Genomic DNA, 144179 nt, shown 5'->3' with positions numbered 1-144179 from the left:
GACAATCGTGTGTACCTTGAGGAGAGATGGGAGAGGGGAGGGGAGAGAAGGGAGAGTGAGGAAAGAGGGGGGAAAGGGAGGAGAGTGTGGAGAGAGAGGAGAGAGGGTAGAGGAGAGAGAAGGAAGAGTGTGGAGAGAGATGTGAGATGGTAGAGGGGAGGGGAGAGTGAGGAGAGGGGGGAGAAAGAGAGGAGAGAGAGGAGACAGGAGAGAGGAGAGTTGTGAGAGGGGAGAGTGGTGAGAGGGAGGAGAGTGGTGAGAGGGAGGGTAGAGTGGGGATAGAGGGGGAGGGGAAAGTGATGGGAGAGTGAGGAGTGAGGGGAAGAAGAGAAGGGAGGGGAGAGTGATGGTGAGAGGGGAGAGGGGTGAGAGTGCATACTGGTGAGGTGGGATGAGAGAAGATAGTTGTTATAGGGGAGAGTGGTGAGGGGAGAGTGGTGAGAGGGGAGAGTGGTGAGAGGGTAGAGTGGTGAGAGGGGTGAGAGGGCAGAGTGGTGAGAGGGCAGAGTGGTGAGAGGGCAGAGTGGTGAGGAGAGGTGAGAGTGGTGAGGAGAGGGGAGAGTGGTGGTGAGGGGAGAGTGGTGGTGAGAGGGGAGAGTGGTGGTGAGAGGGGAGAGTGGTGGTGAGAGGAGAGTGGTGGGGAGAGTAGTGAGGAGAGTGGTGTTGAGAGGGGAGAGTGATGGTGAAGGGGGAGAGTGGTGAGAGGGGAGGAGAGAGTCAGGCCTGGAGAGAGTGAGGAGAGGGGTGAGTGAGGAGAGGGGAGAGAGGCGAGAGAGGGGTGAGTGAGGAGAGAGAGAGGGATTGGAGAGGGAGTGTAGTGGTGAGTGGTGAGGGGAGATGGGGGAGGGGTGGATGAGGTGAGGGGTGAGTGAGGAGAGGGGAGAGAGGAGTGAGTGAGGAGAGAGTAGGATTTGAGAGAGGGAGGGGAGAGTGGTGAGAGGGGAGAGGCGATGGGAGATAGGGGAGAGATTGAGGGGTGAGTGAGAAGAGAGGGTGGAGGGTAGGTTGAGGAGAGAGGGAAGATGGGAGGGGGGAGAGTTATTTTTCACTTTTCAAAAAGCCTTTTTAAAAAATCTCTCAAACTTTTTTTATTTGCACCTTTCTAACCAGTCCTTGGTTCGAGGGCAGCTAAGGTATGCACTTCCTGGAGACAAGCAAATGATTTATGAGGTATTTGTGCTTGACTTGATAGTCATGTTATTGCGTCTTTTATCAGTTGCTGGAAACTTCCCTGTTATGGAGCCCCCATGTTTGTCCGGTATGAAAGTGAGTTTTACCATCTTCCCAGCCCCTTGCCAAAGCCTTCCCGGTGTAAGCTCCACATAGGCAGCGTTGAATTTTCTTTCTGCCTACATATTTAATGCCCGTGCAACAAACAAGAAACTTTAAAAAGCAAGTGGGAAGGGGAGCTGCGGTGCGCCGCGAGGCAGTTGGGTTCCCGGAAGAGACACAGCTAGGAGGGCGAAGGGCACAAATCCACTCCTGCACTGGCGAGAGCTGTGAGAAAATGTGCAGCTGCCATTTGAAAAGATAAAACACAGCAGGCGCCCGGTTGATGAAAGGAAACATGCTGTGTGCTGCGGAGGGCAGGTGAGAATGGGTGGGTGAAAAAAGAAAAAAAACAAGAAGTGTTGGTGAATTTTGGAGATGCTTGAAAGCAGCAGCGAGATGGAAAACAAAGTGAGTGAGGAGGGATGTGGCGGGACACAGAAGCAAGGATGAGACGGTCCGAGAGCGGTAAAGATGCACAATTGAATTTAAAGTAGCCAGGAGGAAAGGCCGACAGCGACAGTAAAGAAGAGAAAGAAAAAATGATTGAGAGGAAGAGGGGAATAAACAGGAGACGAAGACAATGGGGGCCGACTAAGGAATGTTGAAAATGAGGAGAGGGAGGGAGCTTAGAGCATGTGGTGGAAATAAAGGCAGAGAGAAAAGGACAACTTAGAAGGAATCGGGGAGGGGAGAGGGGGTTGGCGGTGACCTAAAATAAAATCGCAAAGGGGTCTCAATGGACATCAATGTTTTATTTACACACTGAAATCCCAGCCTAACATACATTTAAACAAGAGATAGAGTGCGAGCAGAAGAAAGTGAAAAGGGGGGTAGAATAAAAAAATAAAACAAATAGCGAGAGTAAGGAAAAGCAAAACAGAGTGAACGATAAAAGAAGCAAGAACAAGTTAAAAGAAAAGGAGACACGGCCGGCCGGCCGTGAAAGCCTTTGATGCCGCAGGGGGTGGAGCGGCACCAAGCTGGGCAACAGAGGGCTGACAATTTGATGATGTGCACGCGCATCTTAGGTCAATACGCTTGCGCATTGACCTAAAAGCGCACGGGCACAGCACCAAATCGCCAGTTGGGTAAAGTCTGTTTAAGTCGCTATAGTCTCGCTCTGCTCAATGCGCATGCGCATTGAGAGGCGAGACCTAAAAACTTGAACCACTAAGTAAGACAAACCACATCTGGTGCTAAGATCTGTAAGAGGCTTTGTAGAAAAGCAAGGGATTATTTCTACCAGATCTTGGCATCACAAGAACTATGTGCGGCCCAATACTGCTGTACCATGGATAATGTTTATGTATAGGATTAACTTTATTGCCGATCTTTTCAATGTCTGCTTTAAGGAACTTGATTTACAGCACTAAGGTACATATCCAACATGATCTATTGGAGAACCAAGTAAGAGCAAGGAGTCCATCACGGACAAAATAATTTGACATGGTAAACTCAGGAAATCTATAATTTTGCAATGTGTGCCTATAGTCCTGAGGCTAATATCTTAATCGTAATGCATGTGTTGTTTAATTTAACGTCCCCACAAATATTCAAAAGGTTTCAGACTTCTGACAGCACTACAATTAAAAGATAGCAATAAATACATGAATAATGAAGTATTCCAATGTGACAGTAAAAAAAGAAAAATATAATATTGGACATTTTCCAGACATTTGTTTTTATTGTGGCCTCCTCACCAGCAAGTTAGGAGGTAGGGGAAGGGGATGCATAACATCTTTACTGTGTTCAGAAAGTGTAAAAATATACTCAGCCAACTTTCTTTTTGTTCCGGTAGTTGAGGTATGTGATGAATGTCTACCCCCAGCCAGCTGTTCAGCAGATGCTTGCTAAATAGTAATGCTTGCTTGGGCTATTTTTGCTTTATTATCTCAGGGGAGCAAAAAGCTTGTGCATAGCTAAGATCCTACAAATAGTAAACTAGGGGAAATACCTATATAAGTCTATTTTCCCTCACTGATATTGTTCTGGCAATGCGTGACAAAAGAGAAAGCATATTGTTTGTGAGACTTCATGAAAATCTCGCAAATCTTTTCCATCAGATAATATTTTAGGAAGGGAGGGTGTGTGCAGTTTGATAGGATGCAGTACATGCACTTCAAAAAAAGCTAGAGATATTGTTTTCGTTTAAATAGTCTTCAATAAACAGAGAAAGCCAATGAAACTGCTTTATTAATGGTTTAGTGTGGCACCGTCTCGGTTGCTGGAAGACCAGCCTAGCTGCTTGATTTTGAATAAGCTGTAACCTATGAATTTGACTAACAGGGAGTCCTAAATATATGGAATTGGCGTAATCCAAACAGGACATTATTAGTGCGAGCAAGATGTTTATGCTAGCCTCCTTAGAGAAAAATGTCCACATTTTCTTGAATGTCCTCAGTTGGCATATTCAGGCAGATGAGACCAAGCTGATCTGATCCTGCATGGAAAGATCAGCATTTATCTTAATTCCCAGGCTTTTCATTGACTTTTTGGGTATGGGGGATACACAAAGCAGCTGGTCAGTGTGCTGGTGTCCACTGTTCTATTCTGTTGTTTGAGATAATTATCTCTGTCTTATCAGAATTTAACTTGAGAAAATTATGGGTCATCCATTCCTTGATAAAAAGCATAGTATGTTGAAATGCGTCCTTGGAGTCATTTGTACCGTCAAGCGGGAAGATCATCTGCATATCATCTGCATAATTGTAAACCATCACTCCTCTCTCTTGAAGAGCATAAATCAGGGGACAGATGTATACATTAAACAGATGCGGTGAAAGGGAAGACCCTTGAGGCACCCCACAAGTGGTAGATACTAAAAGGTGCCAGTCAGACGGACTGGGAACGCTCCTTTAGAAATGAGAGCATCCAAGCCAGAGCTGTGCCCCTCAGACCTGCCACTACTAATCTATCCACTAATATAGAGTGGTCCACAGTGTCGAAGTCCGCAGACAGGTCTAATAGCACCAAGGCCTGGGTGCACCCCCGGTCTGTGCCTTCCTTCAGGTCGTCAACTTTCTTCCCATCAGGTAATGTCAAATGATATACAAGATTACAGAATGATCCATTAAATATTCAGTGGAATTGCAATAATATAAAATAATCTTAAAGAAAGGAATCTAAAAGCTTGTTATAAAAATATGGTCTATAAGTCAATAGTTTGCAATTATTCAATGAAATAAGCATATTTATAAGTTTTAAAAACAAAAGAGAGGGGGTATTTACATTGCAGGAAGATAATAGGATGAATTAGGTGCAGAATGTAACTTCATAAATTCATAAATAACAACATATTGATTTCAATATTCATTATAAAAACGAAATGCACCTTCAGGGAGTATTAAAGACTTCAGCAACTACTGAAACTCTGCAAGCATGTTTTGATAAGGAAGAAGATAAAGGCATCTGCAACAAGTCTCTTTTGGTAGCCATCCAAACAGATGTAGTGATTGCTTTATCCAGCCTATGATGGTAACGTATCATATTCCACCATCTCGCAAAAGTGATGGTATCACCACTTCCATATTAGATGTGATAGTTTGCAGAGCAATGGCAATCAAGAGTCCCACAAATGGTCCGGTCATAGGGGTGTTTGACCAAGAGGCAAGCATACCTCCGATGAAAACATGTTTAATATAAAAATGAGCAATGTTTTCACTTAGATCTATAATTTCATCCCCAAACTCAAGTCCAACACAATGTTACCTTTGGTCTGTCACAAATATATGTAAAAAATTACAGTTATCTTCAGTGCAAGACCAACATCTGCTATCTTTAGCCAGTTTCATTTTATACAAAGTGGTCGTAGCAGAGCGAAAATTGGAGGGTAATTTAGACCATACCGTATCTCAAGTAGAAATTGGGAAAACCTGATTGAAAACTTTCTTCCCATAAAAAGTCTACCAAAGTTTTAGATCTAGCAGAACCAAATTCAATTAGGTTTTTGCATATAAATGAAACAGTGACCACTATTGTGAAATTGTATTTGGAAAGAGAGGTTGTTAGCAAGTGAGAATCAGTATGAGAAGAGACATGGCATATTTAGGTTCATTACTTCCAATAGCATCACAAAATCTTACATTTATGCTGTATTTCATTAAATGTGAGGAGTTGGTTTCCCAACATCAATTGTTCAAAGGACCATACAGCATTATCAAACCAATAATGCCAACAAAGCATTTTCTTTTTATTGTTTTAATCTTTGCATTGTACCAGATAGAAGATTTAAAATAAGACAATTTTGAAGCTGGATTTTGTAAAAATTCTTTAAAAAGTAAAAGGGCGTGTTAAGGAATGCTTCCTACTTTTGCCAGAAATCAAGATCCACTGGAGATTCATTTGATAGGAAGATGCAAATTCGCTGACGTGTACAGGCGGAATGAAAATTCTTAACCTTAGGTAATTTGACTCCATCATTCTGTTTGATTCTCTTTAACTTGGCAAAAGATATGCAAGCCTTTTAGTGAAAACATCATTTAAATGGTATCAAGTCTACCTTACCAAGATAAGATGGCAGGAGACCATCCATCAGGGAGCCAACCTAGATATGTTAATTATTAACCCATGTATTGCCACTTTTCATTTTTCTTTATGTAACAATAAGTGATATTCTGAAAAAACATTTAACGGGAACACTTTTTTGGGTTATTTTAAGTTAACACACGTATTTAGCTAAACTGCTCTGCAAATCAGGTTCATCATTTTTTAAATGTGGCATTAATATATTTAAATCTGATTTAAAAATATAAGGTATTCAATTAGAGCACATTATTAGTCTCTTCCTTCCTGTATCACATTATCACAGTTATTATATGGAAGTTGGCTTTCTTTCTTTCTCCATACTTGGTGTCATAGCATGCTGCCTTCAGGTTTAAAGTAAAGATGTGCACTGAGGATGGGGAAATAGGCAACAATTGCTGCCATCACCTGAAGATGGCTGTAAACTCACATTTCTGCCCCCTGCCAGAGTCGATGGTATACCAGTAGGTGATTCCCAGGAGAAACAGAGGCCCTGGTAGGAGAAACCAGCCAATCTAGGACCAATAGCCATGAACTGTACATTGCTATCCCTCAGTACTACTACCAGGCACCACAAAGTGGATCCTGTATACTTTGAGGTATCTTCCTGAAATGTGGCTAATAATGAACCTGCTTTTGCAAAAATGTCACTCTGGGCAACCAGAACTCAAAATTATTTAGGAATATCACTTTGATGGCTGGTGCCTGTGACTGGTGATGGTAAGGGCTCTGCCCAGCAACGTATTTATTGATTGCTTTAGTAAAACATTTTACACTCTGAATGGGAACTAACTGAGACATCCCATATCTCTGGACATAGTTATGTGAATAATGAAAAAGTATCACATATCCTTTACAAGTATGGATACAACAATAAAACCCTTGAAAATGTAAGAACGGGGGAGGAGCTTTGCGCGAGTCTGCGATGGCCGCATGAGCTTAGGGCTCCCGAGACCCCCGCCGCCCCCGGAGAAATCCTGGACACGATCCTGCTGCCAGACGGCAGAATCCCGTGCCGGAAGAGAAGCGGTGCCGGGTGCTGGTCTCCGCGTCCCGATCTATAGCCGGGGGGGCGGAGATACACTGCCGGCACATCAGAGGCCTACCCACCCTGAAGTCGGGGTCTCGAGTTGGTTCCCGACCCCGGCGCGAGCACCATAACAGCAGGGCCGGTAACCGGAAGTCGCCGATCCGGCTCCACATAAAACTTTGACCTCGCCTGCCCTGAGTACTAGGGGCCCCCCCCCTTGCATATGTCGCCTGCAGGAGGGACTGAACTATCTGCCCAAGCTGCCAAAGGTCGAGGACAGCAGCAGCTGAGCTGCAGATTAGCCCACAGACATTGACCAGAGAAGTGGGGTGCTGATGGTGGCTCGTGACCCTGGGGCTGGTGAGTGGAGCCGAGGTCTAGGTGCTCCCGCCCTACGGCGCGGCCGCTGAGAGCGATAGAGAGTGCCCCCTCCCTGATATTGTATGCTGTTCTGGACAGCCCCCCCCCCAGATTCTTAGTGGGCAACACCGGCAGCAAGGGATACTGATATGCTCTGAGAGAGACCAAGAGCACCCTGCACTGTCCTTTGATATCGCTGCGAGAACTTGCGACACTGAGTGGCGTGTCCTACGCCCACAACTGAAATGGTGACAGCTGGAGAAACAGTAGTCCAAATCCACCAGAGGGTCCCGGTATGTCCAAACCAACAAGTTAGACCGGTACACGCAGCCCAGAGGCTCGCCTACCGGGTCTGGGAAACCGCAGGATGGAAGTGGAGAGGCTTCGGGCCCTACATCGGAGCCTACACTACAGGATGTGATGGCTGCCATACATGGGGTAAAAACCTCCCTTGGACAAAAGATGGAGTCACTAGACCAAAAGTTGGACGCTGTAATCATTGAGTTTAATTTGATCCGGGCTGACCTCACCAAAACAAGTGAAAAGGTGAAGTCATTGGATATCAAAACGCAGAGTTTGACGGATGATGTGGCGCAGCTGCAGCGGGAGGTCCGGAAGCTTCAGACATCTAGCGATTTGGCAAGTCACAAGCTGTGCGAATACGAAGGAAGGGCCCGGAGAAACAACGTGCACATTTTTGGTGTCCCAGAGAAAGCCAAGGGTCTGGCCCCTGACCTCTTTATGGAAGATCTAATACTTAAAGACTTGCAACCGAAAGGACTGGGGAACTTCTTCACGGTGGAGCGGGCACATAGAATCCCGGGAAGAAAGCCACGACCGGGGGCTCCACCTCAACCGATGATCGCGAGAGTGCTCAACTTTAGAGATAGAGATGCTATCCTGCAGGCCTCTAGGTCGGGGGCCCTCTGAAGTACGAAAATTCTACACTCAACTTTTTTCCAGACTTTACGCAGGCGGTTCAGAGGCAGCGGCAAAGTTTCCTTGGAGTCAAGAAGCGGCTTCGTGATAAAGGACTCAAATACGCCATGATGTATGCTGCTAAGTTTCGAATTGAGGCTGAGGGGAAGGTCTGGTTCTTTGACAATCCGGAAATTGCCTCAGACTAGGTGGAGAGTCTTCCTTCCCGGGGAGAGCCTCAGAGACGGAGCGGTGACGACGGAGACGGCTCGCAAGAAAAGGAATGATGAGTAACTCTATCATTTGTGGGGCCGGACATTGTTGGGTGGGGGTCAAGTGCATGATGTTTCCACGGGGCTGCTTTTTGAGATGTTGAGTTAATATAGGTGAAACATTATCCTTGGGGGGATGCGGGGATGTGGAGTGCCGAACTCCTCCTTAGATCTACCTTTAGATCGTCGGTTAGTTAGATATGGGGCGACAGGCACAGTGCGAGTTGGGGGTTGGCGAAGGCCACGAGCAGGGGTGCAGGGTGGGGGGTGGGGACAGGGGAGTATGGTTGTGTATGTTGTTGTGCGATGGGTGCTGTTGTTTTTCTTTTTGTTTTCTTTTTCCCTTCCCTTTCTCCTCAGGAGCCTTCAATGTAGCGAGACGTATTACACATGGGTTGAATGGGGCAGAGTAGTAGAGACTCAGGGATGAGAGTTCTGAGCCGGAATGTGAATGGTTTGGGTGACAAGATCAAGAGGGGGTGGTCAGTCAACTTATCAGACGACACTCCCCGGATATGGTATTACTGCAAGAGACGCACTTGGTTGGTAATAGATGCATGGCCCTCCATAAGGGGGGGGACAAGTTGGTGGTACATGCTGGGTTCACCACCGGCTCCCGGGGAGTCGGTTTAGTGATTAAAAACTCCTTCCTCTGTCGGTGCAAGCCACTTGGGTGGATCAAAGGGGCAGATATGCGGGAGTCTTGGGGCTGGTTGGGGGTAGAACGGTCACCTTTTTGTCTATCCATGTGCCGCCGGGCCACCAGGCCGAGACCTTTCAGGACTTGGCGGCGGTTTTCCTCAAGTTGCCCCTCGGGGGCTTATCCTGGGTGGAGACTTTAATGTGGTTTTAGATGGAGAGATGGACCGTTGCCCCCGTGTGTGCCTGACCAACACAGAGGTGGCTCCCAGAGTTTCTGACATGCTGGGACTGATTGATGGTTGGCGATTGTGTAACCCAACATTGACACACTACACCCATGTATCTGCAGCTCATGGTAGTTTATCTAGGATAGATTATATTTTGTTGCCTGCGGCGCAGGCAAATATGATCCAAGAGGTGAAGTTTCTTGGGAGAGGCATTTCTGACCACTGTCCACTATGGGTGCGGCTGGCCTTAGACCTTCCAGAAGTGGGGAGGATAGCTCCCATTAGCGCTTGGCAGTTGAAAGACCCAGCCATTAAGAAAGAGGTGTGGCAGATGTCGAACCATTATTTCCGGGAAAATGTGGGGTCTGTTGACTCGGCTCAATCTCTCTGGGAAGCATACAAAACGGTGGCGAGAGGCCAGGTCTTGTCTCTAGTGTCAGGCAAGAGGAAGAAAAGGCAAGCGGAGGTGGCCCATATAGAGACCGAGGTCATTCTTTTGGAGGGAAGGGTGGGTAAGTCGCCCACCCCTGAGGGGCTCCATTTGCTAAAACTCCGGAAGGAGGAATATAAAGATCTCGTGAGAGATAGAGCAGTGGCCCATAACAATGCCGTCCAGAGTCGTATCTATGAGCACGGTGATAAAGGCGGTAAACTGATTGCATGGCTTGAGCATAGAGAGAGGGCATCCAGACTGGTACCCGAATTGGAAGGGCGGGAGTCATGTAAGATCACAGATCCTCAGGCGGTGGCGGACGAGTTTTCGGAATACTATAGGAAAGTTTATACGACCGGTAATGAATTTACAGAGGCCAACAATAGCGAGATGATAAGGGATATCATAATGCCGAGTTTGTCAGAGGAAGACAGGAGCTTTCTCGACTCAGCGTTTTCTGACGACGAAGTTGAACAAGCCATCAGACAGATAAAGTACAGTAAAGCGACAGGCCTGAATGGGATAACAATAGAGTTATATACATTAAATGCTGGTAGACCCGCCCCACATGTCAGAGCCATGTTTTTGCAAAGCAAGGAGAAGGGTGAGCTCCTGTATGACCAACGAGTGGCCAATATTGCGGTCATCCATAAGACTGGTAAACACCAGACACAATGCCCATCTTATAGACCCATATCGCTTCTTAACCCAGAACCTAAAATCCTATGAAAATCCTGTCCACTAGGCTGGTCAGGGTGATCTTGTCCCTTATTGACCCGGATCAGTGCGGTTTCATGCCTCGCCGCAACATAGCGTTGAACTTGCGTCCTTGGCGGCGCCTCGAAGATCCATGAGACGGCAGTGTTGGTATCTTTGGACACCACGATGGCCTTCGATAGCGTGGAGGGACATTATCTGTTTGCGGTGTTGTCAAAGCTGGGCTTTGGTAAAGAGTTCATCGATTGGGTTTGCTTGCTGTATGCTAGGCCCCTAGCTGGATTGGTGGTCAATATTTGCAAGTCTGCTTACTTCTCTTTGGGTAGAGGCACGAGACAGGGATGTCCATTGTCCCCTCTGCTTTTTGCACTAACGATGGAGCCCCTGGCAGCTTGGGTTAGATGGGACAGATCGATTCGGGGCTTACGATGGTCATCTGACTGGGAAGATAAGATCTCGCTTTATGCGGATGATGTAAGTCCTACGTCACATCTATAGGATATATTATTCCAGTGCGCAGAGCCTATTGGGAATATAGGAACTACTAACACTACAACTAAAGATGCAAATTGGGGGGTGATAGAGAGAGCTCTGTATTCCAGGCTCGGCAGGTTTCCATTGACTGGCCCAACTGCGCATGCGATACAGGTTTGGCACGCAGCTAATAAAGGTCTCGGGTGGGAAGGCAAATTGACGCTAGCCACTCCCCTCCTAATCTCTGAGGAGCTGGGTAGTCTGTGGAAATCAAAGGGGTTTGGCAGGTGGGATCTAATTGGAATTGCTAAAAAAAAAGATGTATGGGGAAAGATACGGTGCACACCTTTGAGTCCCTCAAACAACAATATAGTTTACACGATAACGAATATTATCGATATCGGCAAGTGAGGCATGCCCTACTCACTCACATCCCTAGGGGTATGGTGCTCCCGGAGACATCGCCCCTGGAGGACCGAGTACTGGACGGATTTATTCCCCAAAAAACCATTTCCTTGATATACAGGAAATTGATCAATAACATAGAAAACCCACTGGTGCGGCTTAGAGCTCAATGGAGTGCGGATGGGCTAGAACTAGATGATGAGGATTGGGCAGAGGCGGTCTCCTCTCCAAAGGTGGTTGCCAAAAAGATGCAGCTTCAAATGGTGCAACTGAAAATACTTCATAGATCCTATATAACTGGGCCCCGTTTGGTACGTAAGGGACGAGCTGTAAGCGGAGAGTGCAGGAGAAAGTGCGGGGAAGTTGGCACTCTAATGCATACTCTCTGGCATTGTGTCGAGATACAGTTGTATTGGACAAAGATCCATGATGAGCTGGGGGGAGCCTTGGCGGTGGAGCTACGACCGGAGGCCCGGAGGTGCTTGTTGAATGTGTGGGAGCCTACAGATTTAAATGCATACCAGAAACAGTGGGTGACGTTGGCGTATATGGTGGCTAAACGAAACATAGCTCAGCTCTGGGGAGCCAGTCAACCGCCCGAGTCACCAAATGGGCGGATGACCTCGACTGGTGCATGATTAGAAAAAGAGCTGTTTATCTGGCCAGGGGCTGCCCAAAGAATTGGGGTAAGATTTGGAACACATGGAATAGTCATAGAGGAGACATTTGTGAACCATCTACACCGATACTGGTGCCAGAGACACAGGACTCTCCAAGCTCCCTGCATTAAATGTTGGTGTATTTGATTCTGTACTCTGCCACAATGCCTCATGTGTTGGAAATGTACTGTGCACACCTTAGCTTTATTTTTCCTTTCTGTAATGTCTTTTTCCGTTTTCAATAAAAAGAGTTTAAAAAAAATGTAAGAACGTGTTTGATTTCAGTAACAAGAGGCATCAATTACCTTGAATAGGCATCTGAACCCAAAGTCAAATACCAATAACAACATTTCATGCACCATGCACACATCGATTTCTCAAACACTCCCACTAATGCATATACATATATTTAAAATAATTCGAAAAATCTTAATTTTCTAATTATGCATATCAAAGCAAAGATGACAACATACAACAGAGAAATGTGTGAAAGAGACATCTCAATAGCACTGTGGTATAGTCTATATTAGAAAACACATACAGGAAAAGTAGTCTCTATCTTTCATTGAGCTGTTTGTCCACAAACTTTAATATTGAGTTTTGGTTGCGGCTTGAAGTGCGCCGCTATAGCCTGACTTTATGTGATCAACCTAAAAAAGAGCTAACATAGAGGGATTTTTGCTCCACCCAAACTCTGGTGAACAGGAGTACATGTTTTGAATGGTGTTGAAGTTTGGTGCATCCACAGAGAAAAGTGATTTTCCGCATACATCAGGAATTATATTGTATGTTTAGCCAGCTTCCTGTGCCAGCAGCAGTATGGATGGCTGGAGAAGGCTCACTAACAAACATAAAGTGTCAACCTTAAATGGGATGAAACTTGACCTCCTAATAGGGGCACACACATGGCCTTGTAACGCTGGGAAAGTGTCTTAGATAACAAGATAATTTATGGTGTTTGTTTCTCTATGGGAGCAGCACAGATGGGATGGTGGCAGTCATGAGAAATATATTGCTGTTTTCCAGTCCGGGTCCCAGCACCTTCCCTTTCCATCACTTACTTCAGACTTCAGATAGCAGTTGTGTATTGATAGTAGTATGGAATGATTTGGGCAACACAAATGCACATACATTCTTAGTTCTGGGTTGACAGCTGTCACTTGACCATATGTGATAAAAAAAGAGGTTTCAGAGTACTACTGATAGAGGGGCTTAGCTTCCACCTATATGTTGGTTCCCATGAGTAAGGATTTAGAAGGGTCTCAGCTGTGTGCTTTTACTAAAAAGAGTGATTGCATTGAACTATTGGTTCGGGGCAAAGCTTACACTCAATATACCAGGATTGTGTTGCATAAGGGAGCAGTCAAATTATCATGGCTAAAGATCTGATCTGCTTGTTAAAAAATGCTACAAAAAATGATAAAGGCAGTAGGTTTTACATATTTCATGTGAAAAGCATATGGCCACACCAACCCATTTGAGTATGGCTTGTTATTACTCTGAATGAAAGTCTGCAGAGAAGAATTATGTTACATAGAACTTCATCTTACATGTAATAAGCAAGGGTTTTGGTTACCCCTGTAAAAAAACTGGATATTTGCTCCTTGTACATCCCTCCTAGGAAAGATAATATTTTGCTTTGCCAACGATTAATGTGTAAATAATTCACATTTTATGACTTTTGAGCCTGATGGTTGCCATGTTTTGAAGCTTACACTCAAAACAGTAGGCCTGAGTTAGTTATGATGGCAAGCTATGCGCCTGATTGGTATGTCCTATATCATGGGTCTGACCTACTTGTTATGAAAAGTTATAACAAAGGCAGCAGGCCTTGCTCAACTATTTAAAAATGCATTTGTTAAAGCCAGTAGGCTTTTAACAGGGGTTTGTTGTCACAGTGTTACAGGCTATAGTCAGGTATTTTGTGACATGTGGTCACACAGGTTACAGTAGTAGAAAAGGATTTGTTGGTGGGCACACACTTTAACAAATCCTGTAGGTTTTTACTGTCATGATTCTTGTTAGACCCTATTGCATGGGATTGTATATTGTTTTGCCCGTATTTATTTTTAATATTTTTTATTCTATAATGGTATGCTTGATGGTGGCCAGTTGTTGTGCCCTTGAATAGGTATTTTAGGTCATTGGGAAAAGTTATTCAAGATTCCATAGGTTTGATTTGTTTATTATGAAACGCTATGTCGTAGCCAGTAGGTCTGACTTCCATATTGTGAAAAGCATGTGTTAAATGCAATAGGCGTATAAGGACAGATTGTTATTAAACCCTGTTACTGGCTATGGGTAGATATTTTGTTGTATTGATTGCTGTTTTAAGCAACGTTTTTGGTGTTGGTGGCCCACCCGAATAAAGCCTGGGGATAGAAGATGTGCCCTGCCATAATCCTTAGTAGGCTCTCTTAGGAGGGATTTTATATTGTTTTGAAAACTGTAATATTGTGCAAATTTGCAATGTTACTACAGTGTACCTAATGGTTGCTTAGTTGGAAAGCCTATGCCCAACACAGTAATTCTAAGTTGATTAAGGTTACAAGCCATTGGTAAAGATCCTATGCCTGATAGCTTGTTACGAAAAGTTATGATAAAGTCAGTAAGCTTGTCATATTTTTTGCAGAAAGCATGTGTTAAAATCAGAAGGCATCTAAGGGTGGATTGTTATCACTCGGTATTAAAACATACAGATAGGTATTTTGTTACATGGAATTCCAGGGATTGCTGTAGCAGGCAATGGTTTTGCTACTGGTTACCTCCTCCGACATATTGCAGGGAAGTCAGATTTTCACTGTGAGAATCCTTGCTATGCCTTCTTGGGAGGGATTTTATATTGTTTTGACACCTGGAAGTTTGTACATATTGGCATTTTTTACGGTATACTTGGTGGTTGCTTTGTGAAAAAACATATGCCCTACTCATTAGGCCAACACTTGTTATTGTGACAACCTATGTATGACAGCTATACGCCTGATTGGTTTTATCAGTTTTATTTTGGCAGTCTGTTATAGTTCGAACCAGACCCCATAGGGTTTCAGAGTGCAATATGTAGGACAATCAAAGAGATGTGTACAATAATTTCAATAAGTCAAAAGGCACATTTTAATAAATCAAAAGTTTAAATACAAGTGTAGAGTTGTTCACTTGTAAAAGGTATTTCAAAGGCCATCAGTCGGATCTGTTTATTAAGAGATGTTACTACAAAGGTCTGATTCATTTGCTATCTAGCAAATATGTTAAACCCAAAAGGCTTCGAAGGGTGAATTGTTTTCACTCCTGTTTAAAGCCTGCAGTCAGGTATTTTGTTACATCTAACAGATTATCTTTGTAGGGAAAGACTTTGGTGTTGGTTACCATCGTTGATACTCCATAAGGGTAAGAGATGTGCACTGTAATAATTATTTCTTGAATGTACTCAGTAGGCTGAAAGGGCCTAGCGGTCTGCCTGGATCTCCCAATAAAAAACATTAAATAACACATATATCCATATATATAAAACTATATATCCATATAGAATATATAGAGGGTTTTTGGGTTAACTGTCTATCAGAGAGTTATTAACACTCTGCTACCATTAAGAGGATACAACAGTTCCCTAGGGAATGATAATTGGCTGGTTGCTTGCTGCTCATTTCATCTGCATGCGGCTGCATCAGACTTGGTCACTTCTTCTGAACCAGGCAACCATTATGGAATGCTTTTGTTCGTGAAAGGATCATTGCTTTGCCATTCTAAGATGACGAGCGCATTGGTTCTGAACATGGCTACCATACTGGAACTTTAGAACAATGATAGGCTATGTAAAATAACATTGCAAGATGGGCACCTGCTACTATGTTTGGTTTAATTACTTCAAGTATATTCACACTGTATTTAGATAGCAGCTTATATTCACTTTTTCCACTTCCATTATTTTACATTTCCCTTTGAATGTTGTTGCATTTGTATGTGTTTTATTGTTATTGTGTCAAATGGCTGATGCAAGAGTGAGTCAGTGTATGGATGAATTGAATCATGAGCGCCAAGATGAATTGCAGAGAGCATATATGTAACTTATTGATTGCCTAAAACCATCAATGACTGGAAAGGCATTTTTATTCATAAGCTAGACCCATTGGCATTGCTAATACTTGTTGCTACCGCTGAAAGCTTTAGCAGATATTATAAATATTTCTGTGCTCAATGAGAAAGAATGAAGCTCAGAGATTGAATTGATAAGTCATCATGTTCTATGATAATAAATGTATTAAAATGCAGGGTGAAGAAATGCAGCTAGAATTTGTGTATTTCATTCAATTACATTTCATACAACTGTTAAAGAACTGTTCTACAAATAGTATATCAAATGTTCAGGATTGCAGGAAACCCAATATTTGTTTATTAATAAGTTTGTTTCTATAGGGATGGCATATTGCCTTATTATCTATTTGCATTGCGGCCTTGACAGTGCACTATACATCCTCTTGAATGTGTGGGTGTTCAGAGTGATCCACAGGCAGAGAAGAGGGGAGGCAATTATCCTCAAATATGTACTTTAAGGTCTCTTCCATATATGCAGTAGACGTTAATAAGATTTTGTAAACCATTTACAGTTTGTGAAAGCAAAACAGCGTGGTCTGCATATAGTAAGATTGGGACTTTCTGAGACCTCAAATCTAGCCAAACTAATCCCCAAGAGGCTTGAGCACCGAGCAGAAGGACAATCTATGTCAATAAGCATAGTTAGGATTCAGGAATGATCTGGGAACTGTAGAATAAGTATTGAATTTTTTTTCTTCTTTTTTTTATGGAGCAAGAAGAGGAGACAGGTCATACAAGAGAAATAAATAAAGTAATGTGCAGACCACATTTAAAAGACAGATAACACTATTTACTAAGCATAATCCTTGAGATCATTTAACGCTACATTCTGAAAATTCATATTACAGATAATAGCAGCATCTTAAAACTTTGTATCAAATCACAGAACAGCAAGTACCCTGAAGAAATCAGTTACAATAAATATACATTACTTTTATCTATAAAACACTGTTGGCCTTTTTACACCAATAGCAGGAAATTGCCATACTAATATTGAGGAAGACACAGAAGAATATCCTGAACAAGAATATTAAAAATGTGGAGAGTTCCTCTAAAAATATCTTGTATACTTCAGCAGGGATTCCGTCATTTCCACTAGCCTTCGCATTGGCCATCCCTTTTATTGTTTCAGGTAGTTCTATAGGTTCAAGAGGCTTAATATTGGCCCGGGTAATTTGAGGCAGCTGAAATGTGGCAAAATAGTTTTCTAACTCCTGTATGTTCACTCCTGTACTTCAGCATATATTTGTTTAAAATTGTGAAGAAATATTTTTACTATCTTATTTTTGTTTTCTACCATAACTGCAGTGGTCAGATCTCTTATTTGTGTTATTATTTGCCCATTCTGCTGTACTTTAGTAGACCTTGCTAAATATTTGCCTATAAGCTGACTTTCTTTGTACACTTTCTGTTGCTAGGCCTTATTCCCAGTGATAACTTTTAGTATACATTTTTTTATTGGTCCTTCGCTATTGAAAATTCTTGCTGACTTTTTTTTCCCCATATTCCCTTATGCACAGTGAATTCAGATCGTTCCTAGCCTGTTCCACATTATTTTGTAAAACATCTATCTTTCGTGCCCTCTGCTTATATGTGTTAGCTTTATATGAGATAACCTGTCCTCGAAAAGAGGCCTTAAAAGCCTCCCACACCATAAAGCAGGGGGCAGTATTTAAATTCTCCTTAAAAAAAGCGATATAAACTTCCGTTCTTCTGCAATCCACATTAAATCCGTAAGCAGAGTTTTATACAACTGCCATCTGGCAATATTACTCCTCCGATCCTTTTCTTTCTGGTTGCTTCTTTATCAAAAAGGAGTCTAGTAGTGAAGCCATTTTAAATCTTGCAGAGTAGCATGTAAACTGAAAAAGGCCAGGGTGATCTGCGCGCCAAGGATATATTAGAGCAAAATCCTCCTTCAAAATTGTTATCAGTCTCAAGGCCTTTGGTTTTAACTGTTGCTTAGCCTTATTTGAGGTGTCTGATTGTAGGTCTTGTATAAAGTTAGAGTTCCACCCCATAACTATGGGGCCTTGGGCATTTAATAATACCTCATTAATCTGTTCTACAGCTTTGAAGTCAGCTTTGAAGGAGAAGTGTGGCTCAACGGTTAGAGGCGGCAGACCCAGAGGCAGAGGTCGGCCCGGGACCAGGGTTCAATTCCCGACGCGGCCGGGTGCAGGACCAATGTAAGCGGGCCCGATAAATCTTGCCTCGGTGCCACTCTAACCATGGGTTCTCACGCTGCAACTCTGGTCAATAGCTTGCTTAGTCTCCACTCCGGCCCCATCACTGCCGGGGATGCCTGGCTGCACCTTGGGGATGCCCAGTAAAGGGACCATCTCACAGGGAAAGCCAGGACGGGTTCCCCAGTGGTACAGCGCTGGGACGCTCCAGGGTAACCACGCGCTCTATAAACCCAACATTCATTCATTCATTCATTCATTCATCAAAGATTGACCCGTAATAATAAAAATCCCCGCAACTTTAACCTTGATCCAGATCCATCTTGCCTCGCCATCCTGGATCACTTATTTTACCTCCCAGTACAATTGGCTCGAAAACAGAATACCGACACCCATTACTGCCCTATTAACTGATCACAAAGGGCATTTAGGAACGCTAAAGTTAGGACTTTACTACTCCTAAATGCCCTTTGAAAATACCGAAAGTCATAAAGTTAGGATTTTGTCTCAGTTTAGGAGTAGCAAAGTTAGGAATATTAACTTTACCACTCCGAAATGTCTTTTGTGAATACCGAAAGTCGTAAACTTAGGATTTTGTCTCATTTACTTTTGTAAATCGGGCCAGTGGATTCTACATAAGCCACCACCAAGACAAAATCTTGGTAAATAACAGCAAACCATGGCAATTTCCTAAAACTTAATCTCACCAGAACTTTAATATTACCTTCCCCTCCTCTGATGCACAGTGTCTTTTCAGCAATATGTACACAGCGCCAGGATGCCCGTAGGGTTGCAGAGCGCTTTACAAATGCTATAAATAAATAAATAAAATAAATTTGAAAAACAAGATATTTAGAATGGATTGGTGACGGTACAACGCGTACCGTCACAACGCGTGCTGTTACAACGCGTCCCTTACAACGCAAGTCGTTACCACGACTTGCGTTGGGGGCGCGGATATCGAATAGTATAATTTACTATTCTAACACCAGTCCCCGTGGACACTAGGGAAGGTGTTGGAATAGTAAATTTACTATTTTTAATCTTCTAGCGCCCTCCAGCGCAAGTCGTGGTAACGACTTGCGTTGTTACGGACGCGTCGTAACAGCACCGCGTTGTAACATCCGCGTTGTAATGGATGTTTCCCATTTAGAATATACATCCAGGTGACAGTGAGAGATACCATGGATTGAACGTTGATCCACACACTGGCCATACAAGTAACAGCAAAATAAATGAGGTTCTCAAAAATCGAGCTAACAAACTTGACAATTTACCACTCAAGCCCACTCAAAAACTTGAAATCTTGTGCCAATATCTGGTTCCTAAATTGTAATTAAAATTGGAAATGGCAGGCACAGAAGAAAAAACGTTAAACATTCTGGATCAAACAATAAAGAAATAAGTCAAACAATACCTACACTTACCTGCGTACACATGCAATGGTCTCCTCTACTCCAAAAGATAATATGGGGGCCTCAGTGTACCAAAGCTATGTATAACAATTGGATTCACCAAAATCAACATTCTAATATACCTCAGAGAAACTCCAGATTTGTACATTGCACATTCCTGCATGTATGCAGGAGAAATATTAAATGAAAAGATCAATAATACCATCAAAACCACAAACTTAACATTCCTGACAATAGATTCCTGAGTGGGATTTGCAATTGTTAGCAGCTTATGACTGGAGAAAAGAAGAATTTCTGAAATAGATAGATCTCCCTGTCTAGAGTGACGGTATTAACTATCTAGGAAACAATCCATTCTCGAATTTCTGGATCAGCAATCACAATAAGCTCAAGGAAAAGAAAATATGTAGCTGCATTGATGTTAAGAGCAAAGTTTTGAACACCAGAGAAGCCAATATTAGGCAACGAAATAGAACATTTGCTACTTGCAGATATTGTAAAGATGTTTGTGAAACAATTGCTCACATTTCAAGTGCATGTCCCAGAGCAGCTGAGCCAAGCTTTTTTCTCTTACCGTGGTCGCCCACAGATCACTCTCCATCACACCTGGGGGTGGGTCCTTCTGACGCCAGGCCGATGGGAGGGACGTGTAGGGGGGCCAGCACATGACGGAGGTGGTTTCTTCCGTCTGCCCTGCACTGCCGGGGTACAGGGACGCAGGCATGATCCCTTGCGGGCCAGCATGGTGACTAGATGGCCAGACCGGGATCTCCCTACTCTTGCACAAGTCACGGGGAGGCATGCAGTACTGTGTTTGGGGTGAAGGGCGGAGACCAGCCCTTCATGGAGGCCCAGCCCCCCAGGGTGCAGAGCTGGAACATGAATCCAAAAGAGCTCCGAGAAGCCTTCAGCAGATGCCTGGGCCCAGACTCGAATGGACACAACTGTCGATGTCCAGGGCCAGATGTAGGTCGCACAATACCGGTCGGTAAGGGCCGAAATTACCGAATTTCGTCCGTTACCACCGGCATTAGGCTTTTGAGATGTAGGTGGCCATTTTACAGATTCGGTAATTTACCGAATCGGTATTTTAAGGAATCCGATTACTTAAAATAACGATTCAGTAAATTACTGAATCCTTAATGTAGGGAGCACTCAAATGAGTGATTTTCCCATTTCAGGATTCGTTATTTACCACCAACTAAAAGTTGGTGGTAAATATTGAAAACCCTACAAAAAGCTATTTTTTGTAAATTATAACAGTGCCATGTGGCCGACATACATGCCCTTAGGGCATGTATGTGTGCCACACGTGCATCCATGCACTATTCCGGGGTGTAACAGGGTGTCAAAGTGACACCCTGCCACCCTTGAATGTGTTCCCCATTTTACCGAATCGGTATTTACCAATTCGGTAATTCCCATTCATTCCTATTGGCCTTTACCGAATCTTACAGATTCGGTAAAATTTACCGAATGAATACCTACATCTCATTTACCGATTCTAAAATACCGAAACGGTAAAATACGGGTTTTTTAGAATCAGTAAATCTGGATTACCTATATCTGGCCCTTAGTGTTCTCCTTAGAATGAGAAGGGCCTGGCAAAGTGGAAGGCAGGAATGGAAAGCCCTCTCCCCCCTTCTGCAGCAGGCAGGGCAGGAGGCTGTGGTCGCACCCTTTGTCAGTGCTCTGGCAGAACCGGGGCTCCATGCATCGACCTCTCCATGCTGCCAAGCAGGCGGCATGGAAAAAATTGCCTCCACTGTCACAGACAGGGGGCCACCCTGGGGAAGGTCCAGACTGGACTCTGGTCGATCAGGCATAGTTGGGCCTATTTGGCAACTTTGGGCTTCTTGGTTCGAAGCACTGGACAGGCCTTCCGAGCCACAGAGTGGCAGGACGGGGCTCTGCAGTGTCATAAAGGGGATGGACTCAGAGGATCGGAACGGGCCCTCCACTGGGCCCTGGGGTGGGCACCATGGTCTGCACCTCTATCCTCTAGCCTACCGCTTCTCAATGGGCACGGAAATGGGCCTGGAGGAGGCTTCCCCTGCTTGGCTGGGTTCAGAAGCACAGAATGGGGCCAGGGCTCTGGATGGGAGTCCCCATACTACGGCCCATCGCATGTCCAAGTGCCTGGAAAAACCTTGAAAGACCTACACTTATGACTCTTTGCTGAAATTTTCTACCTTTTGGAGAATGCTGGGAAGATGGTGATTGTAGCACTGCAAACCCTTTGTTGATGCCATTTGCAGGGAAAAAAACCTGACGCTTCCATCTGCAGCACTTGGTTCCCAAAAAAAAAAACACATTTCTGTATTTTAGCTAATTTCTTGGTCCCCTCTAAGGGAATCCACAAACCCTGAGTACCTTTAGAATCCCCAGGATGTTGGCAAAAAAGGACATAAATTTAGCATAGATACCATATGTGGACAAAAAGTTATGGGGGGCCTAAGCGGGACCTACCCAAAATTGCGGAGAAAGGGCTTAGCACAGGGAGAGCAAAAGTCCTGACAGCAAAGGGATTAAACCTCAAACTCTCAAAAACTAACATACTGCTGACAGAATATGCAGCAATGAACTGGATGAACAGTCTTTGTCCCAGGTTCATGAAGTACTGCCTTACGTGCATACTGCTGACAGAATATGCAGAAATCAACTGGGACACCAGTCTTTGTTCGAGACTTTTAACACCGCCCAAGAAGTGAGGAATCCCAGGTCCTTTGTTGACTCTGAGTTTTGCTGTCAGCGCCGGGGCTGTGTCATGAAAAATTTCACCTGTGCAAAAATTGTTTTGCACACCTGCATTTGCACTCATACACCTGCACTTCCTCGATGATTGGTAATAAAGAAAACTGTTAGTATGATGCATCAAGAAAAGATGGAAAACTGCTATAATAGATGCAGCACAAGCCTATTTCACATCAGTGAGGTTTCGAGAATGATAAGACTTTTTTTAACAGGGACCATAGTGAATGTATGACATTGATGTAGTATATTCTAAAGTATACTCACACAAGGATGCTTTTTTGTGCACTTTGGAGTAGAGAAGTGGAGTGCACAAGATCTAGGAGTTAGATGAAAATATATTTTCGTTGCTCTCAGACTACGAGTATTTGGTGGTGGAGTAAGGATGTCCAGTAGCTAAACTTCAGACACAGAGGATCTGCAAACTCCTTTTTGTGTAATATGTGACGTCATCAGCAGTGAATTGCAGGCACGCAAGTTATAGTGAGTCCAACTAACTATAACGTGGGAATTTCAATGGTTTTATGTCAGTAAAATTTCCAGCTAACTATAACTGGAGTGAAACCTATGGTTTTTTCAATGAATTTAATAGGTTTTTTAAATGCTAATTCCTAACTATAACTAGTGTGAAACCTCTGGTTTTTTCAGTGAATTTCATAGGTTTTTTAAATGCTAATTCCTAACTATAACTGGTGTGAAACCTATGGTTTTTTCAGTGAATTTCATTGGTTTTTTAAATGCTAATTCCTAACTATAAATAGGGCCTTAAACCTATGTTTTTTTCAGTGAATTTCAAAGGTTTTTTAATAGCAAATTTCTATAGGTATGAAATGTAATATTTTTTATAATGAATCCTATATTGTATATTTATGTAATACTATTTTTTTTATGTATATTGTTCATGTTTTTTTTATTTTTTATTTTTTTTGCCCTGGAGCACTCCCGGTGCGCGTCCCTGTGAGCGCACCGGTAAGCGCAGTCTTGCGGCGCGCCCCGGGGCGCGAACCGGTGAGCGTCCCGTTAGCGCTATTGCCGGGAATGAAAACATCATCGTGACGTATCGCGTCCGTGTGATACGCACGGCGTAAGCGCACCCGGAAGCACTCGAGCTCATACGATCGCGCTACTTAACCATCCGACGCGCTTACGCGACACGCCCCTGGGCACGCCCCGGGGCGCGTAGCGTAAGCGCGTCTGGTCATGTGACCTAAAAATAACACTTTTTATTGATTCAGGACAGTTTTGGTTTCCAAATGATGAAAGCTCTGGTCATGTGACCTGAAAATAACACTTTCCATTGGTTCAGGACAGTTTTTTTTTCCTAATGATGAAAGCCCCCACCTTTTTTCCTCATTCTCACTTTGTACTTTGAGTGAGGAAGACCTGTTTCCAGAGCTATTACTAATTTGTTCCTGCCAGAAGATAATACCCCATATAGGCCAAAGCAGCACATTATCTGGGAGTTTTTTTCAATCCCAAAGGACCAGAAGAAAGTAAATGCGCCAAGGGTTACTTGCCTAATCTGTGGCACTGAACTTTCAAGGGGGAACCCTAACAAAAAATACTCTTTTGGCAATAACACCATGATTCGCCACATGCAACGCCGGCACCCTAACAACTATGCTGCGGCAGAGGTCAGAGAACTGGCCAGAAACCCTCCCTAATCTTCACCCAGCACCTCCAAAAGAAATCAACCCACTCCATAGGGTCCAGAGACAAGGGAGATGGTCCCAAACATACAACCCCAGTTTGGTGAATACAAAATCAGTTGTATATTTTGTGGTAAAATTATTACCTGTGGTGAGCAAAGCATAAAGCTCATCAACCGTGCTGGTGACAACCACAATTGCCCCAAAAAACCTTAATTTTTTCCTGATTTTTTTTGCTCCAGTTGAGCCGTTAACAATTCCCTGTTTTTTGTTTCTCCCCATAAAAATAACAAAAAAAATATTAAATTGTTCATAAAAGCCAAAAAAAGTACAAAATGTTCAAAAAAACAATAAAAAAATATAAAACAACAAAAAGAAGAAAAAAAACAGTTCTTTTTAGAACTACCTCCAATTCATAAAAAAAGGCTACATTTTTTAAAAACTCTGTCATTCTTTTTTCCCTATGGTACGCTCTCTGGTACGCTCCCAGGTGCGCGTACCGGGGTCTCCCCCTGCGCAAATCGAAAAAAAATAAAAAAAATGTTTTGCCCCGCGGGGCCCTTTTATGGCCCCCACATCAAACCTACAGGGTCAGGGGGGGTCTACTCTGCCCCCTTTTGGTCATTTCCTCCTTTGTTTTTGCCACCTCTTTTGTCTCGATCCTACCGAGACACAAGATGGCGGCCGCTCCGGACTGTTTGGAATGTTGTCAGACACCCGAGAGCCAATCAGCTTTCCGTGCGCGAACTGCGTAGTGCGCTGGTACGCGCCCCGGTGCGCGTACCAGGGCGCGCTTATAGATATATAGATTTTATTTAACCTAAATTACTCAAAATCCACTGGAGCACATATCTTGAGACATAGCAAAGGCCCATCGGGCTACCAGTCCCTACAATTTTGCCAATTTTAGTGGAAATCCATTCAGCCGTTCGGGCTAAAAGTGAGTTCGACCGCTCTATGGAAATTAACATGGGGAAAACACGTTTTGGGACCCCCCTTTTATCTCAGTCCCTGCTTGACGAATCCCCCCCAAACTTTCAGGGAAGGAGCAGAGCGCCGCGAGGCAAATTTGAGGAAATTTTCAGGCAGATTCCTCAACCGGCACCAAAGTTATTCCCAATAGAATGTTGCTAAATCCCTATACAAAATAATCCTAACTATAACTACCTACTATATATATATATATATATATATATATATATATATATATATATATATATATATATATATATATATATATATATATATATATTCACTGAAAAAAACATAGGTTATAGACCATATATAGTTAGGAATTCGCATTTACAAAACCTTATTTTACTCACACAAAACCATTGAAATTCCATATATAGTTAGTTGCACTAACTATATATCGCGCACCCGCAATCCACTGCTGATGATGTCACATATTACATCATTCATGACATGGTCAGTGACATCACTGATGACATCTCAAATGACATCACTGATGACATCACTGATGACAACATCCAGTGACTGTATGTTTCTGTAAAGTTAAAATATGTCTTACATATTGAAGAATTAGTGGATGTATAAGTGTCTGGATGAAGGATTTAGTAGGTGCATGACTTTGTCCTCCATCTCACTGTCCATCGTTGGGAACCAGTAGTCCTCACGAAGTCTAGCCTTGCTCAGGCTTCTTCCCAAGTGACCTTCGTGTGCTAGCTCCACTATTTGGTTTCTCAATGCTTCTGGAGGGACCAGTTTTCCGGATTTCAATATTAAATCTCCCTCCACTGATAGATCCTCTCTCACGTTCCAATATGGCTGGATCTCTGTCTCCATGTCTTTACACTTCTTCGGCCATCCCGTCAGTATATACCTCCTCACTTTCTTCAGTGTCTCATCCTGTCCCATTTGAATTTCCCATGTATCCTTTTCTATAGCTGCTAGGCGCAACTCCAGAATTGGGTCACCTCTCATCTCCTCTTCCACCTCTTCCTCCGCCGGCGCTCTCGACAGGAAATCAGCTACCCTATTCTGCTGCCCAGGAATGTAAGACACTCTGAAATTGTAGGCTTGTAATCCGACTGCCCATTTGGCTATGCGTGGCGTCATGCTTTCCATATCTTTTTTTGTGAACAAAGAGACCAATGGTTTATGGTCAGTCTGCACTTCAAAAGGAGTTCCCCAGATGAAAAATTTGTAGTGGCAGACTGCCCAGTAGACCGCTAGTGCTTCTTTCTCTATGGTAGAGTAGTTTTTTTCTGATGCCGTGAGAGTCCTGGATGCAAAGGCCACCACCTTAATTTTGCTCCCTTCTCTTTGTGCAAGGGTGGCCCCTAACCCACGGTTGCTGGCATCCGTTGAGATGATGGTCTCTCCATTAGGGTCAAACTTCCCAATGAATGGGGCTTCAATGATGGCCTTCTTGATGTCTTTCATTGCCATCTCTTGTTCCTTGCCCCAGTTGAAAACACTGTCTTTTTTGATCAAGTCTCTTAGAGGCTGTGACACCATAGCAAAATCTTTAATGAACTTGGCCATGTATTCAGCAAGACCCAGAAATGACAGAATGTCCTCTTTAGACTTTGGGGTAGGAGCGTCTCTCACCGCCCTGATCAGATCACTCTTCGGCTTGATCCCTTCTTCCGAGAGGGTGTGTCCTAAGTAGTCCACAGCGCACACTCCTAACTTACATTTTGAAGGTTTAGTGGTGAATCCAACATCTCTCAATTTTCTCAATACTTCTTTTGCCATTTCGTTGTGCTCCGCTTCATTGCCCCCGTAGATTAGTATGTCATCTTGGAAGCAAAGGGTGTTCATGCAGTCCTTTAATACGTGTTGCATAACTCTTTGGAAGGCCGCAGCCGCAGACGCCAAACCAAATGGCATGCGCAAGAACTTAAAGTTTCCAAACGGGGTTGTGAATGCAGTGAGTAGTTGAGAATCCGGGTGGAGCCTAATTTGATAATAGGCTGATGATAAGTCCAGCACACTGAAATACTTTGCTCCTTTAATCGTGCTCAACATTTCGCCTATTCTGGGAAGGGGATATCTGTCCACCAGGATGTTGGCGTTGAGGCCTCTCAGGTCCACACAGAGCCTAATAGTATTCCCTCCATCTTTTGCCGTGATCACAATCGGGGCCAACCAAGCAGAACTTTCTATTTCTTCGATAACTCCCTGACTAATCAATCTCTGAAGTTCCTGCTCAAGTGGTTGTCTCATGCGCAAGGGTATGGATCTAGTCTTGTGCACTACAGGTTCTGCCCCCTCCTTGAGGATGATCTTGTGCATATAATTCTTAAACACCCCTAAATTGTCACTGAACACTTCTTTAAACTCTTCCGTAAGGTTTCCTGCTATGCCCAATGGGTCAATTAACAACACTTGTTCTTTGTTATTTGGGTCTAAGGTGATACCTAGCTGTTTCTGATGCTTCCAGCCCAGCAGTGTTGAGCCCCTGGAGGATACATACACCTTTCCCACCGTGTGTCTATCCTTAAAGGAAATCCTCATCGTCACCATACCCTCCAGTGGTATTCTCCCTTCATTGTACCCCTTGGGATTAATGTCAGGTTGCAACAACTTTACCGGGTGGTTAGCAAACTTTTCCTCAAAAACATTTTTATCCACCAGGGTGTAGGGGGAACAGGAATCAGCATACATACTAAATTTAACTCCATCTAGGAGAACATCACATTTTGGATACAAGATGACGTCATCTTCCTCATCCCCACTCACTTGAAAAACATATGATCTTTCCCCTTCCTCCCCTTGAGTGGTTTCTTCAATGACATTCACAGTTTTGCCTGGCGTTTTACACACTTTAGAGAAGTGTCCCCACCTGTTACACTTCCTACACTGTACATTCCTAGCAGGGCACTTCCAGTTACTTGCCAAATGGTTGGGACTACCACATTTGAAACACACCATGGGGCCTGACTTACTACGTACCCCTTCCTTGTTTTTGTCACCTACTTTACAGACGGTTTCTCCCTCAGTACTAGACTTACTTTCGGTCCTCTCTTTACTTGTCCCCTCAGGTGATTTCATTTCCCTTATGCATCTCGCGGTATGTTCTAGACCCTTGGCTATGTTAATTGCTTCTTCTAGGTTAGGATTCTTGGTGAGTAACTCCTCCTGAGTCTTAGAGTCATTGGTGCACCGCACCAGTTGATCTCTGATCAATGAGTCGGTGAGTTGCCCAAATTCGCATGTGGCAGACAACCCTCTCAGTACCGCTATGTAATTGCTCACTTTTTCTTCCCTCTTCTGCACTCTCTTAAAAAACTTGTGCCTTTCCATTACCACATTTATCTTCTCCTTAAAATGAGCTCCTAGTTCCTTGAGTGTGCTTTCATATACATTGACACCTTCCTCCACTTCCTCTTGGTCGTCTTCCACTAACCTCCCTGTTATGTCCTCATAGATCTTCCTCCCATGAGTACCCAAGTTGTGGAGTAGTATGTGTTGCTTGCGTACATTGGTATAATTACTACCGCCTATGGCAATCAGATACAATTTGAAAATTCCTTCCCACCTCCTCCATGGAATGTCAGGTTCACCTAATTCATTTAAAAAGGGGGGAGGTTGACTCATGCCCGCCCCTGCCATTGCCATGCAGATGCTAAACTACCTGAAAAAGACCTTGCCTGCAGGGCAGAACCAATAAATAGCTAAGGTGCAGGAGAAACCTTTACTTTCACTATATGTATATATGGGGTGCTGCAATATTCCCTGTGTGACCCCAATAATTATTAATATCACTCTCCCTAGAAATCAGCAAAAGTATGTGAGAGAACAATATTTCAGGAAGTTGTGGAAGTCCCCTTTCTACTTCCACAAAATGCCACACTACAGACCAATGGGGTTACTGGCCCCCTCCCACTGGCGGGACCTTCCTGTGGAGGTGACTTCCCCTCACACAATTCTCCTCCAGTAACATCAGAAAAAGCTCGAGGGATATCGAAGAGAAAACAGGTGAGCTTCTCCTCCAAATGTGTCCGTTGCTCTATCTTGCACAAGCTCTGGGGCGAGAGTTAAATCAGACAGCACAGTGTGAGACGATCGCGAAGTGTACACGCCGCCTCACAACGTTGACCAGACGGAAAGCGTAGCTTTCACTTTCCGCTTAACGCCACAATTAATCGGATCCCATGGAGCGTAGAACGCAGCACGTCGCTCTGTTTTCTGTTTATTTTCCTTCTCCTCACGCCGCCTGCCGAAAGTGAGCGATTACGCTCTGAAATCGTTCAATCTTTCGCGCTCAGCCAACGCGCTTCCCTGTGCCCGAAATGACACCCGACTTTACCCCCAGGCGCTGATGACAGAAGCCACACTCAGGCTTGGTGAAAGGAAGTCCCGGTGCCCGGCCCGACACCCGCTGATGGTCCCCGCCACCCTTATAACATAGTGGGCTGAATAACAGGGGAATTGAGGCTGTAAGGTTACGACCTCTTACTTGCAGTCCCTTTGAGTCAGCTCCTTTCTCGCTCGCGCTGCATTTTTCTTCCGCTCCGATGCTTGACTCCGTTTTTCCCCTCTATCGTTTCACTTCAGACTCGCCTCCTGAAGACGTCAACAATTATTTCCTTGACAGCTATAACTTCACCAGGGGGACGACATCCGCTGTCCCTGGCACAGCCTTCCTCGTCCTCGTCGCCAAAGAATGTAGTAATAAACGGCACTACATCAATAGATGAAAAGGTTCTTTATTCTTAAGTAAAACACAAGGATGTCGTCAGCTGTCATCTGTCAGTGGCGCTGCTCTGTCAACATTCTAGAGCGAGCGCCAGTTGACACATGGGGTGTACCAAGTGCAGTTGTGAGGGAGGGGGGGTAGGACACCAAGGTGAAGGGCCATGCCAAAGGGCAAGTTACAACAGACTGTTAGCGCTCTAGTTGTTCTTTAGAACACTCTTGGACATTCTGTCATTGGGCTATACTTGGGCTACATCTGGGTGATATTTGGGCTACATTTGGGCTCTTTTGTCTCTGGTGGCCATTTTGGGAGACTGCATGTCAGAATTTTTTAATGAAATAGAAGAGGATTTGAAAAGTCACTCAAAGTGTGCCCTAATTTTTCTTTCTGCAGCACTAATAATACCTTCTATTGCATAATATACCCCCTCATTTTGTTCCTTTTTAAATTAAATGTTTTAAGAGTTACCACTTTATTCCCATCACGATGGCTCCAGGTGTGCTATACCTTTGTAATAAGTAGGACTGTTAGCGCTCTAGTTGTTCTTTAGAACACTCTGGGACATTCTGTCATTGGGCTATACTTGGGCTACATCTGGGTGATATTTGGGCTACATTTGGGCTCTTTTGTCTCTGGTGGCCATTTTGGGAGACTGCATGTCAGAATGTTTTAATGAAATAGAAAAGGATTTGAGAAGTCACTCAAAATGTGCCCTAATTTTTCATTCTGCAGCACTAATCATACTTTCTATGGCAAAATATACCCCCTCATGTTGTTTCTTTTTAAATTCAATGTTTTAAGAGTTACCACTTTATTCCAATCAAGATGGCTTCAGGTGTGCCATACCTTTGTAATAAGTAGGACTGTTAGCGCTCTAGTTGTTCTTTAGAACACTCTAGGAGGCTGCAGTAGAACACAAAGGAATCAACTGACAGTCTCTGTCCTTGTTGGATGTACATGTTTTACTGAGAATGTCAGACTTCATTTTCACATGACTGAGAAAGATAATGTGAATTTACAGAAAATATGCTTTCAGTTTAGCTTATAGATCCCCTTCCAAACCACTGTGGGAAAATCATGAGATATTAGTTTTCTTTCAAACAATATTCATGATATCACAGCAGAAGGTTTTTTCACATGGTAAAATCACCTTAGAACCCACCACAATTCCTAAAACGAGTATGGTACCATCAACAAATGATTTATAATGTAACTAAAGTCCTAAAACCCTCTATTAACTACAATGCTTTTTAATGAGGTGCTATCATGTATATTGGTCCCAAGATGGCTGCCAACACTTCTTGGATGAAGTGCTGACAGCCAATCAGATCAGATGTGTGGTTAGGCTTCGCCCAGATATATATCTTTTTTTGAACCTAAATTACTCAAAATCCACTGGAGCACATATATTGAGACCTAGCAAAGGCACATCGGGCTAACAGTCCCTACAATTTTGCCAAGTTTCGTGCAAATCCATTCAGCCGTTCGAGCTAAAAGTGAGGCCAACCGCCCTATGGAAATTAACATGGGAAAAACGCGTTTTGGGACCCCCCTTTTTTCTCGGCCCCCCCTTGATGAAACCCCCCCAAATTGTCAGGGGCTGCTCAGAAACAAAATGTTCCATTTTCCTGAAAATTTCAGCCAATTCCGTCCACAAACGCCAAAGTTATTAGACATAGAATTTTCAAAAATCCCATAGAGAAAAAATCCTAACTATATATACCTACTGGCGACCGCCAGTAGGTTATATATATATATATATATATATATATATATATATATATATATATATATATATATATATATATATATATATATATATATATATATATATATATATATATATATATATGTTATTCTGGAGTTAAGAATAGTAAATTTATACTTACCTATTTGCACTTAGCTTCTCCTTATTCTTGCCTTCGATATTTTTGACACATTATTTGTGTTTCGGAAAATATGTGACTGGACCGAAGGTACTCTCCCTTAGTCATAATCTTTAGAATAATTATTATCCACAAGAGTTAACTTCTGAAACAGCTCAGATATCATTTATTTTTTCCAACAAATGAACATTGTGTTCTTCTACTTTAAAAAAAAAACATGTTTTACAAAGGACAATTTAAAAAAATGGTTATGCTGCAATCCCCAAATAATAAGATGACATCCTCCTAAATATTCCTGTTAAGGTGATTTAATTTTCATGAAACTCTTGCTCCGGAGATATTTTTCCTGTTATATTGTTTGAATTCTGTGGTGAATTACCTTCTAATTGTGGAAGCAAAATTAGACAGAGATTAGAGTTGAAGAACATCAAGGAATCTAAAAGAGCACAGTTAATCCCTATCTTGAAAAGTTACTGGTTTATTGGTGATAAGATTTCATCAGTCTGTGCAGGTCCTGTTGAGCTTGAAGAGTTGCTGATGCACATCTGTTATAGCCGTCTGCACGGTTTCCTGTTGAAACGCCCCCACCCCCCGTTGGCAATGGGATGGATATGTTTCCAAATCCTGGTCCACATAATTCTTTTATCCTCTGCTTGTAGGCAGATCAACTGTTAGATCAGGCTGACTGGATCAACTACACCCACTCAGACACCTAGGTAAGCCCTTGTTGTTTTTACTGCAGAGTAGAAACTGATAAAGAAATGGTGAATTTGGCAACTGGTGATCAGAAATGCTACTCTATTGGTGACACAGGACTCCACAGTTGAACTAAATATGGTAGGAGCGAGTACCTCATCCACTGTATAACCATTTGTCAGACTCATTAATGGTCTCCTCTTCCTCTATGACACTTGCAACCAAGGAAAACACATAATACATGAGTTATTTGATTGTGGCAGTATGTGCACGCTTTGTCTGTTGTATGTTTTTCATTGAGGCCTTCCGATATGGAACATAAAAACAAAATCTCAATTCTTTTGTTCATGCCAGCCTCATCAAGTTATTCCAATATTTTCTGGTTCATACCATTGCACACATGCTTCTGGACTCATACAACACCATAATGTAAGTTGCCCAAGTAGTAACTAGAGCAAAATACTCAAATTAGCTATTTCAGCTGTAGTAGGGGGTTCTTGATAGTAGCAACATGCACTGCAGTACATTGTCAAAAATACCTCTTTAAATTTACCTTCATGTCTGAAGGTCTGAAACTCATTCATTCACGAACCTCTTTTGTTTCTTTTGAGAAGTTGCAATAACCTACTCAAGAGATCTTAAAAAATAACTGGAATCCCACACTGTCAAAACTACTTTCTGGATGAATGGTTGTTGTGAAATATTGTACAGAAGAACTGAACACATAGTTTAAAAAAACAAGTGTATGTGGTGGAAAAGCACTCTTATTGATGCCAAGCGCCACTCTATGAATTTCATTACTTGTACTGAATCACAAAAAGGGTGATTCCAATCTCGCAATATGCAGCTGAAAAATCGATTAAAGGAAATACACCACCCTTTCACATAGCCATTGAGATATTGTTGTAGATATGTATGATGTGTTTTCACCCAAGTGATAGCATATTTGGGGCTAATCAAGAGTCTGTTATAAACTTATCTTGCCATGCTCCAATATTTTCACAGTATATATCATCCAAAATGAATGTATATGCTTAATAAACTGTTAAAGTCAAATTCATACTGTCAAGAAATGCACAAAAAGATTGCTAAATTGCCAGACTAAAGACCACATGTGCAATGCTAATAACAAATAAATAGTTCTTCAAAGTTCGATTGAAGAGCAAAAGTGCACTAGATTCACATAAGTGCATAGATGCAAACATATACTTTTCAGCATTGTAAATATTGCAGGATCAAATTGCACACTTTTTGTTTAATGGGTTGCATTGTGAAGAGGCAACATTGAAATAATGAGAGGAATCATCATATAACCCTTGATCAGACATCAAACACATTCACCAACAAACCAATACCAACTACCCATAGCCTCATCACTAAAAGTAGCCCATTTAGTGGTTAGATTTTGTCCAACACAAATAGCAGACAAAAATAACATGCACTGAGAAAGGTAATAAGTTTGGCCTTTTGAAACACAAGCTCAGAGAGGCACACAACTTAAGGGCACACGTGCACCCGAAAATGGTGCACTGCACAGAAGTAAACAATACCAGTGACATAATTTCCAGCATACAGACTAATTGTAATAAGTATGCCTGTGCATTAAATGATTTGTGTTAGCTGAACACAGTTTTGTGTGCTGCAGAGGGCACAAGGTAATGTGCAGAATGGAGAACAGACTGACATGCACCACCGGGCAAAGGCTACTATGCACTGGGGGTGAATGAGGTTATGTGTACAAGACCTAGGGACATTAGCGCTCCTGAGGCGGAAGCCGGGAGCTAGATTGTGATTAGTTGTGTAAAACAATACTGTATTGACGTGTTTTTAAATTGTGCACACTTTTATTTAATTCTGCACTTGATACTCAGACCCCCTTCTGAGGCTTCAGTATTTACCCACCTGGCGCCTTGCTCGCTCAGGGACCCTCAGTTCCCACCTAGCCGAGTTTGGCATTGGATTCACGGGACCCACAGGGGCCGATTCAACTTAGCGGCCATTTTGAGTGAAGACCAGGTTGCCGCGCTAGTGGTTGCGAGGCAGTGCTAGCTCACGCGGCGCTGAAACGCATAAATTGAAACAGTCACTCTACGCGCTAGCGTACGCGTTTGTGGACGCGCCATACCGCGCCAAAGGAGCGCCTAAGGAGAGCCCGTCTGTGCCCGTCCGTGCCAGGACGGGCTAGGACTGGGCTAGGGGCTATACCCATGGATCCTACCCTTCATACCAGCGTAAGTTATAGTGGAGCACTCCTCAGATCACTCAGAGGAAGGGCTAGGGATATTTGCCCTGGGGATATACTTTTAGAGGAGGTAGCGGTCCCATGTCCCTACTGTAAGCCCCCTAACCCCAGGAGCTGCAACACAGATAGTTTTTCCCTCGCCCTGATTAATTGTCGCTCTCTTCCTAGGCATGCCACTGAAATAAACTTGCTCCTGGATGAACGAGATTTCGACGTTCTATTCTTAACTGAGACATGGCTGACTGATGACTCAGACCCACACTTAGTGCAAGCGCTACCACCTAAGTACTCCATTGCTAGACAGGACCGTATGTCCGGTAGAGGAGGAGGTGTGGCGATTATTTATAAAAACAACTTCAGATGTAGAACCTCGGAGAGTCCACTTATGGACTGTGAAAGTATTGGTTTTTCTATATCCTTCTCACCCACCTGCACCTTTACTGGGATCCTGGTCTATAGACCCCCAGGCGACTCCCATGATTTTTGCAACAATCTTTTAGATAAGATCTCTCTCCTTATCAGTAGTACCCCTAATTTTACCATCTTGGGCGACCTTAATGTTCACCTAGATGAAGTCCATGCCATGCCATCGCAATGCCTGGTGGACACCCTGAGAGTGGTGCACCTGGAACAAATCGTGGACAGTCCCACTCACACAGGTGGACACCTACTAGACCACATCTTTACTAATCTTGGAAGTATAGTATGCGCTCAGCCTAGTTTTGTACCATGGTCAGACCATGCATTACTGTCCCTCTTGTGGTCCCCAATAACACAGACCCACAAGGCCACCATTCAAAAAAAGGTTAGTCGAGTATGGTCTAGATTACCCACTGAAAAATGGGAGGCAGCCCTGAAAAGCTGTTTACCCGCATCCCATGAGGACCCGGTTGCAGCTAATGAAGCCTTTGATCAGTGGATCAACTCCACACTAGATCCTATTCTCCCAAAAAAAGAGCTACGGCATAGAGAGGGTCCCAATAAACAAGCATGGTATTCCAGGGAACTCAAGGAACACAAACAACTGTGTAAACGTGCGGAAAGGAAGTGGAGAAAGAACTACGCAGTTGCTGCGAAAAATGAATATAGGTCTACTCTGAGATCCTACAAAACTCTAATAAAAACCACACAAGCCACATATTATCAGAGTAAAATTGCGGAAGCAGCTAACGCCCCCAGGGAAATTTTTAAAATCTTTTAATCCCTGGCTACCACACCCAGGACTATTAGTCCTATTCAGAATCCACAGAAACACTGTGATGAGTTAGCTATCTTTTTCGCATCTAAGGTGTCTAACATCTATTCCGGCTTTGCATCAGTGACAGACACCCCAGATAATTGGAAGAGAGGAAAAAAGGAGGACCTGGACTTGGACTCTAACCCATCAGTAGATCTCAAAGCCTTTCCTCCATTGGATCTGGCTGTAGTGGATAGTCTCCTTAGTAATCTTAAATCTGGCTCCCCGTTAGACGCTGCTCCCCCGGCAGTTCTTAAACAGGTATCAGGGACAGTATGCCCTGTGGTAACGCAGGTCATCAACGCGTCTCTGGCCTCCGGTGTAGTGCCCCCCAAATGGAAGAAGGCCAAGGTCAGAGCTTTGCTTAAGAAACCTAGCTTAGACCCTGAAGACCTGGCCAACTATAGGCCTATTTCACTATTACCAACTATCAGCAAAATAGCTGAAAAATATGTGAATCAGGTCCTTTCTTCCTTTATTGAATCCACGGAAGGATTGCACCCCACCCAGACCGGGTTTAGAGCAAAACAAGGAACAGAGACAGCCCTGGTAGCAGTAGTGGAGGCAGTTAGGGGTATAGAGGATGCAGGAGGCTGTGCTGCGGTGGTCCTGTTGGACCTCAGCGCAGCCTTCGATACAGTAAACCACTCTCTTCTGCTGCATCGGCTGCATCTTACAGGAGTCTCTGGAGTGGCGATCAAATGGCTCCATTCTTTCTTATCAGACAGAAGTTTCTCTGTCTTTGAGGGAGAGGTGTCATCCAGCCAGCTGCAACTGAATCACGGCGTTCCCCAGGGCTCTTCCCTCAGCCCAACTCTGTTTAATATCTATATGAGACCTTTGGCTGAGGTGGTTCTCCCCTGGGGAATCCAACTCGTTACCTACGCCGATGACACGCAGCTGGTGGTTTCCTTGGTGAGGAACGATGTTTCAAATCAGGGGATCAACAATCTGACCCCGTGTCTCACCAGGGTTCTGGAATGGATGACCTCCTCCTTTTTAAAGCTAAATGGGGCCAAAACGGACATCATGCTCCTAGGTTATAAGGCCCCAATTAATCTTGACCCTTGGTGGCCTCACTGCCTAGGACCCCCCCCCAGCACCCAAGACTCATATAAAAAGCTTAGGGATCTGGCTAGATTCCTCTCCAGGATTTCACTACCAGGCAAAAAAGGTAGCCGGAACCTGCTATGGGCTGCTGAAAGTCTTAAAAAAAGTGTTAGACCTTCTGCCATTCGAAGCCAGAAGACTGCTAGTCCAGTCATTGATTATGTCACGGCTGGATTATGCAAACGCCGTCTATATGGGGGCCCCAGTCGGCACCATAAAAATTCTGCAATCGGTACAGAATTGTGCTGCTCGACTGCTTATGAAAGTCCCTAAAAGATGCTCAGCAAAAGCCGCACTTCAATCCTTGCACTGGCTATCCATCAAGGGAAGGATAACTTTTAAGACCATGTGCATGGCGCATAAATCCATCCATGGTGCTGGCCCGCCTATCCTGGATCCCCTTTTTCGTCGCCACCAATCAGTGAGATCTCTGAGATCCAACCAGCGGAACTTGCTGGTAGTTCCCAGGATGAAGCTGGCCCGGATGGGTGGCCGTCGACTTTCGGTGCATGCAGCTAAAGAATGGAACGCACTCCCAGATGTCATCAGGCATGAGTCAAACCACATTGCTTTCAGGAAGCGCTTAAAGACGCACCTTTTCCAATAGTGTCTTTATTTTTCCTTTGTCTTACAGCGCTGGGATGCTTAAGAGTAGCCATGCGCTATAAAAGAAGGTATTCATTCATTCATTCATTCAAGAGCATATAAGGGTGAGATAAACCAATGGAGCACTGTTTACAAACCTCAGGGAACTATTGGGAAACGTGCCCCACGTGAGGTACTTTGAATTTGGTCACTGCATGCATCCAGGAATGGAACACTAGGTGATGTGCCTGAACTGAACCCTGGTAATAAGCAGAGACAATGTTCACAAGGAACTCATTTCTCAGTAAAATTATTAGTTATCGCAGCAACTAATGTATCCTGCTTGACTGAAACAAAATAAACATATATAGAATAAACGCGCTTGAGGATTTTCCTGCTCTTACCGTGGTTTTCCTGCTTTTATCTCTATTTGGCTGGGCTGTGGGCTGACGTATCTGCCTGTGGTTTATCAGAGTGACTACCTTTTGACGTCACCGCGACACCCTGGTGGGACTCGGAGTCCCAGGGTGCATCACAGTGCCCTCATTGACAGCAGCTGCCGCTGGGGGAAGCGTGACCATCACGCTATAAAGCGCTGCCTCGACCCCCACAGCGCGGGACGCGCTTGAGGATTTCCCTGCTCTTACTGTGGTTTTCCTGCATTTATCTCTGTTTGGCTGGGCTGTGGGCTGACGTGTCTGCCCGTGGTTGATCAGAGTGACTCTCTACCTCCTGACGTCACCGCAACACCCTGATGGGACTCCGAGTCCCAGGGTGCAACACAGTGCCCTCTTTGACAGCAGCTGTCGCTGGGGGATGCGTGTCCATCGAGATATAAAGCGCTGCCTCGACCCCCACAGCGTAGCACGCGCTTGAGGATTTCCATGCTCTTACCATGGTTTTCCTACATTTATCTCCATTTGGCTGGGCTGTGGGCTGACGTGTCTGCCCGTGGTTGACCAGAGTGACTCTCTACCTCCTGATGTCACCATGACACCCTGGTGGGACTCGAAATCCCAGGGTGCATCACAGTGCCCTCATTGACAGCAGCTGCTGCTGGGGGAGGCGTGCCCATTGCGCTATAAAGCGCTGCCTTGAACCCCGGGCGCAGGACGTGCTTGAGGATTTACCTGCTGTTACCATGGTTTTCCAGCATTTATCTCCGATTGGCTGGGCTGTGGGCTGACGTGTCTGCATCAGAACAGGTTTCCACTATCTTCGCTTCCATTATAAGCATGAGTAAATCCAAAAGCAATGCTGGTGAGAGGTGCGGTAGTGGGAAGGTGCATATACACTTTTATCAAAAACCAACATCTCTTGTGGCTCAGGTCTCTCCCAGCACATTTCTGCAGTCCATATAATTAGGCCTGAATCAGTTTGGATGAATCTTTTTTATTTCCAAAATTGTTCTATTAAAAACATCCGAGCATGTCTGAGATCAATAGTGTACAATGTCTTTGCAAAGCAAGCTCCCAATTAGCATTGCACTTTGAAATGAATAAATATATGACATTGGATCTTATAGAGCACAAACTTAGCCCAAGGGCATCAAGGCGCTAGAGCAGACTGTAAGTGATTGAGGCAGAGAGAGTTAAGCTACGGACTGAGTGAAGAACCAAGTCTTCAGGGCCTTCCGAAACAACAAATGAGAAGAAAGGCTGGAAAGATCAAGAGGAAGGGAGTTCCAAAGTTTGGCGGCGACCGAAAAAAAGGCACAACCTCCCCATCTAACATTGCTGAACCTAGGCACTATAAGCAAGTTCCTATCCGCCGACCTGAGATTCCTAGAGGGATTATAGCGATGTAAGAGTGCTTTAATACCCTCTGGACCAGTGCCAAAAAGAGCCATATGAACTAGGCATAAGGTTTTAAAAAGAATCCTGCGATCAATGGTCAGTCAGTGTAACACCCTAAGAGAGGGGGAGATGGAATGAAATTTGGGAAGGTTCATCACCCACCTAGCCCCCGCGTTCTGCACCAGTTGCAGCCGCTGAAGCAGACCTCTGTTAATGCCCAAATAAAGGGCATTACAGTAATCCAGTCTGGATGTCACAAGTGTGGCCACAGCCTGTTTATGGGAATCCAATGAGAGATAAGGTGAAACTTTCTTTAAAATTCTAATGATCCCGAAACTGGTGGAAACTGTCCTGCTCACCTGCCTAGTCATGGTGAGAGAGTTATCCACCAGAATACCAAGATTTTTTCCAAGTGAGACAGGGCAGGGACAGGCGCCCAACGAATCAGGCCACCAATCACTGGACCAGATATCCAAACTATTGCCAAAAATCAACACCTCAGTCTTTTCCCCGTTTAATTTAAGGAAGTTTGAGCTCATCCAGAATGCAACTGCTTCCATGCAGAGCCTAAAGTTGGAAGGCGGATCTCTGATATTATGGGTAATAGATACCATAATTTGCATATCATCTGCATAGGATAAAACCTCCAAACCAAACAAAATCACCTAAAAAGGTCTAAAAGATCCAGTTGCAGAAAGTCAAGGAATCTGAAAAAGGACAGTTACTGTTCTAGAGATATTTAGGGTCTGATTTTGAGTTTGGTGGACAGGGTACTCCATTGCGAATGCAACACAGAGCACTGCCGGCCAAACCCTCTGTCCTCCAGCCTCATTTAGGGAAGGACAGATCTTAAGTGTTGCATCTACGGTGTCCCTGTTGGCTTCTTGATGGAATACTTCCTCCAATGGCCCAATGGAGTAGGAGCTGCCAGAGGAAGGGCATTACACCACCTGCCCTATTTAGAGTGGATGATGTAATGTTTTTCTATTGCTAACCATCATTGCCAGGAAAAACCTGCAGGTGAAGGACAGGGAAAAAAACATTATAACGCCCATACTGTGGGAGAAAATTTCCAGGATGTAGTGGTCATTAATATTTTGTTTTTCTAAAACAAACTCCTACTTTGGTAGTTTTTTTTTAAAAACAAAAGAAATTCAAAATTTGGGGGACAGCTGTCAAAACTAACAGCGGCCGTCCACCAAACCTTTACTTCATTGTAAGGAACGCCGTTGTGCGAGACGTACCCATTCAGTCAATGGGAGCCCATGTACATGTCGTACGACCGGCTACCAATGACTTCTGTGGGAGTCCGACTGAACCGAGTCCGGCAGCATGCGTTTGCATCGTACTCGCTCGGTCGGACTGCAGGAGTCCTGCTCTGTCGGAAAACACATCAGATCCGGCTCGGTTGGAGAGCTTTCCGACCCTGATCGGAATCGGCCCCTAAATGTGAAATGCAACAGCTGAAGAACCTTTGCAGTCATGTGAGCTGTTTGTTTCTTTACAAAAACAACAGTTGATGGACAGGATGCTGGACAATGTCATACATTCACCCCAGTAGAGATATCTGGGCCTAAATCCATCGTTTTATTGCACTCCACACCACCCCAGTTCAGACATGGCCATATGCAAATCAGTCTTGACCCTGCGCCTCCAGGGAACAGTCCAGACCGAACTGCCGAGCCATGTCTTCCCTGGACCGTAATCAAGCATCCTAGGACCGGTTTCTGGCTATCAGCCGCCATCAGCCAGGAAAGCTTGACTCCAGTGGTGTGGAGAACATGGGACTCTCGTCTGAGCATAACCATCCCACTCGGGGTGACAAATGCAAAAACAGCAGTTGATGGACAGAATGCAGAACTATGTCATACATTCACCCCAGTACAGAGATCTGGGCCTAGATCCATCGTTTTTTTGCACTTCACACCACCCCAGTTCAGACATGGCCATATGCAAAGGCTGAAGACGGCTGATAGCCAGAAACCGGTCCTAGGATGCTTGATTCTGGTCCAGGAAAGACATGGCTTGGCAGTTCAGGCTGGACTGTTCCCATGAGGCACAGGGTCCATACTGATTTGCATATGGCCATGTCTGAACTGGGTTGGCTTGGTGAGCATAATAAAGATGGATTAAGCCCAGATCTGTGACTGGGGGTGAATGTTTTGCCATTGTGCAACATTCCGTCCATCATCTTGTGTGTTTTGCTGTTCACCCTATGTGGGAAGGGTATGCCCAGATGTGGGTCCCTTGCTCACTAAGCCACTAGAGTCAAGCTATCCTGGCTGAAGACGGCTGATAGCCACAAACCGGTCCTAGGATGCTTGATTTCGGTCCAGGAAAACATGGCTTGGCAGTTCAGGCTGGACTGTTCCCATGAGGCACAGGGTCGAGACTGATTTGCATATGGCCATGTCTGAACTGGGTTGACTTGGTGAGCAAAATAACGTTGGATTAAACCCAGATCTGTGACTGGGGGTGAATGTTTTGCCATTGTGCAACATTCCGTCCATCATCTTGTGTGTTTTGCTGTTTGTTTCTTTACTACACTATATGTTCTCAATTTAAGTTCTATGTGGAACATAATTTCTAAATATTTATATATTTTCACTTGGTCAAGGAAACTTCACCCAACAACCCTGAGACCTGAAAAAGTAAACGACCAAAATCATGATATTTATTTTCAGGGAGTTTCTCTCTGCTAAGGCACTTAAGATGAGTTCGAGTCTAGCTGTGGTTTAATTATCCAGCAACAGGCATCTGCATAAACAAGATCACCAAGAGTAGGCGGAAAAGTCTGAAGCGCATACAATACTTCAGATGTAGATCACTAATATATATATGAAAAAGAGTTGGGGAAAGAACACATTTTTGTCTTACACCAGTTTGACATGACAGCTTTGGTGGAGTATTCCGCAGGTCACCGTCCAATACAAGACCTCATGCTTTTAAATGCAGATCAGATGAAACATGAATAAGACATAAAAGAAATGTCAGCAGGGCTATATACATAGAATATTATGAGCTATACAGTTGAATCTTTAAAAAAATCTCTTAAAGCATCAGATGTGATCTGGATGATGTGTAGTTCAGAAGCATGAATCTGTCTGCATTGTGAGAGCACAGGGTCACCTGCAGCAAAAGGCGCAATGTGATATCAAATGGGGCAATATTCCAAGCATGGAGAGTGAGTGCAAGCTCATGTCAGAATATTCTCAGGTTATCCCTTACCAAGCATGAAATTCACACCCTAGCCTTTCTTTAGTTGTGTTATGAATTATCATTTTACCAGAAGGAAAAAAGCTTGACTATAAATACTATTGAGCAATGAAAAAATATCAAGACCAGATTAAGGGCCCAATTTAATTCTTGGCAGTAAGGACACTTTTGCAAAGGTGATGGAGTATCCTCACCATCAAGAGTACAGCCGACCCGTCACATTTAGATGCAGGCAGACGTTCAGGTTAGTCACGGCGGAGATCACGCTGTCTCTGCCGTGATTAACCCTCTCCAATGGCCCTGGTGATCAAACGCTATTGGAGAAATGACTACCTGTCTGCACACTCAATTTGGATGGGCAGACATGTAGTAATTTTTTACTGTTCCTTACAGCCAGGTACAACCTGGTGGTAAGGAACAGGGATTTTCTTTTTGAAAAGAAATAAAGATAGCGGTTTGTTACAGGACTGCATCCTTCTGACACAGCCCTGTGACAAACAGTAAAATGCATTGACCGGAACCACCTTGAAGGCGGTTCCTGGCAGTGCCTTTATAAATGACCGCCTACTAGGCGGTCATTAAAAATTTGGTGGGCGGAGTAGTCTTAGCCAGGCAGACTTAAAGTCCTCCGCCAGGCCAATGGTGACTACTCCTTCTGCTAATACTTAAATCTGGCCCTACGATACTCATGCCCATTTGGGAAACAAGTGCATATCCTCTCTTAGTAAGGCGTTTGAGTGATTTGCCTAGATCAGGATACTCTGTGAGTGTTGGTGCTAGAGACACATGCCATTTATGCTTACCTTGTGCAGACAAGCTTAACTCACAAACAGGGAATTGTTCATGCTAGCATAGCTACAAGTGACTCCTATCAGCTCATATATGAACCCTTAAGACTGGCCTGGAGTTTTAGGCAGCACCATTAGGACTACTGGGCATTTAAGCCAATACATATAATGGTAAAAACAAAACCTCATGTCAAAGAATGTAAAGTTGTATTTGGTAAATATTTAGAACTAGCTGAATGTGTCACATTTTTCATGCAACAGGTGGGAGCTATGCTCATGAACATAAGGAGAGCGCATTAAAAAAAGAATCTCCTCCATGCTGACAATTTGACGTCCCTGTGGTATATTGCTACAAAATGTTTTCTGTGTGCTTTTTTCTGAATACAAAATTGTCTTAAGTTACAATTTACCTTATTTTCTTGAAGCATGTTCCTGGCCAACGTTTACTTCTGATTGGTTACATGCAAAGAATTTGTGTATTATAAAATGCAAAAGACAAGAGGCTCACTGGAACACTTGACATTCACGTAAAGTATTGTGTGACTCGAATGGTTTCTGTGAAAAATGTGTGTCTTTATACTAATGGCCCGTTGAAAACATTTGATGTGTAGCAAAATAGCTATCTTCCTCTTCAGAAACGTTCAGAAGCTTTCATTTGTTGTTCAACCATTCACTAAGCCTTTAATTCTACAAACAATGCATGCACTTACTATATAGCCAAAAGAGTTTGGCATATCAATGAAGCAACTGCCACTCAAGGTGACAGCCAAACCTAATAAAATATTTTGCAGGGTTGAGGGCTTCCTGCTATAAAAGCATGTTGAGAAGAATATAACATAATTACAATGTTTGTAGTTCTGAATCATGACACATATAATAATTGCCTTTGAGAATTTCAGAATGTTCTCTTTTAAGCCTCTTGGTGGGTGGTAGACTTGAGCAGAGCTAGTGCTGTCTGTGATTACCATGGCAAAGGAGGGCTCTGCCACTCTGTACAACGTAAGTCCATCTGTAGCGTGGCATTTGTGCCATAGTCTTCTCTTTTACCTTGGCTATCCAGGCTGTGCTTTTGTTCGTGGATCCCTCCCCTAGCCTTTGAGGGAGTTCTGATGGGTTAGAGGCTGTTGGATAATGTGTGGGATTGCACTATCCTTTGTGGTGGCTATTAGACACATGGAATATGAGACACCATCACCTTCAACTGTGGCATCGGAGGATGGAGTGCTTTCTTGCTTCACTGAATGCTGCAGGCTTACACCATTACCTTCAACTGTGGCATCGGAGGATGGAGTGCTTTCTTGCTTAACTGAATGCTGCAGGCTTCCCCAGAGTCTGTAGACTCTAGGGAAGCCTGCAGCTTTCAGGGAAGCAAGAAAGCACGCCATCCTCCGATGCCACAGTTGAAGGTGATGGTGTCTCATATTCCATGTGCAAAACGTCTTACCCTTTTGCAAGACCCTTACATATATTTATCTGTGTATTGGATGATAGATTTTATTTGCTATGGTGGCTTTGAAGGAATGTCTTAAGGTGGATTATATTTACAACAGAAAGCATAAGTGGTATGACCTAGTTACACTCTATTACTTAACAAGAAATGATGTTTCTGATGAAATGGCAAACATTTGCTTTGGATCTGTGCCTAAGATAGTACACACACACTGAATGAAATCTCATGCATGACCTGTAAAATGGGTGACCCCCACATGACTAAAGCTAAGAAATGAATTGGCCAGTAAAGATATAAACAAACCACATAGCAATGTTAAGGGGAATGCATCACAAGTATTCACTACAGTACTTTGCTGGTAGTTTTTTTTACTTTTTAGACCATGGCGAAACTTATGCTAGACAACTTCAAAATGGCTATGACTATTTCCAGGCAACAGGAGAAATCAGTAGATTCATTGGAAATGTAGGTCTGGAGTGATGTGTCATGTATCCTTCTGAGACGTGAGGCTTTTCTCCTAGAGGCACTGGCATTCTGAGACCACTACCTGGTGTTTCCTTACTACAAAAAATGTATAACATGTGACTTCAAAGTACTGTGACTGTATGCCTGCCAAGCACTGGAAAGCAAGCCACTGCTCATGAGTTGCAAAGGTACTCTGTGATCACATCGGAACTCAGCATTAAATATGCAAGACAGGCATAGCAACCTTGAAGACAGCCAAATGATGCGAGCAGGGATGCATAAATGATGAAATAGTTTTGTTACAGTAAAGATTTTGTAGTCTAAACCCTACATTATGGGAAACAATGGCCACGGAATCAACTCGACAGTGTGTAAGTACAAATACTAGCAGAGACCAGTTTTAAATGATAATTTTGGACTGAAATGGACACACCCCTTTCACGGAGAAAAGATAACCGCTGTATGTGCTCATGTTGAATTTAAATGAGAGTAAATTTCTGATTCAAAGGGATTTGATCTTTCTGATTGGTTATGGCATGGAGAGTTGTTCCTTTAGAAACAGTATACATGTACATTTCTAAAGATTGTGAGCAGAGTATCAGCTTCAGTTTTCTCAAGCATTGGAAATTAACAAAGACCATGGAAGAGCCCTGACCAGGAAATTATCATCTTTGTTTCAAAATGTCTAATTGCTTGGGGGCATGACTAAGCTGCAGCACAAGATGGCAGCTTGACATCTGGAGGAGATGATGTTCCAGATATTGTCAGGACAAACCTCTTATGGGGTGTTCTGGCATTTGTGTTTTTTCTTATGACTACTGGCATCGATTGCGCTTCTTTTTTCTCCACAATGCCATTTCCCAGCAGCCAGGGCGCGCCTCGGCGGCCCATGTAAAGCACATCTTCTCTCTCTCCTTTTTCTCACTAATCTTTCGAGGGACTTATTCCGGCTTGTAATTGGAATGCCATAATTTATTTTAATGAGAGCTTCACTGCAATTCCTGTTTTAAAGCATTACCACTCATTTGGGTTACCAAGAGCTGCATTTCTTCTATGTTTTTGTCTAAGGTACACCATACATTATCTTTGATGCCGTAATGTTATTGGATCTTGTCCTCCTCAGTTTTTGTTCGTTCTTTCTCCAGTAAACTTTTACCTGTTCACATTATTGCATGGGGAAATTGATGAACCTTAAACTGCACACTACTATTGTGCCCTCATCTAATACCTTTGACATTCTTTCAACAACACAACTACCTACTACCATGTCTGACATATCAGCTTCTAACCCCGAAATTATGCCTTCAGCTGTCCCTAAGCCGAGTTCTTCAGTTAAGTCTTCCAATCCTATACCTGCTCCTAAATGTCATATATTGGATAAAGCATCCTCTACTATCACTATGGAGGTTTTACTTCACGAAATTCATGCTCTCACCCCCAAATTGGAAGAGAATCTCCAAATAGTGGAAGACAAATTGCCCTTTCTCGACTAACGAATTTCGAAAGAGGAGCAACGCATCAGTGATCTTCAGGACTCCACGGCTAGAATTGACTTAATGCAACAAGAAATTTCTTGATAAAAAAGGTGGCAGAGAAATCGGAAGACAGGAATAGAAAAAACAATTTATCGATTTATGGTATACCTGAAGACCTGCTTTCATTCTTTTCCTCATTTCTTCCAAAGCTAATAGATTTGCCATCCTCTACAAAACTCAATATTTAAAGGGCACTTAGACTGGGTCCTGGGAAAGGGTTTCTAGCTTCTTAACCAAGAGAAGTTATTATTTTTTTACCTTGAATATCTTGTTCGCGTTAAGGTCCTCGATGCTGCAAGATCAAAGAAACACTTGTCCTGGATGAGATACAATACATTTCTTCCCCAAGATGTGTCAAGAGAGACTGCATCCAAATGTAAGGCTCTTTTGGCTATTTAGCCCTCTCTCAAGTTGATGAATGCCCGACATGGTTTGATCCATTTGTATTTCTTAAAAATAGCTGTCAATGATAAGACAATCCCATTTAAGGATCCAGAGAAGCTCAAGAAATGTATTGCGATTTACAGTGAAAAATGTATGGATACCTCCAAACCCTCTTCTTCACGATGATACTAACCACATTTTCTTATCTGATATTTTGATGTAGTCACTACATGGAGTCTGTGATTAATAGTCATTTATGTTGTTTTTTTTCTATTTCAGATGCTGTCTGTTCATTTACTTGCTGTACCATATAATTGTGTTGCTGTGTCGCCGCTCCTGCAGCTCCACTGACATCCCATCCTTGTTCTGTGCTGTTTTTACCCCCATCTGCGTGCTCTAATTCAGGTACATTTTACAGTCACTGTTTCTTTGGCATGTATTGTCTGTTTTCTCTCTCTTAGCATTTACTTACTTTTTTCCTTTCATACCTTTTTCCCTGTGCCTTTCTCCTCATTCTATTTCTATTCCAGGTTGTTCCTTTTTTCTTTATTTTATTATGTCAATACCCTGTTTTTTGATTTATGCATCTTCTACCAATGGAGCTTTCTATCTGTATTTTCTGAATTTATACCATTCTGAGGTATTTCGTAAAATGTTAAAGGTTAGAACAATCTTATTGAAAGACAGAGAGTTCTGTCTTATCTGGCCAGATTTAAACCAGATGTTTTGCTTCTTCAAGAAATCCCTTTATCAGACATTGAAGCTCGCAAATTACAGAAACAATGGGTATAAAAAGTTCTTGTTTCCCTGCCAACTGCTAAGAAAAATTGAGTAATTGTACTGTGTAATAACTATTTAAATATTTCTAATAATTTACAACACACAGATATTGATGGCTGCTGGATAGTAACTGATTTATTGATCAACAGCATTCCTATTACTGAATTAAATGTTTATGGTTCTACCCACATTTTTGGCAGAACATAGTTATGAAATGATTAGCATTTAAAAATAAATATAAATTAAGGACTACTATCAGATGAAATATCCCTTCACATATAGGATTTCTACTGGGAACTTTGATTCCCAAAAAGATGCTTAGATAGTTTTGTTTTACCATTGATCTATTGTCTTTAATGGACTCTTGGAGACTTAAAGTAATCCTCTTTTGAGGGAATATTCCTTGTTTCCCCTTCTCATAATTCCCATTCCAGACTGGACTATATTTTCCTCTGCTCCTTTTTACTACAAAATTGAATCAGTTTCGAGATTGGATGGATATTGATTTCAGATTATGCCTCTGTGATTACAGCTATTGGTCTGATCCCTTATCAACATAGTCGCAGTTGCTGGAGATTTAACAATGCTTTACTGGAAAACTCCCTATTTATTATCTCTTTTGAAAAGTTTACAACAGATTTTTTCCATATTCATGAATCCTCAGATTCTCTTATACACACAATGTGAAATACATTTAAAGTGTCAGCACAAACCTTTATAATGGATTTTGTCTGCAAACAGAATATGAAAATTCTCTCTGATTCTCAATTATCCTTATCAAAATAAAATCCTCAGAACATAAATGTTACACATCCTATTCCAAGTAGGTGTTAGAGGATTTGCTGAAAGCAAAATTAGCTTTTAGCATGTCTTCTACCGAAAATGCATCTGTTTATCTTCTTAAATATAGCATCAGATTTCATGTTAGTTGAAACAAACCTGGAAAGCTTTTGGTAAACTACTTAAAGCACAAAAGATATCGAACAAAAGTGCAGTCTTTGATAAATAGTTCTGCCTCTCCTATTTTTAAAGATGAGGACATTGTTTGTGAATGTGCCATATTCTATGAATATCTAAACACTTCAGGACACCCTTCCAAATCTGAAGATGCGCAAAGATTGTTGGGGTCAATTCAGAAACCTCCCATTGACTAATTTGACTTCTCATCCTTAGAACATGATAGCTCAAGATCAGATATTTTTGGATCCATTTCAATATCAAAAGAAGGGAAGGCACCTGTCCTCGATGATTTTGCTATTGGTTTTTACTCTTATTTTTCTGATATATTACTCCGTAAAATATTAGAACTATTTCAACATCTTCTGTTTAATGATTCTACTAAAAGTACTTTCCCTTAGGTAATTATCTGTCTTATTCACAAAGGTGGTAATGATCCTTCACGTTGCAAAAATTACAGTCCAATTTTGCTAGTTAATTTTGACTATAAAATCTTTGCAAAAATGTTGGCAGGTTTTATCAACAGTAGGTCGTTATCTGATAATGTACATCAAGTCTTAAAGTTTTAACTAAAGCAAATAGCTCCAACAAACCTCTAAGGGCCATCACTATTAAGACTGAAAAACCTTTTGACAGACTTGAGTGTAAATTTATTTTTGCATCTTTACAGTGGTATGGCATTTGGCCTAAGTTAATTTTTTCGTTTCCTTGTTATATACTTCTCTGAATTTGTGTTAATGGACATATTTCCCCTTATTCTATTTTAAGTAGAGGAGTTCGTCAAGGCTGTTTGCCACTTTATAATGTATTCTAGCATTTGTTTTAGAGAAATCCACCAATTTTCTCTATTCTCTAGATATACAATGAATTCTGATAAAACAGATGTTTTACCACTAAATAAGCATAGCACCAAAGATATGTTTCATTCCTCAGATTTCTGCTGGACCTATAAAATAAATATGTAAGTTTATGCTTTGCTAACACAATTAAAGAAAAAGTCAATATCCATTTTAAAGCACATTAAAAAAAAGTGAATCCCTAACCAACTGTAAGGAGCCAAAGGAGTTTCTGCAGGAGTGTCAGGAACCGAAGTCTAGCCCAACCCGTCCCCCCTACACCAATTGCGGCTATCAAACACTAGAACGCAATGGTGATCGGGAGGGAAAGGAGGGAACAAAACAAGGTAAGAAGGGGAAAGACACAAGACTTCTTGGATGGCTCTCTCTCCGGATGCAGCTGGTGCGGGTAAGGGAATGGTTAATTAGTACATACAAAAGCATCAAACAATACTTATAATAATCTGTAATACTTTACTGGTTACCTGATAAGAAATGGGAGACTACCGGGATATTAGGAATAATGCTGTCCTCCTAAATGCCCACAGTGACTAGGTACCACGGAATGCCTGTCATGAAATAAAGTTTGTAACTAGGGAATGTGCCACAGTTCAGTACACTATAATATGTAGTGCTGGATAGTCTTACCCCTAAAAACAATGGGCGTAACAATGTGGTTGACCTATGGAACTGACTATTAAAACAGCAATGGTATCTGTAGAAGAGCAAAAACAGTTGGCATGTGAATCATAAGCACCCTTACGAAAGAATTGTATAAATAATAAAGGAGCGCTACAAGCGCGTTACCAGGTTGTCTTCTCCCAGTACTGTGACGAATGCCAACATCCATGAAGTGAAGCAAACTCCAAGAAATAGGGACTGGGATAAATAACAAAAGAATAAAGGAGAATACCTCCAGGCGGACCACCACTCCCAGAATCCAACAGTGGACACCAACAACTTGCACCTCGCAATGCCGGCCGTCTGACGGAACAGAAGTCCGGCCAGAAAGCGGATTCGCAAGAAATGCAGCCGAGGGAGCCCCCTCCAGAGCCCCAAGAGGAGAGAGCCGGCACCGGGGTCAAAGAATGACTATCAAAACAAATAAGGGACAATTGGAAAGGAACGGCGAATACAGCTAAGTGGTAATTCCGAAGCTTTAACCTCTAACAACGAGGTTCGGTAAAGCCACAATAGTAACTAACTCAGCATGACTAATGTAGCGTTGACCAGAAGGATATTTTCCGAGGGGCTCGTACGGGAACGAATAGCCAGAAGCAACCTCAGTAACCAAGGAGTGAGGCGGGAGAAGCGGAAGTGACGCGCCGCACGGAGCGACGTGAAAACTAGAGCGCGAAGCTCAGAGCAACGGGGAGATCATGCTTTAGTATCCGACCTGCTCTCCTCGCGCATGCGCAGAACCTCGCGACCATCTTGGATTGGTCTTGCGTGGTCTGCTCGGTCTGCGGCTTCACGAAAGGCTTGGCAGGTGTGACACCAACACCTTATTTCTTAACTGATGGGGTAGATGCGAGTTATTCAGAATGATGATTTCTCCTTTAATTTTGTACCTTACCTCAATGCTGCTGGTTAATATTCCTTCCTCTCACTTTAAAAAAAAAAATTCTATTCTCTCAAAATCTTTATAGAATAATAAAAAATCCAGACTTCCTTTGGCAAAACTTAAAAGAGACTGCTCTCTAGGTGGAATTAAAGGTCCAGGTTTCCCTCTATATCATAAAGCGTTCACATTAAAACGAGCTTCATTTTGGCTGACCTCTGCTAGCACATCTTTATGCCATTGTGAAAAATTGAGAAATCCTTTATTCACCCTTTTAAATTTTAAGAATTTTTATGTTTGACCTAGGCCAACTCACTTTTCTACTTTTATTTTTAAATTTCCCTGCAAGCTTCTTAAACCTTGTTTAAAGTATGGAAAATCACAAAAAGAGATTTTCCTTCATTCATCCCCTTGGTATAACAAGCATATTAAAATCATCTGCAAATTAATTTTCTGGCATTCCTAGAGAAATAGAGAAGTGTTGTGGGTCCATCAATTTTAGAACTCTACTATTATGCCTTTTTTGACTTTCATTAAAAAAAACTTCCAATCATTCTATAAGTCTATCTCAACTGAAATAATGAATTATTGCCTATTGTTAAATAACACTCACTCACATGACCCTCAGGAGAAAAATCGTTTACCAATATTATTATGTAATCCTACAAACCTCATTTATTTATCAATGTCTTTTGAGAACATCTTTTTTACAACAGAAATCTGTCACAGAACAAGCCTGGGAAAGAGATCTCATTTTCTCTTGGTCTGTTCAATTATGGGATACATTTTGGTCCAAATTGCAAAAATCTCGAGAGCTGCAAATACTACCCAAGTGTTATGTTTGATATATAATCGTTTGCTTAATCCACCAACATCCATAGCAAGAATTTATAAATCAATGCCTCACATTGCTGGCCATGTAATGTTAATGATTCTAACGTCATGCACATGTTATTTATCTGCTCAAATATTTGATAATTTCGGAAGCTACTTTGGTCCCAAATTACTCCTAACTGGAAGAATTCTTCCAAAGTTTTTTTAAAGGTTGGCAGTATTTGGTGCATAATATTCATAGGTTAGATACGGTTTCATACTACCTACTTCACTTAATTGTAGAAAGTTGCTTTGGCTGCCCATTACAGACTTTTATAGATACTTTTAGTATTTCTACTTCCCCCTGCCCCTCGTCTTTCTTTTTTCTTTTCTATTGTCTTTCTTCCATTACAGGCCTATTCAGCTACTTGTCTCTATTACATTTACTTTTATTTTCAACTTAATTGGATTGTTCTTGTTTCCCATTATTGGTTACACCTACTACTGCTTAACCCCTTCGATGCTCATGACGAGCTTAGCTCGTCATGAGGTACACCTCTCATACACTCATGACGAGCTGAGCTCGTCATGAACAATGGGAATTTATGATGGTCAGCGCACAGGGTAAATCTGCACCGCACCGATGGTGGTAACATTACATTTTTTTCTCGTGGTACTGATTATAATATTTTTTACTATTTGTGTATTCTTATATCCTGTGCATTGTATTAAACATGCTGAATAAAGCCTTTTAAACTGAAAAAATTGTAATGGCTTAAAGCCATTTTACTAGTCTCAAGGGAAGCTACACTTTGAGGCAGAGCAAAACATCATGAGTTAAACAAAGCCTTAAACACAGTTCAGATAATAGTTTCATCTGGATGACTTCTTTGAAGAAATAAGATGCAGAAAAGGTAAATCCCCATTTATTTTACGAAGAACTACTTGAGTGGATAGAAATTCTGATTTAGGGAGAAAGAGCATGGAATTCTATTTGATGACCAGGTGTGCCATGACAATTATGTTAATTTTCTAGTGTTCTTTTTGTGATATAATTTTTTAATTTACAAAGCTATTAGTTATGGCATTTGGTGCACATGTTTAACAGACCTAGGGTCTGATTTATGTTTAGGTGACCAAACACCAAGTGGATGTTGGTCTTTTATGGGAGATACATCTAGACCCTAGAGCTAAACTGCCCTTCGACTTCAAATGAATATTTATCTTCATTTCAGTACTCTTCACAAGTCTGACTATCATAACTAGGAAATCAATAGATTTCAAACTACATGTAGTACACTTTGATTTAGAGGGTTTTCTACTGGTATACAGATATGAAGTCCCTTGTACTATATTAAATGTCTATGCCCCTAATGTTGATTCCCTAGGCTTCCTTGATGAAGCAGCTACTGTATGCGGAAAATTATAACCCACCATGTCTATATCGGGTAAGGATTTTAAGCTGGTGCTACACACAAAACTACACTGTGCCAAAAGACACACCACTCATGACCCTTTGTCTCAGGAATCCTTCATTTCATAGGCATGCATGATTTACCACATGCAAGTGGTTACACAAAGGTCAACAACCAGCTTTTTTATTTTACTCCTCGGTACACAATTCATACTCGAGAATCTACTACTGGCTCCTGTCTGGCAGTCTCTTAATCTGAATAGAAGATATTTTGTACCTACAACATAAACTGTCATACCATTCACCAGTGAAACTTGAGGGTGAGATGATTATAGAAATTCGCCTCAATGCTGTTTCCCAGTGGATGTGCTAATTGGCAAACCATTCCTAGCTCACATCAAATGGGCTATCATTGAATACTTCAAGATAAATGCAGGGTTGTTAGTCTAGTATTCCACAGTATGAGAGATATTTAAATCATACAGCAGTGGGAAATTATTCTCTAAATAGGCAGGCATCTTGAATTCCATAAGAATACAGCTGCACAAACTAGAACACAAACGACAACACACATTGAAGGTCTTTGAGATACAATACACTAAGCAGCATTTGGAGTATTTGTTAACAGATATGAACAAATGTACTCCTATTTAGATTTGTGGCTGATTAGGAGGTAACATTTCTTGGGAAATTACTCATAGCGTGCACAGGCAAACTAAACGTTGGTCTGAGTCATAAGGCAGTACAGTAAGCACACAACCGTGCTGCTACAATGTAAACCGGACTTGAAAATAGTAACCAGCAGTGAGGACATAATAAACATGCTCGTCAGTTTCTTGAACTCCTCCCATCTAAAATCTTACCTGAAGCAACTAGTGCTCGCCTGTATAACCCAGGAATAAAGGGACCCATTACTTAAACTACTTATTAAAGAGGAAATAGTAATGAAATTGACAATCTAGCTACTGAGAAAGAGTAGGCTTGAATGACCTACCAGTGGAGTTTTATAAAATGTTTAAAGAAATTGCAGCCCCTCACATATTGCTCACATATTTGGAGGCTCTAGACAAACTGTACCAGAATCCATAAAGTGACCCACACTAGTGATCCTTCTCAAGCCAGGTATTGATCTAACAACATGCACATCCTATAGAGCTGTCTGTACACCTCATAGCTCACAATATCCTTGAAACAATATTCATACTAGATTCCTACCCTTAATGACAAATTTGTGCTACCAGGTGAGTCTAGTTTTATAGTCTGTCGGTAAACAAAATCTCTATGCGATCTTCATGATGAAATTATTGACCTTCCTGTCCTGTTACATGCAGCAAAGGCATTTGATTCTCTGAGAAGGTCATTCCTATTTACCATACTGTGAAGGCTGGGTGTAGGAACTACACTACTGTACTCTGACCCACAGTTAGGATCACGGTAAATTGCTGGCTCTCTGACAGTTTTCAAATCAATAGGGCTACATCACCGGACTTAATTTTACCATCAGTATGGAACCCCTTGCATGTCAGCTGAGGAAGCTCTATTCTCTTAAGTGCATTGTCTTTTCTCCATACGCATTTATTATCTCACTATTTGCTGACGGTATCACGCTCTTAGTCAAAGACATAGACTCAAATTTGCCCAGGCTCCTAGGGGAGATCATCCATTCCAAATATTCTCAGGCATTAATAATAACTGGGCTAAGCCTGAAATGCTTCTATTTACCCCAGTGCGCTACAACTGCAACTGGAGTATCCACTATGTTGGTGGACAGCCTCTGAATGCTGTCTTTGCATTTACATACACTTTGATGTGGGAAATGATTATAAGAAATAGCTATGGCTCGCTGTTGATTTAACTACACAATAGATTGAATGCTGTGGCACAATGCCTCTGCCAATGGGTGGCTAAATGCCTATTGTGAAAATTGTTGTGGTGTCTGCATTTTTTACACCTATTTAATAAGATCCCAAGATCCCTTAAGAGTTTCTATTGGAAGCAGCACTCGTTGTTATGCATACGAGTCTGAGCTGGTGGTCAGTCCTGAATACGCTGGTCTATTCTGACCCTCCCTTATCAAGAGGGCAGATTTTCTTTCGTAGATCTTGAAAGATACCATTTCTCTGTGCAGATGTAATTCACATCATGCTGTTATCACTGTTTCAAAAACCTATTGTAATTCCTTATAGAAAGAGACCATCTACATTTGGGCACCCTGTAAATGGCACTAATGTGCCTATTATTCCAGCTCAGCTAGTTCAATCAGCAAGGTCGAATGCATGCGATGGGCATAGTAGGAGAAAAGTAAGAAAGCAGGTACGAGTGTACTGTATCCTTCAGTACTAGTACTCCTAGATAACCTCCGACAGTACTCTGACAGTCTGAAAATTGGCTAGGAGGGTGTTGGAAGACAGTATCTTCACTGACATGGGACATCCCTGCTGAGGCAGTTTATTTATTTTATTTCTTATTGTGGAACAGTTTAGATTAGGCCATGTAATGCATAAATATAAATAATTCTTTGCTTTCAACTCTGACACAATGTACAAGCCATATTCCTCATATTTCAGAGTAAACTCCATTAATTCAGCATCCTTACAGTGGCATAGATACAGCTTTGGATACCCGGTGCGAACACTTAGTTTGGCGCCAATGAGGTGCAGGCGAGAATAAAGAAAATACAAAACTTACCTACCGCCCGCCACCTCCAAAGAAATGACACCCGGGGCAGACCACCCCCTCAACCTACACCACTGCATCCTTACCTGCCATATCAGAATGTCTACAACTCACATATAGTTATCTAAATCTATATGATTTTCCCCTCACCCGCATTCACTGAACCCGCAACGAGCCTTCACATCTTGGGACAGTGACATGGGCAAAATACTCTATGAGATGTGTTACAGTTTATCCTGTGCCACATCATGTCTGTTTAATTAAATGACAGACATAAATTCATACAGTTCAAATTCCTGACCTAAGAGTATTACACTCAATGGTGACCTTGCATGCCATAGAGTCTTAGTAACTCTTGTAAATTTCTTCAACTTGGCTTGGAGCTGTGCAGGGATCCGGGAAGGATGTACTGAACATTATCTGCAATATTATACTATTCCCTGCTCAGTTTGTTGTTGCCCTAACTACACTACTGGGGTATAGTGCCAGATGTGTTTTCAGGTATGGACACATGAGCCATTAGCCAGGGTCACCAGCTTTAAAAGGGCCCCAGCGGAAATTGATCTCTCTCTTGCAATCTTGATATATACTATACATACATATATATATATATATATATATATATATATATATATATATATATATATTACCTACTGGCGGTAGCCAGTAGGTATATATAGTTAGGACCTAGTTTCCATAGGAAATCACCAACATTCTATTGGGAATAACTTTGGCGCCAGTTAATGAATCTACATGAATTTCTCAACGAAGATGGCCCGTTACGCTCCGCTCCTTCCCTGAAAGTTTGAGGGTGGTTCGTCAAGTGGGGGCTGAGATAAAAGGGGGATCCCAAAACGTGTTTTCCCCATGCAAATTTCCATAGGACCTTTAGACACGGCTACAGCTCGAACGGCTGAACGGAATTATTTGAAATTTGGCAAAGTTGAAGAGACCGGTTCGCAGATAACGCTTTTCTTTAATTGGTGTAAATCCGTCCAGTATTTGCTGAGAAATTTGCATTCAAATTCAATTATATATCTATCGGCGCGCACCCGTGCGCGCACTGCCCACCTCGTTTTTGTCCCCGCCTGCCTGCCTGAAATCAGGCCGCCGCGCTGCCCGCGGCGACCCGGAAGTGCTGGGGCCGGCCAGCCAATCCCAGCTCAGCCGGCCGGAAATGCCCGCCCCCGCCGCGAGGGGGAAGAAGGAATATGGCGGCTGACTCTGCAGGGCTCCCGTGATGGGAGGGAGCCCAGCCACCTGGAGAGAGAAGCGCCGTCTGCGGCTCCCGTGTGCTGAGGGAGCCCCGAGGAGAGAAGGAAGCCACCGGCACCAGGACGAAGAGGAGGCGGGACGGACAGGTGCGGGGCTCCCCTGTGCCGAGGGAGCCCCGGAGACCAAGAGGGAGGCTGGAGCAGTGGCGGAGGGGGCGCGGGGCACATTGTCGGTGCCCGCCCCCACCGCAGTCCAGCCACCGCCCGGGGAAGTGAGGAGTCCGCCCGCAGAGCAGCCGGTGAGTAACGCAGGCTGGGGAGGGCTCCGATAAGCTGTTAACTAAAGTTAACATAGCTGCCAAGGTTTCCGATTGCTCAGTGTGACATTTTCACAATTTGAGTGTAATTAAGAGTGACATTTCAATGACAATATATTTTAATATGCAAATGATTAATCATAATTACCCAGGGTATATTTGTGCCAAACAGCAGAGCACTTGCCAGCATTTTGAAATTTGAAAGGAGATATTGAAAAAAAACCTTAGGAGGACTGCCTTTCTCCTATTGGCTGACATTTAAGCGTGGCACATTGTAGCCGGAAGACTGCCAAAAATCGGGGGGTTTCCTCCTGAATCGAGGCTGTTGGCATGGCTGTAAAGCTAGTTATGCTCTCTTTGTCGGTGATGTGGTTAGAATCACACAGTGGAACTCTCTTCCCCTCTGAAGGGCTGGGGAGGCTCTGGCTGTTTAATTTTAGAATGCATTTTTCGTACGCATTTCTAGCTCAGTGGTGACCCCACTTGAACTGACTGAAAGAAGCCGCGCTCGCGAGTTCACCGACTCCAACTTGCTGCCCATAGTTCCTCTATAATGCATGCTATTAAGCATGGCTTCCTGGGCCGCGACAATGGTGCGTACCATGTGCTTTTCTCTGGGAAAGAACGGCCAGGTGTCCCCTGGGGTGTACACCCATCAATGCATCGCAGGGGAAGCGCAAGCCCCTCTCTTTTCCGAGTCTTTAGCAGCACGTCGGCGGTGGCTCTTATAATGCGGAGTTTTAAGAGACAGCCATATTTTTTTTTTATTAGGAAGATATGTTACATGGCAAGAGTTCCCTAACACATATGGTTCCGGACATGGCACACAGCCAATGAGTCTGCTCTCGACATTATTCACTTTTCTAGCTAATTAAAAAAAAAACACCACGTTTTTTCCCTTAAGGGGTAAAATATCCACTTTTAGTGATTCTATTTCTAAATCAGTCAAAGCCCGCTCAAATGATTTTTACAGCTGTCGCAATGGGCAGCACCTCCTTGTCTGATTTAAAAAGTACCGTGCACTTGAAAGGTCCGTGCAAGCTCATGGCCGCCACAGCTGAGGCCTCGAAGCGCCCCTTTTTGAAAAAGCTGAGATGACAGACGTCTCGTGGCAGAGGTTCAAACCGAGGGGTCTTGGCTCTTTCAACTACCATTTGTTATTCCATTTTGTCATCACGTGAGATAACAACGGGTACATTCTTTGTGTTTGGAGGACTGGGAGAGCACGAACCGTCACTAGAACTAGTGGGGCCATTAATCTCAAGGACAGTATGACACAGGAAGCGATCACAATGAATTGATGCTCGGGGTCAGGCCGCCATGTCTTACTTTGTGCTTGCACCTTGAGCTATTCCCCCACCCAGGGATAATACATTATTGCAGAAGACGAGTGGTGTGGGTGTAAAAAAAGAGAAAGGTGTCAGAATCAATATATATATATTGCCTACTGGCGGTAGCCAGTAGGTATATAGTTAGGACCTAGTTTCCATAGGAAATCCCCAACATTCTATTGGGAATAACTTTGGCGCTGGTTCATGAATCTTCGCAAATTTCTCAAAGAAGATGGGCACCATCTCCCTATTTCTCGGGCTTTAATTTTTGAACCACAGGACCACACACAAAACTGCACAATTAAGCGAACAAAGAACAGAGGCTATTTCATAAAAGTTCTCCTGTGTGCTATTTTATTTAAAATATAATACACAGCAAGAGTTTACTAACAGGCCATACTGCGTAGTGCAGACAACATACCATTGTGTGCTCAGTTACTTTAAATTGCCCCTTAATGGTTTGGGTTCAGTTTTCCAAATGTTGGTCTGAGCTTTATCACTACATCTAAAGTTACTTTAAATTGCCCCATAATGCTTCGCATTCTGTTTTTCTCAAGTTGGTCTGCACTGACACCTCATTCTGTGCCGCTTGGGAATGGGAAACTGGATTCTTACTCCTTTATTAGTGGAATGTCCCACTTCGTGGTTTCCACAATCTTGTCGCCCTGGTACCATCCGAATACAAACACCAAACAAGGGCAGGATAAACAGCAACACAGCTTCCCTGCAAGAGCTTTCCGGTGTGTTTACAAAATCTTATTGCCAACCTTCATAGTTAAGTTTACTTTCATGCCCATTCACTGTTTGGCCTCTCTAGTAACACTGCAACTTCATCACTAACTCACCACTTCGCGTACAACACTTTTCAATGCACTTTACAGCAAGCTTTTTACTGCCAGTGACAGGCATTGAAAAAATGCTATATATGCACCCATCTAAATTAGGTGGGTGGTCATTTACTATGCCAATAGCTCAAACTCTCGCAAATGCGAGACCTATTGCATTGCAAATGCTTGTTATTAGTTGATAGAGCAATATATGTATATAGATATGGCGGAGGTGCGCGCGAAATAAAACAGCTTCAGCACTAGCTTTGGGTCTGCATCCTTTCTTGCTGGAAAAGCGGATTTGGGAACGGAGTTCAGAAAAAAAATATATATATATATATATATCATGGGTACATCAGTGATGTCATCAGTGATGTCACTGACCATGTCATGAATGATGTAATATGTGACATCCTCAGCATTGGATTGCGGATGCGCGAAATATATAGTTAGTGCAACTAACTATATTTGGAATTTCATTGGTTTTATATCAATAAAATGTCCAGCTAACTATATAGGAGGAATTTCAATGGTTTTTTATATGTTAATTCCTAACTATATAAGGCCTGAAACCTATGGTTTTTTCAGTGAATTTTCAAGGTTTTTTAAATGCTAATTCCTAACTATATAAGGCCAGAAAACCTATGGTTTTTTCAGTGAATATATATATATATATATATATATATATATATATATATATATATATATATATATATATATATATATATATATATATATATATATATATATATATATATATATATATATATATATATATATGGAAGCCTTCAATCCTCTCTGCACGACCCAGCCGGCGCCCTGCCAAAGGATGAACCACAGACACCTGAAGAACGTGGAATGCAGGTCTTTTATTTTTCAATTCTATGTCAGACGCGTTTCGAAAACCGTAGTTTTCTTTCTCAATGTACAAACATATAGTCCACTTTTGGTTTTTATACCATTTTTTCAAAATGTGATGCTTTCACCCTCTCCATGTGACAAAATAAACAGAAAGGAAATACTGGTCAGGTATGCATGCTGGGACTTGTAGTTTGCAAGGCCTCATCCAACAATTTAGCATATGTATTTTGCATAATTACCGCCTGAATGCAGTAAGATAACTCGCTACAGCATAGAATGCACAAACTATATCCATGGTTTATAGTCATAATTCAAGTTGATGTTTTCATAGTATCATATTGTCACCTTAGAATATATATATATATATATCACCTCTGTCTATTTCGCTGTCTCAACCTCTTCCACTCTCCATTGTAATCTCAAAGCATTTTTAAGTCCTAGGCAAGACATTTACCAGCTGTTTGTATGTGATTCAGTTTCTGAAAGTTTAATATAGATGAATATGTGTGTGCATCATACTAGATTCAATTAACCCAAAATGGGTAATAAAATTCAAAAATTATTCCAAACAGGGGACCCCAAAATATGTATTTCCCATGTCCCCAAAAATCCTTGACACTGATGCATGCATTCCTAAAACCTATAGATCTTTGACTGCACTGATATTACGGGTGGCTAAGAGATGCGTAGCGATATCGTGGCTGAAAGACCCACTGGCCGGGTTAAGGGACTTGCTTATGGACGCTGTTTTCACTAACGATACAGTCAAATTACACACCACACTCCACCTCACAGCGCAACCAAATGACACAGGAGCATGCCACATGACGCTGCAGCCCCTGCGACACAGGCCACCCCAATCCTTGATGGGCCCCCCCAAAAGCTCTAGGGGCCTCCATTCAGCCCAAGAGAAATGAATATGTGTAACATATGGGACATTCAGGGTCTGCTCTTCGTATTCTGTGAGAAGCCCCATCATTTTGCGTAATGGAACGGACACGACCTATGGGGTCCAATATGGAATCACCTATCTGGATAGGAACCAACGCCAGATGGTGCTCGAGAGCACCCTGGAGCACAGATGGCTGAACATGATAACCTGAACATTTCACAACCGGACCTCAAAGAATTAAATTGAAGGTTTCCTGCAGAACTGATTGTTGTAATATTTTATTCCATAGCACTATGATATTTACTAGTAATTAACCCTAAACAATGGTCCTTGTATGACTGGTAAATCATAAGGTATCGATGTAACATCTGCTTTAATTATATACTGTGTATGTTATGTATGGTTATAGCAAAAAAATACAATTTTAAAAAAAAATAGATCGCGCATGCTTTAGTAAAGGAGGGGATAGTTTCCACCCTGAAAACACTCAAAAAACTACATTTGTCAAGAGCAGGTAGAAGTGCCTTTGTAGGGTGGGAAAGGAGTTGAATTCCCTTTTATTATTGAATCGAGTGTGTAAGGGAGGGATTTCGTCAAAGGGAAACATGTATAAATGCACATATTTTCTGTACGCAGACTTTACATCTCATGGATTTTTCAATGTGTGGAAGTACTACGTGTGTGCATGTTTCAGATGTCCTGATCTCAACATGGAATTCTCTGTGACTCTATAAAAAGTCCAACCTCTGCTTAAAATGTTGCTGTAAATCTCCTCGACAGATTTATAGACAAATGGTTCTGGGTCTAATTCACAATCACGTTTGCCTTTCTAGGTGATATCTATGGCTGAGGTCCCTGGTGGCTTAGCCACCCTCTTGCTTTAAAATCTTATGTTTGAGGTTAGCATAACTTTGTTTTTTGAGTCTAGGTATACAATGTAGAATTTTGTGACTAGCAGATGCTTTTAGTTATCATGCCTTACGCAAAATAATAGAACATGTTTTAGGCTCCATTATTTTACTCTCCTGAGAACAATTTAGGCAGTCTCTGACTAGCGACTGTTAATTTCGAGTTTAGCAGTAATGATTTTATTTTTGTTGACTAGTGAATCAGAGCCTTTCTTTCAGAAGGAGTGTTTATCTGTCAGGATAAGCGACAAATGTATTCATTAAGGTTTAAAATAAACCATATAAATCATAACATATACATTTCGATGACATACATAATTAATTAAAATGCAGTGAACAGGCTTGCAAACTGACAGGAATAATAAAAATATTATATAATATTAATCGCCTCCTCTGTTTTTTAAATCAGGCCCTCTTCCCTCTAGATGCTTAAACCTGAACACATCCAAGCCCCTGGAATTCAAATATATATATATATATACTAACCACATCTTTATTTGGTACCTCCCTCATCTTCCAACAACATCATGGGAAAGGCATGACCAAATCTCAAGATTTGTAAAACGCAAGTATTCGCAGTATTTACCAGTGGCGACTCCTTCGCTAAGTAGGAGAAGCATCGCCCCACTGTTCATGGAGCAGTCAGTGTAAAAGAAAAAAGAAGAGATAATAACTGAAGATATTAGCATTTTATTTTTAATATCGTCAGGTTAGGGCGGGGATTGGCTCCCATGACGTCGGGAGCAGGAGTGGTTGCTACACTCTAAAGTGTGCACGACTCTTTGGCCGGCCGTCTTGGCTGGGCCAAACCGTCATGAGCACTCTGCATGTTCTCCACGTAGGCTGCATTACAGCCTGGGTGGAGAACAGGCCCAGACTCCCTGTCCCTGTCTGAGTGATGAACCATGATGCTCAGACCAATCACAACGCTGCATTGGCCCAAATGTGAATAATAATTTGTTAGAAATTGGGTTACTGATTGACTGGGGTGTGAGCCCTGGTCAAGTAGCAACCACAATCCAAGTCCGGATAAGGTATAAGCAAATGCCAAATTAACCTGTGCTCAACCCCCTGGTAGCTTGGCACAGAGCAGTCAAGCTTAACTTAGAGGCAATGACTTAAGTATTTGTGCAATACTTCAAATCGGAAAACAGTGAAATCACCTTAAAAAAAGATCCCACCCCATGTTAGAACAATAGAGCACATTTTAATAAATAAAACAAGACCAACACAAAAAATCCAATCAGTAGAACCAGAGTTATGAATTTGTAAAGAATAAATTGTAAAATTGCACCTAAAAGACTAAAGGGCCAATTGGGGATATCTGGCCGTGCTAACCCAGATCAGGCCAACTGCGATAAAGTGATGGTCGGATACAGTCCCCGATTAGTCCTGGCTGAGCGCTTACCTTCTGAAGTTTTGTGCATCTTTCTAAAAGTGGCGTTTTCAGAATTGTAATTCAAATCTGACTTCACCATATGTTATCATTTTAAATTAGGATTCCAGAGACAGTAAACATGAACAAACCAGTTATCTCTTCCCATTTTGAAATTACACCTATCAAATGTAAAACTGCAATCCCAATGTTATCCTAAGGGAGAGATAGACCTTGCCATAGTGAAAAACAAATGTAAGAGGTTATCACTACCAGGACAAGTATTACCTAAAAGCAGATGTCCATCTTTTTAAGTACACTGCACACCTGCCCTTGGCCTGTCTAGGGCCTACCTTAGGTGTGACTTATATGTATTAAAAAGGAAGGATTGGGTCTGGCAAAAAGTATGACTTGCTAGGTCGAAATGGCAGGTAAAAACTGCACAACCAGTGCTGAAGGCCCACTAGTAGCATTTAATTTTCAGGTTTTTGCATTTGTCACCCCGAGTGGGATGGGTATGCTCAGACGTGAGTCCCATGCTCTCCACACCACTGGATTCAAGCAAACAAGGCTGAAGATGGCTGGAATGCCAGAAACCGGTCCTCTGAAGCTTTTTTCCGGTCCAGGGAAGGCATGGCTTGGCAGTTCGGGCTGGACTGTTCCCATGAGGCACAGGGTCAGACTGATTTGCATTTAGCCATGTCTGAACTGGGATGGTGTGGAGCCAAAACAAACGATGGATTTAGGCCCAGATCTCTGTACTGGGGTAAATGTATGACATTGTTCTGCATTCTATCCATCAACTGTGGTTTTTGCACAGCACATTTAGTGCCACTTTACTAGGGACTATTAAGTAAATTAAATATGCCATTGGGTATAAGCCGATTCTACCATGTTTTAAAGAGAGAGCATAAGAACTGGTTAGCAGTGGTAAGTATACAGAGTCCTAAAGCCACCAAAAACAAATTCAGGAAATATAGGGAGAAGAAGGCAAAAAGATTGGCAGTTACCCTGCAAAAAGGGCCAGGTCCAGTATGCTTTCTTAAAAAAGGCTGGAATTGGCTCTCTCTCACCAAAAAAGAATAGAAGTGGACTGCTCCACAGCATGTATGTTTTTAGCATTGGCGATATGAGGTTTGGCAGATAGCCAAACTGTTTGTAAACAGACCAAAAATGAGTATTAGTAGCTTAATTGTCTTGCTGAAGCATTTGTTTTAGGACACCACCATATAACTAAACAGTGAATCATAATCCTTAAATTACAAAACCAAGAGGCACACCTTCCCAAAGACGAAGATAAGAGATTCACACAAGTAACATATTGGACCACTATTTAACCAGTAAGTCTTACACCTAAACAAATAATAGAGCCTATGTTTGAATAAATGTATAACAGTGCTGAGAAAATTTAGACTTCCTTGTGTTGGAGATAGTGCAGAGGCAGAACCAGACAAACAAATAAAATAAATGCACAGCAACACAGGCTGCCTTAACTACGAGGCATATCGATGAAACTTGCTGCGTGATCAAAAAGTTGTAACATACAGAGGGATACAACTCATTAACGCTTCAAATGCCATTGTGCAACATAGGATCATAGTGAAAGTAAATATCCTTTGGTTCATCAGTACTGAGTATACAACAAGGTGGGTGAGTTAGGCAGTCGCTCGAAGGGAGGGGATGGGGTGGGTCGTTGGGGTGCCTCTCAAAGCTACAGAGACACCAATGTATCTAGACCAGGATCAGGATAAAAGAGTTGTTGCCTTTAGCTTCAAAGTGGGAGATTGCCCTTCCTGCAATTCTACTCTTAGTGTTTCTCCTCACACCCAGAATCCCCATTAACTATGCTCTAAAAGTAAGGGCTGAAAATAGTGCATAGGTGAGAAGTGGTTGGGAGAGCAAAGCTGAGGCAGCATGATTGAAAAGTCACATAATTTAATGCAGGTTTAATTAACACTGAGATGTGAGCAGTCTAAATAACAAAGCCAAACTCTTCACATTCCTCAACATAGCAACAGGTGCCTGATCTCAGGAGATAACAAAAACAAATAAACATCCCAAAAAGTGACATTGTTTTTAGGCCTGGCATTAGTCCAGACTATTAGATTTTACTTACATTATATATATATATCTAATACACAGAAATACAGGGGCTTTTAGGCAGCCCTCCTCATCCATTGGTAAAGTGAGCCCTGATGCTTGACAAATTGTTTTTAAAACTAGCGTTGAAATTTTGTTTATTAATTGTTTTAGAGACAGGGGAACTGTTTTAGGGGGAATCTTGTGGGAATCGTGTATGCACTTTGAAGTGAGGGTTTTGGTTTGTTGTACTGTGATGCCTGCCATTTTCACCAATTAGCGGTCTAGTTCCGTGCTGTAGCATTTTCAGATGTAGGCACTATATATATAAAGCAGGCCAGTGCGTGGACGCCACTGGTAAAGTTAGCCCTGATGCTTAACAAATTGTTTTATTTGTTTTTAAAACTACTTTTAAAATTCTGTTTATTAATTGTTTTAGAGACAGAGGAACTGTTTTTTGGAGGAATCTTGTGAGAATCATGTTGTGTGCACTTTGAGGAGAGGGTTTTGGTTGGTTTTGCCATGACAGCCACCATTTTGGCCAGTTAGCAGTTTAGTCCCGTACTGTAGCATTTTTTGATGCCGGTATTCTATATAAAGAGGGCTGGTGCATACCAAATGTGCGCCAAAGGCAAGCCTGTCGGCACTCGTCCATGCCTAGACAGCACCATGGGCCAGGACACCTGGTTGGGGTGGTCGAGGTTGGTTTCAATGCCCTTCCAAGGAACTTTGGTCAATGGCCCCTACTGATTTAACTAAGCGTAAACACTTATTTGACTTGACTCAGGTGAGCCTCTGCTATGTCCAATGTGGTTTCTTCCCAGTGTCCTCATTGAAATTGGACACTGAAGGGCATGAAATACCACATCCCCTTCAAGTGGCTCATTTCTATTCCCTGAATTTCCACTCACTTGTTAAACACAAGTTAGAAATGTTGGACTTTTTAACGGATTATCTCCCAGAAGCAGTTTTCTGCTGAATGAGAATTTAGTGCCTGACATATTTTCTGCTGTCCCCAATGCTATGTCATTGTTAGGCAAGGTAGGTAGTCACATGTAGTGGAATTGAACATTTCTTCAAACAGTTGGCCAGATGTACACTTACAGAACTAATATTTTCATTTAGCGAGGCAGTGTTCTTCTCTCTTACCCTGTCCAGCAAATTTACCTTAGCCGGATTCCTGATCTATCGACCTCCGGGATCGGTGGCTAGTTTTATGACCTCTATAACAGAACTACTGCCCTCTTACATCGCATGCTACTCTACTCATTTGCCCCTTACATTTCAGGTTCCTGTTGCTAAATTCATGCTTATACTTGCACAGGAATGGCTGGTAAGGACTCGGAAATGGGCAAGTGTAGCAACAGCCAATTTGACTCAGGTTATGGCCTTGAATTGCCTTAGTTTGGATCAGGATGTTGATTTAGATATCCCCACAGTTGGACAAAGGCAAAAGAGAATATTAATCAACTGCGGACCTTTCAGCTGCACCTCACACACAGTTCTAAATATTATAATATACTGCATGTCTATCCCAATATCAGCTGTTGTGTGATATTACGGATTGGCAGAGTTATATTTAGAAAGATAAAGTGGAATGTTGCACCCATAAATGAATAAGGCAATAGGTTTCAAGGTCTATTCATTAGAAAAATTCTTGCTTGATTCAAATCCAAAATTGTAAGATCCAAATATTAAAACACCCAGCCTGCCAACGCGTTTCATTCAAGTTCTATTGAACTTCACCAGGCTTTTTCTTTATAGCTTGTTTTCACCTCAGTTTGTAGTATCCATGTATAAATAGTTGTACATTATTTTCAGTCCTTCACTCTAAAATAGCCTTCCATATCGAGTATGAGCATCGCTATTAGATGATTTAGGGTTATCAGTATCCCCCATCCAATACCAAGATCAGTATTGTCAAAATGTCATCTGCATCCGACCGTAGTCCCTACATTTCGAAAATTGGATAATGAGGGCACTCCATCAAATTGCACCAAGAGCTGACCCTATCGCTAAAAGTTCTAAACCTTTAGCAGAATGGTTTAGTGAAGAACTACTTGAATTAAAAAAAGAAGAGCGTGTTTGGCGCAGGAACTTTGAACCTTCTGATAAGGCCAATAGTCAGGTGGCCTTGAAGGGATATCACAGACATATAAAGGTGACTCACCATAGATTCTATGTCGGCAAAACTGTGGTGGCCCAAATTTCCAATGAGAAATGTTCTGAATTGTTAAATCCTTATCCCCCTTGGATCGAGTGTCAACGGCTACTCCACCCTCAGAGGAATGTTGTAATGTGAGACTCACTTATTTGCCAACAAGTTTACATTTATTTATTCTACGTTCCCTGAGGTGTCCAGGAATGCCCCATGCCTCAGTTTGTGGTCTGAACCACTGTCGGACAGCTAAGGGCTATCCTCATTTAAAGCCATTAAACTTGAGGAGATGTCTTCCCTGGTGCAAGCAGTGAAGTTGGGTTCTTCCTCTGACCCAGCTGTTCCAGGCATTCTGGAATGAGGAATGTCATCTATAGCACCTACGCTCTGTGACCTCTTGAACAGCTCCTTTAAAGCAGGAAAGACCCCTCAATGCTGGAAGCAGGCCTGTGTTGCCTTTTCATAAAAAACCTTGGCTAGATCCATCTAATAATAACAAAGAAAATGAGCAACCCAATACACCCTTGAGGGTTTGGGCAAACAATATGGAAAGGTGAGAGTACCTTCAAGGGATTTTCTTAGAATTAGTTGGAGCTTAGAGTTTGTGATGCTAGTTAGTGACCAACAACAATTTAGGCCAACAGTGCAGAAATGCAACAACAATAATTCATTTACTCTAAAGCAGTCACAGTAAGTGAACAAAGAAAAAATAGCAGAGGTGCAGGGTGTAAATGGAAAATTGGTTTTAATACTCTAAAATTAATTAAAAACAGGGTACAAAATCAATGTCAACAATGTTGCAAAAAGTAAATGATAGACAATCAGATGAACACTTCTTTGGAACAATTGTTAGCGCTTTCCTGCCTTATTACAAACAATCAATTAAACCAGGTAGAAAAAGCGTGAGTCGACGTTTCGGTTTCCTATATATTCATTGTTGAGACCATCTTCAGGACAAAGGACAATATCTGAAGACCCTAAAAATACTATAATTCTCACCGCGGAACGTACTGATTTACGTACGGAATATATTCAGCATCGGCAAAATCGGTATTCGACCTGCTGCGTGAGCTTATATCCACTAAATGTCCATTTGTTTAGATGAAATTAAAACCAATAGATTTCTCTTTTAGATATTGTCGTCACAAAAACGATTGTTTAGATGAATTAGAAGTCGTTTTTCTTAGTTTAAAGTCTTCCAAAGCTCAAGACCACTGCATGCATTCACTTCGCCCTGACGTGAATGCATGCGGTGGTCTTGTCCTACCTCCCTGTTAACTGCTCTTGAAATCCGCCCAGAGAGATATATTTAGCGTCTTCTGCTTTGCACATGCTCAGTTGAGCTTCCAGCTGTCCTCAACTTGTAACTGTCAGGATGTGTCCACCAGCTCCTCCCACTTGTTGCTTGTACACTTTCTGTATGACCTTATATGTACTTACAACCAGCATTCTGTACTTGTACTGCCTTCATTTGAGCCCCTGTGTGGGGATAAAAGGACCAAGCTCCTTACATTCAGTGTGCTACTTCATGCATTATTGAAGGGTGCTGTGTAAATGTAGTTCCACCTCATGAGGTTTAATAAACTCTGTCTTTTCTATTCCAGTTTCTGTGCCAACTTCTTCCTATTGGTAAGGACTCTGTGCAGAGAAGGGAGAAACCCTAGCACTGGTAGGCCTTGCTGAGGCTCACCACCACAGCAGTGCTGATGTTAGACCTTAGTGCAGCTTTCAACACTGTGTCCCACAACCTTCTGCATGGAAGATTGTGGAGATGCAGTGTCGAAGGTACTGCCTTGCAGTGGGTAGCTTCCTTTCTGCAAGATCCATCCTTTCAGGTTTTTCCACTGCAGCAGGAGGTGTCACAGGGCTCTTCCTTGAGCTCTACATTATTCCATCTGTATATATGCCTCCTGTCTGATATTGTCGAGCGGTATAGATACCATCTCCTTTCGTACCACAATGATATGCAATTGGTGATCACCCTATCACAGAATGAAACTGACACTGATGCACTGTTAAGGGCCTGTTTGACAGAGGTTGCTCAGTGGATGGACCTCAGTTTGCTTAAATTAAATGCTGGAAAAAAATAGGTTCTTATCTTGGGGATCCAGCCCAATGGCTAGACATGCTCGGCTCTTAGCATTCTTTTAAGCCAAAAGTCAAGAATCTCAACATATGGTTTGATGCTAAGCTTTCTTTTGACAGTCAAATCACAGCCCTAGAAGGCAAGAGCTTCAGGATTTTAAAAACCTTCAGCAAGATTCTTGGACTCCTCCCTGAGCTTGCACAAAGACAGTAGTCCAGAGCTTGGTTATTTCAAGGCTGGACTATTGCAATGTTCTTTATCGGGGAGTTACGCAGTCGTGGTTGATAAGACTTCAGCATGTACCAAATGCGGCAGCTCATCTGCTATCGAACCTCCTTAGGTGGTCTTCTTTGGGACCAGTGCTCTTTCAAAGTTGCACTGGCTACTGCTTGAGAAATGACTTACCTTTAAAGCTGTGTCTACTGTCATAAGATCCTTAGGAACAAGGGTCCCCGCTATTTAGACCCTTTCTGTAAGCCCTGTGTTCCTACTAGAAGGTTAAGATCTGCTGGGTTTGTGCTAGCATCAGTCTCCATTGTTGAAAAGGCACAGATCAGAGAATGCTCCTTTAGCTTTTAGCATCCAAATGATGGAGCTCCCTGCCTTTTCTAATCAGACTTAAGAACCACTGTTCTGCAAAAAGATAAAAACCTGTCAGTTTAGGTCAGTCTAATGGGCTATCTTTCAACTATAGCTTATTGTGTTGGGGATCTCGGTCAGTTTACCTAGCACTGGGATACTTTGATACGAAGTAGCCATGCACTTTATTAGTGATTTTATTATTATTGACCTTTTAATGTGTCATTCACATTTTCAAACCCTCGACAACATATAGCATGGAACAACATGTCATTCCATTTCAGCCACTGGCTAACTTCGCTCTGTGTGACAGCATTCTGTTCTTTCACAAGGAGCACATCCACTCATAAAGTTGTTCCCTTCTCTGCCAGGGACTATCATGGCAAGATATTTTGGAGACCAAACAATTTGTTTTGCTTTCAGAAATTTGTGTATATATTGATGAGGACATGGCAGCTCCCTCAACAATTAAGTTTCACAAAAACCATGACAAAACAAAGCAAACCCTGGCAAAGCAAAATGCTGTCAGCCAAAGCCAGGCTTATTGGCGTTGTCAGTGCTTGTTTCTCTTTTGCAATCAAGGAGTGACATTACCTGTACTTGTAGTTATACAAATAACATTTTTATATTGTATTCTTTCTTTATATTTTGATACTTGTATTCATGTATGTATAATAAATGCAATTGAAAATACAACTGCAAGTACCAGACTCCAAAGAAATAAAAACAGAAGAATTAACTAGCAAACTTTTGCATGGGGCAACACCTTCTTGGGTAAAGCTGGCTTTTTTTAAAGATACTTAAACATACTCAAACAAGGTGCCATTAACATGCATTATCCTCACCTTTGCTTTAGGCTCACAACTCCACTAGCAGTTCAAACTTGTGAGGGAAATTTCTTGCTTTAAGTGAGTTCAACCTTTATCGAATAAAAGTTAAATAGAGCGAAATTCATGAATAAGGCAAAAAAGACTAAAATAAATTCAACTTGTGATTCACACGAAGTGACTGCTGCACCCGACCAGTACCAAAGCCTATTTTTAAGCAACTTATGTGTAGTTGGACAAAATCACACTCTATTTAAATAAATCCTAAACGAAACAAGTGAAGCATTAAATCATGTCACCAGAGCAGGAAAACTGTACAGAATTACAAAAGCATTAAGGAAAAATTGGGACACGTAAAATCAATGTACACACAGAGCAAGCCTTATAATAATTACAGTTGAATTTGCTTTCAACATTTCAGACAAATAAAACCTATTCTAGAGTATCTTTGGCTAGTTTCCTTGCTTTTATCAATGGCATTTTATATCCTCTTATGGAAAATATTGTAAACTAGTCAGCTTGCTCCACTGCAGTTAAAAAATGTAACCCCGAGTTCAGAGAGGGGTGATGAGATTTAGGTTACAGTGGTAATATAAATATACAGTTTTACAGAACTATCATTTTCACCTTGGATTCGCTCTATGTTTGTATTCTTATGCTTTAGTATTTAGTGATAATGAGTGTTTAGATTTCTAGGTTTGTTATTGAACTAGAATACCGTGGCCTATGTTGTTTCTTACCAAAACGTACAGTTCTTAATATTGTTTGGAACACTTGCCCATCCCCTTGGAGAAAACAATCGTAAACCTGCCCCTAGGGAGCAATATTTGTGTAAACGATATTTCGACCACAATATTTATGTCAGATTATAATTTTGGTATCGGTATTCTGAAAGACAGGCTATTGTTTTTTCTCCTCCAATGGACATCTAAATAGCAGGCATCTGGAGACCTTAGAATTCCCTTTCTACAACACTGCAACCCGTGAAATGACCTAACTTGTGCATAACAATAATAATTAAGATATATAAAATTAGACAGAAGGAATGTCATAATCGCGGGAACTGTTAAATAATCACGATTCATTTGCTCACACTTTAATAGCAGGATATCCTGCGAAGAGATACTCCAATACCTCTCCTCATCAGTAGAAAGTTGCAAAATGTTGCCCTGAAGACTAAAGTCTGGGCACTCGAGACAGGATGAAGCTCTTAGACGAGATTAGTGCCAAGAGTAATCCATGGGGAACTCAATATTCCAAGGAAGCGTGGGTTTCTGTCAGGCCCCATGGTAAACTTTTCAGCAAAGTGGAACCCAGGACAAGAGAAGGGCACTCTCTCGGTCAAGATGGAGGCATCTGTTAAGAACATTGTTAGGTATCAGGTGTATCAGGTGTTTTAGAGAGGTCTAAAATTTCAAGAGCGGATTTCCCATAAACGTTCACTAAGCCCCAGATACATCAAGCCCAGATTCTGCGAATTTTAATTTGCGAAAAATACCGAATCGCAAATTAGAATTCGCAGAATGAGATGCATCAAAAAAAGCGTTCCAAAAATGCGATTCACAGTCGACCGCAATCGCTGAATGTGAATTTCGCTAAATTGCTCAAAAATCGCAGAATCTCCTGTTTCCCATGTTGAAATTGCGATTTCGCAATTACCGAAATCGCAAATTGCAATCTCGCAAATTGCGAGATCGCAAAAACGGGAAGTCGCATGTCGAGCCCAATGATGACATCACAACCAGGAAATAGGCAGTTCCCTCACTCATTCTGAACACAGAGCTGGAGAGAGAAAGGGGCACAGCACTGAGCTCTATCAGACACACCCTGCAGTCCCACAACAGGACATACATCCAACTCCAGAATGTCCCAGGATGCAGCAGGAAGCAGTGCAACTGGCAGGAAAAGAAAAATAAAATTTTCCGAACAGGAGCTGGAGTTCCTGATCCAGGAAGTCAGCAGGGACCATGATAGGCTTTTTGGGAAGCAATCCAGGAAGGTGCCTAAAGCAGAAAAAGGAGCATTTGGCAATGCATCAGGGCGAAGGTAAACTCTTAAGGGTGACCCAGCGCTCAATTGATGAGCTGAAGAGGAGGTGGTATGACCTTAGAGGCCGTGCCAAAGAGCGCATAGCAGAGAGGCTGGGGAAGCAACATGCCACGGGAGGAGGAGACCCCACAGTTGCGGACAACACTCCACTCCAGGAACTTGTTGAGGATACCATCAACCCAGCAGCCTGTGTGGGGGTCACTCAGCTGGACACCTCCCGACCCACACAACAATCCCAAGGTAAGAGCCATGCAACTGCGACCCCGTCCACTAACAATGCCCATGCCCCCAGAGCTAGCCATTTGATAACCCCAGTAATTCAGGCCATGCACATCAGAAACGCCATATTGCATTGTGAGACCTGTAGTGTGACAATAGTTCCCTGATAGCCACACACAGCCAGACCTGTCAAGTGAAACATATCCCTAAAGCCAGTCAGGGAATGCAAGCCTGCATACATGTTGCAACATCCCATGTGCAAGATTCATATCATTAATCATGCACCCATTTACATCACATGTGCTGCAGAACCTCAGAGCACAGGCAGTGAGGCACTCCAATTTGAGGAGACCCCAGAGGAGACGGAGGGAGAAAGCCATCCTGCCCCACGACCTGTACCGTCACACACACCTGTACCAGTACCACCACCTCCCCATGCGGACAGGGCCACCCCTGCAGCCACAGGAGGAGTGCAACCACCCATGCGTCACGCATGGCAGTGGAACAGGCCACACCACCACCCAGTAGGCAGACACGGCGCACAGCTACTGTGCAGTCGCAGTCAAACGGCTGGTTGAGGCAGCAGTGCAACGTGGCAACACGAGCAGACCAGGGGCAACATGCCCAAGATCCAGGGCTTGGTATAAAACGCCGGATGCTAGCAGTCCACCAAAAGCAGGCACAGCACATGGCAGCCATGCAGCTGCAGCTGTACAAGACTGCGCGCAATGTAAACCAGCTTACCCAGAGCGTGCAGGAGTTAACGGCTGCAGTGAGGGAGAACAGCTAAATCATGGTGTCACAGCAGGACAGCAGCCACCGCCGCCACCGCCAGCTGCTGACCCGGCTATCAGAATATACCAGGTCAAACCACCTGATCGGGAATGCAACATCCCAACTGTCACGCCGGTCCCTGGCAATGCAAATACAAATGGTGCAATGCTGCCAGGATGTTGCTAGGGCGTTGGAACAGGTCACAACCGCTGTCCAAAACCAGCAGGTGTGTGGCCATGGCCATGCAAGAGGGGGGTGGTGATGATGCCAGTGAGGGCACATCCAGTCTGAGCAGCCTGTCCCTGCCGGTGGTACCAGAACGACGCCGCAGTATCAGCCCCAGTGCAGCATCACGGCCCGATATGGGGGAGGTGGATGTCGAAAGGCGACAGGGTGCATCCGGCCGGAGGCGCCATTGATTGACTGAACATTAGCAGCAGTGCCATGCTGAAGTACCAAGCATGCCTGCTTCGCAATCATGGGGCTGTATGATGTAATACAGTTTTCATGTTTTTTTGAACAAAAAAGTAAATGAAAGATCTTGTTCACATAATTATAAGAATTTATTTCAAACGCAAATCCTACTCATGTCATTATTTCATTTGGCATGCATGAGTGCAGTGTTGTGTGAGGGGTATGGGTGCACTAGAAATAATTCATTGTGATGTTGTTTCTGCGCCTGTGTCCTTCAGCAGTATTCTCCCCGCGTGCATGATGCACATGTGCAGGTGGGCGGTTGTCCCCCTCCGACTCACTGCCAGAGATCTCCACAAGTATCCTCCGCTTGTTAGCAATATTGTGGAGTATGGCACACACGGCCACGATGCGGCAGCAGACCTCAGGCTGGTATTTTAGGGCCCCACCTGTCTTATGTAGGATGCCGAATCGGCTCTTTAACATCCCAAATGTCCGTTCAATGACATTTCTAGTGTGAAAGTGCGCAGCATTGTAACGACGTTCCTGTGGTGAGGCAGGGTTGAGGTATGGGGTGAGGAGGTAATCACGGAGGCCGTAGGTGCTGTCACCTGAAGGATAGGAGCAGAGGGTCAGTGCCTGTCATGCGCAGCTACCTAGTCTTGACGTACTGTATGTGGGCATGTGTACTTACCTAGGAGGTGTCCTTCGCCAAAGTCACCCCATGCCAAGCGGGTGTGTATGCCGCTGTGCCTGAATATGAAAGAATCATGCGTGCTCCCCGGGTATTGGGCCACTATGTTAGTGATGATTGTCTTTGCATTGCAGACCATCTGGATGTTGAGTGAGTGGTAGGACTTGCGGTTCCGGTACATGTATTCTGTCTCAGCGGGTGGGCAGATGTGGGTACAGTCAATGCAGCCAATTATATGAGGGAATTGCGCTGTGTTATAGAAGTCAACCTTTGTTTGATTTAAGTTCTGTTAGGTGGTTGGGAAGGTTATTTAGTGGTGTATCCGGGTCAGCATGGCGTCCAGGAAACTCTGTAGGCAGCGTGACACTGTGCTTTGGGAGATACTCCCTGCAACTGCAACTATCCCCTGGAAGCTTCCGGAGGCCAGGAGGTGCAGGCCGCACAGGACCTGGATCAGGTGTAAATGTTCGCTCCGCCCTCCCTTCCAGCCCAGGAAGAGCCATCAGAATGCAGGTGAGTACTCGAACATACCTAACCTTCCTGTGTTGTGACTGCCTTGAGGGAATGCACAAAGTATAGCTGTCACCCACCCCAGACATGTATTGGAGACAACCTGCGAGCACACAATGTTGTAAGAGTAGAGAAATGCCCCCTTTATAAAAGTGCCAATTCTAAAATAGTAATGCTAAATCCGACTTTACCAGTAAAGAGGATTTGGTATTACCATTCCAAAGATATAAAACAGGAGGCAGCTACTTCTTTCTGATCAGGAATTATATCTTAAAGGTGTATTGAGGAATTCCCAATGTTACTCTAAGAGCGGATTGGGCCTCACAGTAGTGAAACATAAATGTAGGTGTTTTTCACCACATGTACATGTCCTACCTTTACTTACACAGCACCCTGCCCTAAAGGCTCCCTAAGGTCTATCGTAGGGCTATTTTACCAAAAACACTATAAACAATACCTGGAAGACTTACTAGCAGCCTATTGCAGCAACCAAATCTATTTATTAATATGGGAGGTATGACTGCTTTGGCAGGGCAAAACTGATTATAGGTAGAATTTGTGCATATAAAAACAAATAAATACTTAAAAATAAAAAACATATGAATACCGCATATAACCAACTAGACATTACAAATATTGCAAGCCAATGCAAAATTCTACCATTCTGAATATTTGGTCTGATGCCTTTTATGATACTGTCCATACAAGCAGGATTGATTTCATAGAAATCCACATCCATCAATTTAAAATAGTTATTGATAAAATGAAGATTTGGATTTTGAGCCCAAAGTAAGTAGCCACATTAGATGTAAATAACTTCGAAATGTCCAAATAACTGCAAAGTTAGCAATTCTGATATGTGCAGTAACAAAAGTTACAACACTTATCAGAAGTTATGAGATCACTCATAATGAAGCCCAGTTGTTTGAATTATTGTTTGAATTATTGAGGGCCATGCTTAGTGTCCTGATTAATGTTCATATAATGTCAGTCATAAAACACGACCTACAAATGTGGAGGTACACTAAAGTGGATATGAGAATACAACATTCCAAAAAAATGTACATTTAAAGTTAATTGCCATTGCATATAAGAGTGTGACGACACCAGTGCTGTCCTTATAGTTGGCACTCAGACAGATACACTCAGAAAATAAAGTCTTAGCACGCTGTCTTTATGATGTCTCAGCCTATGACGATCTTCTCGCTCCAAGTCCTACTGTACACCGTATCCAATCCTGAACTTTCATGTGATAGATCTAAATAATTTTGGGTGTTGTAGTCATTCCATTGAAGTAATTAAACTAACATTTCTGAAATCAATAATTTGTAAGTGAAGAGTTCAAGACTGGAGGCAGTCTCTCAGTTGATGTGGAAGGCGCTGGTCACCCTACTTGGACCAAAGGTTTAGGACTCTAGTCTGTGCAAAACACAAGCCCTGTCTTCACAATGGGGACTGCGTGTTCTGGGAAGGCCCGATTGCACGCAAACAGTTTTCCACCTGGTTCTCATTGAATAACTACTTTACAGGCATGCGCCACTGGATTCCATTACCCAGGTAGTTAAAAGTGCATTGGCTCCTGATGTCATCTGACTTTAGGTCTTATGCCCATATATGTGATTAGGGTATATCTTTGAAATGCTTTTTTTCCCTATCTACCATTGAAAAAAGTGTGGAATAGGAAACTGTTAAGCAATGTGCGTGTAGTGCACAAGTGATGCTGTACATGACTCTAAAAGATTGCCAGGCGTCAGACAGGGCTTAGTAGAATGGATGCCTTTGCAAAGTTCATAGCTGAGCTCTTTCTGGACATAGAACATATCTGAGGAGAAGCATCTGGGAAGCACTACAATGGCATCCTTGTGTGTGACAAGTATGAAAGAGTACTTTGAATAGAGGGAGCAGATCATTTTTGTAATTTTCTTTCAAATAGTCAACTATGCAAATGTTATGTCAAAGATAATGTACAAATATTGCTGTTAGAAATTGGGTTGTTGGTTGACTGAGGTGTGAGCCCAGGTCAAGCAGCAACCACAATCCTAGTCAGGGTAAGGCACAAGCAAACCTCCAAATTAACCTGGGCTCACCCTGTGGTAGCTTTGCACTGAGAAGTCTGACTCAACTTGAAGGCAATGCGCAAAGTATTTGTGCAACGCTTAAAACACTAAAATAGTGAAAACACCACACAAAAAGATTCCACACCAGGTTTGAAACATTGGTGTAATTTTTAATAAATAAAACAAGATCAAAACAAGAAAAATACTTTCAGAGAAACTAGTGATATTGAATTGCAACTCTGTATGGTAAAATATAGCAAAAAAGCAGAAAGCACCAACATGGGATATATGGTTGCGCTGAACCGGGACACAGTCACAAGTCCAGGCTGACTGCGATGGAGCATGGGCCAGCTACATCAACCCAGTTAGACCCGCTGAACAAAGTATCTAAATCCTGGTTGGAGAGCATTGCCTGGATACAAGGCAAGGAAGCGTTGTGCAGCTGAAGTGATTTGTCGGTTCCAAGATACTGCGAATCTGCAGTGCAAGTTCCTGTTGCATCATCATCAAAGACGATTGCGATGTGAAGTCCGGGCGTTGAGGATGCAGTGCGCAGCTGGTGATGCATCAGTTCCAAAGACCTACAAGGCTGCAAAGTTGTGGCCAGCATCATCATCGAACTGTCATCGACAAGGGATGTGAAAACCTGGGTTGGAGATGTGCCGCTCCGTCAGCAATGTGTTGGTTCTGAAGATGCGAGGGTGATGCGGACCTTCTGTGCCTGGCCCAATCCACGCAGCTGCAGCAATGCATCAGTTCTGCAAGAGTATGCACCGGTGAGCGAGAGACCCATCGGTTTAGCTAGAGGATGCACCGCTCGGCAGAGAAGATGTATTGGTTCCACTGATAAGTACCTTGCAACCACTTCCAAGTGTCAAGGACTGGGGTGTCACCACCTGGCAGGGTAGGCTCACAGATGACAAAGTCCAGGTGTAGGAGCAGGGTTGTAGGAAGCCTTTTATGTCCCTGATGCTCAGAAGGCCAGCCAACTAGCCAATGGAGTCACTCTGGTTTCTGGATCAAAATGATGCAGGTCTAGTCCTTCTCACCCAGGCAAGAGGGCAGGAGGAATCAGGGCAGCACAGCAAAGCAGAAGCCCAGCTGAGTAGCAGTCCAGCGAAGTGTCAGTCCTTTCATCGCACAGCAGTCCTTTTTTCTGGGAGAATATCCAGAGGCGCAGACGTGTGCTGAAGTGGTGGTGTCTGAGGTCCACTACTCATACCCAGTGGTGCCTTTGAAGTGGAGAAGACTTTAAAGACATGCGTTTGAAGTGCACATATGTCCCCCCTTCCTGCCCTGGCTCCATACTCAGTACAGGGGGGTATGAAACCCTTTGTCTGTGGACAGGAGACAGCTTATTCAGGTGTAAGTGAGGTTTTGCCAAGCTCCTCCATCCAATCCTGCCAGGATGGCACATCAAGTCACACCTAAGCTCCTGTTGTGGGTAAACAGCATTTACAATGAATCTTTTACCCCGTAGGGAATCACAACACGGTCTTACAACGACTGCATTGTGATTCCACACACCATTACTCCGCAAGTCGGAACAACGACTTGGGGAGGGGGGGTGTTAGATTTAAAATCCAACACCTTCCCTACTGTCCGCACAGACTGGAGTTGGAATAGTAAATTATTCTATTCCAACTTCCAGCGCCCCCCTCCGCAAGTAGTTGTTCTCACTTGGGGAGTAATGGTACGCCGAATAACAAGGCGGTCGTTTTAACAACCGTGTTGTGATTCCCTGCGGGGTAAAAGGTATATTCCCTGTTGTGTGTGGCTGTTTAGGTAGAAAACACAAAGCCCAGCTGCCAAGTACACATAGACATGTGATCGGAAACAGGCCGCAGGTACCACATGGCTAAGGAATGTCTCCACTTTCTAAAAGGGGTATTTTCAGAATTGTAATTAAACTTCAGGCTTCAAATGAAGTGTGGATTTTAAATTAGAATTAGACACCAAACTTTATCCAGTCATTTCTTCCTATTTGAAAATTACGCTTATAATGAGTCAACTCCAATGTTATCCTATGGGAAATATAGGCCTTTCTGCAGTGAAAAATTAATTTCAAGTGTTAACCTACCAGGACATGTAAAGCTAAAAACTACATGACCTGCTTTACACATTGTACCTTGCCCTCAGGGATATCCAGGGCCTACATTAAGGGTTACTTATATGTATCAAAAAGGCAGATTTGGGCCTAGCAATAGGTTTAACTTGCCAGGTTGACATACCAGTGTAATCTGCGCACACAGGCTCTGCAATGGCAGGCCTGAGACGTTTAAATGACTACTTAAAAGGGTGGGACAACCAGTGCTGCAGGCCCACTAGTTGCATTTATTTTTGCTGCCCCTGGGTACAGGTAGATGTTGCGCACATTACTAGGGACGTATAAGTAAATTGCTCTATTTATTAATGATTATTGGAATAATTTTTTCAGACAAACAGTACTGTTGTCCCAAGTGAAAGGCAAGACATTACTTCAGAAATTGGGCACGGTCACATTTATTTACGTGTATATAAAATTTCGGTATTTAGTTCATAAACATCAATTGCATGTAAACTAGAATTATAATTTCAGTTCAAATGGTCAAATGGTTACATTCTATTTAGCATTCAGAAGCAAAAATCATCTAGTACAATTTCCAAAATATGTTGCTTCCAATGAAAGCAAGGGCATTGGCCTCAGGCGTTGTCCTGCAGCTATTTGCAATATGACAAAATATTGTGAATTTTTGACTGCATGTGTCTGTAGTCTCCAAAAATAAAAAAAATACATTTTCCTGTTTTCCAACTTCATCATTTCTATGTGGGTTAAAATGAGTGTGCCTGTATTGTCAAAAGCCATTGCAAGAACAGTTCTAGAAGTCAGGCTCCACAGTCAACTTTATCCCTGGGTCATATCACACTTACACATTCTTTGTCCCACATCCATCAAAACGTATTCAGACCTTACACTGGGCTGTTCCATTGACGGCAACACAATGGCAATCATTACGAGTTGTGGTATTCTCTGGACACCTTGCAGTTTGGCGTCTCTCCGAGTCTGGATTTATCGAGTCTGCAAATTCTGAACCCGATAATTCTGGACCCAGAAACACTGGGCTTTACTGAACTACTGCGGGTAAGGGCTGTGGGCCTCTGCCAAACAACTGCAGCAGTTCAGGGGAGCAGATAATGCTCCACCCGACAGACATAAACCTACCCTGCGACCCTGCCCTCCAACCTCACCTCACAACAGGCAGCAAATGTCAGTATTTTGTGCCCAGAAATGAGGAAACTGCCTAAAAAAATGACATACTAGTGCATTGTCAGAGTAGTTATTCCCAATTAACAGGGAAAAAACATACCTACCGGATTTTCCTCAATTCTGGGGGGAAAAAAGCTGATATTTTCCATCTGTTTTGACTTCTGGCAAATTTGCAGTGTCACCTACTGCTTGGACTTCAGGCAATAAATCCTTCTTCCAATGAATTTTCATTTAACAGCTTTTGGCATTAATAAATTTACCATAGGAATCAAGCAATTATTTTAGTCTTGAATCACCACACACTATTTTGTAGAAAAACTGAAAAATATGTAATGAGAATACCCCTGTACAATATTTTACAGGATCAATGACTACTTTCTGAACATATCGAAAATCTCCCAAAGTTCGATTTAAAGGTGTTACCATTGTCAGAATTGCTCCTGTAGTTATAACTTGACTAGGTCATGGTGAATTCACCAAAATTGACTGCTGTGGGTGTTTTCAGGGAGATCGAAGTAATCCACATATATCTGTGAATGTTCCTCCCAAATCCCCTAGAAGTCTCACATGAGTATTGAGAACCACTACAGCCTATTGCCCATATTTACTCATTTTATATGCAAAGCAATGCAGCAACAAAATGTGCTTGGCTGTACTGTATTGCATAAGGGAGAATAAACAGCACAGAGCCATATCTACTAGGATTGACTTATTGATGTTGTCATACCATGTGCTGGCACTGTAGTTAGGCTGTCTTGCGCAACGCACAGCCTTGCACCATGGTGCAAAGGTGAGTGTGTTCCATCTAGCATGCCGTTTGTACTGGAAGCATATCTTTCAGTACAAAAACCTATGCCTAGACAAACTCAGCAGAATATCATGCATGGATGTGTAACATGTACATCAGCACACATGCAATTCATGGGGTTTTTAGGAAATGTGACACGTTTTGCTTTGTTGAGTCATGCTTCAAGGAGGCGCCTTTAATGCAAAACAGATTGGGCTTTGCAAAAAATCTATAAAATTAATTTTAAAAAAATTAAAAATTAAACAACTTCCACTGTATAGGCCGGTGTTTGACCTCATGGTCACAGATTCAAATCTTGGTGGGTCCACTCAGCCTTTCAGACTTCTGAGCTTGATAAAATGAGTACCATTGAGTTGGGTAACAATACACATCTGTTATTCAGTACTAAGGTGCCTACAAGTGAACACGCGCTTTACAAATACACACGTTATTTTATGAGTTTATGTGCCTATTTTCCCAAGGAACATAAGCTAGGATGAAAAAAGAGATTTGCGGAACTCTTTGGTAGAACTATTTCTATTCCATCAATATTGCACTTGAGAGGATCACCCGGATGCTTGAGTCCTGCTTTGTACCCCAGAGAACTACCCTGCTACTCCTAGGGGACTGTCAGCTGTTTGAAGCTGGATTTGCTGCATGAACCCAGGGCACGAAGCTCCAGTGAACCTGACGCTTCACGATACAGCGACCACCTTAGACGACCAGCAACACAAGATCTACACTTCACGCTACAGCGATGACAGCCTGTGGTGACAGTCAACATGAGCTTGAGCAAAGCCCATCCGCTATGCCAGACAGTATCTGTGCATGTGGGGATACTGTGAACTCATCAGCGCGATTTGGATTTGGAACCCAGCCTTTGAACCCTGCTTGTGTGGGACGACGACTTGCCGGACCCGCTGCGCGGGTCGCGGTGCGTGGAGAGACTTCCCGTGGGGCTGTGAGGGGGAGCCCTTTGCTCAACTATATCTTCTGGGCACCGGCGGGGCTGCGAGCTGCCTAGCAGGGACTCCAGTGACCAGGAGTCCCTGCGTGCAACACCTGTGGCCGCTCTTCCCGCCGGCAACGCCCTCTATCAAGCGGTGTTAAAGCCCAGCGCCTCCCTTGGCCAGTGGGATACTGTGAACTCATCAGCGCGATTTGGATTTGGAACCCAGCCTTTGAACCCTGCTTGTGTGGGACGATGACTTGCCGGACCCGCTGCGCGGGTCCCGCTGCGTGGAGAGACTTCCCGTGGGGCTGTGAGATTGAGCCCTTTGCTCAACTACATCTTCTGGGCACCGGCGGGGCTGCGAGCTGCCTAGCAGGGACTCCAGTGACCAGGAGTCCCTGCGTGCAACACCTGTGGCCGCTCTCCCCGCCGGCAACGCCCTCTATCAAGCGGTGTTAAAGCCCAGCGCCTCCCTTGGCCAGTGGGATACTGTGAACTCATCAGCGCGATTTGGATTTGGAACCCAGCCTTTGAACCCTGCTTGTGTGGGACGACGACTTGCCGGACCCGCTGCGCGGGTCTCGCTGCGTGGAGAGACTTCCCGTGGGGCTGTGAGGGGGAGCCCTTTGCTCAACTACATCTTCTGGGCACCGGCGGGGCTGTGAGCTGCCTAGCAGGGACTCCAGTGACCAGGAGTCCCTGTGTGCAACACCTGTGGCCGCTCTCCCCGCCGGCAACGCCCCCTGTCATCCTCTATTTTACTGGGCGGAGTTCCCGCTGCGCGGGGCGAAGATCGGGCCGTTTGAGGCCGTTCGAGGACTGAGCGGACTGGACTGGCCCATCCTCTTTCGCCTATTGTCTCCATATCCCTTACTAAGCCCAAGACAGGTAAACAAATAATAATACTTTCCCACTCTGCCCGCCTGATCGGCGTTTGTCCTCTTGTACTAAGCACCATGAGTACTAGGATGACACGTAGCAAGGCCTCTAAAGGTGGTCCACAAATTAGTGGCCCCATGGATGACTTTATTACCCGCACTAACATAGCTATAGACGAAGAGATATCCAAACTCCAAACTCGGGTTTCCTTAGAATTGGTAGCTGCTAGAAGGCTGTCTCAAGTCATTGCACTCTCAAAAAAGGACACATAGCTGCTTCGGTTACTCCGGAGCGTCCTGCCCGTCCCCATTGTGTAGTTACACAGGCCGATGTCCACCAGTCCCCGATCCCTGCTATCTCTCCCTCAACCCTAGAGCAACCATCTAACATAGGCGAGGCAAACCGGCCCACAGCTTCTCGTGTCCAGAACTCTATCCATAACTCACTCCCTCAGGCATCTCCGAATACTACCAGCACTAGTGGCAAACAACCCAAAAGAAAGCGCCATTCTCGCTCTGCCTACTTTCGTAAGAAGGCAAAAATCACAGTTTCCCAACATCTGGCAGTGACTAATGTCCCAGCAACTAACGCTATAGCAGAGCGCTCTCTGAGTACACAGCCACCAAGTGAGGGTAGGGGAGAGGGCCCAGTTGTTATTCCCCCTACCACCATTTTAGAGGATGAGGGCCCACAAGCAGAGGGGCTGGGTAAGAATAATAAGGAATTTATGGACCTGGTTTGGGAAACCCTCAAAAAACTTCTCTCACCCCTTGACCTTAGATTGTCTAGGATAGAAAACAACTTGCTCGAGATGGAAAAAAGTATTATTGCTCTGGCCACTCTCGGCCTGAGAAGTCTTGAACATCAGGGTCTCCCTGCAGCTGATCCAATAGCTCCTGTACCCCAAGTTCAGCAATCTCCCCCCCCAGTACCACCTACTGTAAGGCCGGTTCCTAAACCGAGGACTGTGGCTGTGGACCATGCTTCCGCCAAACCTCAGGCTCTTAACCGGAGTTCCACACGCCAACCAGCAAACCCTAAACCTGGAGTGCCTCCCAGACCTAATCCTAGTGAAACTCAGGGCCCCCCTGTAAAAGACAACTTTAGAGGGGGTTATATTGATCTTCCCCCAGAGGCCAACGATTATGTGGTTGTGCTGACGGGTGTCCCTAAGATCGGCAATGGCCAATACGGGAACCATTGGTCTCTGAAAAATAAGATAATGTATTGGCTCAACGTGAACAGACCGATTCCCAATGGCCGAAGAAGTCGAGTCCTGATGGTTCGTAGAACTCCCTGGGTGGGTCCAACGAAGAAAACCACTCCTGGGGATTGTATAGTGGTGACCTTTGAGGATCCACACACGGCGCATCATATCTGTTCCTGGCCAAGCAGTGAAGAGTCCTCTGTCATACCTAGGCCGCTGACTTTCTTTTACCCTCCTCGACCAAGACACAACCAGGTGGAAGACTGGACATTGGTACAACACCGTCCATGGATGAGCCATCCTCAGAGCCACAAGGATACCCTCCCACATTGGAATGGCCTCTCAACTTACAATAGATTTGGCAGTCTAGAGGAGGTAGATTGACTTTCTATGCAACCGGTTCAACAACAACTGAGAAAAACAACGCCACCACAGGCTCTAGGTCAAATTGCATGCTTAGCCCCCGACCCCCCAGCAGGCCCAGCAGGGCCACCAAACAGTTTGCCTATTGATGGGGGGCCAATCGCACCCAAAATTTTAGACCATTGTGGTGTGGAAGAACGGCTAGTCTCGCCCTGCTTGATTCCTCTTTCACCCATCCACACTGAAGCAGCTGGGATTGATCTGTCTGGTACAGTTGTGGTCCCGAAATACCAGCAGATCGAGCCACCTCTAAGGTCTTATAGAGCTGTTGTGACCAAACCTCCCTTGTCTACCTATTCTTTCAAGCATCTCACTTCTGGCGAACCCTTACTAAAGATTTTAAGCTGGAATGTGGCAGGGCTCGCACGCAACTTTGACATTCCTGAATGGAATGTTTTTCTAGAACCTTATAACATCTGCCTTCTACAGGAAACCTGGTGCCAAGAACCCAGACACAGAGTAGGCTTTTCAACCTACTTTGTTCCGGCTGTCCAACACCAAGGATCTAAAGGTCGCCCGTCTGGCGGCCTACTTATATGGGTCAGTATTGCGCTAGGTCTTAGTGTAAATCAAAGGACCACCCAATCGCCCGATCTCCAGTGGATATCAATACATCGTAAAGGGGGAAGAAACTTGGAAGTATTTAATCTCTATCTGAGGGGCGCCAGAGGTGGGGCATCTCGTTTAACCTCAACAGGCCTAAGCAGCAATCTAGCTGCCTGTAATATTGACTCTTACGTTCTTCTTGCAGGCGACTTCAATTGCTGCTTTTAGCCTTTGGCCAGGGAAGACATTTTGGATACCTTCGAAGAGGACACTAGGAGAGGTATTCCTATCCTGACCCTTGATCCGATCCCTAAATGGACACAAAGCGCAATAGATATCAATGCTCTTTGTATGGAGCACAATCTGAGCTCAACAAATGGCCGCTCCAAATCTGATTCTTTGGGTGCTCATACATATAACAGGACGGACCACTCCTCCAGAATTGACTTTATCTTGCTTAACTATAACCTTTGGTCATTCCATCAAGACATGGAGGTCATAGAGTCGTGTGATAGCGACCACAACCCCCTTTCGTTAACCATCACCCTTCCTTGGCAGGCTGGAAACCAAGGCACGTCTGAGCACAAGTGGAAAGCTTCCAACGAAATTCTTCCTTCAAACTGTGGCAGGCGCCTAAAGTGGGCCAAAGTTTCAGCAGATGAAGCAAGGATGGCGCAAGCCGGGACCATTTTGTCAGGGGTGGAGCCTCGGCTTGATGCCTTAAGTCCCAGCAGCAAAAAGGTCCTACCATTATTCACAGAGACCATAGTGGCACTGAGTGATTTGTTCATCGTTCCCCAACCCAGTTCTAGGGTTGACTCAAAAGGTGTTCCCAAGGCGAGAGATAAGTGGTACTCCACCAATTGTCGAGCTGCTAAGGGGGAACTTATCTCTGCATTAAAGAACAAAGACCCAGCTAACATCAGGACCGCGAGAAAACTTTATAAAAAATCTGTGACTGAGGCCAAAGAGGTTCATGATTCCAATTTTTGGGGGGAGCTAGTAGAGGCAAGTACTAAGAAAGATGCTAAGGGGTTTTGGGATCTGCTAAGAGCCAGGGAAAAGCCTATTGATCAGCAGCTAACTTGCAATATCCCTGGTGATGTCTGGCTTGCCCACTTCTCGAAACTTTACTCTGCCCCTCTGGGGGAATCTCACCCAGTTCAGCCACCTCTGGGTCCACTGCCCAGCCCTACAGCTGACCTCCCATGTTATGATGGTTTATTTACTAGCCTAGAAGTAGAGAGGGCAATTAGGTGCATTGTACCAAATAAGGCGGCAGGTCCTGATGGGATTCCGGGTGATTTGAAAAAGAACCACCCTTCTTTTTGGAGTAGATTAATTGCTTCCCTGCTAAATGAGGTTTTGTTGGGAGGTTCGTTCCCTGATTCATGGAGGGGCGCTGAGGTCGTCCCTATTTTCAAGAAAGGCTGTAGGGACGACCCAGCAAACTATCGTCCCATTAGTTTACTGGACTCAACCCAAAAGGTAGCGGGTAAAGTGGTATTGGGCAGGATTATTCAGTGGGCAGATGAAAATCAGATCCTGTCAGATTTTCAAGCAGGGTTTAGAACAGGGACAGGTACCATTGAGCAGACATTTCGCCTTTTATTGATTTATTGGAAAGTGGTAGTGCTGGGAGGGGGCAGTTTGTATTTAGTCTTTATAGACTTGCGAACAGCCTTCGACCTGGTACCACGAGCATTACTGTGGAATGTCCTCGATGGGTTAGGTCTGCCCCCATATTTGCTGGCCTTGCTTAAAAAATTTCATGATAGCAATTTTGCCCAAATTAGATGGGGTGTCCAGGGAGAAAAAACACCTCGTATCCCTGTAGATAGGGGCGTCCGCCAGGAGTGTGTGCTTGCCCCCACTCTGTTCTCTCTTTATGTTAACGGAGTGGTGGAGCACCTCCTTCAACATCCATCAGACGCACCTTCCCTGGCTGGAAGGAAAATTCCGACGCTCCTATTTGCGGATGACACCCTTCTAATTTCGAAATCCCCGGCGGGCATTCAATCATTGCTCTCTAGTTTCAAGGCCTTCTGCGACACTAAGGGTCTGGCTATAAATATAGGTAAGACCAAATTCCTTGTCCTCAACCCCCCCAAGAAATCTGTCGCTCCCCCCGTTCTTGATTCTGTTCCACTCGAAAGAGTCAAAGAATTCGACTATTTGGGCATACGCATTAGCGACACTATGAGTTGGAAGGCACACCACCAAAAGGTGTTTCTGACTCATAAGAGGGTTACCGGTGCCCTGCTCAAAGAACAGCGTGCCTCATCTTTAAAACCAATTGGGGCACTCCTAGACATTTATAGGGCAAGGGTTGTAAGCGCAGCACTGTATGGCGCTGAACTGTGGGGCATCCAGAGAGTTGACACCTTGGCCGATCTTGAGAACAACTTTCACAAAGATCTTATGAGCCTACCCCACAATACCCCCACAATCCCCCTTTTGCTAGATGCAGGCACCCGCCCAATATGTGAGCAAGCTAAACTACGCCCCCTTTTATTATGGTCCAGAATCTGGAATGTCCCTGAACTCCGCAGCTATGCAGAAGCCCTAAACGATCTTTTGTCCCTTCCGGGTTGTCATAAGGTTACGTGGCTTAGGGAGGTTAAGAGGCTTCTTTATAAGCTGGGTTTAGGAGATGCTTGGGTCAACAAATCAGCACCTTCAAAACAACTACTAAAGAAGGCTTATTGGTCATGGGTGGACAATGAGAGAGTATGCAACACAAACCATTGTAAATCTGTCGCCCAATTTTTGTTAGCTAAGGAGATTCCTTATAGGGAACCTTATCTGTATCTTATCCATAGCTCAGGCGACAGATCATTGTACTTCAAATTCAGGTTGGGGGTGCTCCCTTTATGCCAGTTTACTTCCACCTGGAAACCACCCTTACAAACTGTACCTTATTGCCCCTTCTGCGACTCACGGGTAGAGTCTGTTGCCCACTTGCTGTTTGAGTGCAGCGCTTACGCGGCGCCTAGACGGAGGTGGTTGAAACCCCTTTGTAGGAGTTTGGGAACCCGCTCACATCTGGAAGCCTTACGCATATTGCGTACAGATGCAAGACCCTTCTTTGCCTCTTGTATGGCAAAATTTCTAGGCTGGGCTTGGCGTATAAGAATTGCGAAAAAATTGCTGATCCAGTAATGTGTTCCCCCCCCTATCTTGTTATTCTTAAAGATGTTTTTTAATTCTCAATGACGATCATGTAGGATATTTTGTACTGATTGTTGTTCAACTGTTTTTACTGATGTAACGTGTTGCTTTTATGATATGTTTTTATATATCGAAATAAAGCTTACTTACTACTATAGTATCTGTGCATTACACCGTCAACAGTCCACAGTCAACAGTCCACAAACTTTGCCTGCTCTTCTTGCTACAGCGACAACAATCTGTGGCACTCTCCCCACTCCTAGCGATCCCTCCAAGCGAACTGGACTCTTTGCACCGGACTGAAATGGTAACTTTTTCAGAGGGGCTAACCTCGTCCCTGTATCCGGCCTGTGCTCCATCGTTTGCCCAGGTCTAGCATGACCAGATGACTACGAGTGGAGCTTTTTCTTTACGGAGCTATACTTACCTAAATCTTTAAAACTGCAGATCTCTGGTTCTACCAATTGTATTTTTCTCATGTTGGTCTCAAACTATTTATTACATTTTAGTTTAGCTAATGTAGTTTGAGGTTTTTCTGGTGTTGTGTTTTCACGTTATTCCTGATTGAATTCTTAATAACTGCTTAACACATTGCCTCTAACTTAAACCTGACGTCTTTAGTTCCAAGCTACCAGGCGGTTAATCACTGGTTAATTGCATCCTTCGTTGTACACGTTTCCTTGAATGTATTAAAAGCGTTTGATGTATTCTTTTGTTTCCTCTTCTAGAGAATCCTTGACTTACTTTTTCAGTGTCAAAAATGTTTTATAAATAAGTTCCTTGCAGAATACTTGTTAATGAGCAGTAATGGCTGATTTAAACAGGCAATCCTTGTAGTAATTCAACTAATGGGGCAAGAAAGCACTTAAAGCAATTGGGCCTCCAGTACCATTTATTACAATCTGTTACAACTTTTGACATCACTCCATCCCAAAAGATTAGAAATTCTTTTCACACGAACCAAAAAACACATTTTCTGTGATCTCTTGAGCATAGTACTGAACTGGTTTATTCACAGTAGGTAAGTGCACTCTGGAACCAAAGTCCTTTTGACGCCTTTGGTCTAACGTTCAAATATTCTCTGGTATAGACAGTCATGCATGTTTTTTTTGTTTACCCCCCTATGTTACCCAGTCACCTTTACCAATTTGACAACGTTAATCCCTCTTCTGAAAAACATACTTTCTGAGCTACTCTTTTCATGTCTGATTCTTTATTGTCACTACTAACCTTCGAGTCAAATCTCTTTGTGTAAACTTTGTTCAGTAGACTTGCCATCAAATACAGGGCACTGATCCCAATTTCCCCTTGCCTAGCACAACTTTCTTCTGGCCCTATCCTCAATCTTTTAACAATACAGCTGCATGTTAGCTATACTGCTTTATGAATTGAGCTTCAAACTGTACGTCTGTCTCTAGTAGCACATCCAAAGATTTAGTTGTCCCCTTAATGCACACCAATATGACAAAGGGATGCTGTAGATTCCTCTGAAAGAATGGGTAGTGATCCTCTAGCCTTTAAAAATGTTCCACGCACCTACCAAGAGCCTCCTTTGTGAGAAATTCTAGTACTAATCTGTTCATCTTGGACAATCAAAATTCTAAAGAGTGGGCAGGAATGCAGGCAAAGTTTGGCATTCTTAATTTGTACTCTTCTAAAGAATGCAGATAAATATATAATCAGATACAACCATCTAAACCTCAATACCCTCAAATGTCTCATTTTTAATGGGCAGAACACTTGTCAGTACTTGAGTCATTGGTGTAGAAACTTGCCCCACGGTGAGACAGCTACTAGGATCAAGAAACATTCCTAAACAAGTATGTTCTGTCGAAGGTTAATGTCTTTATACTACTCAGTCAAGTGCATGCCATCCCATTTCCCGCCCAGGACTACATCACAGGTTTTAAACCTGTTAGTCTTGGGATGGTCTTCACCCAAACCTTTTGCCTTTACCCCTCCCATTTTTTCAAAATTATTTTTTGTTGGTCTTCGAACTCTGTGCACTTTACCACTGCCAACCAGTGGTAAAGTATGTGTGCTCTCACCTTTAAACAATTTACCTATAAGCCCCTTGTACAGTGGTATACCATATAGCCAGGCCCTCTAAATGTAATTCTACTAGTGGACCTGCATAACTTATTGCCACAAACTTAAGTAGCTGCTTAAGACATGCCCCACTTTTGCCATTGTAGCCTGAATCCAATGTAACCTGTCAATTTGACTTGGCAATCTAACCCCCATGCTAAGCCTTAAACTCCCCTTTTATTTCATACTAGCAGCCCCCCTCCAGCGTTGCCTGGGGCAGAAGGGAGCTGGGGGCAGCATTTCAGGCTTGCGTGCACTCCCGCCCCGGCCCCCACACGCCACGACATTGTCTGTGTCTTGGACAATGTTGTGGCGGGCGGGGGCCGGGGCGGGAGTGCACGCAAGCCTGAAATGCTGCCCCCAGACCCTGAGCCCTACCACAGTTGTTCCGGCCCAACCTCCCGCACCGGCTCCCTCCCGTCCCGTGTCCCAGAGCCTTACCTGAGCCGCCGCTCCTCCCCGAGCTCCTCACTTCACCGGCGCTCCTCCTCGCAAGCCTGAAATGCTGCCCCCAGACCCTCCCGTCCCGTGTCCCAGAGCCTTACCTGAGCCGCCGCTCCTCCCTGAGCTCCTCACTTCACCGCCGCTCCTCCTCGTCATCACGTACATTGCGGCCAGCGCTACGTCGTGGCCGTCAGCATCGCGTCCGGCGCTACTTTCTGGGCACGACTTTTTTTTAAAGTTATATTTTTACATTTACGTTTTTTTATATTTTCTATAGCCTATGTCCATCTGCACACCCTGAGGATTACAACAATGTATTGGGTGTGTGGATTGGCGCTGTGGTTCCCGAGTTTACCTTGCCAAAAGATTTGTGTTCTCTCTTTATAATAGTAGTATAGATATATCACCCCATTGGAAGGCCCTAGGCAACCATATTCCTTTAAGTATTACACGTCATGAGAGTGAAAAAAACATACATTTGTGCCGTGCCATTTGGTTTGTCTTCTTACATTTAATAAGTGCTTACTTTTGTTTGGGAACATGCCAGCATTTCATGATTGGTATCTGAGAAATTGTAATTAAAATCCACTTGAATGATAAAGTCATATTTTAAGTTACAATTTTTAAAATGCCATGTCAAGAAAGTTGTTATTTTCCTTCCCTAACTTATTTGGTGCCTACAGCATATCCTAGTGCCTGGGTGGACTATCAACTGGCAGTATGGTGGGGCAGAGCACGACACAGTCCCACTTGTAACTGAATAGGCTGTGCTCTGCCTCCACACAAATGACTTGTCACCCCTAAATTCATCAAACAGCCAACTTGGATTTAGAGCAGAGGAGTCAGAAATCAATTTCAAGCACTTCGAATGAGAGTCTTCAGAAACGTCTCAGACTTCAAAGAAGGCACCATATATAAAAAGGGGATCCTCAGACCCATTCTTCAGTAGTCTCCTGAAGCTGTTGATACTATAGAAGGACTGCTGTGCTACTTTGCTGCCAGAAGGACTGACACTCTATTGACCTTCTACTGTACTGCTGTACAGCTCTGCCTTCTGAGAAGGAAGACTGGGCCTGTGCCCTTCATTCCAGGCTGAAATGATTCCACGCATCATCCACCTGGACTCTTGTTCTGAGCTACAGGGTCACAACAAGCTCCAGATGCTCCCCGCAACTGCCCAGCTGACTTACTGCCTGGAACTATAACTGGGCCTGCAACTGTACCTGCTTGATCCCTTCTAGCCTCTGCTGGAGTTAATTCTTGACCTCAAAGAGGTGCCCCTCTGGTTTTAAACTATTAGTTTTGCCTCAGTTGGGCTCCTCACCAAAGAGGGGAGAAATGATGAAGGCAACTCTTTTAGCGGGACTAACCTAGTCCCTGTATCTAGCCCACGCTCCATCTCTGTCGGCCTGAACTTGTTACTTTCACCACATCTTGCACAACCAGATAATAGTGAGTGAAATATTGTGTTGTTGGGACTTTACTAACCTGAAATCTTTAAAACTGCATACCCACGGTTCTACTGATTGGATTTTTGTCGTTTTGATGTCAAATAGTTTATTAAAATTTAAATTAATGTTTGTGTTCTAAATAAATGCTTTACACATTGCCTCTAAATTAAGACTGACTGCTTTTGTGCCAAGCTGCCAGAGTGTTAAGCACAGGTTAATTTAGGCCCTTTTGTGGTTCACCCTGACGGCGACTGTAGCTGTTGCCTGAATTTGGGTAACACCCCATTCAACCAACAATCCATTTCTCGCAATTCACAAAGGTAAACTTAGACCAAAAGTCTAAGTTTATGACTTTCGGTAGTCACAAAGGTAAACATAGAACAAAAGTCTAAATTTACGACTTTCGGTATTCATATGGGGAAAGATACCTGTAGCATCTTTATGTCCACAATCGAGCCACAATCTCCACCTCGAGTGCAGAGATTTGCAGAAAGTACACTCCAGGTGCAGGGTGGAATCTACGCCCTCAGACGGAGATTCTGGCTGAGAGATACTACTCATAACTTACTTTTGAGAATACTGAAAGTCAGAAACTTCGACTTTTACTCTAAGTTTACCTTTGTCAATCAGGCCCAATGATTCCAACCACATAAATAAGGAAATAAAGGGCCTCATTTCATAAAATGTCAAAAAATGTGTCAATAATTGTGAATCTTGAGCATTCCTCCCTAGATCTTGGTAAAGTCATTGCAGTGTTTTGGCTATCCCTGGGCTTTACATCTTAACTTGCTAGCCTAGTTTTATATCACTGTAAGTTATAGGTGTTACTATTACCCAAGTCAGGTCACAGAGGTACCTACGGTTAGAGCAGTGCCTCCTTCACCCTGAGCTGTTGCCAGGTGGGGCGAGGCGATTCCTCCATACCCTTGAGATTTTTCCAAGAGGCAAGAGGAGTGGTTTGAAGATTTCGCTCAAAGCGTATCCTTTATATTTATTGTTTTTCACTTCACTGAAACTTGTTTTGCAGTAGCATTTTATATCTAAGAGGTCCTGATGAAAGCACTTGGTTTACTTTTCACCTGGTTGTGCTGAAACATGTTGACCAATTCTTATAAATGGACGGTAATTTGTTAAATCCGGCCTTTCTGCACTGTTTTTAATATTTGTTCGGATCAGACACGAATAAAGTTATTGTCTGATTTTGCTTCAATTTTATATTCACATCACTTTCTTTGCACCGCACTTTACTTCCCATACACTTTTTGCACATACTACGTGCTCACATCTGTATAAAGCCCAATTTTGAAAACATGCTTGGGCTCCTCCATCACTAGGGTGGAGTGTTAGCCCTTCAAAGGAGACCCAGATGATGAAGCATGTCACCGGGATCGGTGAGTGATGGGAATCCGTACAAATTTTTGTATTTTTTTGATCAGTCTTGGTATCTGTCAGTTATTTGTCATCCTTTGGCACAAGACCGCAGGTTATTCTTTGTGTATTCACAATTTAAGTTATTCATGTGAGTTCATTCAACATTTGTTGTCATTTCATATTTTTGCATTGTGTTGCTCAATTGCAAGTAATTGAGGTTGTGTTCCAATCAGTGCTTAATTTGAGCCAGTGGTTTCCGGTGCTCGGCACAGACACCGGCACTTAATTGCCAACACTGCACTTATGATGGTCTGCCACATGGTGGCGCTGCTCATCTAATTTGGAGATGAGCAAAACAACGATTGTTTATGAACATAATAGGCATTAGAAATTACCAATACCTGCCTCCCCAGCCAATCCTGTAGCTTTGCGGACCTGGAATAATCTAAATGGTCGCACTTGCAGGCGAGGGAGATGGTTAGTAGTTGTTTTGGTACCGTCATTGGCAGCAATAACAGGGGCAATGGGTGGTGCAAGTTGCAGTGGCCTCCTGGCCAGGGTCCTGGCACTTATTATTTTACAAATCACACTGGTTCCAATACTGATCTTTGTATTTCAACAATTGCTTTTCTTAGTGTTACAATATTATAAATGTATACATAGTTGCAACGGGAATTACAATACGTTTGTAGTATGGCCATTCAAGAACGGTATGGGCAGCAGGTATTAGTCATTCTTAATGTATATTTAATTAATAAACAACTGTTGTTGTGCTTATCTCTAAGTAGAGAAAAAGCACCACCATGTGGCAGACTGTCTTAAGGGCCAGTGTTGACAATTAAGTGAGGGTGCCAAACACCGGAAACCACCGCTCAAATTAAGTACTTACCTGTGCCTCTGTTGAGGATAAAATGAGAGGCCACGATGCGAGTCCAGGCTGCAATGCAGTTCTCTCTTACCATTCCCACACATGGTAAATGTGGGTGCAAAAAACGTCAGGCCACTGATAATGGTGTGGATCAGAATTCCCCATGGGAATTTAACTTCGCCCTACTTTCATTCGGGGCCTCATCGTACTTGTATTGTGATGTATTCTTGCATGGCAGGTTATGATTATGACAAGCCTGATCCATGAACAGGAGTTACATTAAAATGTAAAGTGACCAGTGACCGTAGGAGAAGGTGAAGGGTCGTGAAAAGGCACTGATCACGAGAAGTAGAAAAAGCAGTACAATAAAGAACATGAACAAGAGAAAAGCATTCTTGGACGGAGAAGCAGACGTTTTCTCGCTAGTTTTAGTAATTTACATTATCGAATGCAAATACAATTCTAAATATGAATATTCATTGTGTGGACGTATTCATACTCTCACTCATATCGGAACTATTCAAGAACAAGAACATGTAAATACATTGCATTGATAAGCATTGATGTGTGTGCAGCTGTGATGGTAACAGGACCGCAGAAAACACGAGCGAACCAACAAATCTAAATCGGTACCTTTGTGGTATTCGTTTTATTTCTTGTCATAGGTTTCATACTCGGTGTGTGCCTGCATTTTTGTTATATTATTGCAGTGCCATTAATTTTCTATACTCTTCAAATGGGACCTGCTTTTTTTTACTATATCTGCATATTCGCCAAGATTCAGATGCAGCAGGTTGAGTTTTTGGGGTTGGATTGTGTAAAGGCTGCAGATTGCTTTCCAGGAGCATGATTCGCTCCCCCTTGGAGGATGGTTCCTCTCTTCACTGCTTACCTTTCTTTGTGGGTATTTATTCTCTTACCGTTGCATCTTTGCTGGTGGTTATTGTAAATCTCCCTGACTTGGTGACAATCACCCGTTCTCCTTTCTGTGGTCCCTTTTGTTCTTTATGGATTTCCCACTCGGTTTGGTTTTGCTGTTTCAATTTTCTCAAGTGTCTGTATGTTCCTGAACTGTCCTCTTCGGAAAACTAAAACATGAACGTGGACTTCCTCAGAAGGACCCACTGAGACACACCTCTAGTAGGAATAGAGCTTTAGTAACAAAGAAGACAATGCTCTGCCCCAATGGAATGCATCATAAACAAGCACAGGCAAAACAGCTCTGAAATATAATATTTGAAGAACATTTCTAAAAACGTGTGCTTGTTTAGGGGAGATGCCTCTAATTTGCAACTGGAAGATTTTTGATTGAGCCCTGGTGTTTCAATATTGTCCTTATGGAGACTTTGCTTATTGCATTGTATCACAGTTTAGATGTCATTTTTTTTTTTTTTTTTTTTTTTTGTGGCAGGTTAGCCTGCAGGAAAAAGCTGTAATCAGATAAGGCTTTGACAAATAATTGCAGCTCCCAAGTCGCTGATCTCTAAAAATTGTGCTTTATTATTATTAATAAACAATTAGATCTTTGTAATAAATAGACACAGTTGTAGGGAGAAGCTAAAGGATGAGAGGGCTCTCTGTTTGCTGTATTGTAATGAAGGCTTCCAGTTTTCAATTTTAACTGATTTTTACAGATAAATACAGACAGAAAACAATCCTGGTTCTAGTTACTTTTAAAAGTGTGAAACTACCGAAAATTGTGCTTCTTTTGAGTAACTCTCCTTGTTGTCCTTCATGAATTCCAGACCAACTGCTAAACAGATGGACATCATGGGGATTTATTGAGATTCCCTTAAATACAGGCATATTTTTACATATATTTGTATGTAATGCTAGTATTTACATGTCGGAATAGTGTTTAGTTATATTTACCTCCTTAATGTGCTTAAACATGACAGGCATCAAAGTATGAATGCATGTTTATCAGTTAAATAAATGTGGAAATATAGCATTTAACGGTTTAATTTATTCTCAAAACATAAGATAAATATGGATAAATACCGAAGAATGGGCAAAGAATAAATATAGATACAGACACACATGTTAAAAAAATAAATACCATAAAACCGGGAGCCCTAGTTGTAAAGGTGCATTTTAACAATTATTAAAGCCAACAAAGTGGAAAGGTGTAACACAAAACAAAGTGTACACTGTGTATTATCACGATCATCGCTCCTCTCTAAGTTATTGCCAATCGTGCTAAACCTTCTAAGAGCCTAAATGTTTAATGACCTGTTACAGCAATCTCTAAGGATAACTGTTTGATAAAATTGACTTGCTAGTTAAATAAAGCCAGTAAGGTCATAAAAAACTTGTAAAATGTATGACACCTGCTCTGGAGTTCACACTCAACAAAACCTTACATGACTTCTCCTTGATCCAGTAAGGGGATTTAACATCCTGCTTTGTAATTTAATTCTTCATTCTCTGGTGCAGTGTGCAGGGCACTGTGTACACTCTGAATTTTCCGTGATAGTGAGAGGTTACTGTGACATCAAAGTGGCTCACATTTTTTGTATCTTAGACGGTTTGCCATTTGCACTGTACCAGACACAAAGCCTCCGAGACTGCCTCCCAAGGGTCACGCCTCAAACAGACACACTGGCCAGTCTCCCACCAGCGGATCTGATCCAGGGCAGACCGGCTTGACTCTCTCTTTCGGCGCATGCACTTCCCATTCTGACCTCTAAAGTTCATTGTGTTATTTTTTTTGGGATCAGCTGTACCGGCTGTGTGGTCTGATTGGCTCTAAGATAGTTATCTGGAGAAAATAAGCAAAACAACGCTTCCAGGAACGCAACAGCATCTATGTCAAAGTCTTGGCTGAGGTCAGTTACCAAAGTTGTAATAGAGACAGCATGACTGCAGTTCGGGGATCGTCTTGGTGGGATATGTAGAAGAGTGGCTGGGTCCAGAGGAGGTGATTACTGTGTGGGTGACTGGGCTTATTGCTCTTTGGCCAATGTTTTTAAAGTATGATGTCATGTCACCTCGGTAGAAGAGGGCTGGAAATGTATTAGTGTTGCAATGTGAAACTTTTTTGCACAACTTATCTGTTGCATTCACTATGCCTGAACAGTTTTTTGTGATATCTAAGAATTGTTTTGCAATGATTGAGTAAAACTTAATAGCGCCTTTGGACTTTACTTACCCATGGGGCTTTTTATTAAAGTGGATCATGTTCTAAAACTGAATAGCTTCTTCATGTATTTTTTATATTGTGTGAATTGCTTTTTATAAAATTCCGAGTGCATTTTATGTGCATCTCTTTTAGTCCCAAATCATAATGGTTTGACTTTGGATACGTTGGGAGAACTGTGCTCCGAAGTATTCGGATGATTGTGGTGTTGATCCAGAGCTAAGGTGTGTGTGTGTGTGTGTGGTTGTGGGTGTGTGTGTGTGTGTGTGTGTGAGAGTTGGGCTCTTCAGGAGTACGTGCATCCAATGAAATGCTTTTCTGTACTGCCTCTATCATTTCGAAGTAACTGGAAGAAGATGCACAGCATTATATGAAATCTCAACATAAAGAAGTAAAAATAAATAGTAGCATTTAGCAGGGATTGAGTGTTGAGGACCCACTGGAAGAGTCTTTTTTCTAGAGAATGGAAAAAATACAGATCAAAGATTGTAGTTTGTTCTTTAAAAAGATTGCAAAATAGTAAGCACTGCAAAGCAGATACGAGCTGTCACAGCTTTCCACAGTGTTTCAAGTTCAAGAAAGGACTATGACAGATAAGCTGAGTTCATCATACCTTCTTTTAATGACCAGGCGGTCAGGTGAAGGGTGTGCAGCACCTAACGGGTCAAGGAATCAATTGTGTAATCAATCTCAAGATGTGAGGTAAATTGTATAAATCTGAAGGGAAGTGATTGTTACCAACATCCCTGACTACCTTAAAATCACCGTATATTAGAAGGTGGAGATTAAGCTAGTTTTTTATTTTTTAAGTTTTTTTTATTGAAGTCCAGACATGAAAACCAATACAATACAATAGCTCCATTACAGCCGATACAATAAAGCACAGAGGGTACCTTTTGGCAAATAATTTTTTTTCTGAAATCTCCCAAATTATGCAAAAAGCAATATAAAATCAGGGACACATGAAAAAGAGACCGGAAGAGAAATAAGTAGCATAAAATAAAGTAATCCCCCCTCACAATCTCAGTCAAAGTATGAAGCCCATATTTTCACAAATGTTTTAAGACCCCCGACACGTAATGCATAAGAACATTCACTTCTCATACCTGCTTTCATTTTGTTGGACCACTCCAGGTCAGAAGGAATAACAGTGGTGCGCCACCTTTGCAATATAAGCGATCTGGCTACAGCCATTGCGATATATAAAAATGTAACCATATTGTGAGAAAAACAAAGGTCAGGATCGTAACCGATTATGATTAACAAATCACTCACTGCTATTTGAGTGCCACATTCAACTTCCAAATAACGGAAGATATCGTTCCAGAAGTTCTGGATCATAGGACATTGTAACATAATGTGTGACCAGTTAGCAAAGGGAAAATTAACACAACGAGACAATGTAGTGAATAATTGGGATACATTTATGACAAAGATACAGGGGTTCGATACAGTTGCCATTTACTGAAAAATAACATCCTGCGCCAGTTCGCACCTCTAAGTATGTTAAAATTAAGGTTATTACCAAATGACCAGAAATTAGCTGAAATTCCTAGGTTTTCACAATCCTTCCATTTTTTAATCCCCTTCTGCCCAAGATCTAGGGCCCTAACTAAGGCTAGGTGCTTTTTCCGAGCCCCTAGTTTCCTCGTAACTGGATCTTCTAGAAGTTCTTTAACTAGCGGATGTTGTTCGCTAATCTGAGAAGCATCTAACTCAATGAGGAATTTAAGGAGGATATTGTAAGACCATAAAAGAATGAAGTAATTGGCTAATAACTGTGTCATTTCGAGCATGGTCAGCCATTTTCCATTCCTCAGGAAATCTAAAACCTTACAAAATCATACCGATGCCCATTTTAAGGTGAGGTCTGAGGATTGTGTAGTCCCTGCTAGTGGTAAGATATCAGCTAATAAAGTAGTTGAGTTGATAGCTGGGATAGAATATTTTTTATAAAGAGCCTGACGTTTTTTGAAAAACCAATGAAGGCACTTATAACGAACCCGCTTAGGGGATGGAAATATGAATAGGGGTGAATGAATGTGGGTTTCTTTACACATTAAAGCCATAAAGCAGTTAATAAACAAGTGTGACTGAGGCTGAGATTTGAATCTAGACAAATACTGAACAAAATAAGCATAGTAATAGTCCCTAAGTGCAATATGTGGTGGGTTTTTTTGCCCAAAGAAAAGTTGTAAACATAGACTCTACTTGGGCAAAAAAAGCACTTGACAGACAACAAGGGATGGTTGAAAACAAAAAATTAAACAAAGGGAGAACAGACATTTTGATCAAGGCAACCTGACCCAAAATTGATAACAGCAACGAGTTCCAGCGCGCAAACAGCACCTGGATTTTATGGAGAAGTGGCAGAAAATTTAGATCATATAAATCAGAAACTCTTTCAGAAAAAAGTACTCCCAAATATCTTTTAGGAAGGGTATTGGCACAGGCACAGATATCGGGGTGTAGCACCAGACCTGCACCACCGCATTGTAAGAATTCGGTCTTCTTTTTATTGATACCATACCCCCCAAGCGCCTCAAAGTCTTCGAAAACCTGAAAAAGTTGGCCTGAATCTCTAATTCTGGTTTGATGAAAAGCATGATGTCGTTGGCGTATAATTTAAATTTTGCCATGGAAGGGATAGGGGGACGGATAAGAGAGTAGATTCTTATGGCTATCGCCAGTGGTTCGAAAAAAAAAAAGCGAACAAAACTGGTGACAAGGGGCACCCTTGCCTTGTGCCCCGTTTTTCTTTGACTCGTCCAACCACTGAGTTATTAATAATTGCGTTTGCTTCCGGCTTATCATACAAATTATGAATCAGGGTTGTGATCTTAGAGGAAATACCAAAGTGATCTAAAATATTAAACAGTTTCCCAAACAAGGTCAAAAGCCTTCTCTGCATCTAACAAGAGGACTAACGTGGGTATTCCTTGAGTCTGAAAATAATCTAACGCCTCCAACAGATAATGGGTATTAGATACTAGTTGTCTCTCTGCGATAAAACCTTTCTGATCCAGATGTATCAATTGTGCAGAATAAAGATTGAACCGAAGTGACAACAATTTACTAACGATTTTATAGTCAGAGTTTAACAACGTTATCGGCCGGTAGGAGTTTGGATCCTCGCCTTTTTTTGGGAAGCTGACTATATTACCCTGTCTAAAAGACTCTGGTATTTCCCCCCCTTCTAACATAGAATTTACCAAACAAAGAAAGATGTCCGCTATTGAACTAAAAAAGACTTTAAAGAATTCAGGTGGAAACCTATCCGGGCCACAGGCTTTCCCATTTGGTAGATTTTTAATAACACCCTCCAGCTCTTCCCTAGTGAAGGGGCTTGCCATAGATAATTTCTCAACATACGAAAGTGTTGGGGGGCAGTTGTTCTGAAGAAATACTTTTAACAAGGTCATATCCACGCTCTGGTGTTGACCATAGATGGACTCATAATGCTGTAGCATTATTTCGCCAATTTTAGCTGGATCATTTATACTTAAGGCAGTTGAAGGGCATTTCAGTGTTTTAATCTGATTTGAGGCAGCTTGTTCCCTGGCCTGCCAAGCTAAAAACCTACCAGTAAAATTGCTTTCCTCATAGACTTTTTGGCGATGTTGTTGAAATGAGGCATTACTCTGGGTATAATAATTGGCACTGAGTGCACGCTTAGACTGGTCCAACTGCCGCTGATTCGAGAGAGAGGGATTACGTAAAAAAGCGGAGTAAGACATTTGGATCTTCTGCTCCAAAGTTCTCTTTTCTTGCTTAAACTTGAACTGTTACAGCATCTTTACCAATAATTAATCCACGAACAAAGGCCTTGAGTGCGTCCCACACCACACTCAAAGGAGCAGACGCAATTGTACATGATACAAACTCTTTTATCTCGATCCCCATAGAGTTGACCCAATCATATTCATTTAACTATTGTTTATTCAGCAGCCACCTTTGAGGAGACCTAGGACAATTACCTAAAGATTGCTCAAGAACCAGCAAGGCATGATCAGAGAATCCATTATGGAGAAATCTTTGCTGACAAAAGCTCAAAATACGTGAGACCAAAAATAAAATCAATACGTGACGTAGAACTAAATCTGCCTGACCAGCAAATATATGCAGTTTTGGTGAGAAAAGCCATGCACCAGGGATCATGAAGATCTAAGGTTGCCGCATAATGTTGCAAGGCTCTCAAAGATTTAGGTTTCAGCTGCTTTTTACCCTTCCCTGATGAATCTATTTTGGGGTTCATTAAGTTATTAAAGTCACCCCCCACAACCAATTCTCCAGCAACCTGAATTAAGGACTGAAAGAGATCATTGTAGGGATTATGATTATCCTCTTCCGGAGCATAAATGCTAACAAACGTTAACAGTCTTTTACTTTGCCTAAGGGAAAAGATAACCCAACACCAACGCCCCTGTGGATCCTTAACAAAATTGATAACCTCTGCTTGAAGTTTTCTGCTTATAAAGGTTGCTGTTCCTCTATGAGAGGCTGAAGACGAAGAAAATCCCCTATAAGCAGCCCACGATCTAAACATTGAAAATTCTGGCAATTTTACTGCTGGAATATGAGTCTCTTGCAACAAATTCACTGCTGGGTTTTCTGATTTGATCCACGATTTGATTGCACACATTTTCTTTTTGTTATTAAGACCGTTAACATTAAAGGATACCACTTTCATCAGTTCTTTACTAGCCATGGTGAAAATCTAAATCAGCTTTAAGCCCCTTGAATTTCCCACCAAAAGTCGTGCTTACAGAACCAAAGTATAGGACCTGAATAGACTCAATGGCCTGAATGGAGTCAGTGAATAAAAAAAGGACTTCATTTTTTAACTCTTTTAACCCCCCACTCAGCCGGTGCAAGCCACCCCCCTGAAATGTGGAGCCCCCCCCTCCAACCACACCAACCACATTTCCACACCCCCCCCCTCTAAGCTGGGTCTCATGTAATTACACCCGAAGATTTAGCCCCTAACGCCCCCCAGCAAAGGTGTAAAAGGAAAAAAGAAAAACAAACATTCAATCTGTACTGGCGAGCAGGCATGCACATTGAGACTACAACATCTACTATCATCAAATAAGAGCCAATCCTGCTCCGATGCCTTAAATGAGCCTGCCGAAAAAATAAAAATAACAAGAAAACGCTATTCGACCCATTGACCCACTGACCTGCGTACCACCTTATGGCCCTGCCTAAATAGATGTCACAACAGGCAGCCTCTTCCCCTATGTCCGAGAGCCCCGCATAATTTTCTTTAATAATTATTGGGCTTCGTCCAAATCAGAGAACATAAAAAATGTGCCCTTCACCAGGACCCTCAATTTGGACTGCTAGGCGATGGATGCTTGTGCCCCATTAGCTTTAAATAAATGAAGCATTTTCACAAATTCCTTCCTCCTACGAGCCGCAACGGGCGTCATATCGGAGAAAATGCGACATTTCACAGTCTTGTTTACTGAAAATTGTCTCTGCTGGATGGCCTTGGACAATATCTTTTCCTTTATACGAAAATCTGCAAAATTTAATAGAATAGTCCGTGGTAACGTGGAGTTTGGAAAGGGGCGGGCGGGAACACAGTGGCCCCTGGTGATAGTGAGATCCCCTTCAAACTCTGGGATGACTTTTTGTTTAATAAATGAGTTAACCCACTGTAAGGTTTGAGAGCCCTCGATTCCTTCCGGAATTCCCACTATCCGAAGATTGGACAGCCTCGAGTTATTTTCTAACTCCTCCAGTTTGCTCTCAAGGGCATGCTTGCTTTTGACTGCCGCTTTGGCCTCGCCCATTGCGATGACCATCTGGTCCTCTAAGGCAGAGATCTTGCTTTCCGTCTCTTGCAACCTAGCTGGAAAGGATGACATTGTGCCTTCAATTGTCTCTAGACGTTGATGAACGGAGGCAAGTTCGGCTTTCTGGGTTCTTTTTAGCTCACGGATCACTTCCGAGATCAAATTTAACATGTCCTTGATACTCATCTGCAGTTGATCGATTGGTTCTGGATCGGAGCTGGGGATAGCATTAATAGGGCCAGTAGTTGAAGAGGAGCGTCGTGAGTTTGAAGATCCAGTCTCTCGGAGGAGGGACGGAGGCTGAGCCTGAGGCTGGATCTGAGGCTGTAAGTGGACTTGTGGAGGCGTAATTGTATCAGAGGGGTTAGGTCTAATTGTAGTTGGATCGGGAACGTCTGGATTTTCTAAAAACTCCACTGATTCTACATGTTCTGCGGGCCTCCCTTTGTGATTAAACGGCAGAATTAAAGCTGCTGCTAACCCGGTCTGATTGGGTGTTTTACCCAAATGTAGCTCAGTTGCTGTGGAGGGAGCATCTTTCGAATTTAATTGCGTATGAGCGATACTTGAGGAAATCAGATCCGTGGCAGATGTAATTGATCGAGCTGAAGGGGAAACTGGATCCCTAGAGAATTTCAGGGCGGAATTTAGACCAGAAAGAGGAGATTGCAAGGTACCCCTTTTCACAAATAGCGCAATTTTTTCCCCTCTTTTGCCTCCTTCATTCCTTTCACCTTTTTGGGGCCCACTGACCTCAAGACCTCTTGTGAAGCAATTTTGGGCGCAGCTATATTATCAGCTATATTCTCAGACGTCAAATCTGCGATACTAGCTTGATCCGGAGACACAATAGAGGTGATTCCTCATTCTCTGATCTTTCAAAAGTTGAGTCAAGATCAAGCAAATTCTCCTTACAGGCCAGTTTAGCCGCTTCCTAGCCTCCTTTGCCTGGGATCGGCGGGTTTTAGATTTCAGACGAGCATTAAGCAACTTCCCCATACTGGTGTCTCCTTTGGCCCACTTCACGACACCTCAGTTTAATGTGAAGGGAACTTATGAGCTACTGCAAAAAAATGCTCATTATGCCGATTGACGTCCTCCAAAAGCCCTACTTCAACCAAATGCGATACAGATTCCAATTGGGTACAGTCCACGTAGACCAACAAAGGAGGCGCTTTTTCTGTCAATCCCCCTCGAAATTGAACAAGGCCAGTGACTGTCTTGTACCTGTCTTGTGTCATAATACAAGCAAGGACCAGGTGACTTAAGAAGCAAAAAAAAAAGAGAAATGTTTTATTTTCGGCTTTCTCTCTTTTCCTTTCTTAGACCTTAGACCTCATCAAAGCTGTTTTTCAAGGGCCCAATGGGTGAATGCTCAGGTATTACAGGTATTACTGGCTTTTATGAATGGCGGAACACCACGCCGTGTAGCCCCTGGTGATTGGCACCATGCCCCCCAGCAATGGTGGCTCGTACCTGGTAAACAGGCGGACAGCTGGAGTACTTCTCTCACTCCCCATCTGAGGCCGAAGCTTCTGGGTGGCAGTGCGGTGTGGCGGGAAGCCGGACCTGAATTGGGGGGAGAGGCGTTGCTCCTTCGCTTCGTTTTCGTGTCAGAGCGGTGCTGCTTTCTTTGGACTAAGCCTGTGGTGCGGAGGAGCACTTTTGTTTTTTCCGAGCACCTGGGCTGCAGCTCCTTCTTGGACGCTGGCCAGCGCTGTGAGGTGAGGAGAGGGAGGCTGGAGACTTTGAAGTGACGGTAGGCTGTCTCCCTGATGCTGGCGCGCTGGGCTTCTCTTTCCTGCTTGTGCTGCTAGAGCTGAGGCCTCGAGGCTGGTTCCATGCTCCTCCTGTCACTCCTGCTGGCTAGAGACGGTAAAACAAGATGGATTGAGATTAAGCTAGTTCTTGATAAATATATTTCAAACAGATTGGTTACAAATGTTTGTCATTGATATCTTTTGTAATTGTTTGTGTGGTGTAATTGATGATGTCATCAGAAATTTACCTTTGGATTTGAGGTCATATGGCTCCTTAACTGCTAAGCATTTCAAGCAATTTGTGTGACTTTACCTGCAAAATCTAAATTTTGTTGAAGCTATACTGTTTATCTATGAACATAAGCAATCGTGTGCATTAGAAGGTGTTTATGCCATTTTACTAAACCCAATACATTTTGTAATGTGGCTAATTAATATTTCCATACAATGCACTGTAAATAATTTTTTATTATGCATTATATGATGTGCACTGAAATTGTTTCGAAATAAAAGCCTTTTTTGTGATTCACCCCCTGAGACTTCAAACTTTGACCCTGGACTCTGTAATAAGAGGGATATCTACCAGGTATATCTACCTTTACTTACACAAGACTGTGCATCAAGTTAGCGTTGTATTATGTGCAATTCTGGGGCTCGGGACTTTGTGCATAATGTTGCACACAGTGATGAAATGCAAGGGATACAGAATGATGCACTATGCTGGCACCTAGTGATGTAAATAGAGACTGGGGACACGCATTGGGATAGCTATGTGCCGGATGATGTAAAAAAGATTCCAATTTGGAACTTGTGAATGAATGACTGAATGAATCAGAGATTTATATAGCACAATTGATGCAGTATCCAAGCTGTAGAGGAATAGACCCAGTGAGAAGAGATTTATGAGGTGCTATTTTTTGAATGAGTAATGTTCAGAGGTGAGTCTGAGATGGGCAATGAAGGGAAATAAATCTATTTCTTGTTGGCTAGGAAAAAAATGCACAACAATCAAATCAGCTACAAAGGATGCAGGGAATTACTAACAGGTTAGAGTGGTTAAACAAAGTGTCCTGGTGGGGCAGTACATAAGTATTTTTGTTATAAGGTAGACAGGCCACCATGTTAAATGGTCAATGAACAATGCACAAACACTTGAAAACCATGGGCCTCATTTATGAGGCCTTGCGTCAGTTTTGCGCCGCCGGTGCGTCACTTTTTGTGATGCACCAGCGGTGTAAAAAATGCTCCTTGTCGCGCCATATTTAAAAAGTGACGCATCTAGGTAGATGTGTCACTTTTTAAACCCCTGCGCCACATTATACCTGCGTCAGGTATAATGTATGCAGAGGGGGCTTTCCTCCGCAAAAAGCCTCGTAATAGTGACGTAGTGAAATCTATGAGATTTCACTGCGTCACTTTTAGGACGCTGTTGCGTCAAAATCTTGCGCCTGCCTCACAGCAGGCGTAAGACTGACGCAAGCCCTTTCACATGGGGCTTTCCCAATGTGAAAGGACGCATTGCTGGAGTTGCATCACTTTTGTGACACACTCCAGCAATGCGTCACTTTTGCCTTTACAGATACGTCAGAAATACTGACGTATCTGTAACTCCTTGCGACATGATGCGTCATACATGAAATATGACGCATCAGGAATGTCGCAAGGAGTGCGCAGTGAAAAGTGACGCATCGCTGTTTTCACGCAGCGATGCGTCACTTTTCATAAATGAGGCCCCAGGGGCCTCATTTATGAAGTCCTTGCGTCAGTTTTGCGCCATCGGTGCGTCACTTTTTGTGACGCACCAGTGGTGTAAAAAATGCGCCTTGTTACGCCATATTTAAAAAGTGACGCATCTAGGTAGATGCGTCACTTTTTAAACCCCTGCGCCACATTATACCTGCGTCAGGTATAATGTATGCAGAGGGGGCGTTCCCCCGCAAAAAGCCTCGTAATAGTGACGCAGTGAAATCTATGAGATTTCACTGGTCACTTTTAGGATGCTGTTGCGTCAAAATCTTGCGCCTGCCTCACAGCAGGCATAAGACTGACGCAAGCCCTTTCACATGGGGCTTTCCCCATGTGAAAGGACACATTGCTGGAGTTGCGTCACTTTTGTGACACACTCCAGCAATGCGTCACTTTTGCGTTTACAGATACGTCAGAAATACTGACGTATCTGTAACTCCTTGCGACATGATGCGTCATACAATAAATATGACGCATCAGGAATGTCGCAAGGAGTCCGCAGTGAAAAGTGACGCATCGCTGTTTTCACGCAGCGATGCGTCACTTTTCATAAATGAGGCCCCAGGTGTATTCGTATTCGGGGCCAGTGAATGTCTTTTAATGTTGAGGATACTGATGTACAGGGCGCCATTTTGAGAAAATGCCGAGCAGCCACGTTTTGAACTATCTGGAGTTTTTGAACTTGGGTATTGGAGATTTCGAGAAAGAGGGAGTTGTCATAGTCAGGTCGCTATGTAATGACAAGTTGAATTATGGTATCACAAGTCATGCAGAAAAGGGGAGCATCTTCCTGATCATGTTTATCAAAGAAAAGTGCCCAGCTGCTGCTTGGGTAACCTGGAAGGAAACTTTATTGTTGATCAGAATCCCCACGTTTTTGATGGAGGAGACAGGAAAAGGAGCACTACCGATTTCTAGCGGCCACCATGCAGAAAACAAAATGGAATGGTTATTGCCTCAGTTTTGTTGCCATTTAATTTGAGGCAGCTCTTTTCTCATCCAGTGTGCAACTTGGTCCAGGAACGACTTCTGGGTTTGTGCAATGTTTGTCCTGGATGGATGTAAAGATTTCAAATTTAAAAGTAGGAACTAGGTTATCAAGGGGTGCAATGTTATCTGACAAGCATAAGGCTAATGGTTACCCACACTTTAGTGAAATTTTGGCAGAGTGGAAAGGTTGGAATGGAGACTGTTTAAGCTCTAGAAGATAATAAAGAATTCAACCATTTGAGAGCCGAGTCACAAATGCCTATATGGTGGATACTGGAGATAAGAAAAAAGTATGAGATGGTGTTGAAAGCTACTGTAAGGTCGAAAAGGACAAATACCACGGATCCTCCCTAAACCAAGATTAATCTGATGTTATTTAGTACTGAGAGTAGCGCAGTCTCTGTGCTGTGCCCCAGGCAAATGCCGGGCAGAAGTAAGTCCAGTAACTTAGTTTCAAGATAATTCACTAGCTGGAAGTTGACAGTTTTTTCCGCAGCTTGGAAGAGAAAGGGAGGACGGTGATATGGCCACAGTTATTGAGGATGGAGGCATCTGCAGAGATTAGGTCTTGAGGAGCGGAATGATGAAATCCTGTGTTCAGGGATCAGGATTATTAGCAGTGGAAAAACTAGAGTTTGCATGGATTAGCCAATTCAGAGTAAACGGGGACCACAGCAAGCATGAAAATGTGTGCCGGACAGGCATCTGACGGGGATTCAGAGTGAATAGAGAAACTAGCAGGGAGTGAACCTGGGCATGGGGAGGCGTTGTAGAGAGGTGCCATTAGAGGCAGACGAAGGAATGTCCTTATGAGACAGGTGGTCCAAGGATGGTTGAATCCCTCATAATTTGAAAGACAAAGGAACTTTCAGACTTCAGTTCTGTTGCATTTGAGTGTTTTGTTTGGAGGGGTATTAAGCCATTTGTGGTAAACACAATATTTAAAACATCATATGTAGTGCTGGCTCGCATGTATACAAAGTCACACATGCAAGCATATACAAATCATGTGCAGGCACACCTGTAGTTCTGATAGTGGTCCCATGCGAATGATAAAACCTTAAGTGAGGCCTCCATTTTGACCAGCAGTATTTGGTATAATATATATAACGCAAAATGTCTCCTGAAATAGAAAGTTCAAAATGTGTGTCTTATTTAGGAGGATGTGGTAAGAATGTCTGCTCCACACTATACAATGCACTGAATAGCAAACACCAATGAAGTGTGCAAAATACAATAATGGTTACAGAAGGCATATTTCTTTGTATTACAATGCAAATTGGAATTTATTTAATCACATTAAAATCATGTACTTAGGTGAGAACGAATTGCACTATCCCACTGTCAGACTTAGATCACCAACAACTTTTAATAGACAGTTCAGGGACCACCCAGCTGTTCTGTCCTGCATCTGTTTAAGGATATTTTCTTGAGGAAAGGCTTGTAGGTCCTTCAGGTTTATCAAATGTGGTGGTCAATTCGTATATGTTTTAGTCTGACAGCAGACTAGTCTGATTTTGTTTTGACCCTAGCTACATGATTTTACTGTGATTAAATAAAGTTCACTTTGCATTGCTATACAAAGAAATACGCCTTCTGAATCTATTATTGTGTTTTGTTCAGTGCATTGGTGTTTGCTACTCAGCACATATTGTATAGTGTGGAGCGGATATTCTAACCGCACTCCCCTAAATAAGACACTAATGTTGGACTTCCTCCTTCAGGACACATTGTGTATTGTATATGTTCATACTCCGTCTCCTTTGGGATAATTTAGTTGACCTATTGTGTTGTATTTGGTACAATGGCATTTTTAAACCCATGCCAATAATAGTAATTGCATAGATACAAGTCCCAAAAAACAATGTCCAGTGCTGTCTGAAAGTGTAAGTGAGAGCTACATATTAAGATGGACGGCTGGAAATAAAATGTAAAGTTCCTCTCTCAGATGTTGAAGGTTTGACTTGTTTTAGGTTTATTTCTTTACATTGTCCTGAGCAACTTCAGTGTCCATATGCTGAAAAAAGGGCTTGTCTTAGATAACAATTGCACTTATTTCTGGCCATTTCTATAAAGGGGTTTTATGGAATAAAAAGAAGAAAAGAGACGCTCCCAAAACCTCCCAAATCTTGGTCAGGCAATATAGAGCCTGACTCTAGCATATTTCAATGAAGACAGAATTTAGAATAAATCAGACAACATATAGCTGATAATATACATCAAGCACTATTGAGCAACCATTCCTAAAATCCCAGTGAAAGCATTCATAATGAAGCTAGGAAATATCCTTGTTGGTTCTTGCGGACACTCCGATCTGTGGCAATGCCTGCCAGCATTTCAACAGCTGCAGTGGGATAGCTCAATGTGTCTCGTGGGCCAATTGTATGCAATTTGCAGATAATAAAAAATGCAGACTTCAGCTAAAATTGCATTTTAATATGTTGGTGTCCTTGAAAAATGTAGACATATTAAAGAGTTGAATATGCATTAATTATGGACAGCGTGGCTCTGTAATGCGTAATTGTTGGAGGCTCTTAAGGATATTTATTTATTTGCCTCACAGAAGAAGCAAATAAGCTAGAGGCCTTATGGGAAGAGCTGATAAAGTAACCGCTGCTGTGATGAGAGCACTTTAGGGAGACAATGCAAAACCTTGACACATGATTTGTAAGTGTGCTTTCAAAGAAGGGAGACAGTGAGAAGGGCGAGTTTTCCACTCGCAGAGAGAGTGGTAGGTCCAGCTAGGTGTTCGCCCAAAGTAGCATGAAACACAAGAAGTACCAGGCTGTTCCTAATGAGAGCGGGGGTTTAGTGTTGGTGGCACCCGTGCGTCGTGGATAAACGCGTGGGTATCCAATATGTTGGATATAATAGCCTCACCCACCATTGCAGGTGTCATGCTTCGTCATCGGCAATGCTCCTCGTTGGGTCGGCGGTGCAAAACCCAACGGGCAACACCTCAAAGAGGGGCTCCTTGGCGGAGATCTTTTTCCAACTGCCGTATAGGTGAAGTGTGGGTGAGGGGCCAGTGCTGTGTAGACGTTATAGGAGTTAAAATTGGGGTAAAGGGTACCAGGATCAGGTTTATTCTAGCGGTCTCTTATTCCAAATTAAAATCAAAAATAGAATAGGCTCGGAGGGAAATAATGTCCCCTGGTAAGAGACTAGACTAATGAATATATTGATAGGTCGACATGTTTCTCGCTGTTTGTCCACTGACTAGCGATTCTTCAGGACCAAATATAAACAAATAGTATGCGCTTTATTAAACTATCTACAGAGAGCCTTTAACTTGCTACAGAACAGTATTCCAATACGTGTAAAGGGTCAAAAGTACCTGTGTTGGGCTGAAATTGCCTGTAGTGGGAGACAAAAAAAGCAATTCACAACAGGACGCGTTTTCCAATACCATAATAATGTGACACCGAACAAAACACTGTGTATCATGCCTATGTAAGTGTTTACTTGACATGCACTAAAAAACAGGTGGTCTCATCCGGGGTGAGCAAAGTGGATGGCATGCTCAAAGGGAGGACTCCCCCAAATAGTTAAAATCGGTTATCAGCAGCAGTTTCTCTATTTACAAGTATACAGGTTGGGCACTCACCTAACTTTGTGGACGTGAGCTACAACAGCAGCACCCGGCAGGTAGAGTTCCGGGTTCAACCTCTTAGTTTTCAGGCTATTGATGGTAGATAGAAGCCATGTATTGGGTAAGACAAAGGACACAATGTATGCCATACGGGTGATCATAAGGTTCTTAATAACAAGGAAGTGTCCCTTCTGGTTTAAAGGTAGTATGTGAACTGCCGCGTTCATGCGAAAATGCTTCTCATCAGGCTCCCCTCTCTGTATAGGAAGGTTTAGTTTCTGCATGTACGCTGGTGGTCTAGCGGACTAAAGGTAGGGATCGAGTGTCGGCGCATGTGACAAGTTAGTGGCAACAGTGAGTAGAGGCGCCTGAAGGGTCCCTGACAGTGAGTCATACAACTTGCCCGAACACACGCTTACAGACTCTCAAGCATGCTGAAGGAACTCCCTTGGGGCGGGTACACATGTGAGGCACCTTGGCGCATGTTAGTAATAAGTGGCAAAGACGAGTAGATTTGCCTGTAAGGGCTCAATAAGTGAATCGTACAACTTGCCAGAAAACATTCATTCAGACATTCAATTCTTGTAGAGGAATTCCCTTGGGGCGAGGACACATGTGAGTCCCGTCATATTCTATAAGGTTCGCACACTTACTTTTTAAATCTCGTGTCTCCTCGGGTGGACCTACCCCTCTCTGCCAGGTCCGGGAAGGTAACCGGATGGGAGCAGAAGTGGGTTAATATCCACCCTCGTTGTCACGTGGGATGCGCCGGGCTATTCATAGCGGAAGTGAAAAGCTCGTAACCGCGGCGGCCATTTCTCAGTGTGTTAATGTGTGCCCAAGCGGAGTTTTTTTTTACCTTAGTGGTAGTATCAGAAACAAGAATCGCCTTTATGTTGAGGTACTAGGTTAATGAGAGGGTAGATGAGCCCTTCTAAGGTGCTTAAGTGTGCCAGAAGCGGGTCAGAAACCTATTCTTGGAAGGCCGCAGCACTATGCCACAACAGGAGATAGGTGGAATGAGTACAGGTCCGGTGGCCATTTTAGAGTGGTATAAGAAGCGTCAGTATTTCAATATTAGGGAATTGGACCCTGTGTCTCACCTAATATAATGACATCCTGTCCTTGGATTATAAAAAATATACGGAGCAGTACGTTTACAGGGGGTTCCAGGGGCTATCCTCGTTGAGGCCTTCACTGTCAGAGCATAAGTGATGTATCCACCGCTGTTCTTTATAGAAAAGGCTCTGTTTTGTTGAGCCGGTATTAGCTTCCAGTATCAGCCATTTCATTGAGTCTGCACTATGATTGGCTTCTGCAAAGTGTTTACTCATTTTAGTGTTAGTCTTTTTGCAACAGAAGTTGCTGCGGTGTTCTGCCATGCGAACCTTAACTGGGCGATTGGTCATGCCTACGTAGTAAAGGCCGCATGGAAACAAGATCAGATAGATGCATTTAGCAGTGTTGCAGTTAGTATGACTATGTAGTTCCCATGAAAAGGAGGGAGTAAGTTGGATTGTCTTGTATATGTTGGTCAAAGGGCATACACTACAAGACCCGCATGGGAAGTTTCCCTGAACTGGAGGGAGTTGCCACAGGGTGGGTTGTGTCCTGGTCTTTTGTATTTTGGGTCTCGTGTGTATCAAGATATCTCTCATGTTCTGTGACCTTTAAAAGGCGAATCTGGGCGGCTCAAAAACAATGTTGCCAGTATTAAGAATCTGCCAGTGATGTTTAAGTGCTTTTTTCACCGCGTTGGATGCTGGAGTATACGTGGTGACACAAGTCATGGGTTCTTGTTTCTCGGGGTCTGGTATTCTCCTTTCCAAAAGTGAATCTCTGTTGTTGTTCTGAGCTCTCTTTCTGGCTCTTGCTACATTTCTAGTTGGATAGCCTCTGTCCAGCAAGTTCCTAGAGAGGATATTAGACTCAGTCTTGTATTCAGCTAGCTTGCTGCAATTACGTCTGACCCTTAGAAACTGGCCTACAGGCAAGTTCTCCTGAAGGGCTTTCGAATGGTGGCTTGTGAAATGGAGGAGGCTGTTCCGGGCTGTAGCTTTTCTGAACATGGTGGTCGTTAGGTGCCCCTCTTCCATCCTAATGGTCAGATCCAGAAATGAAATGTAGGTGGTGGATGCTGACATGGTGAAGTGTAGGTATGGATTAAGGGCATTGATCCAATTAAAGAATTCCTTGTGCGATTCCTGGTCGCCTTCCCAGAAGACCAGGATGTTGTCTATAAAACTTTTTCATAATTTGATGTTCTTATGGTATGGGTTGGTCTGTGAGTCAATGTGCTGTCTCAAAGTTGGCCATGTAGAGGCAGGCCACACTGGGGGCAAATGTGCTCCCCATAGAAGTACCCTGGGTCTGGTGGTAGTATTGTCCCTTAAACTCAAAAAAGTTTTCAGTTAATACCACAGTTGCACATTCCATGATGAAGGCTGGTGGAGTAGGTGATGTCCATAGTTCAGCATTAAGTACCTCCTCAATCAACTGAAGTGTAGCCCTCTGTGGGATGTTAGTATAGAGGGCTTCCACGACCAGAGTGATGAGGAAGTCTATGTTGGTATTATCCTCTAGGTTTGCCATCAGACGCAGTACGTCTGTGGTGTCCTGGATGTAGGACGGTATTTGTTTAGTCAGAGGTTGGAAGAAATGATCACAGAACTGTGACAAGATTTCGAGAACAGGGTCAATGCCAGACACTATGGGGCGGCCCGGGACTGGTGTGGTCCCCTTGTGTATTTTAGGCTAAATATAGATATAGGGGACTCTGGGATCTTTTTTCGTTAGGAATTCTGCCTCTTTTTTACTTATCCAGTCGTGGCATTCGGCAGTCTCTACCATGCCCGAGATCATGCACTTGAGACGTTCTGTTGGATTGGTCTGGATCGGTATGTAATATCTCCTGTCGCCCAGTTGTCTCAGACACTCGGTATCATAATCTGTGGTGTCCATAAGTACTGTGGCTCCCCCTTTGTCTGCCTGTTTGATAGTGATGGAAGGATCATTGGCTAGGAAATCAAGGAGTAGTCTTTCAGCATTTGAGATATTAGAGCAATTACTGTGTCGGGGGAGTGCCCCGATGTCCTTGAGAACCGCCTGTTCAAAGGTGAGGATCTCATTAGGTACCATCCCGCTGTGGGGGGTGAAGGTAGATGCAATATGCAGGCCTGAATCCTCTGATGTCTCTCTAGGTTTGCCGTCAAAGAAGGCTTTAAGTCGGATCTTTCGGAAGAACTTTTGTAGTTCGCACGTCTGTTCAAAGGTATCGACTTTGGGAGTGGGGACGAAGCCGAGTCCTTTCTGGAGGACACTTTCCTCATCAGCAGTCAGAAGGCGCGAGGATAAGTTCACTACTAGACTCACTTGTTGGCCGTTCTGCTCCTTGTGTCCATCCCTTGTGCTTGATCGCTCTCCCATTGCACTCTCTTTTCCGGCCCGGTCCCTCGCATTCGCCTGCGCCCTCTACCCCAGCCTCTGTCTAAAAAAGGGGGGCGGTTGTTGCCTTGTGGTGTGAATTGTAATGGATATTGAGGGCCGTATGGTCGGAATGGGTGTGGGAACTGTGGATATTGCCAGTAGGCTGGGCCATGGAAGGGTGGTTGGGTAAAGTTTTGTTGCCCACGCCTACCTCCTCTTCGCTTAGTGCCCCGTGGGAAAGTGTATCCCTCATCTCCACTAGAGTTACTATCGCTGTTTGAACCTCTTCTCGATGATGTGGCACTCGAGTCTGACAGGTAGCCTGTGCCTGGGGGTACGTAATCATCCTTCAAGTATGGATAAACCTTCTCTTTGGAGAAGCGTTGGATATCCTTCTGGAGTTTAGTGACTTTTTGCTTCATCAGACATTCCTTGCGCTCGGCTATTTCTTTATTCAATTCTGCAAGTTTAGTCTTAAAGCCGGGCTTAGGTCCAGCAGTTTTAAACGCACTTTCAGCTGCTTGGATGCGTACAAGTAATTCGTCAGCCAAGCGTTTCGCTGTGTTGACCAGTAGTATAAGCAGGTCATGTGTACACTTCCACGAGATCTGCGACCATTCGATTTTAAACTGGCCGTCTTCCCAAAAGATTCTGGGGAAGTTTTTTACAATAAGGCGATTTGGGGCAATCTTAGCCTTAAAGTATTCGGCCATCATGGCCCCATGGAGGGTGATCCTGACCCATTCTCTTTTTAGCTCTGAAAGGGATTGCCAGTCCGTTGTATTGCTTTCTGTTGCATTGTCAAATTTGACGCCCAGGATAGATGGTATTCTGAGAACTGCTGCTGCATCGTCCTCACCAAAACTTAACCCTTGTCCGTCCATGCTCTAATGAGGCAAGGTCCGTAAAGGATAAGTCGAAGAATAAGAACCAACCCAGATATGGGTGGCGAGACCGCCCTAATCAAAGAGGGACAGTGTCATATGGGGGATAGAAAATCTGACCCACCTAAATGGTAATCCCACGGTGGTTAGCCACACAGAACTATGTTTTCAAAGAAGGGAGACAGTGAGAAGGGCGAGTTTTCAACACGAAGAGAGAGTGGTAGGTCCAGCTAGGTGTTCGCCCAAAGTGGCATGAAAAACAAGAAGTCCCAGGCTGTTCCTAATGAGAGCGGGGGTTAATGTTTCTGATACTACCACTAAGGTAAAAAAAAAACCTCCGCTTGGGCTCACATTAACATACTGAGAAATGGCCGCCGCGGTTACGAGCTTTTCACTTCCGCTATGAACAGCCCGGTGCATCCCACGTGACAACGAGGGCGGATATTAACCCGCTTCTGCTCCCATCCGGTTACCTTCTCAGACCTGGCAGAGAGAGGTAGGTCCACCCAAGGAGACACGGGATTTCAAAAGTAAGTGTGCGAACCTTATAGAATATGACGGGACTCACATGTGTCCTTGCCCCAAGGGAATTCCTCTACAAGAATTGAATGTCTGAATGAATGTTTTCTGGCAAGTTGTACGATTCACTTATGGAGCCCTTACAGGCCATTCTACTTGTCTTTGCCACTTATTACTAACATGCGCCAAAGTGCCTCACATGTGTATCCGCCCCAAGGGAGTTCCTTCAGCATGCTTGAGAGTCTGTAAGCATGTGTTCGGGCAAGTTGTATGACTCACTGTCGGGGACCCTTCAGGCGCCTCTACTCGCTGTTGCCACTAACTTGTCAAATGCGCCGACACCCGATCCCTACCTTGAGTCCGCTAGACCACCAGCGTACATGCAGAAACTAGACTTTCCTATACAGAGAGGGGAGCCTGATGAGAAGCATTTTCGCATGAACGCGGCAGTTCACATACTACCTTTAAACCAGAAGGGACACTTCCTTGTTATTAAGAACCTTATGATCACCCGTATGGCATACATTGTGTCCTTTGTCTTACCCAATACATGGCTTCTATCTACCATCAATAGCCTGAAAACTAAGAGGTTGAACCTGGAACTCTACCTGCCGGGTGCTGTTGTTGTAGCTCACGTCCACAAAGTTAGGTGAGTGCCCAACCTGTATACTTGTAAATAGAGAAACTGCTGCTGATAACCGATTTTAATTATTTGGGGGGAGTCCTCCCTTTGAGCATGCCATCCACTTTGCTCACTACGGATGAGACCACCTGTTTTTTAGTGCATGTCAAGTAAACACTTACATAGGCATGATACACAGTGTTTTGTTCGGTGTCACATTAATATGCTAGTGAAAAACGCGACCTGTTGTGAATTGCTTTTTTTGTCTCCCACTACAGGCAATTACAGCACAACACAGGTACTTTTGACCCTTTACACGTATTGGAATACTGTTCTCTAGCAAGGTAAAGGCTCTCTGTAGATAGTTTAATATAGCACATACTATTTGTTTATATTCGGTCCTGAAGAATCAGTCAGTGGACAAACAGCGAGAAACATGTCGTCCTATCAATATATTCATTAGTCTAGTCTCGCACCAGGAGACATTATTTCCCTCCGAGCCTATTCTATTTTTGATTTTAATTTGGAATAAGGGACTGCTAGAATAAACCTGATCTTGGTACCCTTTACCCCAATTTCAACTCCTATAACGTCTACACAGCACTGGCCCCTCACAAACACTTCACCCATACGGCAGTTGGAAAAAGATCTCCGCCAAAGAGCCCCTCTTTGAGGTGTTGCCCGTTGGGTATTGCACCGCCGACCCAACGAGGAGCATTGCCGATGATGAAGCATGACACCTGCAAGGGTATGTGAGGCCTTTATATCCAACATTTTGGATACCCACGCGTTTATCCACGACGCACGGGTGCCACCAACACTTAACCCCCGCTTTCATTAGGAACAGCCTGGTACTTCTTGTGTTACATGATTTGTAAGCACACACATCCTTCCCTATTCAATTGTTTCCACCTCAAACATTAATGCAGAGATGTATTCATACGAAATACAACCCCATCTTGATTTTAAAAAAGTGCAAAGGCGCAAAGAGTCTCTTAGGACTCTGTCACGAGCGTTGTTAAATGATCGGGTGGGAGTTGCCAAATACCAAGACTGCCCAGTGCTTAATTTGTAAAATAATAAGTACCTGGGCCCTGACCAGGAGGCCACTGAAGGTTGCACCGTCCAGTCATCGCTGCCAATGACGGTACCAAAACAACTACTAATCATCTCTTTCCCCTGCAGGGGTGACAGCTTAGATGCTTAGATTATGGCAGGTCCCCAAAGGTAAAGGAATGGCTGGGGAGGCAGGTATTAGTATTTTCTAATGAACATTGTATTCATAAACAACCGTTGTTCTGCTCATCTCTAAATTAGATGGCCAGCGCCACCATGTGGCAGAGTGTCATAAGTGTGGCGATGATAATTAAGTGAGGTGCCGAGCACCGCCAACCACCAGCTCCAATTAAGCACTAAGGCTGCCTCTATATACGATTCCATGTTGTGCCTTACTATTCCTCTGCCCAGACCTTTCTGTCATGTTACCTAACTCGTGCAGGTTTTTTTTCATTCCTGCTTTCACCCTTTCTCACTGTTTTGCTATCTTTCTCTTCTTCCTCTCTTTTCTGCCTCTCTCTTTCTTGTGTTAAGTTAAAGCCTGATGATGAAAAATAAGTCCCAATCCCACTACACGCCCAAATAAACACCGCCTCGAGGCCTACACAAACACTTTCCATAGTGGTCAGTGAACATTTGCTAAATTGTCTCAGAGTGACTGAAAGATCAGTTTGAATTTAGGCTGCAAAATATATTCTTTAAAACACTGCTGACACCGGAGGAGTGTTCCATTCAAGCAGCTTGCACAACGGAGAGAATACCGCCTGCTGGAAGAGGAACAAACTACCTCATACAATGGTGGAGTCTTGAAATATTGAGTAGAGACTATTGAGACTTCACAAAATCGTAGTATTGTTAATAAAACAAAATATTGAGGACTAAAATATGGACAAATGAGTAAACCACCTGCATGCAGCCAACCCCAAGCTGCACATGGCCTTTGGTGGGGGGTTGGCCACAAGGCCTGGCCTTGGGTAACCCATCCGCCAGGGTCTCTTTTATTTCTTTAACCCCTTCGAGGCTAATGACGAGCTGGGCTCGTCATGGCGCTTACCTGCCGTGCGCGGATGACAAGGCCAGCTCGTCATAAAACAATATAAAATAATAAAACCCAGCGCAGGACGGGAAAACGCCTAGCAGCCATGGGGTTAAAGGGAGGGCATGTGACCACCCTTCCCGAGCTTCATTAGGCCATGTGACCCCCAACCTCCAGGGCCCTATGTACTTCATACGGGGAAAGAGCCACTTGGCCCTCCCTCCCTGAGCTATATGAGGTCCCCCTGCCCAACAAAAACAAAAAGCATCATCCAGAGATCTGGCCCGCCCCGGAGGGTTTAAAAAAGAAGCCTGGGAGCCTGCGCTTCTTTTTCTAAAAAAGAATTTCCATGGATTTGTGGATTCTTCACAGATTTGTGGCAAAATGAAAAAAAAATGTTTTTGCCCCGGGATAGGCTGTTATCTTTGAGAGCTTTATGAAATTTGTGATATTTTAAGAAAAACAAAGAATAGCCATCTTCCTCTATGGACAGACCTATTCCCAATCAAGCAGATTCTAGCACTCTCCTGGATTACCTAATGGAGCACCTCCTATGCAAGGTCATTGTGCAGATAGAGCACGGAGCAGCCCAGAATGCAAAACACGGAGACAACTAATCAATACAGAGGCTCCACTAGAAGGGTCATTCATCCTAAAAATGGTAACCTCCGTTTTAAGGAACTTTCCCATCTATTATAGGCCTAATTTTGGTCTCCAATGAGTAAAAATCATTGGGTGCGCATTTATATATTTCATGGCAAGATTAGCAATGCCAGTTGGAGCTTTGCAAGGATGCCATAAGAGGAGAGTAAAGGTTTAATCAATGCCGCGCAATGTGGAGGTTTGGAAGATGTCAGGGCTACAAAATGAAGCTTGACCTCTGTTTCATTGATGATGTCACCTTGCACTTCAGCGAGGCTCACTGTCAATTCCAGCACTGGTGTAGCAAGGAAGTCATAGAAGCACATTCAACAGAGAACCTTTCCTTTTAGGATAAAGGAAAAAAGGAGCGATGCAGCGCAAACGCTGACAACTACTTCAATGATAGTAAACACCGGATGAAACAACAAATCCACACACGAAACAAATGTGCACCTTGCACTTGCTAAGTGCATTTCAATAATACCGAGTACAGACAAAATACAAGCACAATAAAATTGTGCTCCGAGCTTTAAAACTAGAAAGAATTCACAAATTGTGTGTTTTAGCATGTTTAATAATCACCTTTACTGATGGCTTACCAATGTTGAAATGAAAATTCATTAAATCTATGCACTAATACTATGCAAAGTAATGTAAACGAAACCTGATAAGTCATATATGTATGCTTTATAAGTCTCGGTTTAATAATATAGTGTGTATAGCAAATGGAAAAGCATCTTTTAATGCTTCCATTGTAATACACCACAGAGATAAAAAAAGCTGGTGCAAATGTGTCATAATACAACTTACATGAATGAAATTTTCTATGTAGCTGCTTTACACTCATAAAACCTAGATTGATACCTCTCCCCTGAACGACTTTTCCGCGCCCGCCTGCGACCCTCCCCGGATTGCCCGAGGTGCGGCTTGGCACCCGTGGATTTCTATCACATGGTGTGGCTCTGCCCCGGGTTGGCAGGGTTCTGGAGGGGGTGGAGCGTGAGCTCACGCAGGCCCTGGGCTGGGAGGTTCCCCACGAGCCATTGCGGCTGCTGCTTGGGTCTTTGACGGTCTGGATGGTTCCAGATCGGACAAACGCCTTTTCGGGACCGCAATATCGGTGGCTAAAAGGGACATAGCAAGGCACTGGTCCCGAGCCGCGCAGCCCACTGTGGGGGGATGGAGGAGGGGGGTTGATTGGTGCGGGACCCAGAAGGAGGCCCTTTTTGAAGCCAGGGGGGCAACGGAACTGTTCCATAGGATTTGGGGAAAATTGTTTAATCTACTTCCACCGTGATTGGAGATGTACTGTACGACTTATGCCTCTATACCTATTGCTACAAGATTTATATACGGACTGGAGAAAGCCGACCCGACCTATACAAATTAATGATTGTAATCTGTTGTGTGTGTTGATCGAGCTGCAACCAATGATTTTTCTTTGCTGTTTTAAAATACCCTAAAAAGTTGATTATCAAAAAAAAAAACCTAGATTGATTCAAACAACATTGATTATATGTTTTATAGAACTATTTTATATATAGGTACTTTGTGACACGTAGTAATAGACCATAGTTAGGTTCAAACATTTCTATGAAATCACTTATGACGACTTCTAAATCTTGCTTATTAGAGATGAATTCTCAATTGAATATATTATGTTTTAACCTAATTGCACATTTGTTTATTAATAAGAATTGTATTACTTTATATATATTAAATGATTTTCCCCTCAGTATTTCATTCTATTTCATGGACTGATGTGAAAGGGTTTTGGTTGCCCATTCATGTAACGTTTTCTTTCCATTCACATAACATTCCTAATGCCTGAAGGATACTTTTTCAGCACAGAACCTAAACTCTTGACACTAGTACATGAAAGCAACATTTGAATAGTTCTTTGTGGGTTGGTCCATGTGCCTGGACAGATGATTAGTTCCCATATATGGTTTGGGAAAATTATTTAAAGTATCTTCTTTTTCACCTTGTGAGCGGAAGAGGGTCACATGGGTGACATTCAAATTTGAGGTGATGTTTGATGTCACCTCCGGATGTAGCAAGTAATATATTATTGAATGGACCCTTAGGACAGCAGCGGACAAGATGCTGACGGGCAGCACAAAGACTCTTTCTCTCACATCCTGTCAAACACTTGCAGATGGTGGCTCTCAGGGACAAATGCTCTCAGACTCTCAAACTGAGACACCATTCCCATGGCAGTCCTCATTTCCCTGAAGCTGACTTTCCTTTCTCTAGCTACCTTCGAAACTCATGTCAATGAGACTTGCTGACATTATTGACTTGTCAGTTTTGCCACTTTTCAAAATCCCAACTCTGATTGAACTATATGCCTATGCTAACGAGCTGATTGGAACCATCCTCCTGCCTTTATTGGTAGTGGGAGTTCTCTTTGCTTAGTGAACTTAACGGACGCTGTGGCTAAAATACTAGTTTCCAGATTTCCTTGTAAGTTTGTCTTTTGACTTATCTTTGCTAATCTTTTGTAATATTTTATCTAGGCTCATAATTTATTACCTAAATACTGAATATTGCTTTGATTTCTAAAATGCTCAATACAACGACTAAGTTTGACCCTAATTTTCTGAGTCTTCTTTAAATCGTAGCTTGAAATTTTCATTTCACAGAGACCATGCATACAATATCTCAGATTCTAATGCATAACAGGGATAGACATAGATTATTCCCAGAACATCAGATTATTTTGTTATTATTTTTCATTGCTGCAGCAGAACTATTGGTTTGTATAATTTAGCTCTACTGAATTTCTTTAGGAGGTTCAGAATTATTGTAGTTGTAGTCATCTTTTACATTTATAGTATGATGTTGAGAGTTATATATTTGAATTTGATTTCCAATTTATAAGTTGGTTACCAATTAATTGATCCTGATTGGGTAGTCACCAGGAGACACTCTAGTTCCTCACCTCTCAATGCAACGATCAAGATCCATCAGAGGCCCAAAGCCTCGTAGGTGTGAGTAGATTGAATAAGGTGAGATAATTGGCAAATTGGCCAAATAAAAGGGTGTGGGCCTAGTGGACAGAAATGATTTGCACTTCTACTGCAACAGGAGTTAGCCCAAAAGGTTAGAATTTGCAAATATATTTTATTTATTTGTTGAAAACTGCATTAGGCATAGGCTTGGGCGAGTAATCTGAGTAATTACAGTAATTTTGTTTTACTCCTTTATGTGAAATGATCAAAAATTATGTGATTAAGCCTGTTCATGTGATTATGAGCAATGTGGCACAAAATCCATGTCAAAGGAGCACAGGAACAATGAATTTAGCTATCACAAGTGGCTGCTAGATGCTGTTGTTCATGTTCTGTTGCATTTACCGCTATTTTGTTATCACAAAATGCATCCTTGAGTAAAGTTTCAATGCAAGGGTGCATTTTGCGCTAAGAACATAGCGCTAAATGCTGCGTTATGCTCTTCACGTAATTCTGTGCAATAGTGCTGTAAATTCACCTAATTACACCACAGCAAACTACACAAGATATGCCCACTCTTAATTAAGCCAACACTATGTTCATTAGAGGAGTTGTATGTCTCAGAGAAGTAAGATTTGAAGTACAAATGTTTCAAACTGCCAGCTTTTAGGGCCTAATTTACAGTCTTATGCATGGCATACTCTGTCACAAATGTGGTGGATGTCCCGTCCTCCATATATTTACAAATGCATTTTGGTTTATGTCACTTGCCTTGCATTACGGCAGATAGGATATTTGCATGTTTTAACGGAGTATCTCATCTAAGCATGGGCGGAAAATCCGTTCCGCTCGCGGATTTCGCAGATTTTCGGTAAATTCGCAATCCGCGAGATTCACGAATTTCCCGCAAAATCCGCGAACGGAAATCCGCGAACGGGGATTGGGTCAAAAGTTCAAGCTGACTTTTGTAACTCTTTTAGAATGGCCCAGCAAACTGCCAGAGCCATTCTAAAATAGTTACAAAAGTCAGCTTCAACAGGAAGCTCTAATAGATAAAGTAAAGCAGGTGCTGCTCAAATTCAGTTACACAATCATTAATCACCCCCAAACTTGGGGTGATTAATGATTGTGTAACTTAATTTGACCTTCAACTGGAGCACCTGCTTTACTTTATCTATCAGTACTTCCTGTTGAAGCTATTTCTAGCTATTTTAGAATGGCGCTGGCAGCTTGCCGGTGCCATTCTAAGTGGGGCTGAGGGCAGAAGGGCACAAAAGTGGGACAGAGGGCAGAAGGGGACAAAAAATTAGTGGGGCAGAGGGCAGAAGGGCACAGAAACAAGTGGTACAGAGGGCAGATGGGCATAAAAAACAAGAGGGTGGCAGTGATTAAGCAGGCAAAAATAAAAACCCTGCGAAATTGCAAAGCGCCTCACGAACACCCGCGAACACGCAAAAATAAAAAAATTCGCGAATTCGCGAATTTTGCGGATTGCCAATTCGCAAATCCGCAAATTCACGAATTGCCAATTCGCAAAATTCGCCCATGCTTAATCTCATCCACTAAACTTTAACTTAGACACTTAGTTTCTAACTGTGTTACTCAGTTTTACCCTTAGATAGGGATTACCAATGACCCCAGCACCATTTTGGAGAAGGCAGTTCCTACAAACCATTTGTTCTTTTAAAATTTGGTGTATTTGACCTTGCAAAACTAAAATGTTATCACCTGTTGGAGGGTCTGGTCACATTCTTCATCAGGGCCACCAACTGCGATAAACTAATATCCAGTGTAGGTACTATGAACTTCATGAATATTACCTTACCTACACCCTTTAGATTTCTTTCCCAATGTGCCATATGCTTTAACTAGATGGGTTGGATTTAGTGAAGTTCATGAGGACGTGATCAGGTGACTAAAATCACTTGTTGTCTGAGGTGCAAGAGTTTGATAGCAAACAAAAGCATCCTGTGGGTAAGACCTGTATACCGATTTGTTTTGCCCATTAAATGTGAGAAGCTAAGGTTGGCTATGCCTCTGGCATGCCCATTTGAATAAGTATCTTAGGTTTGTCAGATTAGATGGTCAGGGCACGGAGAACAGTGGGCTAATTTGACAAGATTATAGTATGAAGGTATGCATGGAAAGATGCAAGGAATTCTAGGGCCTCAAGCTAGACCATAGGAAGTACAAAAGTGTAGCCATGGTTGGGATATATTTTACCAGTTAATATTTAGACAACTTACAGTGTGGTTTATCAATTGCTTTGAGAAAATTGATTAAAGAAGGTCTTGTATTTTTTTTACACCAATAATCATGAAGGATGGATTAACAGGAAACACAGAATTGGGATGCTGCATATTGGCATGGCTTGTAGACTCAAGGTGAATGCTGGAAAGGGGGTATTCTGGGCACTATTAATCGTGAATAGCAGCTCAAATATGCCAGGAGTTGGCATAGACAAGAAAGGTGTAGTAATAACTGATAAGTCAAGTTGGACTGATGGCCCCATTGGATTCGCATGGCAGCTCCAAATTTTCAAAGACTCGTGTCAATGGTGCCTATTCATAAAAAATACTTTTAGCCTTTGTTGACTGTACCGTGAAGCCTATTCGTAATTAGCTTCCTGTCCTGGAGTTTTACGATTGTCATAATGTTATGCAATGCCCAGCATCTCACATGAATTCTGCTCAAATGAGCTAAAATGTCCTGGGTAGCTCAAACAGTAAAACATACAAATGGAACCACAATAATTTCTGCCAACACGATTCCATTCAAAGGTAGCTAGCATTGGCCAAAGCAGGCCTTTTAGCTTTAGCAATTCTTGTTTTGTTCTATCATGGTGTGTGAAAACCTTATTGTTGTGGAAGCCACCAGGCTATCGTCAGTCAAAAAAAGGCACTGAATGGGACTACGTTGTGTGTGGTTGTTCCCCTAGTAAAAGCGTTGCATACCGCAACTCAAAGTGAAGTCAGCCAGTGGCTGAAGTGTTCTAACTCACTGCCCCATGATCCATGATGCAGTGGCTGGAATTAGAATGTCAATGATACAGCAATAGACTAGTGGGTGAAGTCTGGTAGAAAACACCTATCAGTAACTATGTTATACTAATAATTGTAGTAAAATCAAAAGATCTTGGCTAACACCAGACCTAAAAGGCCAATTGGTCTTGCATTGGCTTCCAGCCTCTTACCTTTGGTAATGTTTTTATGCAGTATTTCATAAAACATTCTAACAAATATAGAGGTTTGCAAAGACTGCTAGATAGAGAGGCCTCGCCGGAAGAACTCAGAGAGTCCGCCTCCCCCCGTTCAGATCCAAGGCCACCGAAGTCATCTGCGGTGTACCACAAGGTTCTTCACTCAGCCCCACCCTCTTCAACATCTACATGAGCCCCCTCGCGGCCATCGCACGCCAACACAACCTCAACATCATCTCCTACGCCGACGACACTCAGCTGATCCTCTCCCTCACCAACGACCCAGCCACCGCCAGAACCAACCTACACGAAGGGATGAAAGACGTAGCCGAGTGGATGAAGAACAGCCGCCTGAAACTCAACTCAGACAAGACGGAAGTCCTCATACTGGGACCATCTTCCTCAGCCTGGGATGACTCCTGGTGGCCCCCTGCCCTGGGCAGCGCACCCAAACCAACGGACCACGCACGCAACCTGGGCTTCATCCTGGACTCCTATCTCTCGATGACCAGACAAGTCAACACCGTATCATCTTCATGCTTCAACATTCTACGCATGCTCTGTAAGATCTTCCGTTGGATCCCCACCGAAACCAGGAAGACGGTCACACAGGCACTTGTCACCAGCCGACTGGACTACGGAAACACCCTCTACACCGGAACCACAGCCAAACTTCAGAAGAGACTCCAACGCATCCAGAACGCATCCGCACGACTCATCCTGGACATCCCCCGGCACAGCCACATCTCCGGACACCTGAGAGACCTGCACTGGCTCCCCGTCAACAAGAGAATCACATTCCGACTTCTCACCCACGCACACAAGGCTCTCCACGACCTGGGCCCCAGGTACCTCAACAACCGCCTGACCTTCTACACTCCCACCCGCCAGCTTCGCTCTACCAGCCACGCCCTCGCCGCTGTTCCACGCATCCGAAGAGCCACTATGGGAGGAAGATCCTTCTCCTACCTGGCAGCCAAGACATGGAACTCCCTCCCCATCCACCTCCGTCAGACCCAAGACCACCTCTCCTTCAGGAAGCAACTCAAGACCTGGCTGTTCGAGCAGTAGCAGACCCCCCTCCCCAAGTGCCTTGAGACCCCCCGGGTGAGTAGCGCGCTATATAAATTTCTTGATTGATTGATTGATAAAAGAAAGATCAACAGAGAGACTTGCAAAGACAGATAGAGAGAGTTATAGATAGATAAATAGTGTTGCAGAGTTAGATAGTAGTGCAAACATAGTGTTACAGTATTGCATTCATAGACCGTGTTGCAAATACATAGATAGATAGATAGATAGATAGATAGATAGATAGATAGATAGATAGATAGATAGATAGATAGATAGATAGATAGATAGATAGATAGATAGATAGATAGATAGATAGATAGATCGTTGCAAGGGTAGACAGACAGATAGGTAGAGTTGTAAAGTTAGAGTGGTAGGACTGGAAATTGGAATAAACAGCAGACCTGAACTTTGTAATATAATAGTAAAATGTCTATATAAGCAGGACATGCAAGAGCACTGAGAGCAAACTAGAAACCATACACGCAGGACATACAAACTAAACAGGTTTACAAATAAAACTGTAGTTTTCAATTAAAATACTTAGCCGCACAACATTCAGGTGTACAGTTATAAATGCACTTCATTGCATGTATACAAATAAATGTCAATTTTCGATGCTGTGAAATAGCAGCAGTCATAAAAAGGCCTCTCCAAAAGGAATTTACAAACTGAATGGCAGGCAACAGGAACTGATAATGCTGATGTGAGCCTGGTGCTCATCATGGAAGAGCTGGAAGAAAGCTTCCTTCTATCACGTCAGATTCTAAAACAAGGGAAGCCGGATGGGGGCGGGAGAGCCTGGTGGGGGGTTGGGAATGCGATCGAGGGGAGAAGTGTGGCAGGCAGATGCGTGGAGGGAAGCCGGAAGGGGGCGGGAGAGCCTGGTGGGGGGCTGTGAATGCGAGCGAGGGGAGGCAGGCGGATTAGGGAGATGCGTGTGCTTGTGTGGTCACGTGACCCGCTTTTGTGGTCACGTGACTCACATGCACTGTGAAGAAACCGCAGTGGTTTCACTAGTCGATTGAGCCCTTGAATTTTCGCCTATTACATTCGCAAGCGAATGATAATAGGCGAAACCTAAAAAAAGGCAACACTAAAGTAATAAAGTAAAAACAAAAACACTGGCACTTAAGAGAACTACTTTGTGTGCGGATGTGCTTGTTGTGAAAGAGCAAAATGAAGGCAATCAAAGTGAAGTTATTCAGGGAACAAAGTGGGCTAACACCCAGCACATAGCTGTATGCTGTAGACAGTGGAAACAAAATGTAAATGACACAACTAAAGATTATTGGATGAAAACAGCTGGAAGCCCCTTAAAATGAGGAAACTATGCATATATTTTATGAAAAAACAAATGGTCTTATCTAACGCCTGAATCTAAAATACATTGGAATGCCAATGCTACCCTGAGGAAATGTTTTCCTTTTACAGTTAAGAATATGCTTGTTGGAAAAGTACAACCATAAAACGGAGATCACACTGCTAGCCTCTCTCCAAGGAATGATCAATATTCTAGCTACTAAAGCTTTTAAAACGTAAGTACCTTTTTTCCGAACGACCTTTGAAGTGTTGCACACTTGGCCTCCCTAGGGTTTTTGGATGAGCTGAAGTGTTTTGCGCACTTAAAACCCAACAATGCACTTTGATTGCTCAAGATAAGATAACGGGTCGTGCTCAGCCTCTTTTAAATCACGGCACAACCATTTCCTACTCTCATTACAGCGGAATAGCCTAAAAAGCGAGTTTGTATTTGCCAGCTTTGCATTTTATAAAAATTGTTAGCACTATGGCCAGTACCTGTTGAGAACATTTGTGCATCAGCCAACAACCTAACCAAGTAAATAAGAATCACACTGTGGTATGAAGCAGCTGTTTCACTGGTAACTAGAGCTGTCATCATACCTGCCAACTTGAAGAACATTCCTGCAGTGTGAGGAGGGAACGGGGCCTTGAAGAGGCAGGGACTCCTGGTGAGACGTACCTAGGAGGCACTAGCAATAAGTATGCATGTATAAGATATTGCAATGGCAGCCTATGGGCCAGGTATCTACAATGGGAAAAGAAATAAAATGAGCAGATTTACCACCACAGGGTTAATAAAACATCTTTTATAAGGACCCTGCTCATAACTACATGCCCCCACCCCTCGGGCACCTAAGGGAAACCAGGGGATTGCCTATGCCTAGTATGTAAAAATGATGTAGAGTAATTCTTCACAGTGCCCACAACACCAAATTCAAAGTCAACTTTGCAGGGGATTTCATAGTCTGGGGAAAATACAAGGGGCAGTTTTAAATCTCAAGGGTTTACTGAACATCTTTTACAGGGACCCTGCTTATAGTTACCTGTCCCTCCTCCCCTGGAACACCTAGGGGAGACCTTTGGGGTACCTGATATGTAACAATAATGTTGACTATCACTTTTATAGTGACCCAGATACCAAAGTCGAACTTGCAGTCAGTTTACTTTTTAAAAGCAGTGCTGTAACTTAAGGCAGCTTTTAAATGACCCCAGGCTCTCAGCAGTGCACACATGCAAGTGCAAACAAGCGGGTGGTGGGGGGCTAAGGGTCATTTTGCCTTACACCACTGACTGTTGCAATGTATGATATCTCAACTCGTGACAAGCAAGGTGCTGACAGTTAAGACTTGGTTTTAGGCTTGTTTCATACCAACACATGCTGATCTGACTTTATTGTTACAGCCAGAGAAACTGCTTCACTGCAAATTTACGTTTGCGCAGGGATTGGTATTTAAATCTATATTTAGAAATGGGAATCTGTTTTGGCCATTTGTCAATTATCACCGCTGATATCTGCGGTGATATTTGGGTCAAGCTAGGCCAATCCTGATTTCATTGTTGTGACATTGGTGTATTGAGTTGCGATGTCGGTAATTTGAGTTGCTTTCAACTAGGCCTGGGCAGTAAATTCTGTTCCACATGAGGAATGTGCGAAATGTGGGTAATTTTGAATTCTGCGGAGAACGCGGAATTGCCAAAAATTCCGGAATCCGCAGCTTGGCGGAATTTTTTGCTTGTTCGCGCTATCAAAATGCGTGTCTGAGAGATATTTCCCCGTGAGCACGCAAACAGTGCTCGTGAACAGGAAAAAAGCATTGCGAATGGGCTGAACAAGCAATTCCGCGTGTTCGCTGAACTTTTGCGTGTTCGCAGAGATATTTTACCATTTCGCAGAGCTTTGCGTAGCGCGACTATACAAATTCCGCCCACTAATACTTCAAAAAGGTCACAATAATATGTTTCTATTTACAGCGTTTAGAGCAGCATGGTTTTGAAAAAGAGTGCTACATTTAAAAAAACTCTGTATAATGAGTACAGGAGTTCGGGTAGCCGAGCCTGAATCTAAACACGAAACATAACAGTAACAGTATTTGCAATGCAATAGGTCTCTCATTAATGAAGTTTTAGCTATTGACATAGCTAAATATTGCAACACTAATTGCAACAAAAGTCTATAAATTGTAGGCCAAAAAAATGTGTATTTATTTTTGTAGCAATGGTGGCATGCTGTGCTTTAGATGAATATGTTTAAAAGTAAAGTGTGCCATCCTGCGATTGCTACAATAGTTAATTGTGGATGCGTTAACAATTGATGTGTGCACTGATGGCTGGTGGTGTGTGTGCCCTAAGAATTTGTGCACTGATGGCTGGTGGTGTGTGTGCCTGGTGGAAGTGTGCACTGCCGGCTGGTGGTGTGTGTGCCTGGTGGAAGCGTGCACTGACGGCTGGTAGTGTGTGTACCTGGTGAAAGCGTGCACTGATAGCTGGTGGTGTGTGTGTGCCTGGTGAAAGCGTGCACTGACGGCTGGTGGTGTGTGTGTGCCTGGTGAAAGTGTGCACTGACCTCTGGTGGTGTGTGCTTGGTGGAAGCGTGCACTGACGGCTGGTGGTGTGTATGCCTGGTGAAAGTGTGCACTGATGGCTGGTGGTGTATGCCTGGTGAAAGTGTGCACTGACTGTTGGTAATGTGTGTGCCAAAGATGAAGTGTGAAAGTGTGCAACGAAAATAAAGAGTCAAAAATAAAAGTGTAGAGCATGAGACACAGAGACCAAGAAGGAGAAAGGGATTAAATTCATTAATATCGCTAGCAAATTAAACAAAGCTGTGAGAGCAATTTTAATCTCCATTCAAGATACATAATGGAAAGTTGTATACATTTTGTTCAAATTTGACGGAAAAAAAAGAGAGAAGGAAGAGAGACAATCATCTAGTGTACTGTGAAAACTTTAAATGTGGTACAAATGTTGTGTAAGCAAAATAATACAAAAACTCCTTGAGGTTGGGTGTGACTAACAAGTATTTTTGGAAAAAAAAAACTTACAATGGCTAAAATCCCTAACAGAACGATAATAGGGTGAAATACTTTGATTAGCCCACCATAGTGCCGTTCCAATTTTACCACGAAAACATTTCTGTTTAAGATAGTATATATTTCTAAAAAATACAACCTTTTGTATGTTAGGAGTTAAGCATAAAATATTTTGTCTCCCAGAGGAAACAACACTTAATGAGGATGTATGGATGTCTCCGTGTGGCCTGGGCTCTGCTGGCGCCTCGGGCATGTTTACTGCTATCACGTGCAAATACAAATCCATAAATCTAGCAGGATGGCAGGATGGCTCTGTCTGGCTTCAGGCCCATTGGCAACTCTTGTCTGTTTGAAGGGCTAGTTGAGTAGGGAGGAGGGAATGCAAGCAGCAAGGGAGCCTCAATACTTACAGCGAGTTTTAAGAAGTGTACAAGCACATGCAACTGACGAAAACAGGGCAGGGGGAGAAAGGAGGAGTGATTGAAAGCAAAGATTACGAGAAGGGCTGGAGGAAAAGGGAGGGGGGAATGTGAGTGGCAACTCTTTTCTGTTTGAAGGGCTGGTGGAGAAGGGAGGGGGAATGAGAGCAGCAAGGGAGCCCCAATACTTACAAATTGTGTTACTAAAAAAGCATGGGATGGTGCCTAAAGAGCACACAGTATGCAGAGAAGGTCTGGAGGAGTAGGCGTAAACAGCCTGGGGGGAGAAAGGAGGGGTGATTGAAAGCAAAGGTTACGAGAAGGACTGGAGGAAAAGGTAGGGGGAATGTGAGTGGCAACTCTTGTCTGTTTGAAGGGCTGGTGGAGAAGGGAGGGAGGAATGTGAGCAGCAGGGGGACAGCAAACATAGGAGCCTCATTAGAGATGACAACAAAGGAGGGGAGTGTGAGCAGGTGTTGTGCTCGTGCACAACATCGGCGGGCACTCAAGCTTTAGGACAGCAAAACCATGTAGGTTGCACTTTGAAAACTCACTTACTAAATGTCTTGCAGGGCAGCGCATACGCTGGCTTAGGTGAGACCTAACCATCGCACAAACAAACCATGAAGCAGCCAAGCCCAAAATTATCCCAAAAAAACAATACAAGCACACAGACTTCTGAGACCAGGTCTACTGGCGCTGCCTGATTGTCCCATAAACCAGTGCAACCCTATACACAGGATTTCAGGAGCAGCTTTGAGGACTAGACAGATCTGTGGCTAAGTAAACAGCCTCCCTTTGAATCACAGGGAGGCTTAATAAATAATGAGACCAGCATTGCAGTGTGCTCTCCATTCTTCAACAAATCAAAATAATTCTAGGATTTCAAGAGCATGTTTACAGGGGATTAAATAGTTAATCCTCTCAACAACAAAAATATGCAAAAGCGGGCAGCCCCCAGATTGCAAGCGAAAGCACGGCGCATTGTGTGTAGATAGTAACCTGACCCACAAGGAATCCATCTGCCACCCTGTGCGCTGATGCTTGTTCCCGCAGGCAAAATGCCGTGGAAGTGAACATTACAAAAGAGGTGGGACATGCACACGCCTTTAGCCATTTGCGTGCTTTCATTATTGAAAGACACAAGCAAAAGCCAATCCAATATGTGGGAGAAGTCAGACCCGCACAGAGTAGACACAAGAAGCCTCACAGAGCAGTGCATACGCGCTGCTAAGCTCGACCTAAAAAGGCTGCTGGCCTCTAAACTGCCATGCCCATTTATGTACTATGGACTTATAGGTAGTTTTCATCCCTTTGCCATATTATCTACTAGGGACTTAAAGTGTAGGTCATGCCAATTATAAGTGCAATAAAAAGATTTAGTCAGCCACAGCCCATGCAGGTAAGAGTAGTGGGGGTGATGTGGCCAGGTGAGGGGGGATTTTGACGGGTGACGAGGAAAAATTAAATTAGAAAAATTTCCCTTGTCATTGTCTAGTGAAATCTCCCCCACCCGACCCCCCTACTCTTACCTGCACGGGCTGTGGTCGGTTAAATCAGATTTACTAAGCAGTGAATAACTTTTCAGCATCTTCTAGCCCTTTTCTAAGTGGAGGTGGACAATAAAGACTTTAACCCCACCTAGGCCTATTAGGAAAAGGTCGGGCCATGCCTACAAAGTGACATACCTTTTATGGATGGGTGGGGTTCGCCGTGTGGACACATTCATTTCAATATTTATTGGGCCTTATATTTATATATTAGCACTCTGCTCTGTGAGGTTACTAGGCAAGTTTAGATGTGACTTTCAATATATTTTTCCCTGCCATGTGCCACTGTTGTGTATAACTGCTGCTTAATCTGAGCCCCATAGTGCTCTTGGCACACACATATAATTGTTCAATTTACGTGGGTGGTGCAATATACATTGCACCCCACATATGAAATGTAACTTCCCTTGCCTTAAGTTCCCTTAGGGCACCATATACAATGGACTCACGGTTAAATAGGCCAAATGGAGTGTTCCCATGTACAGCACTTGATTAAGAGAGAAAGCACAGGCACTCTACTAATGTTTAGCACAGAGTCCTTTAGCCAGCAAAAATAGGGTCCAGAAAAAGGTGAAAAGTCTGGGGTGACCATGCAGAAACTGTGAATTTGTTACACTGACTATGAGAGGGAATGTGATGTGTCCATTTGTCATTTACCTTTTCTTGCTGACAGTAGCATGTCTTAAGGTTGTTTTTTATTGCTATACATGTCTGAAAATGTAGGCTGTTGCAGGGGATGCTGCTTGTCTCTGGCTTCGATTTTCAACAAATTTGCCCTAGTTTCAAAATTTCTACCCGCTTATTTCAGCAGGGCTAATTCAAAATTGGATTCAATTGGAATTGTATCTCTTTTACCTGATGGCTGCACCCTTCTCTAATAGGCAAGAGTTGCTTTAGTAGAGCGAGAACGCGATGAAACAAAATGATAATACATTATGTGTATTCATTAGTCTATAATAAAAAGTCGAATTCTACCCCTCTATTTTTACCCATGTCTTTGGAGTGCATTTGACATTTATGCATTTCACATTTATGGCCATCTAAGATGCAAAGTGTACTGCAATTCATAAAACAAACTCATGCAGATCTTCCACTTTGTTGAAAATCTGCACGAGTAAATTATGTGAAATTGTGAATTTCCACCGTTCTCGTTTTCAGGTCTGGCAGAGACAGCTTTATTCTATCATTCATACATGTTATGTTGTTATGCAGATTTGTAGAGCGCATTATCACCTGGGATGCTGTCTTGGCGCTCATGCAATCCTTACAGTGAGCATCTTGATGTGATCCCCCTCATTCACCTGTGGTAATAGGCATTGATGACATTCAGTAGTCATTGGTTGATTTACCTCTTGTTCATGATTTGGAATGTTGTGATTGTCTTTAGTCATATATCCCTTTCATTGCAACAACGCTGTGGGGGTGGTGTGTGTGGGCGGGGGGGGGGGAGCAGTCGGTTCCATTGTTTAGAGGATAGCAATTGCACTATAAGTTTGAAAGTGAAGTAATACTAAGAGATTCTTAATGTTATACAGCAAAACGTGTATGCAGCGGTACTATCATTTAGCATGCATTTTATGGCATCTTAAATGTGACACATTTGGCATTAGTAGACAATTTGGAAGTTATATCCATTTGTAAGAGCAATACATACCTTAGGAGGAATATTCGGTTTTGGAAGCTCAAACGATACCCGATCTTGCAGGGGTTCCTTTCTATGTCCCATTTAAGAAAGGTAGTGTTCCAGATGCGAAATACTATAGAACTATTGCACTCCTAATTACGAAGCAAAGGTGTTTGCATGTGCTCTGCTCTTGCGATTGGAGGATCGGGAGGAAGACAGGAATCTGCTGCTCATGTTCCAAACTACTTGTCAAGGATATTTATCATTTGATTTTCAGCAACACCATCTTTGCTTGAAAAGCAAAAGAAAATGCTGAATGAGCTGCAACAAAATGGAGGCTTGCTTCAGCTGTGATGAAAGTTCATTCGTGCATCCCCTGATGCACTTTTACCCTTGAGGTTCTGTAAATTGCGAATTTGTTCGTGCTCAGTCTCCATTTTGTAGCCGCCGCCATTTTGTGTTGCCCTCACTCAGGCAGCACGGTGAGCGCTATGTTTTTGTCGTTTCTGCATTTACGTGTCAGGTGGCTTCTTTGCCTGTGTTTACTAACGAGTGTCAGGGTCTGGCCGAGTACACTAATTCCTGTCTGAGCTGATTAATCCCCGTCCGGACCATTTGTTGGTTCGCACCATTCTTTCCCCTAGGTTATCTTATCTGCTGTCCTTCGCTACACGTCTCATGCATTCTCTTGTTTCACGACTGTGCTTCTAGAGCATACAACTGTGTTTTCTCTATTTGTAAACTGAATTTTGTGGATTCATTTGTAACTTACTTAGGGGGTCGAGTGACAAACATAATCGGGAACTTGAGTTGCTTTGGACTTGAAGCATTGTTTATAATGTTTGTCTATGTCTCATGGTCTTGTGTGACTGCATTTTGCATTGTATTGTACCGTATATAAACCTGTACGCCACGGAGTTAAGTGGCAGTCTCTTTTGAACCTCGTTATATCAACGACTTCTAAGACCACTGTACTAGCTGCAGCTAATAAATACAATCTTGTACGCCAGACGAAGAGTCCGTGTCTCTGTTTCTGACAAGGCAGGCGAATCCCGGGGATCTAAGGCGTACCCTGCGCCGCCGGGCCTTAAGGCTGCGGTTCTCCACCCCGTAGATCCGCACTTTGCAGGAGGGGACTTGTAAAGATGCCTGGTGGTCCACCTCCGTGAGGTAGACATGAAGGCCTCCGCCCACATGTCAGACTAGGACGCCACCAGTGCTTAACCTGAACCAGGGCCCACCAACACTGATTTGTGGGTCTGACACTTGCTTTATCTCATCAGAGTTTGACCCAGAGTAAGAGAGTGGAAAGCACACAAGGGGGATTGGAGGAGGAATAGAATGACAGAAAAACTGTGACAAAAGGAGAAAGCAGGAACCTGGAAGAGTGAGACACATTGGCAGGCAGTGTCTGGTGATAGATTAAAGATGCATGAGGTGGAATCAAGACTTCGCAGCTTTGGTGGTCTGCAAGCTGACATTCAGTCTTGCTAGCCACGGGCTTCTGGACAAAACATTGGTCCCTAGCACTTATAATGTTACAAATTAGCCACTGGGGCACCCAACAAAATCTAGGTCAGGCTCCAAGTCCTGACTTTCATAGGAGTTCATGTTCATCGGTTTCCAAAGTGAATTGCCACTTGCAGGAAGTATGTGAATAACCCAAACCCAATGTATTTGTATGTGTACACATGCTCCTTCATGAGGCTCACCCTGAAAGACCATCAGCCTGATTTATCAAAGACCCGTTTTGCGAGTCTTTAATAGCGATTCATAAGGAATCGCTATTACAGACTCGCAAAACGGGATTCATGTAGGAATCGCAAAAATAAATGCGATTCCTACACATTCCTTATTTGCGATTAGCAAATAACTAATCGCAAATAAGGAATAACTCCCCATTCATTCCTATGGGCCAAAAGGCCCATAGGAATGAATGGGGAGTATTCCTTATTTGCGATTAGCAATTTGCTAATCGCAAATAAGATAGCGATTTGAAGGGTGCCAGGGGTGTCCAAAGGACACCCTGTAGCACCCCTTAAATGCACATTTAACCAGGTGTTGCGCACACACATGTCCAAAGGACATGTGTGTGTGTAACATGCAACTTAGAAAAATGCTTTTAAAAGCATTTTTCTAAGTTTTTGCTATTTACCACGAGGTTTGACCTCGCGATAAATAGCGGCCCGAAATTGCGAATTCGCAATTTAAAAATGGATGATGAATTGCATTTAAGGAATCTCAAATAGAGATTCCTTAAATGTAATTCCTCGCAAATTTGCGAATTCGCTATTACCGATTTTTGCATTTGGGATGATGAATCCCAAATGCAAAAATTGCGCTCGCAAATTGCAAGATTCTGAGAATCTGGCCCTTTGCGAGCGCAAATCAGCTTCATGAATCTGGCCGCATGTCCTGCCCCAAACCGCAAATACACTTTTGGGGGAAAATAAATCAACCCTTAGAATTTACAATCACATATTGTTTTATTATGCTCCTAGGTACAGCTAAGGCTTGTAGCAAAGTTTGCTAGCTGTATACAACAAGAAAATAATTTTAGAATGTTTTAATAATAAGGGTAGATTTTTCATTCAGTCAGGTCCTAGCAGTATGTCTATCGTTTGTGGTATGTTCTACAAAAACCTACCTAGCTGTTGTAACACATTTATATCCAAAAGCTTCAGTAGTATAGAGCAGGGTTCTTATCTTTCTTTGGGGCACACCAACGTTGCTTCCTCCGCTCTCTCTTTTCATCGGCTGCCATATCGTAACGTAAGGTTTTCTTACATTTTGTCACACTTCTCTAAGTCTACCGGGCACTAAACTTTTTTGCATCCACATCCGCCAGTAAACACTTCGGATTCATTAATTTTGAAAGCTTCGAATCTGTCTGATGAATGATTTGCTTTTCATCGCCGCCGGCGATGGAAACAAGTCTTTGACCTACTGCACTTCGTTATAGGACGCGTGACAATGCACACACTAGTACGTCACAAGCGCGGTGCTTGGACACTTAAATGACTCTCATGCATGGGTTGGAGATACGGCCGCATTTCCTTTCGCCCAAACAGTTCGTGTTTAATTTGTGATCACAAAACAAACGAGTCTAAATATGAACGAAATAAAAAAATCATCCGTTACAGTTCGGCTCTTGTTTTCCAAATGGACTTTGTCACGAACCAATTAAAGTAGGGCAGCAAAATAGAAATTAAATATGCATAGGCTGACCATTCAGCTGCAGCACGGGCTCGTTCACTCTCCGCGTGGAAGCGATTCTCAGAACACAAGCAGATTAGTTCTAACCTTGAGAGGAGCGGTCCTACCTGCACCTCACCTTCTCTAGGTGTGTTGGGAATACTTTCGGCTTTAAGTGCTGCTTGTCTGTAATTTACGGTGAATGCACTAAATTGGGAACATTATTAACAATTTTATACTGGTATCTATGAATAATTCTAGTTGCTCCTTGAACCAGCTCTCCAGAAACACGACAAGAATATTTTGCAGGGTAAATTAGAATGCAACGATTCTCTCCGTTGTGATCTCTCCAAAGATCCATATCTCTTTGAATTTTAATTTCATTTGGAATCTCGAGGTCTTTTTGAAAAGGGCAGATCCACGTTTGAAGCCCAGACCGCACTGCCTACCTCAACCATCTCTCACGCCATGACACAAAGTGCTGCCACAGGTCTGCTTCTTGTTTTGTGACAGAAACACCTTTCTCTTGTGTGATTTCCTTGAGTAGTGCTATCTGGCATTCGGAGTCTTTGGTACAGCATTGGTTTCAGAAGGCAACCATTTATGTTCATGATTTTCTGGTGGTGTAGTTTATCCTTCTACTGTAGTCCAACGTATTTAAATATTTCGTCATGTGTACTTAGAACTACATGTCACAGGAGTAGATACATACTTCAGGAGTAATTTCTCAAAAAGTCCATATCAATAAGGTCACAATAGACCGATAGAAGCTGTGACTGCAATGTGGGTCTTCTCAGTCTCGAAAAGATTGTGGCCTCAGCGAGCCTGAAGATAACCCATCAACAACATATTCTACAGTCCTTGTCTGAGTCAGTTTTGATGTGGATACCTGGGCAAGACTGGATCAGCTTAGATCCAATTTCTGGCTCCGGGATGCTCAAAAGAGAGACCACTAGGACTAGTGCCTAAACAGGCAGGCATTGTGAGGTTCTGTCCTTCTGAAGTTTTTATTTTGAAAGGGAGAGGCCTAGCACTTCTCCACAGGCATAAAACACTTACAATGGTGTAGTGTCACTTCTCAGTAGCAAGCAGGGACTTTTGGATAGTGGTTACCTTCACTTCAATATATCCATTTGAAGCACTGGCTAGGACTGAGTAATAAAACGGACTCACTACGCAATGTCTGGTCCTTGACACCCTCCACGAAGTCCATGCAGTCTTAATCCATGCAGCTGAAGAACCTGGTAATAGGCCATTTTGATATCGCCTATGTATATATTTGTATTTCATCTAATTTTGATATAGCCAGAGGTGTGTCATGGTCATCCCAAAGTTCAAGAATTAGCTTGTCATTGGTTTCATATTGAATTGGTTTCCCAAGATAGTGGTCGTTTTAGTGAAGTTTCCTTTTTTCAGATTTAATATCATGTGATTCAAGGATTAAACAACCTCTTGAAGCCTTGTTGTCCTAGGTGACTACCACAGTCCTTAATTCAAGCCGGTCGTTACAGGTGTGGCCAACTGGCACTCGTTTTTGGGGACCGGTACTCATAGTTTCTTTTGAACTTTGACCCAGAGAAAAAGAGGGAAAAACACACAGGGGAGAAGAAGGAAGAAGAAAAAGCCGGAAGACTGTGATAAAGGGAGAAAGAAGGGATGAAAAAGAAGAGTTAAGAATGACATAAAAGGGCAGCCAGTGCCTGGTGGTGGATTCAAAAGGCTTGAGGTGCAATCAAAAATTCTCTGCCGCGGTATTCTACACTCTATCATCCAGTAGCACTGGCAGCAGGCTACTGAGCAAAACCTTAAGCCCGGCACTTATTCTTTTACAAATTAAACACTGAAGTGAATTGATGGGCATATGATCAGCCATTTTTGTAAAAGTATGAAAATTCCCCTTGCTAGAGAACGTCTTTCAGAACAGAGAAGGTATTCAATAAAGTCAAAGGTAATAGATTACCATTGTTCAATATCTACATGTTTTAGCAATCATTCAAATGCAGCCGTTGTAATAGGCACCCAACTCAGGTGAAGGCATATGTCTAACATGGCGAGGAATATACAGCACTGGCAAATGGAATGCCTACAGCCAGAGAATAGGGGCCAATAGGTGTGAAGGGCGTACCATATCCAAATCAGTGAGCAAGACACGACCTTTAGGCTGTGGGAGCTAGCCCTTTTTGAGGCATGGTGTACCACGGCAAATCAGCTCTGGAGTCATCCACTGGGGCTTCGGGAAGGTTTCACATTCTGACACAGTAAATAACAGTTGTTCGGGATGGTGCCAGTCAGGTACATTGAAGGGTAGAAGTGTGATTAAGTACGAGAAAATAAGCAAGTGTGGTAAAATAAAAGCAGGATTGACAACAATGCAAGAGGCCAATAAAAAAAGGTGTAATAATTCCAGTTTATGAAAATGTACCATACAAGTTATTAAGCCATCTAATGATAACTGATGTTACTGCATCTATGTTTATGCATCAGCAGCTGGCGCATTGGAGTACCCGGGCTGTGCCCCATCACCTAGCTGATTCAGGAGAATCTGTACTCTGCATCTTCTAGCTTCTGTAATTAATACAATCAATATTGACAGCCTGGGAGTCATTTGTTTTCATTTATGTGGCTCTGTCAGAGTGTGAATGCCTGCAGCAAAGGAAGGGGAATCAGGAGGGTTCAATGGAGCCAGTCAATTGATTGTTTAATGTGTGAAGGTCGTAGTCTTGACATTCCCACATCAGAGAAGGACTGGCAACCAAATGCCGCCACATGGCAAAAATGTTCAAACCAGCCCCACTCGCTTCCTCCTTTCTCATCTCTCGCTCTCTATGCCTCTTGCCCGTCTTTCCTCTCTCTTTCTCCTGAACCCCCCACTGCCCTTTCTGAAATGAATGTGGGGGAGCTGGAGACAGTTGCAGAGGGGCCAACAGAGGCCTTCTACCTTCAAAAACCAGCCGCTAATTGCTGCCAGGGAAAATACTCAATAGAATAAACATACACTCTGCCCCTGCATCACATAGGAAGAGCACAGTCAATAGTCAACATTCTTGAATATTCCACACAATAAAAGAAGAGGAGCGTGTTTATGTCTGACATTGTTAACCCCTGCCCAACCAGAAACTATGATAGTAGGAATTAGAATCAGCAAGAGAAGAATAGGAGTCAGACCCAACCCTCTCTTGTCTTTTGCCCATCACCAGGCCTTTCTCTGGGAGAAACAGGTGCAGAAGAAAGTGTGTGTGTGTGTGTGCGTGCATGTATGTGTGTGTTGTGTGTTTGTGTATGTACAAATGATGCGTGTTCCTGTTAAAAATGACTGATGTGAACCTTTTTGTTGGTTTCTAATAGATATGTACTGTGTGTGTTAATGTTCTCTTGAGGGGACAAGGTACTTTAGTCCATGATATATTATCAGTGGTCATGGCAAAATTCTTACTGTCCTTCGTATAATAAAGGTGATCCATGACATATTGTAGGTGTTCGTAATCATATTCTGGCTGCTTCTGATATTCTAGAAGCCCATTCATGACATGTAAGCATTTGTGGCTGCATTCTGCTTATCAATGTGATAACCGTGAGATAGTATGTAGATTTCTGTGATACTAGCTATCCTTGGCATAATCGTGTTCCATCATTGGCATATTGGTGGCATACTTAATGGCACTCTGGCATTCCCTGTCATAGTAGGGGCCCATTACAAACATTATGGTGATGTTCTTGGTGATAATTTGGCTATCCCTTCCATGATAATGACCCATCCATGTCAAATTGTGTGCATTTCTGGCAACAATCTGGCTTTCACTGGAATAGCAGTAGCCTATCATCGACATATTTCAGGTATTCCTGATGACATTCTGACTACCTGTTAGAAATGGGGGTCTCTAGTTGGCAGTGGAATTTACCCTGTCCAAGTAGGGACCCTCATTCTAGTCAGGGAAAGTTACACACTAAGAATAACCCATGCTCACCCCCTTGTTAGCTTGGAAAGAGCAGTCAGACTTATCCTCAGATGCAATGTGTAAAGTATTTGAGCACACACAGAGTAACACAGTGAATACATCACAGAAGTGCTCCACACCAGTTTAGAAAAGTAGCCAATATTTATCTGAGTAACAATGACCAAAATAAAAAAAATCCAATGTACACTAGTCAAGATATTAATTTTGAAAGTTTAAAAAAACGTATAGCGGTTAGACAACAAAAGCTGCAACTGAGGCTATCAGGTCGGGCTTGACCAAGACAAATCCACAAGTTCAGTCCGACTGCGATGAAGAGCAGGCTGGCTACAGGAGTCATGCAGACCCTGGTACCTTGGATAAGCCAGAAATCAAAGACAATGCAAGACGCAGGGGGTGGTTCCCAATGTGACCCTTGGTTCCTTACTGCTGGGTGGCATCAGTGAGTTGTTGCAGGTCAAGCCGCGAGGCTTCAGTTTCACTGTGCCAAGATTGACCAGTGGGTCACAGCTGTGGCATCAGAGAGGTGTGTCACGGATGTCAGTGGTGCGGTTCTCGAGACTCCTGCAGTAGCAGTTCTTCGGAGGTGCTGCAGCGTAGGTGCGGCCTGTGTTGTAAGTCATGGCCATTGAGTCAAGCAGGGACCACAGATTCCGTGCAGGCAGTGGCGCAGTGTCAAAGTTGCAGACAGGCGCTGGTTCCAAAGTCACTCAGTGTCTGTGACTTATTGTAGCACTAAAACTCACTCTTAAGGGCCCCAGAACTGGATTTGGTACCGCTTGGCAAGTAGAACTCTCAGAAGAGGAGCCCCAGTTCTAAAGGTAAAGTCTTTGATGGCCCTGAGACTTCCAACAGGAGGCATGCTCAACTCAAGCTCTTGGAGAATCCTTACAAAACAGGACGCAGAGAGTAAAGTCCAGTCCTCTCATTCCCAGGAGAGAAGCAGC

This window comes from Lissotriton vulgaris, chromosome 8 (assembly GCF_964263255.1).
Source record: "Lissotriton vulgaris chromosome 8, aLisVul1.2, whole genome shotgun sequence".
Taxonomy (NCBI): Eukaryota; Metazoa; Chordata; class Amphibia; order Caudata; family Salamandridae; genus Lissotriton; species Lissotriton vulgaris.
Note: the sequence above shows the minus strand (reverse complement) of the source record.